A 121,896-nucleotide genomic window follows, 5' to 3' on the forward strand; every position below is an offset into this window, starting at 1 on the left:
TAAAATACAACATTAAGTTAGCTTAAGAATAAGTCACCCGGAAGCACAAAAGTAAACAGACAATTCGCAAGAATTTCGCCAACCATTGTTTATGCCAAGGCCAAGCATAAACATGGCTGGAGTCAACTTACTGGGTCAGACATGAGGAGTCAGGAGAATCTAAAAAACACATAACAATAGTAGCTTTTTTTTTATATTATAAATTCTCCTGTTTCATTGTTTTCTTCCCACTTCTTTTATGATGACCACAATTTCTTCAAATACCAACTTTTGCCATATTTGAGCAATAGATAACAACCGTGCTCCAATCCTAATGGGGCAACAAGCAGCCAACCCCAAACTGGCATCAGATTTGTCCCATCTGTTTTCATTGCCAAAGGCTTTGGGCGTGTCTGTTTTCCCACACTCGAGGCCCACATGCAAGTGTGAAACTATCCCTGCATATCATGTTCTCGAACCAAGAGAAAAGAATACAGATGATTTTATGATGTTCTTTCAAGCAGACCATCCAGCTTAGTAGTGAAAAACAACAGCACCAGCATGATTTACTCAAACTGGTTCATGAAGTCATAAATAAAACTATAAAGTTTTCCGCTGTCAGGAGGTAAGACTGCTCCCCACTTGACCCAGGCTTGAAATGACCTGTATCTGGACAAGATGCTGTAAACATTGACTTTGCATGAAACATCTCTTCAGTCTGTTAAAAAAACAAAAAATGATAAAAGTGGAACAACCTCAATCTCTTAGTGACCACTTTCAATTGTGAGGCTATTCAACAGGTCAGCTGGTGGGAAGCAAGATCTAAGTAAGCAAGTAAAACTGATTTATAAAGCTCTTTACAAAGACATACTGTCACAGATAACTATACAATTAAAATAATTAAACAAATAGTAATGATCATAATAAAATAGAAAACAGCCACAGACAGAAAGTCTCTGTCCCTCCTGGTCCCGAGTTTTATAACAGGAACCACAAATAAATGATGAACCTGAAGCAGCAGTGTGTTCAATAAGAAGCTGGGAGAAATAACCTGGAACTTGTCCATTTTCACTCTTTCTATCTGTCTCGCCTCTTCGTTGTTCTCTATCTGCATGAGTTTGTGTGAGTGAACAGGTAACCACACTTTTGTGTTTCAGGGGTGGGGTTTCATTTGGTTTCCTGCCCTCTGGTCCTGTAAGTAATGAGCTCATCTGTGTGTAATCATCTGATTCCCTGGCTGCTACTTAAGATTTAGGAAGACCTTCAGTTGATGCCTGATTGTCGAACTAATGCCGTTAGTGAATCTGGCTCCTCTTGTGTGTATGCTTGCTCTGTTCTGTGCTGAGAATATTACTTGCCTCTTTTCTTCTCTGCACAGAAACCTGGATGTGAAACTGAGTGACTTCCTGAGAGAGAGAGAGCCTTGTGATGGAAGGAAACTGTGGATTTGCTTGTGTTTGAATTGTGGACTTTACTAACTGGGAACTCTTTAGCCTCGAGCCTTGTGATTGACTTTGCTGTAAATAAACCTGCTAACTTTTCTTCAGAGTCTCGCATCTTGAGTCCAACCCATTCGCTTGTTTATGACACATTTAGTGTTCTGGATGTAAGTACAAGATTTTAAAACCCACTTGCTAGAATGTGTAAATACTCTGGCAGCAGCATTTTTTATAGCTTAGAAGTGTGAAATGATGAGTTGTCTAAGCCAGTAAGTGGGACATTAGAGTAATCTAGGCACAAATGAACTATTGTCTCAATTCCACTGAGGAGACTATAGCTCATAATTTAGAAATGTTCCTGAAATGAGAACTAGATTTTACATGTAAGACAAACTCCAAAGGAATCAAATAGTATGAACCCTGGACTTTGCAGATGAGTAAAAAGAAGCAATCAATTATTGCCTCAGACTTTTCGATGCTTAAAATAATTTTTTGAGTCTGTCACCAACCCGAGTTAAATACTCAGCTATGGTGGACGACGTATCCAGCTGCTGCCGCTTAAGAGACACGTGCAACTGAATGTCATGAGCATACAAATAAGAAAAGTCGCTAAAAGAATAAATGATGCCAGCCAAAAGGAAGACTGAACTCTGTGGAAACCCAGAGATTAGAGGAGAGCAGACTTTTCTTGCCCACTCCTGTCAGATTAGTGTAAGAAAAGACAGTCTAAAGCTGATCCAGAGGTACCTGGCATAAGGTTAACCCTATTGAGCAACATATTATGGTCAAAGGCTGCACTGAGATCAAGTAACATGAGTACAGACCAATTCCCTGTGTCAGAAACTATTAAAAAATCATTATAGACCTTCAAAAGAGCAGTCTCAATGGAGCGCTGGTATTGAAATTGAAATATTATTGAAATAATAACAACCTGAATTGACTTTCCAATAATTTTTTGATAATTAGCTATTTTGAAATTGGCCAATAGAGCTAGCACTAAGATTAGGGTTTGTTTGTCTGTTTTTGTTTGTTTGTTTGTTTTTACAATTTATCACAGTTAACTGCTTTTTTATCACAGATTGTACATAACTGCCACCTTTAACTCCTATTGTTCAACGGTCTGCAACCACTGTTTTCCCCTTGTGTGACCCAGGCCAAAAGAACAATTCAGGCCAGGTATTTATTTTTTTCACTGCTAACCATCTGAAACTATATAACAAAAATATGTCCAACCATCTGACTAGTAGCTTTAAAGGGCAATGGAAAAAGTCAATAGGAATGCACAATCATAGTTAAGTGTAGGCTGAAGCATGGCAGAGCTACCACCACACAGTGTTGGGGAGTAACGGAATACATGTACCGCCGTTACGTATTTAAAATACAAAATATGAGTAACTGTATTCCGTTACGGTTACGCTTTAAAAAGGTGGTATTTAGAATACAGTTACTTTGTTGAAATAAATGGATTACACGGCGGTACTTCCCTGTTTCATATTGTGGCGGGTCAGGACTGTTTGGGTTTTGTTTGACAGCTACGTTCTGTTGTTCCAGGTGGCAGCGTTACGGTTGCCATGGTTACAGGGTGACGCTCTCTCTGCGTGTTTCCTGGGTGAGAGAGGCCTTTTTGTTGTTGTTGTGCTAAGCTAATAGGCAGAATGCTACCGGTATAGCTCTAAAGAATGTAGCATCATAGGCAGTGTAGTCCGTGCTGCAGGGAGAATGGACTGCCATACACGTTATGTGTCTGTGAGCGAGGGAGGGAGAAAAAGGAAAAGTACGAGCTGTCATCGAGCAAAAACGGGAGCTGGAAGCATGTACATATAATAACCACTGCAGCCAAGAAGAGTGCTTGACAAGCCCAGTTGTAAGTAAGCTATTAAGACTCGACTGTACACCGTGTTCGTGTTTTCCTCCAAAAACAATAAGTTCCGTTGGAGCAGCCTTTCAACGCCTCTCTCTGTCTCTCGCTAGCAAGGTTGACCCAGACAAAGTAAAGCTAGTTTTCGGCTACGAGCCCGACACAGAACCCACCGTATTAGCCAGAGGTCCCTTTACTACGGTTCGGAGCCGCGGACCTTCAGTAACAGTAATAAATCACAGCAATAGTACATTCATGTAGTTGTAAAAAGCATGATAATATATTAAGTAATCCAAAGTATTCAGAATACGTTACTCTCATTGAGTAACATAACGGAATACGTTACAGAATACATTTTGGGGCATGTATTCTGTATTCTGTAATGGAATACATTTTAAAAGTAACCTTCCCAACACTGCCTCCACAAATATGCTAAACTGTATAGAAGCTACAACATTATAGGTAGGCTAAAGGGGGCTACACAGAGGAACAGGCTTCCAGCAATGTGGTAATAAAATTTAATCGGTTGTCACAGCAACTTGTGAAATAACTTAGTAATGCAAAAAGTGACGTGTTGGGTGCACACAAATGGCAAGGAGCACAAGGTTTGCACCTACTGCCTGGATTCTGAGTGGTCAGCTCATTTCTGCTTGCTATATTAAAGTTGCTCAGGTCAACCGTGGACCCTCAGGCAATGAAGAAATGTCCCGGTGCTCTCGACAGGCTGTCCACTATTGTTGCCTCTAAACCCAGTAGTTCACATATTCTTCCCTTCATGCTCTTACTGGCGCCGGCCGCGTGTTTCCACTCAATAGAAAGAAAAATCACAGAGCGCACACAGGAGTGGAGAGCAGAATGGTTTCGTTTGCAAAACCCCACAGGGTGAACAATGTCAGCCACCAACTCCCCGCAGAGACTCACTGGACCTCCCCACTGGGAGCATTAAAAGAAACGGGCCTTGTGGCAAGACACACGTGTACACACTGACACAAAAGCACACGTGTACTCATGGAAAAGGACAATACAATAATAATATAATGACTACTACTGATTTTTGAAAATAAGAATGCTTTAATCATGCTGATTTTGGAGCCATACATTCACAGACTTATTAAAATCAAATCATTTCCTCTTCTCAGAGAGGAGCAATGCATCACACCTCTCTCCTTGTTTTAGACGTTACTTGATGAGGGTCACATGAAAAAGCCTGACGTTACAAAACCATTCATGGTGCATGTGCTGTAGTTTGAACATTATGTTGTTTTTATCGCTCCATTACGTTCTTCATACATGAAACAACAACCTTAGTTGGCTTTCTTACACCTGTCTCTATGGCAGAATCTATATTAAGACTTATAACAAATACAGTTTTCGAGGCTTCAGCACTGTTCTTCTGATAACATGACACAATTGACCTGTTGTGTCTTTCTTTTGCTTCTCCCCTCTGGCCACAAATACTGTTTATCCCTCAGGCTGTCCAGCTGTTCAGCGACTGGTGTTGGTGGTGAGAATAAAAGCACTCTGGTAGTTTCTTCAAACATATTTTTGGTTGAAGCACAAGTCACATACTGTACAGTATATTTATTCAGCTGACTCATCATTTGTCTGCCTCTAGCTTTGGACAAAATAAGATCACGAACATTTAGCGGCGAACGAACACAAATATTGTCAGTTTTTCACTGTGTGAACCATAACAAAGCCAGGAGATTAAACACACATGAGACCATGCTGACCATCAAATTTTAATGCTGTGTACACGTGCATTTTCCAATTAAGCTCTGAGTACCAGGGAGGTTAAAATAAAAGCAGATGAAAAGGATTAAGGTCGTAGGTTTGCACACAGTATGAGATATTGTGTTCCTGTAATCGTGGCATTTTGAAATGTGCTAATGGAATCATTTTCAACCTTCTCTTGGAAGCATGTTTTATCAGCACATAAACATAATTCAGCAGAGCTGGAGACCATAAAGGGGCATCTTAACTCCTTTATCCAAGTTTTAAAAATAATGAGCTTAGAGCTATTAAAATGTAAGCCACAAGCATTTATAATGAGGTAAACACAAGTGGCCCCAGAGCTGTAGTAGAAGAAAAAAAAACATCCTGTCTTCTTAATACCTAAAACTAATGGGCAAATTGTTTTTGTGAAACTGCCAGACTCGTGGGCAGAAACTAAACTCGAGCATTTGTTGTGCTGCCAGAGTAAAATTACAGCTCAAAATAAAGGATTTGTTGTTAAAGATATAGTCAGGTATTCAACTTACACTGAATACTTATGAGGCAGGTGGGAGCTGAGGTAAAAACCAAAAAAATCAGTGATGTAGGAGGTCATAATAGTCAAGATTTATCACAGACCACAGGTTATTACCCATAAAATATCAGATCTAACCTTGACCTTGGGCACAGTTGGGTGGGAATCCATTCAATGATAATTTTGCCTAAGTTTCATTGAATTTTGACCAGCATGATACATCTGTTTTGACCTTTTTTATTTCTTTTATTTTATTTCATTATTTAATGATGTGCAGTTCTTTTCTTGTTTCTTGTTTCTTGCATGGCAGCTCTTTCTTTATGTCCTGCAGGTGAAATACCTGTGACCTACACTCCAGATCAACAACCACACAAATGGCATCCACAGGGGTGCAGGGGTGTTGTCTTCAGGTATAACATCTGACGTAACGCTGAACCTCTGAGGATGGCTGCATGGTGGGAACTGGAGGGCACAAATGCCCACGTAGATATTCTACTGGGGTGTTTTTTGTTTTTGATATAAGGACCCCCTGCAACTTGTGAGAGCTCTAATGTGCGTCACCTGCAATTTTGCTCTGATACTTCACTGCACATTCCTTTAAGCTAAATGTCCCACAATGAATCGGCCAGTAATTGTCTGTGGACGTGTGTGTATGCATATTCTTTTCAATCCCAACAGTGCTAAGAGTGTAGCATAGATAAGAGAGCACTGATTTATGGGCATCTCTTCTATGCTCATGTTTCTGGATCGAAGAAAAAAACCTCATTCTGATGAGGCGGGACATCTTCATCCAGGATGCTAGCTTTGTTTAAAGCCACTTAAGAGCCTCAGCCTTAGCTGGACCTACAAAATTATTTAATTTGTCAGCATCTGGATGAGTTCAACAATGTTGCCAACACAGTGCCGTGGTTCCTGTCTTCCCTCTTGAATGTGTCAACCAGAATCTGGCTTCAGCTGAGAGCCTCCTCCAGTCTTTGAAAGAATTGCTTCCCTGATTCTTTTCTTCCTGCAGTTTGCGCATCTCTGCCTCTGACCTTGATCATCGATAAGCATATGCTTTCTTGTTATATGCTTCCTTTTCACATCCTTCTTGGAGAGGTTCTTCAGTTGTGGAGTGCCGGGCCATCTTCTCCTCAGTGCTCTGGCGATTATTCAAAGATTCAAAACTTCAGCTCTTTGCAGCTCGTTCTTCAGCTCTTAAATTTCCAGTTGCATTCCCCTTTGGACTTTTTATTTCAGCTGACATCAGAAATGTGTAATAATTTCAGCTCTTGGGAGTATGTTGGGGTGCAAACCGAATTTCCCTAATAGTGCAAGAGCACTGAAGTTCGAAATGCTTTGGGCTAATGCTGACTGGTCAGATGCAATAATATCACTGTTTTTGTAGCCTGATTGCTGATTGACAGGGAGAAATCCAAGTGGTTCTAAAATCAACAATGTTACTCATTGCTGTAAGGATATAGACAGATTTAAGTGAAACCCATGCAAATGTGTCCCACCTCCAGGCCTGACAATATCAATGCATATCCCCTATCACCCCAAAAGACAAATGAAGTCCTGCATCAACACAGTGGATGGTGTGGGATGCTCGGATGAAATGAAAGGCAAGAAGTTAAAAAAAGACCTTGTAGGGAGATGAGATGTAATGTAATAGTGAGCTGATCAGAATTAAGCCTTCCTAGCTAGTCTGCTCCACATACTGCACCCCACACAGTGTCTGCATTACAAGCAGTTGGTAGGTGGTGAGATGTGGTTGAAGACTGCTTGTGGGCAGATTGTCTGAAAGTTCTTTTTTTATTGTTTTTTTTCCTTTTTCAAGAAGATGAGAGCCTCTCCATTGACTGGGAAGACAGACTGCCTTCATACAGCCAAAAGTCACATGTGAACAGCTGCTATATGGAAATATTAGAAAATGTTTTTTTCCTTCCTTCCCTATAATAGACGCAGACTCTCCTCAATACTTGCTGACTGGTTGCCATAGTTATTGGAGGCAGTGGAAAAACACAGCTGAATGACGAAATTATTAATAAATGAACACAACACAGGCTCTCACATGGAGTTCGCCTGCACACATGAACAGCAGAGTATACTAATAACATCCTGACTAAAAAAAAAGACTATAGACGACGGATGTCAAAATTTCACGGCTGTGTATACGTTCTGGATCAAGTCCACTTAGTATTTCATTGACAGATTATTGTATTTTGGGCCGCACAAAGAGTGCATTTGCTGAAAACGGAACTCTGAATACCCTGAATAACACTGCAACATTTTGGCAATATTTTCAGCTGTCCTTAATCCAACATCCACAATAGAGTGATTCATCAAACAGTGCCCAGTGCCTCTTTTTATTTGAAGTTTATGTTTAAAACCGATAACCATGGTTCGTTGCAGATCCATTGTTTAATGTCTGAAATGAAATAACAAGAGACATCTACAAACCAGTCAATCATTGTTTAAATCAACAAAGATCTGCAAAGCTCTAGCTGGTCAACATAAACATACACTATTTCTAACCTTCTGTGTTTGGAAGATTTGTGTGGTTGATCACTAAATGCACATACTTTTATTTAGCAGTAAATATGGGGATTTTATGCATTTGAAATAAAAAACAACACTTAATGGGAACATCAGATATAATGTGGCCTGTTGAACAAGAAGGTCACCACTGCTTATATCTGTGCTTTGCATATGGAGGTGGAGCTCAGAGACATTGGCTGTGTTCAGCATGCCACATACGCATACATATTACATATACACATTGTTAGTGTGTTGTAGGCAAAAGCTAGTTCCTGCAAGGATTCAGCCCAGGATTAACAAGTGGAAAGTTGCATTCAAATTTATTTCACCCAAATGTAATATTCTGTCCTTCCTGGAGAGGAGACAGATTCTAGCTTGGCAGATAGATAATAGGTTGATCAATAAACACCCAAGATAAAGCAGGTAAGCTTTACTTACTTCCAAGATTACAAACCTCCACCAAGGTAGCTCACTGTGTGCAGTATTTGAGCTAATAGTATTGTATTTTGTATTTATTCATTTTGTTGTTTTTTAACATACTTACAGAGGTTTGTGGTAAAAGCAAGTGCAAAGTGCTGGATTTAATTTGGCCTGTTGAAACCCATTATAATATACATGACAGGAGTTTGAGTATAATTATTTTGTTATTATCTTTTAGTTATATAGATGTTGTACATGTGTAGCATTCATTTCATTGTCTAGAAATATAACTGTGCTAGCTATAGGCAGTAGCTTCATACTGGCTGGCTACCTGCCCAAGCACTTGCGCCTTTAACTACACTGATAATGATAATTGTGGAAACATCTAAGAAAATCAGGTTAAGGTTAGCATGCCAGCTGTTTACTGTGATTGCACAAATATTATAGGTAATGGACAGCAAATTCATAAATAATTGGACATGAATAACTTCAACTTATTATATAACATTACACTACGGTATATTTCGAACTAACTAAGCAGCTCATTCTCTTTCACTTCATAATACTTTGTTTAAAGATAGAACATGTTTTGGGGCTAAGTTGAAAGAAAGGCAGATGGGAAATGACATCAGGGGTCAAATGTGACATTATATTTAAAATCTTTCTGATGACAAAGACGCTTAAATACACGGGATGGAGACGATAAGATACAGGGGAAACACAATCGGGTGGAGCAGGTTATCGTACAGGAAGGAGATTCAAGGAGGGGAAGGCAAACCTCAAACAAGAGACAAGGGTTGGCAATAAATCACACATGGAACAAAACAATGGGAAAAATGTGCAATCATAGGACAAAAAAACTGAGCATAGCTTATGTAGACAGCTGGAACCTCACAATATCACTGCTTATTTATATCACAAGTTCTTTAGGACTCAGCAGAGAAAAACAAATGACAAAGGAAAAACAGCAGCTATGCAGACATTCTCATTGCCAATAAACCCAGGATATGTCTGCATGAACGAACAATAAGTTTATGCAGAATCATAAGCTATAGAAAGGCAAAAATGTATGGATTTGGAGGAAGTTATGAATTGCAATTACACTGCTGTGATGATAAGACCTCAAGAAGTCAGTGCACCTAGCTTACAAGACATATAGTGTTATTTTTGCATTACATTTTAAGTCAGTGTGTGCCTGTGTAACTCAAGATATTAAACTTCTATATGATATATTGTGATTTTGGACATATTGATCATTCAAGGGAGTCTAGCGGATTCCCACTGCTTTCAGTCTTGGCTAAATTAAAACCCTCTACTGCAAAGACATCAGAGTGGTATTGATCTTCTTCTTTACCTCTGGAACAGACTTTGGTAAAATAACATTTATTCATTGTTCTTGTCTTGTCATGTGATGCAACAAACAACAGTAAGGAAAACAATGTGAGATCCATAATAAGCAGTTTGCCTGTCTAGCTAAAGGAAGGGAAAGGAAAGGTGGAAAAAGGTGTTAACTCTCTCATTACTTGCAGATTTGTTTTTCCGTTTGCAAAGAAACTTTGTAACATTCAGCTATTTATCTCATTAACAGTTACCGGTGAGTTTTAAACTTAGGTGGATATCTGTTTTTAGACAGTCATTTGTTTTTGGACAGACTCCTGCAGCACTTCTCATGCACACTGGACCAACTAGAGACTTCACAACACTTCTCAGTGACCTCTGCTGTACCACTGGTGATCAAGGGCTCTGAAGCATCTCCCAAGCATCAATTTTCAGTGATGATTTTTTTCTCGTTTCATGAGAGGCTCTCAGATCAGCCCATATAATAAAGTGGATCCTTTAAAACAACAGCAGATGAGTATCTTCTTAAGCCCAAATATAGAAAAAAAAGGAGGGGATGATGATGATAATAATGGTGGTAGTGGTAATCATGATGATCAGCAGGATGAAGATCATTTTCCAATATCAGACTTCGGCTGTATGGAATTGGAATTGGAACGCTGCCAGGGAGGGAGCTGACATCAGCAGGGTCAGAAGTCCAAGAAGGTGTGGGGTGGGTGGGTCGTGGATTTGATGGGAGGCAGACCTGTGGAGCGGAGGCAGTGATTATGGTGCAAATGGTTTTTCGGGAGGGGGAAGTGTCGGTGTGAGGGCTCTTCATTGCACTTGTGTCAGTTTAATGACTCGGCAGCGTGATTGCACAGTTTAGTCCACACAGTTACATAAAGCACCACTTTTTCTGCTAAATCTGGTCATTCTGTTGCTGAGAAGTCCACCTGGTGATAATAATGGTATAGTTTTCTAATGCTGTACTACAGCTAAACTGTTTGACTTTGAAATATTGCAATAGCCATATGGGTAGGTGTTCCCACAAGCTAGTATACTGTATGTATTTACTATCAAAACTACAACCAAGCATGATAATAATGCCTGAGATCTATCAAAAAATACTCTGTGTAATGAACAGGAAATAACATTCAGTGACAGTGTAACAATGTTCCTTTTAAAATATCACATGCAGCCAATTAATAGTTTCCTTGTTACTGTTTTAAAAAGAAGGCAGCTTGAAGGATCCACTTTCTGAATGCTTGTGCCTTTGTTTCTTTTCAAAATGTGACTGTGCAAAACAGGCCGATTGTGGACTGAAGGAATGGAGTCCAATTTTTTTTTTTAAATCAAAGCCAGAAATAAATTAATAAAATAAAAAACATGTCCAGCCAGTGTTTTGCTTTGTTTTCATTGTTATCAGTGTTATCACTCAGATGGTCAAAAACATTAATGTCCATCTAGTATTTTTATAGTGCTTCAAGGGCCTACTTGAGAGTTAAGACTTGATTTAGAGTTAAAGTTGGAATTAGGTTTGAGTTGTGGTTAACGTGCTTCTGTGTATATGTGTCCCATCCCTCAGTCACACAGGGTGCTTACTCTTGGGAAGCACTGTTAACAGAACATAACCTTTAGGCAGTAGCGGTTTTTGATACGGGTGACACGGGCGGTTGCCCGGGGCGGCATCGCGGTGGGGGGCGGCATCACAGTCATCGGCAAAAAAAAAAAAAATGCTAGTACTGACGCGGCCCCGACGTCATGCCAGCGCATATTGGGAATGGCATAGGCACTGATTGGTTTTCTATTTGCTGGGAGTAAGGGCGCCCTCCGTTTGTGAGGTGCGCCTGCTGGTTGCGGTACAGGGAGAAGAGGGCAGGGCGGCGGGGGATTCTCTGGCTGGCTGAAGCAGCATCTAATAACCAACTCACAAAATAAAACAAAATACAACCAACAAACACGAAAACCCCAGACATTATGATACAGACTTGTAATTTGCACCGATGTTTTTCCGAAATTCTATAAAGTGAGCGCGAGAGCCATCGGTGCGCCTGCTCGCTGCTGAAGTCAAAGTAAACTTTATTGTCATCTCCGCTACATACAGTCCAGTATAGAGAGAGACGAGACGACGAGGCTCCAGTTACAGCAGTGCAAGTAAACAAACAATACACATAGGAAGAGTAAGAAAATAAATATACACTTTAGGACTAGGGGTAAAGGGATCAATAACAATTTGAAATTCATAATTTACAGTTTGATGATTTAAAGTCTCACACACAATCTGTTGAAAGGGGAGGGGGGCCGGCTGCTTCCAAATAGAACACATTTCATTCATAATGTTGTAAATCCAAGCCCATTATGTATTCATGATTTGAATCCTGGATTGTGCGAAATCCCAGAAATAAACCCTAGACAAAGTGAATCTGTGAACTAAGGTGTAGGTCCATTAGGTTATGTTGTGGTGAACCTCGGGTTGGGGGGGGGTGTTCATACTGGAGTGCAAAATTAAAACCAGTGGAAGATGGATAAGAAAAGTTCAAAGCCATCAGGCGCTCAGTTTAGAAAAAAGAGAAAAGTAGAGGGCGTGTTCGCCCAGGACGCCAAACAGGCTAGAACAGGGGTGGGCAATCTCAGTCCATGAGGGCCGGTGTCCCTGCAGGTTTTGGATCTGTCCTCGAACCAACACAGCTGATTTAAATGGCTAAATTAGCTCCTCAACATGTCTTGAAGTTCTCCAGAGGCCTGGTAACGAACTAATCATGTGATTCAGGTGTGTTGACCCAAGGTGAGATCTAAAACCTGCAGGGACACCGGCCCTCGTGGACTGAGATTGCCCACCCCTGGGCTAGAACCACCTCTGTCTTAGGCAAAGTATGACATTATACAACTGTAAATGATGCCCGACAGATATGACCACATCTCAACGCTTTTCAGCACATTTTATTTTGCTTTTACACTCTTGGCTGCAGCTTTTCAGCCACCAGCCGAGCACACATCGACAACACAAAGGACCTAGTTCATTCTTGTTTTAAGCCGGCGATGCACGATTGTGGATGCTGCTCGGGTGCGTCCGCCTCCCCCGCAGCCACGCCGCAGACCGTGCCCTGCCACAATAACCAGAATATGGTGTTGATCCAGCATGCAGTACCACATCTAGCATGACACAATACCAAACATACTGACAATTCAGTAAAAATGCCGTGCCTGGATAGAAAACACACAATGGAACACTATCAGTCATGGATTGGCCTCCCCTGAGCCCGGACTTCAACATTATTGAAACAGTGTGGGATCAGCTTGCAGAGAACAGAACAAAAAGAAGCCAAAGAACATCCAAAGAAGAGCTTTGAATATCCTTCAAGAGGCCTGAAGAACTGTTCCTGAAGTTTACTCAAAGAAAAAACAATAAAATGTCCCTAAGAGAGTTCAGGCTATGTTGAAGAAGAAGCTTGTTCATACCAAGTTCAGTACTTGGTATGAACAAGCTTTTAAACTTGTTTAGAAATGTGCAAACTCTGTTTTAGCTTTATACACTGTTTTTCTATGACAATCCTCGAGGTCTCCAACTGAATACAACTATCTGACCAGCACATTCCTGTGATGGATTTTTTAACTAACCGTGTTTGATAAATGCTCACCCCTTACCACTTTTGTAACCACTGAAAAAAAATGGACTTGTTCACACTGATAATAGATGGTATATTGATTTGTCATCTTGAACAGATGGGATTTTCTTTTCTGTAAAAAATGCCATTTCGTTTGTCACACTTTAAATGCTGTCTAATTTATGGGTTGTTATTTGTGGTGTTAATGGGTTTTTAACAGATGCCACCTGGTTTGAAACCTGAGTTGAGAGATCTATGCTGTATAATAACATCCTCTGCCTATCAGTGCATGCTGAGAGCCGGCCAAACTCCTGCTACATAATGTACTTTTTCTTTCTAGGCGTGGTAAGTTTGGTAAACAAAAAGAAACAATTCTTCCGGATGCATTGTGAACATGTTCTGTTCATTAATGGTATCAAGGGAGTCAAAGATCACAGGTTTTGCCTTTTACCAGCTGCAGCACATAGACATAGTCACCAATAGTACTTGGTGAGTGGGTTCAAACATCAGAACTGACTCCGTTAATATGGCTTTGTGTAGTCAAGGGAAGTATCCCTCCATGTAATTTTAACAGGGGTGTAAGAGAGCAGGCCATAGGGACTACTTTGCTTGTCACCCTCTGCCACCCTCCAAAGGTCGACAATGAGCTCCAAGGAAGCTCCAGCACTCTCCACTCACGTTAATTAAAGTCTTCTACTGGACAAGAGTTAGCAATTAGTGTGTCTCCTCAACTACTGTGTGTCCCCAGGGAGGTGCCAGGAGGAACTCCCACTCACCCATTAATGTTTAAACTGGCCTGATTGAGTTGAATTATTCAGTGAATCGCTCGTCTTCTGTGGTTAAGTACCTCCTTGTTGGTTTGGTCCACGGGCCTGATTCTATGTGACTGTAGGAGCAGCTGCTACGGCTTTTGTTTTGGTCTGTGGTTGTCCTCACAGAGGGACTGCAAATAGCGATGGATCAGACTAGATACAGGTTGATGATGGGATCACACAAGTTACAAATGGCTTTAAATTCTTGGATAACACTGCTGAATCTGACCTTCATTTTAATCTCAGCTACACACTACACATGTTTTATGACTGTGTGTAGCACATTTTAGTCATATAAGCAAAATCCACATAGAAATCCAGACGTTTATGTAAACTCTTCCAAATTACTCAAAACTACTACTCCTAATAAGATATGACAAAAAGTTGTTCCTATTTGCAGGAACACCATAGTACACCATTGTAACAGATCTCATTGTGCTACAGTGACACACACAAACAATACCAGCCTTGCTGTTGTGGCTGGTATTAATATTTATATTTGGAGGAAGTCCTCTGGATTTTCACCAAAGCAGAGCTCAAGCTGATATAATTGTTTTGTTCATTTTGTTCATTTTAAGACTCATCATTTCCAGCATATGGATGCTGGATTAAAAATGTTATGTACTGTTTATCCTTGGAAAAGATATGCTGTTCTATAAAGTGATCATCGTCGTGTTTTCTTAGCCATTCTTGATGGAATTGTTAGAATTACAGAAGATGAAGACTTGTTGTGAAGCACACTACACTACTTCCTTTCTATGCATAGGCCATAATACAAAATGATCTAGTCCTTAGTGGCTCTTAAAGTTGGATAAATATAAACTCAAATGAACAACAACACCTGACACATTATATTGTGTCTGTTATTTATCTCAAAACTAAACTAAATTTGAAGAACCACCTTCAGGTGCAGACTTTATCGGTCTCTTTTCTTTGCAATGTTTACATGGATTTTTGGGGCCATTTATTTATGCACAGTTTCTTAAGGCTCAACAACAGAAGTTCAATCAGGTTCAGGTCTGGACTGAGACTGGACTAGACCTGAACCTGTTAGCACCTTATTTCTTTTCTTTTCTGTTGTACATTTCCTGCTATTTTCAGATCATTGTCCTGTTGTATGACCCAATTTCAGCTAAGCTTGAGCTGTTGCACAGATGTTCTCACATTTGACTTTAAAATACTTTGGTATACTAAGGAGTTCATAATCAACTCAATGACTGAAAGGAGTCCAGGTCCAGCATCTGCAAAAAAAATCCCAAATCATTGCTCCAGCTTGTCAATTGGTATGTGTTTTTTCTCACATATGGTGTTGTGCAATATGGCCAAATTTCTCTACTTTTGTCTTGTCTGTTTGTTCATATCTGACTTTGCAAACCTAAGCTGTGCTGCGATTCTTTTTAGAGACAAGAGGCTTTCTCTTGGCAGCAATTTCAAACAACCCACACTTGTTCAATTTTCCTATAACTGTACTATCATGAACTTTAACATTTAACATGCTAACTGAGGTCTGTAGCGTCTGAGATGTAGTGCTTGGGCTTTTTCAAATTTCAGAGCATTGCACAGTCTGACCTTGGAGAGAATTTGCTGGGATGTCCACTGCTGTGCAAACTGCTGGGCCACTGTCTCAAATGTTTTCCACTTGTGAATAATCTTTCTCAGTGTAGAACAGAGATGGGCAGTAACACGTTACTTGTAACGTGTTACTGTAATCTGATTACTTTTTTCGAGTAACGAGTAAAGTAAGGGATTACTATTGCAAAAACGGTAATTAGATTACCATTACTTTCCCGTAGGAACGCTGCGTTACTGCGTTACACAAAAAAAAATTATTTTATGTGCTGGAATGTGCAGAAAATAGGTTTAAATATTAAACTAATTTCTTCCAGTCAGAGAATGTTGCATATAATTAAATGTTTTGCTTGATGCATAAAGTTAAAAGATTAAAACTAATAAAACAAGTTTTAAAAAGGGACGTTTCCATTTGATTACATTTTGTATGATGGATTATGCAGAAAAAGTAGAATTGGGCTGAAAGATCTATCGCTTTATCACCTATTCAGGTTGTAAATCCTGTTTTTAAAAAGTAACTAAGTAACTAAGTAATTAATTACTTTTGAAAATAAGTAATCAGTAAAGTAACGGGATTGCTTTTTTGGGGAAGTAATTAGTAATTTGTTACTGATTACTTTTTTCAAGTAACTTGACCAACACTGGTGTAGAACGACGGACTTTAAATTGTTTGGAAATGACTTTGTAACCAAATAGATGGGCAACAACAATTGCTCCTGTAAGATCACTGCTCACTTTCCTTCTGAATGAAAGAAACATTTACAACAGGTATTGCTGTAGATGGTATATAAATGGTGGACATAGCCACCGTAAGATCACCCACTGACTTTTGACTTTCAAGTCCTAGGCAGAGAATCTTGGCGGTGAAACATTTTTGAATGAAATCATCCTGAAACTGATTATAGTTTGCTGTTTCTAATGAATATAACTATTTGTGCATCCCTTTATCATTAACAACTTTTCTAGAGCTATCTGAGATACACTACAGTATATAAGGAGTCAAAGAGGTACTTTTGTGCTGCAGTGTTTTCAAGGGTTTCAGAGGAGTTTATGGGCAAATTTGGGAACTTTGGAAAGATGCAGGTTAGCTTTTTCCCTCCAGCTCCCAGTCCATGCTAAGCTAGGATAATCATCTTCTGGATGTAGCTTTCTGGACAAACTCCAAAGCAGTATTGATTTTCTCAGCAAAGCAAGGCCAATTCTGATACAATCCCAATAATTTATGAACACTTACAGGCAACAGAGCAACAAAAGAAATTGGACGTTAGATTCTTAGAAAGCTTCAGTTTACTTCATCATTTTTCAATTTACTCTAAACTTGTTGGGGGGGAAAATACATTTCATGACCCAGTGGAGCTTACGTAACATTTGAGAAGAGGTGCAATTTTGCCTGCGGTTCAGATTGTCCGTGCACACAAAATATACAGCATGTCTCATACTGATCCTAATCCATAATTCACAACATTTCTTTCTCTCACAGAAGCAATCAGAAAGGCCTTTTTTCTGTGTTTGGAGAATGCCTTCAGAAGTCAACTAACTTGGCTGCATGCTTTTACTATAACTGGAGCCATTTGTAGGACATATCCATTTTTGAACAAATCTGTGGCAATGTGCAAGTAAAGCCTGGGTTATCTATATTGAACCATATTCTGGCATTGCTTCTGGCATCCTACACATTCTCATTGTGAAAACAGCAGTTACCTTGGTAACAAGCACACCACAATAAGGGCATCTTAGGAGACAAACAAACCGTGCTATGCCATGGAGGCTGGGGCTCTGTGATAGATTTACGTAATCAAGGACATTTACTGTATGGCCACTCTTACCTTGATCTCCAGCATCTCCATGGCAACACTTATGGCAGTTCTGTTACATGGACACATCTGTGTGTCTTCTACAACACAGACACTTAATGCTCACTGACTAAGGCAGATTCATTCCCTGGAGCCTTTCCAGGGTTTAGTTTGGCAAAAAGAATGAAATGAGAGCAGTGACTCTAACACATGTAGTGATAAAGTTTCCTCAGCAGCGTAACTACACGCCACTGTTTTTTCTCATGCATATATGCCCAAGGCAATCTTGATGGTTCATTGGATGAGTTTGTTCACTTAATCCAACAGATGTTCCTGTGCAGTCACAGCTGTTAGCTTTATTTGGTAAGAGAATACTTGAGAGGACATCTCAGAGCTATTATCCCAATAGAAAGATAATGCACATTCACACATTTGAGCATCTTGCTTTGCTTCAGTGGACTGTGGCGAAAGAAACTGTACTTTTGGTTTGCACTTGTCACAGGCTCTTCTGCTGTACTTTCTTTTAGTTGTTGTTGTTGATGATGATGATGATATTTGTCACATAGCAGTGGCTGAGACTGTCCTTCCACAGTTGGAACTGTCAGTTTTAACAGGTCAGGAAGCTGGTCTGGCTTCTGCTCATACTTTCTTTATCAAACTCTAGCCTCAGAACTGCTGAGACAAGTGCTGTACAGTTGGTTTCATTAGAGGTCCGTCACATAGTTTGGACATTATAGGATGACGTGTGTGCTTCACAGTAACAAGGGAGCACTAGCCTCTTACTACAGAAACAGCCTTGGATAAGTGTTGATATCCTATATTCCATTTGCCTGAGAGAAGTGCACCCATCCAAAATCTAATTACCACCACCTTTGCTCCTCATACAGATTAGGTTTGTGGGTATTCCATCAGTTAGAAATTCCATTTTTGATCCATTATTATTTATTCTCTGTTTTTTCTGATATAGTGGCATTTTAATTGATTTAAGTTGTTTGCTTTTGCTTTTTTTTTTTTGTTTGAATCCTGATTAATTTTAAGAAAACAAGCATCGTAAAACAGGAAGTGACTTTAACGTTAAGCTTTATTTAAACAGATATTTAGTCTCATTTGAACGTGCACCTACCTTTAAAGCATAATATACTAAAACAAATGACATATAAAATTTATATTTTCTGTTTTTAAAAAAAAATAAATTACATAAATAAAATCAGCACTCGCATGGAAAAGGTAAATCCACCTCACATTCATCAACACCTTCAAGTCCATAAAGTTAAAGTGGTCCAGATTAGGTGCCAAATGCTGGAACCTGCACAGGGAGTGATAGGTGGAACCAGCTGTATTTAATCCTCTTATATTTAGTCTGCTGCTCTCTTTGCTACTCAAGTGTGTGGTGTCATCATGCCAAGAGCTGAAGAGCTCTTGTGAAAGAGAGACATGACACTCAAAGAGCCCTGGGTTTATGGGAGACTTATGTAATGCCAAAGATGGCAGTTGTGCTGTCCCTGCTCCCATTGAGCCAATCAGCAGCTGAACTGAGAAGCATATGAACCAGTTGTGTTGTTCCCTTGACGAAAGTGCAGAGTTAATGTGTCTGAGAACTTCTGCCGTGTAGTGGCAGACAAAACTGTTATAAACTTGTTATAATAGCAGATGAGTGAGTAAATGTCTTTAAAGTTTTTCTCCCCTGACAATATACACAATGGTAATTAGTGGGTATTTGATTTAGTTCTGCATCCTTGTGTCTATTTCAATTAAAGTCATGGTTCTTGCCCAGTTTATTTGGTCTAGAAGTTTGGTCTTTGTGTTTCCAAATTGACAGCCGAGTGGTTAAACTTGATTCTCTTGTGCCTTCAAAACAAGCTGTGAGTCTCATATGGGATTCATAACATTTTCCAAGTGACATAGGTTGGGCAAACCCCCAAACCCTTGCGACTGAAGATGTCTGAGGGTTTGTTTTTCATAGCAGATTGTTTAAAGTGTGCACAAATTGCCATCATGGTCTACAAATTTGTTAAAAAGCAAATAGCAGAGGACATAACTGTAGACACAGTACGCCTTATATCATCTTAAATTCATTACAATATTAAATGAAAAAATCTGTATGGATCTTTATGTTAATGTGCATTAACATAGTGTTTTCAGCTTGGTCTCCGAGTTTATATAGAAAACAACAACAAGAGTAATTTGTGCAAACCTTTATTATGCTTCGAGTTTTAACACAGAGCTACATCTAAAAAGTCCACAGATGTCATCACCTCTACATGTGGTGAAATTCAAGCGCAGTGGTAACTAAGTAAAAAGAGCTTCCTGGTATGCGTTTAATGTTGTTAAGAGGTGTATATTTACTGAAACCCTAACCAAGTAGGCTGCCGGGGGATTCCCATGATGCATTGAAATTTTCCTTTCCAGTCACCTTTCTCACTCACTATGTATTAATAGACTTCTCTGCATTGAATCATATCTGTTATTAACCTCTGTCTCTCTTCCACAGCATGTCTTTATCCTGTCTTCCTTCTCTCACCCCAACCGGTCGCAGCAGATGGCCGCCCCTCCCTGAGCCTGGTTCTGCCGGAGGTTTCTTCCTGTTAAAAGGGAGTTTTTCCTTCCCACTGTCGCCAAAGTGCTTGCTCATAGGGGGTCATATGATTGTTGGACTTTTCTCTGTATCTATGAAGCGCCTTGAGGCGACATTTGTTGTGATTTGGCGCTATATAAATAAAATTGAATTGAATTGAATTGAAGTAGCAAACTGTAGGGAAATGCTAAAAGTAAAAATTATCCCTGACCCCGAGTCTCAGATGCTTGACATTTGATAAGTCTTTTTCACAGCATTCACAACTGCCTATATCTAATCACAGTCACATTTTAATGTGTTATACTGCTTATAAATTAGGAAAATTATCACTTTTTGTCCCTGTGGACCTTTACATATGTTTGTTCCTGACCACTAAAATATTTGTTAGTAGGGGTGTAGCGAATGGGCTGATTCTTCATCCCTCTTTCATGCACCATGTAATAAAACCCACAAAAGGCCATGCTTGCCAGAGAGCTGTCAATGTTCTTGGTCTGTGAAACATCAACAAAGAGTGCCTTCTGTAATTGAAATGGATTTGTTTGCTATACATATAGGCTTTCACACTTGAATGCATTTTACAATTCCAAGCAGTATCTTAGTAATCAGAACCTTCCACTCTGAGGAAGTAAAATGAGTTACAGTCTAAGCTTCAGGCCCCGAAGACACGACTAAATTGGTTTTACGACAGCGACAACATGTAGAATTATTCTGTCGTGAAGCTGTTGTCTAACACGATCATTTTGAGGTGCTGCATTAATACACTGTCAGCGTAAAATATGTCTGTTGTATGCCATTTTCCTGACTTGTTTGCACTGTGTAGTTTGACAATGATCTGGCTGAGAACACGCTGGAGGCCTGCAAGTGATGCAAGGAAACATTTAGCCCAGATCTGTTGTCAGAAATGACAAATGAGGAGCACATTTTCTCCAATATCTTAAAATCAGCATGTGTTTGTGAATAGCAAATGTACAATGACCAAAGAAGCTCAGTACAGCGTGTCTGCTTGGAGGAAATATCTGTGAGCAAACCAACTTTCTCTGAAAGCAAAACAATGACAAGATAATGAAGCAGAACAAGACAGAGAATAAAGGTCAGTGTTTGAATCGAAGAACAGACATTTAGAGAATGTCTAAGAGAATACAACAAGCCACTGAATACATTTCTGTAGGGTGTTTTTTGTCTCCACTATCTCATATTGTTGTTCTCAGTGTCCCAGTAAGTCAATCTTAACAGAGTCATCTTTTGAGTTAAATTGCAAAGTGGAATATATAAGAACAGAAGCAAATATTATCTACTCACAGCGGTAAAAGCACGAGGAAGTCCATGCACACGTTTGATATGAATAAACATGGCAGCTGGTGGAGAGCTGAGTTTATTGGCTGCAGTAAAGGCAGTGTTTTAATTGGCTCACATGAAGAACAACAACATTTTGTGACAGCACAGTGGGCAGGTTGAGTTGGAACATACAAATGAGGCAGCGCAGACCTCTGCTCTTCTGTTTGTTTATCATCTTCGGATGCAGGCCTGGATGAAAGGAGAGCGGAGCTGTCCGCGGTGCTGAACCCGCAGCTGCGCAAAGCTAAATCTTTGTTCGTCACATTATTGTGTTTCTTGTGATGTGAGGAAGAAAATCGAACGAATAACAACAGCTTGATAAAAAAAAAAGTATGAATTTCATGAATGTTAATTTCATTTGTCCATTCAGTGGGAAAATTCATTTTTATTTGCTTTACCCAAAATCGTGCCAGCTGCTGATTATGTTTTTATTTTTTATGTATTTTTCTCATTCATTCGCCCCACCACAGACTGTGTGTGGGGGCTACTTAACATTCCTTTCTTCCTGAGGGGGGGGGGGGGGGGGGGGGGGCGTCTCAATAATCACCTGAGCAGCTACGAGTTACAGCTACAGCATACTGCAGTGTTTGCATGATATGAGGGCTTCTTGAATTAGGATCAGCCAAGCAGTGAGCATCTGAGACTGCATGAAAGTTTTGTTTATGAAATATTTATAGTGCACAATAAATTTAGAAACAACTCAAATAGATTATAAGCTAAGCTAAGAACAACAGATGGGTTCTGAATATAGAATTTTGAGACTTGGACTACATGTTCAAGCCTTTGCTTGTCCAGATTTTTGCTTTATTATTGGGAACCGTTTCAATGGAGAACAGATGAACAACCTTACTCTATGTCCTCTAAACTCCCCGAGGAGACAAACTCTTTTTAATAGAAGAAGTAGTGAACTTCAATGCTACCATAATTCACAAAAAAAAAGAAGATTCAAAATAAGAGAACGATGAGGTCGAGAAGAATAAGAGAGCAGAAAATACAAGAGATAACTGATCAGTGGAAAGAAGATAAATGAATGCCGACAAAGAGAACTTAATAAAGTGGCTGTTCAAAAGCTGAGCATTTAGGAAAAGTCTTTGAATGCTGATGTTCTGAACTTAACAAGAAATATACCGTTTCTGAGTTTGGATACATCTGCTGCTACATAGCCGTGTAGTTCACTAAGCATGTGCTCAATAGTGAATTTTAACAGGATAGTTCTGAGGACAAAATGTGAATCTTATGTCCAACTGGTGTAAAGGATTAAATAACATTCAGCTCAAAAATGCAGAATCTTCATTGAGGTCATAAAAGTAGTTATACATGTGTACAAAGGATGGGAACATCCTTAGTCATCATGAGATGGTCACGATATCAAATATTAAAATTAAAAAAGAAAGCCAAAGTCTGGCCAGAGGACAAGTCTTGAGAGTGCAAGTAATCAGGTAATTAAGATTCATCAAATGAAGTCTGCATACATTTTGATGCCAGTCTACCATATAGCTGCCTGCAACCACCTAACCCCACAGCCATGCCCCCAGCATTGTTAAAAAGTAAGAATAGTATTATTCTAAAGATGAAACGACTTATATAAACCTACAGAGACAGACATCAGTGAACAGATTTTTAAAATATGTGGAGATGATTTCACAATTGCAGGGCATTTCTAGGAGAGCCCTCGTGGTACTGAAATGTCCAAATGTCCAAAGCAATTCAAGAGGTTTCTCCCGTAGATCTTTTCAGTGGTGACAGGAGACGAGCGTTCCCTCAACCAATCTTCCCATCCATCCTGAAATCCTAAAGTTATTCTCATGAGTTTGGCGGAAAAGCTTTTGGATTTAATTTATCAGTTTATCATGGAAATGTCATTTCACAGTGACTGGGTTTTGTCTGTCTAGCAGCATCAGGAAATGAAGTCTCATTCTCGCTGTGGTTAATGAACCAGATTTTCTGGCATTAGTCTGCACTAAGTATCTGCATTTACTGTAATCATTAGAGAATATAGGACACACAGTGGCATGCTAGATGAGCTGTAACCACACTCTGTTATGCAAAGATCAAATGTGATTCACGATAATAAAACAGCATCAGATTGCAGATGTCAAAATGTACTTTTTCTTTATTATTAGAAATGATTCTTCCAGGTTGCCTCAGGTTGCCTTAGTACGCAGTGCGTGATATGAAATATTTTTAAGGTTCTTTGAAATTCATTATGCGCCGCACATAGTTATTACTGGGAAGGAATATTTAGAGAACTGCAATGTTCAGCTTTCTTCACTTTGCCACCTGATTTATTCCTGAAAACTTCCTGTGCAAGTGAAACTGAGTATTTCATTGAGAATCCCATGAGACAAGCAACGAGTCAGGATAATTTTGAGATTATTAGATATTTTTAGTCTGGTATTGTGTATCAGTGTTGTGTACTTGGCCAGAAAGTAGAATATGTCGCTTACTCTTTTTATTTAGGGGTGTTGGGAACGTGATTCGAGGTTCAACACCTTAATTCAATACCAAAATTATGCTTGATTTAGACAGTCCCATCAACCATGAATGGGGCATAAATGTATATATTATGCAAATATGTATATATTTCTGTAAATGCCTTATAATATAATCAGCATTTATTAACTGGTAGTAAGGCAGTATAACAATTATTACATAATTGTAATTAAAAAAATGATTGGTTCAGGAAATGAATAAAATCCATATTAATATCACTGTAAAAAGACATTAACTCTAAATTTTTTGTCAGTGTTTATTATCAGCTTTTTTATTTGTTGTTTTCTTAAAAATAGCACATACTCTATTACAAATGTCTGATCATACAGTGAAAAATATTTTTTCTGCTGGATTAAGCTCATTGTTAGAAATGAGGGTGGTATCAGCGGCAAACTTTAACAGCTTAGCACACCGGGAGTAGGGAACTTTGAAAACTCTGTGTCTCCAACCGCTACGAACCCTCAGATCAACTGACACGCGGATGCTTTAACTACCATTTGGAAAGGCTTATCATGCTGAGGTACTAAAAGGCTTGAATAAGTGTCAGGTGTGTGCAAACAGTTATAAGTCAAACAGTCTCTCACATTCACCTGCCTTTTTGGTTTTGATTTATTAGAATAATAAATGCATTATTAATTTTTTTATTGCTTTTTTCATTTCTTTTTTGAAAATCTGCCCCCTGCATCTGCAAATTTGAGTCAGAACAACAAGAGTTAAACTGGTTAAACCTGAATGATCAAGCGAAAGATGGTTAAACATACAGCTGAGGGGGTTTATTGATTAGCTGACTAAATGGTTCATCGAGAGAATCCACAGCTAAAAAGGTGCAACACAAAAACACAGAGAATAACAAGCAAGTGCTCATATTCAACAGTATGATACCTTTTGAAAAATGTATGTTTCCTGGCTCTTTGATTCTCAGTTCCCGGAAGCAGAAGTCCTCAGGCTGCTGTGTACCACACATTCTCCTTTGTAAAAGCAGAACCAGCAGCCAGCTACTGTACCACAGCACAAATACAAACATGTATCCTTTGAAATGTACTTGAGATGAGCTCGTGTCCAGCAAAGCCAATCTTTCGACAGAGAAACAATGCAGTGTCTTTCCTCTGCTTCAGCATGTCTTTTTGTGAAATTATTACCTCATGAATCATATGTGTGTTACTGCAGAATTATCGTTCATCTGTGCTGCTGTTCTCCAGAGCCGATGAGCCCCTATGAAAGCAAAACTATATTAAAAACAAATATCGGGAGACAGAGGTAGACAAATGTGAGACAGAAATCTATCCAGCTGGAGGGGGCAGACGTCCTCGCAAAGTCAAATCTGCACTTGCACTTTGATTTTATTTTTGCAAAAATCTGGGGATACAGAGCTATATTCCAATATTGTTTTTTGTTTCTTTTTTATTTATTTTTGTTTCTCTTTTTTGTGCAAGAGAAGAAGCCAAGTAAATGAACACAAAACTCCCATCTCACAGTACCAGAAGCCAGATTCACAAATTGCTGAAGGCATTCTGGAATAAACAAGAAGAACAGGTTGCTCTGCCAAGTCTAAATGCCTGTTGTCTTGTGTAGACTCAGTAAAATCATTGTTTACTGTCTTGCACCTCAGTTTAAAGCAGAGCTGTGACCATCAGTGTCGGATGTGGCAGACATAGCAGTAGGCTGATGACTGCAAAGGAGCAAAAGTCGATGATGTGTGTTGCAGAGCTGTTGCATTAGATTGCACTGGTTGTAGCTAGGAGTAGCTTATGAACTAGCAACAAAATGCATATCTGTCTTGGCGATATGTGCGCTTACAATCAGGAAACAGTAATGCGTTGTTAATGAAAGGGGAGCTTCTGCAGCAGAGCATATTATCTCGCAGTTTCATCATTTTTTCATACCTTTGTAATTCAACAAAAATACCGTATGACCCGACTCTCTGTTCACACTGTTAAAGCCCAAGTGTCTGAAGCTATGTGTTGAAATGAGAGCATTTTAAAGGTATTTTTAAGACTTCATTTCAAGAAACATGGCCTATTGTGTAAAAGCAGCAGTGGAGGCTGTAATTACTGCATGTAGCTTTAGAAGTACACCATTGAGGATGTAACAGTGAGTAAAGTCAGTGTTTAAAAAAATCAGCATCAGATACTGCTATTGTTTCTCTTAGGCAACCTTTTTCTTTTCTTTCTTTTTTTAGCTTTTATCTCTGTTGAGGTCTCCTGCAATTCCAGAGGAACAGATCTGGCTCCTCTTTTAGCTGTTAAATGCTGCACTGTTTGCTCTATGCACATCTGTTGTTTGTTTCTAAATGGTTTATCAAAGCTTTAAACATTGATCTGCTGCTTCAGGTGAGGCTAATGCATGCAGAGGGTCTGAAAGACACTAAAAGGCTTCTAGATCTGAGAGAAACTAACAGCGACACCCCCATCACCCATCCCTGAGGACAAGTATATGCAAAGCTTAAGCGAAACAGGCCCTAATGCAGAAATTCAGCAGGTACAAAAATACAGATAAGAGTGAAAGCATCCTCTATGTCCCCCCAAAAAAGTAAATACAGAACACGAACAGAAGCAGAGTGGTCTATATGCAGTTCAAAAAGCAGGCAAAAAGCTTTGACTCAAACTAAAAAAGTGGCACACTCAACTCAAAAATCTATATCAAGCATGCTGGCATTACTTTTGAGCCTCTGAAATGGGGGACTATATATAAAAATGGGTGTAATCCAAAAGCAGAAAATGTAATATTTATGTAAACTTCCTTGAATCAAAGCTGAAAGTTTGACTGATTTAAATTCCACTGTGAAGTTGTATAAAGAGAAAACTACAAAACCTCTGTCAGGGTCCAAATGCTCATATGGCAACTGTAGTGATATAATAGCAGTACTGGGGGAAAGCAACTCAGAGCACAATCATTCCAAATCAGGCCTTTACCTCCTGTCATATGTTTCTTTTTGTATGTATTTCTCTTGTTGGAGGTTTTATTTAGAATATTGTGCTAACATAAATGGACTGATTCTTATATAGCACTTTCTTACTCTCCCAAAGAACTCAAGGCACTTTATGCAATATGCCTCCTTTACCAATTCATACAAGACTTATTTCTATTCAGAAGTGCTTTCTATCTAGTATTGACACATTTATGCATCAGAGAGCAACTTGGGGTTAGTACTGTGCACAAGGATATTTGGCATGCACACTCGAGTAGCCAGGGATCAAACCATCAACCTTCCAATTAGTAAACAACCTGCTGTATTGCCTGTGCTACAGCAACCCCAAACAGCTTGAGCCTCTCTCATTTCTTTAGCCGAAAACTTGGTATATCTCAGCAAGTGTGTTCTTAAAAAACTAGACCTGACGCAGGACCTAAGAGGCCCTTCAGTTGATCCATCTATTGTTCACCAGCTTGACAATGATCCCAAACACTCTAGCAGAGCAGTGAAAACATACATGGAGAGAAAAGACACAGTGAAACACTATCAGTCATGGATTGGCCTCCCCAGATCCCAGACCTCAATATTATGCATTTATTTATTTACATATTTGTAATGCATTTCCCTTAATGCTACTGTCAGTCTTGCTTATGTCATTTGCATAGAGTTCATTATTCCCAGTGGGCTTGTCACTTCAAGCTTTTGTAGCAGTTTAACTAGCTGACAGTATTTAAAAAATCAGAGTGCAGCTCTCAAAATGTTTACAGAAAATTATGTAATAAATTAATAATAGTTGTAGCTATCTCCTCACTCCAAAGCTTGCAAGTTTCACTTGCAGGCTTTGTCTTTCCTGTCACTCTTAAAATAATTAGTAAAATCACTGATGCTTGGACGGATATTTACTTGTCCACTATTAAATTATAGCTTCCGTTCTTCATGTACTTTGTTGTCACTTTGTTGTATAATATTAACAGGTCTAAGGATGACGAAATAAACCAAATAAGTTATGGATAAAAATCAATCAATGAGGGAAATATTCTGCAATGAATATGGCCTAAGAAATCAAATACATCTTTTCTTAAATTTGGTAAAAAGGAAAGAACAAAATTAAAATAATGGAAGAAATAATGGATTTCAAGTGAATGCATGCCTACTCGATGATTGACGGGTGATTTTTTTTTCTTTTCTTTTTTTTTCTCTTTAGTAATAAGAGGTGAGATTGTGTGAAGCAAGGTGTCAATGAAGCTGGAACACCGAGTCCAACAAAACCATGAGAGGCAACACGGCCAACACAGCACTCAGTATGAAAGCACAGCTGGAGTGTCTGTTGGTCGTGCTGTGCCGTGAAATAGGCGATGTTCATCACCAATTACTGTGAAACCATCTGGTGTCATCTGCAGTTTGACGTTAATGCCAGCTGACTGCATAAATGCATGAAATGATAAATTCTCATGGTCAGTAAATGTGGGACCAGAGGGCGGAGCACATGTATATAATAGATTCACAGAGTTGTCGGTGACCCAAAAGCAGCATACAGTATGACAGCACATCGACTCCTCTGACTGTAGCTGTGCCCTTTAAAGACCGCTGCAGATCTGATGTTAAACAGTAGAATTTGATCTGTAGCCTCTCCCGCTACAACAGTGATTACCACAGAGGCGGTGGTAAGCGGAGAAGTTACTGATAAAACCTGACATTTACTCGGGATGTTCAAAGGAGAGCTATTCTATGTTTTATCACACTGTTATAGAGGGGAGTGTGGCCAAAGGTTTGAAGTAATCCCTATGGGGCAAAAGCATGGGCATCAAATTGCTCTAAATACTTGGTTGCAGATAGTTTTTTCTGCTCTTCTTTCTTTAGAGTGGAAATATCTGTAAAATTTTCCAGCACGTGGCTTTTGTGCACCAGTTTAGCTCGCTGGGCTAAGCGAGCAACCCATATGTCGTAAGGCCTGGGTTTAAATTTGTTTTTTGTTTTTTAGTGTGTAACTTCCCCCTGGTCTTTCTTTGAGCTTACCTGACTTCTTTCTATTATCCATTAACAATAAAGGCCAAAAAAGCACAACAAATATATATTTAAAGTTCTATGCAGATTGCAGTTAGTTGAGTTATGGTTCCAATTCAAGTGCATTATCCTAGCTACGGTGGCTGCTGTAGCACAAACAAGCCAAGGGGGTTCAAAAACATTACATTCAGAACATACCCCATAATGGCACAGGCCGGTCACCGTGTTTCCAATAATTTTTGTACACACTATATTTTAACATGTTTGAATAATATCAATGCTTACCAGTAAACCTAAATGTAAATAAACAGATAAGGTAAATAAACAATCAGTTAAATGTGTTGCAATATTTTTCACTTTTATTCCAGATTCACCTTAAAAACTCTGGCCTCCATTTATCAGTACTGAGTGTACTCAAATAGTGGCTCCAGACCAGATTGCCCAGTGGGTTTTTTTGTTTGTTTGTTTGTTTGTTGTGTATAGTCTATCAGCCTACTCTTTACCTCAGCTGCCAATGCTGGGTGAGAAGTGCCCACCTTTATTTACTCTGCGAGAGGCCGTAGAACTTTGTCAAAGGATTCAATGAGTAGGTGAAGCTTCTTATCAATGACAGCCATACTGAGGATTAGTTGTTGAGGATTAGCTGAACAGTGGCACTGTTACCCTCTGTTAGCTGCTGTTATCTATGACAATGTTAGCTTATAACCAGCTGTTGTTGACATTTAGCTGGCTCTTGTCAGCTGAGATGGGAGGTCACATGTCTAACCTGCTGGCAATAAAAAATGTTACAATAATAATAAGCAATAATTGGGACTAAATAAGCATGTTACTGCACATGTTCATTTGTGTTAGAGCACTGACTTCAGTTTAGAAGATGAGGCTTAAAGTAGGAGGAAGAGGACCGCGTTTTATTATTATGTCCGTAGTGTTGTCTCTTCCCTTTGCATTTTGAACGAAAGATGATGGGGACCCCTCCTCAGCAGAGAAAACAAGAAAAATCTTTATAGTGAGTAAAGATGATGTTTTTGTAAAAGGTGATCATGCAGCATGCAAATATGTAAAACTCGTTCTCTTCTCCTCCACCTTAGCTGTTAAACATATAAGCATGGTTGCTTCCATAAACTTCAAACCCAATCCTATGGAATTTTACATTAATTATAAGTTTATGAGAATCCCTCAAGCCAATCTCAGTCTAAGGTAGGGTAGCCAGTCTGTCACAGGGCTAACACGGAGTGACAGAGTGACAACCCACCAAAGCCCAGTACAAGGTAAATATTTTGAACTGTGAAAAATGCAAAGTGACTCTGCTCGAGACCAAGGATAAATATATCTTATATAGAGTTAGAAATGAGCATAATAGGTCGTCTTCAAGGTGGAATTCTGCTTTCCTCTTGTCGACAGTTATTGTTCTCTCAGTAAGAAATATGTGGGCCTGACAGTATGTCATCCACATTTTGCCAGCCGAAGTACACCAGCACAAAGCAACAAGCTCCGTTATTAGACTAAACTGACAGTCCTGTGTTATTCAGCCTGACAATGGGCCTCATACAAGACATTGGTATTCTTAGCATAAATCTCTTTGAAGTTTGCTCACATGTGTCTTTCTAGGGCTGTTTACAAGGAGCTCATCTGTAAAATTTGATAGCTATATATATCTATGCTCTTAAAATTGCTGCTTCATTTGATTCATTCATAAAAAACATATCAAAGAGTTACGATAGTAAAGCAAGGCAGTGTTTGATATGTTTGGAGGGTCTAGCGTGAAATCCTTCAAACCACTCTCATTGACAGGCCCTCATGTTTTTGTACGGTACCAGATTTGGTCTGCAATTATTTTGAGGTCATGAGTCACGGCAGCTTTATAGTGAAGAGCTTTTTGTAAAAGCTGACGTCAGTGTTTGGCCTCTGGTTGCATGTAATTGTTGCTGTTGTCCACTTTAATGGGAGGCAGGAGGAGAGCAAACACTCTGTCTGTCTCTGTCCTCCCATTCTTGCAGTCTCTCTCCATCCATAAGCTCTCACCATAACTCGAAATAACAACTCTTATTTTCACTGCACTGGCTGGCGCCTATGCTTGAAAGATAGTCTTTTTAATTACACTCTCTGTTTTGTAACTATCTTCTCTCCCAGAGGAATTTGTTGGAAAAGTGTCAGAGTGAGCCCGCTTCAGGCTAGAGTTTAACACAAGCCTTAATGTGTCTAAATATCTGTTGATTTATGTGGCACTACTGATTACACCCATGTTTCATTTTCTTAGCTTTGTTTTACGATCCCTGCAATCATCTCCTTAATATATGTGTAGCAATAAAATTGCTTCTCCTTTGCTGACTTATTACTCTAGATATGTAATCAGTATCCAGTGCCAACTCACCCAATCTCATTTTTCCATCATTAACTTGTTTATTTTATTGTGAAAAGACAATAAATTGTGGCAAATTTTCCAAATATAGGAGCTTAAAGGAGTATAAAAAAAATCTATTAATTATTAAAACCTGAAATCATATTTGACTTTTGCCTGAATGAATTAAAACTACAAATATGTTACAGCACAAGAAGAAGAGAAGGGCCTCTATTTGCTTTCAGATGCGCCCGGTGCAGCTGTTGTACAACATCCTGAATTTTATGTTGTGAATGCCGGACTTTTCATCGAAACGAAAACCCACGAGGACCATCTCTGTGGTGTTCCCGGAAAAAAACACTCTTGCAGTTTGTATGGTAGCTTTTCATCAGAAGGCTGGGACAATGTTTGCACACTAGGGTGCTCCTGGTGGTGCAGAATAGCCTCATATTCCTTGGCTACTAATCAGCTAGGCACAATAATTATCAGACAAAATGACTCGCTAGATTGCTTCCCATATCAGTACAGCTGCACCACCATGTTTAACAGTTAGCAACAGACATTGAGATCACCCCAAGTGTAAGGTTTATAAAGGTTTATAATTGATACAGTACACACACACACACAGACACAGACACACACGATTAATTGACATTGCCTGCCCTGAAATGGCTCTCTATGTTCTACTTAGCACTAAAGTAATTAGGGACAATGTCAGCGACAATACAGCAAACAAGTTATAACTTGTACTATCAGGGTTTCAAAATGTGGAACCGATAAACATTGAACCATTGCTAATGCAAAAATACATACAAATATTACTACGTGTTGCACTAGTCACTCATTTTCTGTCTTAATATGAGTTACAAGAGAATATCAAACCTCTTGTATGTTAAATCTAACTTAGCAGAATAAAAGATAGAGCAACTAATAGAAATCATCAATACTTTGGTATTTAAAAAGTATAACAGAGGACTTGTACGTGACAGTGGTCAGTTGTGATAAACACACAGAGAAAGAGATTGACTGTACAGCTAATTTTACAATATGTCATATTACTGTTTTCCCAGGTCAACACAACTTAATATACGTTTTCAAATAGTGTCACAATGTCTTTTTTTACTTAACACTCTGTAAATAACTGCTGCTACACGGTGCATTGTTCAAACTGTAGACTGTTTAGCATCTGATTTAAAATATCTTATTTGACTTTTACTCTAAAGGCTTAGCCTAAGCATCCAATTAATGTAAAATAGCTTTTTTTTTAATGCAAGCTCTACTCTATACAGCATGTACAGTTTAAAATTTGAGCTAACTCTATGCTAAAAAACTAACACAGCCTGGATTAAAACTAAAAGAAAGGGTGCAGTTTCCATTATGAGAGCTGGCGTCTGAACAACAAAACACAGTTAAAGACATTTCGAGACACAAATTCAAATTATGTGAAGGACTTGTTAGCATAATGTGGGAAAGAACGGGCCTGTTGTGAATGCTTTATGTAATAGTCACCCAGCACTGCCACTCCACAGATGGTCCAGGAGAGGTAGGCAGTTGTACCAGCACATCTATTTCCACATAGCAGCAATAAGAGCTCTTATCCCTCTCTGCAAACCCACACTCTGACAGGAGGCTGAGGCACTTGACGAGCAGCAGCGAGGCCAGATACTGTGATTAAAAATGGATGCTTACGCGAGAGAGAATGTCAGCATGATGCTGCCATAACACACTCATATAAAACGGGCGTCAGATTGCTCGTCTCTCGATGTGGTCCTTATTGGTGTGTTATTGATTATGGCGAGTGAGCAGATTGCACTTAGAGACAGGCTGATATCCGGAGATTTGCGTGGCTGGTGCTTTCTTTACGAGGCTCCTATCCTGAGTTTGTCAATTAGTGTGCTCAGCAGAAAAAAAAGACACATGCTGTACCTGATGATAAATGGGAACTTGTTGAGATGTGATCTCTAAAATATTGAATGGCTGTGGACCCACGTGGAGTAGATAACAGCATGAACAGGAAATAATTCCCCGGTATGAAACTAGTATGAGGTCTGACCAGAGTACAGCTTTAGCTGTATGAGAACTACGGTTGACTCTGTTTGTGTATGCCGATCTCACATCCTCGCACCGAGTTCTTCTGATTAGAGGCAGCATAAGGAAATGTGGTGCAGTGCTGACTCAGATGAGAATTAGTTGTATTTCCAGCGTTATATAGTATTTGCAGCACTGCCCTCGTACAGAAACAAATCACAACAAACAGACACATCCAGCAGGAAGATATCTCTCGCCTTTCTAAGTAAAAGCGTTAGTAGAATGTAATACTCTCAGGAAAAAGGTGGCTTTAAACACAATGTTCATAATATTAAGAGAACAAATGTTCTGTTGTGGCATGTAATGTCAAACACATTGTGATGACTTCACAGAGAATGACTGCCCCCAGTATTATTTAGCTGATTTAATTGGTCTTACATATTTTAACCTGTGTTCAGAAAAAATACTTCCTCCAACCTGACACAGGTGTACACACTGCTAACAGTGTTGGATTGTTGATGTGTTAAGCATTTGCTTAATACTTGTGCATGCGCATTAGCATTTCTTCTGTTGCTGGCCCTGTCTGTGGGTTCCCACTCAGGTAATAGACTTTAAATTGGGACAAGGTGTAAAACTTTTCGTGAAACACTTTTCAAGTGTTGGAAAAGTTTTACAAACATATAATCTCAGTTATTCAAAGACAGAGGACCTTTGTTTTACAGATGGAGTCTATGTGGAAAAGGCTTTTGGGCTTTTATTTTAAAACTTCGAGTGACCTCCAGAAAGAAATGCCAGCAAGCCTGACGGTGGTATATTCACCATATAGCTATATAGCATATATAGCTACATGCTATATAGCTATATAGCATATATAGCTATATATGCTATATATGCTATATAGCATGTAGCTATATATGCTATATAGCTATATGGTGAATATACCACAGGCGCTCAGGCTTGCTGGCATTTCTTTCTGGCGGTCACTCGAAGCTATATATGCTATATAGCATATATAGAATATATAGCATATATAGCTATATGCTATATATGCTATATAGCATATATAGCTATATAGCATATATAGCTATATTTTATGGCACACACTAACTGTATTACATATTTAATTATAGGCGCGATTAAAGTTAAATATTTCGGGAATGTTAATAATTAAGATAACAATTTAAAACCCTAAAAACTCATCTTAATTAAAAAACAAATAAAAGCACATGAAGTATTGTAGACTACACTTCTTAAGTTAATCTTTTTTTTTAATCACTGCAATCTTCTACATCTGAAGTCCAAATCACTAGGAGGTGACTCATCTGATTGCAAATAAAAGTCTGATTTTATTAAAACTCCACTCTTTGTCTCACACTTTTGTACTTTTCTGATGCTTTTATTCAGTCTTACTGAATACAACATAATGTTCTTTCTGCACACTGTGGTCCTTATTAGAGTTAAGAAGGATAATTTTTGAGGAAACACTTTAGGACAAGCCTACATTGTTACTTTCTATCAGTACCTAGGAACATGTGGTTTCCTTCGGTTATGCAGTTCCGTTAATGTCCAGTTTCAAAACACCAAGATGGCGATGGTGAAACCGGTTTGAGACATCTAAAAAGTACTTCACTAACTACATATTTAATATACACTCAATTGTGACAAGTATATACACTCACCAGCCACTTTGTTGAACATAAATATATGTAGAAATGCTTCTTAATGAAACCATCCAATCAGTCACTCACATAGCAACAGCTCATTTAGGCTTGTAGAAATGGTGAAGACAGCCTGCTGAAGTTCAAACAGAGCATCACAATGGAAAACAAGGTGATTTAAGCGCTTTGTTATACATGCGAATATTGTGGTTATGCAAAAATTCTGCTCCTCACATACATGGTGTTGAATAATCAGACCCCATCTTATCTTAATGACCCTATAGTACTACATCACCCCACTAGACCACTTTGCTCTCAGACTGCAGGCTTACTTGTGGTTCCTATAGTATTTAAACCAGCTTTAGTTTGGATTCTGGAGACAGAAAACTATCTCTACTTGTAAGATTTGGCTTAAAACTTTCCTTTTTGATAAAGATTATAGTTTGGGCTGAATCAGGTGATACTGAATCCCCCCTTAGTTACTCTGCAATAGGTCTTGGCTGCTGGGGGATTCCCACGATGTGTCCCATGAGTGTTTTATCTTCAGTCACCTTTTTAGCTCACTACGTGTTGATATACCTGTCTGCATTTAATTGTTAGTTATTATTAATCTCTGGCTCTCTTCCACGATGTGTCTTTGTCCTGTCTTCCTTCCCTAACCCCAGCCAGTTGTTGCAGATGGTCGCCCCTCCCTGAGCCTGGTTCTGCTGGAGGTTTGTTCCTGTTTAAAAGGAGTTTTCCCTTCTCACTGTTGCCAAACCACTTGCTCATATGGGACTTTTGGGGTTTTCTCTGTGTCTTTGTGTTATTGTAGGGTCTTTACAATATAAAACGCCTTGAGGCAACTGTTCTTGATGCTATATAAATAAAATTGAATTGAATTGAATTGAACTTAGCATAGTTGCTGGTATGGTAGGATGGTCTGAATGCTTCAGAATCTGCTGATTTTTCCAACACATCCATCAGACAATGGTACAAAAAAGAGAAAATATGAGTGAGAGGCAGTTCTCTTGAAAACAATGCTCCTCTGAAGTTAGATGAGAATGGCCAGACTGCTTGAAACTGATATGAAGGAATTAATACCTAACAAATAGCCATGTGTTACAACCAAGTTATTCAGAAGAGCATCTCTGAACACAGGACACATTGAGCCTTAAAGCAGATGGGCTGCAGAGGCAACATAACAAACTGGGTGTCACTGCTGTCAGTTAAGAGCATGAAACTTAGACCACTAAACATTTGAATATTAGAGGATTAGAAACTTTTCCCTGGTCTGATGAGTCTCAGTTTCTGTTGTAATATTTGGTATCAAAAACATGAAGTATGGATCCACCCTGCCGTATCTGAATAGTTCAGGCTGCTGATGGTGATGTAAGAATGTGGGGGATATTTTCTTAGTCCACGTTAACATTTTAAGCAGAGGTAGCAAAAGTATGGACATTCTGTACTTAAGTAGAAGAACAGATACTAGTGTTTTGAAAAATAAAAATCGAAGTACCGATTCGACTTCTTTACTCGAGTAAAAGTGAAAAACTGCAGGCTCTTAAATGTACTTTAGGCAAGAAAGTAAATGTAGCTCCTAGAAGAACATTTGTACCACCTATTTTTGTGCAAAGCTAAGTGAACCGTTTTCTGTATTAATGAAATAATAAAATAATACAGGAAGATAGGAATACAAAATCTTATTTCAGTTCATTTTAATTATAATAAAGGTACGCAGCTTGAATCAGTTAAGTAGAAAATGAGCAGAGAAAAAAAAAGGAAAATAAAATTAGCTCTATTTTCTGTTGCCTACATTGTGGAGGGTAACTTTGGCTCTAAACACGAAAATATGTACTGTCGGGTGGAGCAGGTGGAGGAACCCTAAAATTGGTTGTAATGGCTCAGTGTGGGGGAAAGAATCATAACTCACAATAATTTCTATTAAGAGCTCTGGTAGATTTTCATAATGTACAGGCTGTGATCAACTAACCTGCTGCTCTTTGTGGATGTACATAACTAAATTCATCCAGATGTCCTGGCTGATGTCTATCCTCCACACTGACAGCACACTGTTTATGCTTTAGTTTAGTCTTTTTTTCTAGATGTTATAAATGAATAAAACTAATAATCATCAGCTTAACTTCAAATTCATCTCTGTTATCCTTGATGTAACCTTATCACTGTCCACCAGTCACAGACTGTTCTTTAAATCCACCACAGCACAGCAAACTAACCTGTTTATCCTGCACTAACCCACACTAACCTTTAAATAACAAAGTTACTCTACCTCGGTTTGGTTTGCAGCATGCTTCGTGTTATGAAAACAAAACATAATTAATATGTACAGACACAATATCTGAAAACTTAAATTTACAGTGTATCAAACACCACAGAGCAGTTCTTACCTTTAAATCTCTCTTCTTCCTCTTCTGTCCCGTCTTTCTTATCTTTCTACATCTCTGCGTGAAATTAGCTCTCTTTCTCTTCTCTCCCTGTGAAAGACAGCAGCTGGACCTTCAGGAAGCAACACACTGTGAGACAAACTGCACAAATAGTTTGAGCAGATAGAAACGTTACATTTCAAATTGCCTGTCACTTAAAAATTGTTACTCCCTTTATACTCGCACGTCTTCTCTGAGGCTAGCTAGATGCTGAAGCACCACAACCACAACTTATGGACACCTGCAGTCTTTCTGGTGTTCTGTCAAATAACAACACCAACAGCAATAACAATAATAATAATAATAATAATAATAATAATAATAATAAATAAATAAATAAAAGATCCACTTTAACCCCTGACTGTGGCACACGGTTTTGCCTCTTTCATCTCTTTTTATGCCACATTTCCTGGTGATTATCACAAGTACAGGGCCATCTTTCACGTGTTACTGAAAGGAAGATTCAGATCATGGATGTCTTGATGCATGCTCATTCATTATTTAATTACCTGGATGATTAAGGAACTGACCTCACAGCCCCTTGCTCATTCAGTGGACTACTTTCAGTCATTGTGCAAATGTACTGTTTATAAGGTCGGGGAAACCTGCAGTTAGCTGAGACTGGATGAGTGATGAAACGCTTCTCCCACTGAAAACGTTAGGTTCAGATGAACAGAATCAACCTTTCGGGATCGTGGATGTGTAGCTGACAATTCTACAACAACTATGTGACGCTGTCATGTTAATATGAATTCTGGATTTTTGACTTACGACAGCAATTTAAATAAACTGCAACCCCAATCTGCTGTTGCTGATTACTGAAGAAAACTGTCCAGTCTATCGCCTCATTAGTATCTTATAAGACAAGAGATACACGCTGAAAAGAAAATTCTGTCAAAGCAGGTGAAGAGGCAGAATAGCCGTGACTTCCATTACCAGTTATACAGACAAGCTAAATGTGCGCGCTCCTGCTTGCTATTGTGCTCCAGTGTTATCACAGTGTACACCCCTGAGCACAAATTAGGGACACAGATGTCCAAAAGAGTGGGTTTATCATTAATTTAACTATGTACTGAAGAAGTACAATGCATGACCCAAGGAATAGAACTCTCACAAAGCTTGCTATAATTGAGCTCTGCTTCCTGCTGCTCGTACCAGACAATTGTCCCACCGGAGGCTATTCTCAATGACTCATTCCTGTACTGATGGTCACACAAAGCACGTCTTAGCCATGTAAGTTAACAAAAATACTGGTGAGATGAAGATAGCTTGTTGTTTAATACAAGGAGTATGAATGTTGTGCAACTTGAAATTCAGCTCTTACACGTTGGAGATACACAGAGGCAGAGATTTAATGAGAAGATTAGTAATAGCAGTGCATTAGGAGGAAGGACCTCTGCTTTATTTTATGTGGATAAAATACCTCATGAAGATACAATTCTCTTGGATTAATAAAGTATTCTGATTTATAGGAAAATGCTGGGCTTTTCTTGACTTTTGAGATGACTGTATTGAAAAAAAATCTTGCAGTCCCAATAAATAAATATCTGTATTTACTGTAAGTTGATCAGTGCTATACCATGTGACGTTGTATTTCTATAAATGATATGTAGACCTTGATTTTGTATTCTGTAAGAAGGAGACCTCATGTTTCAGAGCTGATCACTTGATAAAACACCCAAATGAAATGAAAAGGTTAGCCTTAAGCAAAATTCAAGCCGGTAAAGGTATTGTTGATACGTGAACTCTCTAAATTTCCTCTGCTTGGGGCAAGGTATCCTTGCTTCAATGTGATGAGAAGATTGTGATGTATTACGTGAGGGAAGATTTAATGTAGGCTTTTTTTTATTTTTGCCATAGAAGAATCTCTTTGAGTTCTCTCATTTAACTTTTAGAGAATGTACCACTCGGGTCAGCAGTGGGTTTACCCACTGAGCAAGACATGATGTTAATTACCCATCAAGAAGTTCCCCTCAGACCATAGTTCAGTGTTCTCGCACTGCAGCGGGTTTCACTTTATTACCTTCATGGTGGTAGTAGGAGAGACTTCTTTTGCCTCCAGAAACCACTAAATTATTGAAAACATGTATTCAGTGAGATACTAGGAATCTGACTTTCAGTCCACCAAGACAGGCTGGTCCAATAGCTGATGCAGATTTTCTGCTAACATCTTGCCACTTTTCCCCCTAGACTGGTCCCACATTGCTCAGATGCAGGGACAGGGAGACTTTCTGTGTCTCTGCTTATATGAACACATCCCAGTGTTTCCCTCTTCAGTATTCCTCAAGATAATTTCCTTTGGACAGCTCTAATGCCTTTTTGAATATTGCATGAATGGACTAATGGAGAGGAGAAGTCACTAATCAAGATCAGATTCAATAATCATTCTGTTTGGGTCGATGAATTATTCAACTAATATGCATTTTAACTTAAACACTTGGTGACTTTGCCAACACTACAGTAGCCGACATTTTTATAGCAATAGTAAGAATAGGTAAACACAACTGTCACTCAGAAAGTCACCTAATCACCAAATGTTCAAGCATTCATTGATCTTATGTCATTTGCATTTTTCTCTTGAAAAATCCTAGGGTCAGTTTGTCTGTGTTAAATGATCAGCGTGGTGTGTCAGTCAGACTACTATTTCAAAGACGATTCATCAGGAATAAATTACCTGAAAAAAAGCCGACAGGTTAATATTCATCAGCTCTTATGTGAGCAGGAATACTGGGAATAGGATATGAGATACACCTATATCTGAGATTTTCAGATATCAGTATCTCACGGTCAACAAAACCCATGGTGTAAATACATAAATGTATGTAAGTGCAGAAAACACCTGTCAATCATTTATTGCAGCACTACCTCACCCATCGTGCCTCCGAAGCTGTCGTAGCTGTGGACACGTTCCATTTGGCAGCACTCAGTTATACGTGCTGGTCAACGCTTAACACTGTGTGTGCTTGATGTTTAGGGGGATGTATTTGCTGGTATGATTATGATGGGGATAACTAATGTACTCGCAAAATAATTCGCTTGAGTTTAGCTAGCTGATTGTGACCCACTTTGACCATATAAAACATGGTGATTACTTCCTCCATCGTGAGATCAAATAAGCTACAGCAGCACCCAGCACACTCTTCTGGCACCAACACTACTGGCTGAAAAGTTTAATTTTCCTCAACTTTTTAATTCAGGCAATTAATGCAAATTAAGCAAGAGACACAAAATTTATTGTTGGAACCCAGCTGATCAAAAGTAATCCCAGCCCGCATTTGTCAAACATCTTTAAAGAACAGCACACAGCTCAGTGATTTAAAATGTCCAGGCTCCTTAGACCTGTGAATGGACTTTAAGCGCTCATTTCTTTAGCTTCCCTTTTATAGTTTATTACATTCTAAGGACAACTTAGACATCCCACGGTAGATAAAGATCAGCAACAGCGGGAAATTATTAATCCCCTCCCTTCCATTTTCAATCTGGACAAAGCCTGAAGGGAAGATCCAATTTTATTTCCTATTATTGTGCCTTTTAATAAAACAAAGACAAAAACAAAGTCTGTTGAACAGCTAAGGAAATGTTGCACAGTACATAAGGTGAATATGACTTAGAACCAATCTTCAAATATATATATGAATGGCCACAATAAGTCATTTACTTTTTCATTTGCTGTAAAATTGGCTGTGCTGAATCTGCCTAGTTTTGCATTCGTCTGATATGTCACGTTTTAATGAGGTAGGTAGACAAAAGTTGTTTGAAGTGATAGGTGTTCACATTTTTCATACTTGGTTTTTTGTTGTTGTTTTTCATCTTCTTCCACCTACTTCTTTTCTTCATGTCTTTACAAGTTTCCTCAGTTAAAAAACTCCAAACACATCAGCTGTACATCTTGACGTCATACTTCATACCTCCTGGGTAAAATAAGTCAAGCTTGGTGTTGTAAAATCAATAGTTTTAACACTGTAGTTCAAGCCTGGCTGCTCAAGGAGCACATCTTTCTGCTGTCAGTGTAAGAAACCATTGGATTCTTTTTTCTCATACAAAAACAAAAAGGGGCGGGGTGGGAGAAGCTGTGTGAATCATTAATAACTTGTATAAAAAATGCACGTTTTTTTTTCCTGAAGGAGAACTGACGTCAACTCAACAACTGCTGTCCAGAGCTCGCAGGTTCCTGTTCAGCAGAGCCAGCAATGACTGTTCTGAGACCGAGGCTGTTGATGGATGGCTGTACAGTGTGAGACTGTAGTGCCAAGTCCCTGACTCAATGTGATTGTTGCACAAGCACACAACAAACAGATCAAAAAAGGGGGCAGGAGGAGCAGTGGAACAACAGGGAAATTTAGAGGCAGAAACGAAAGTCAAGAGACAACTAGCGCAGGTTGTCGGCACACATTGAAACTGTTTCAATAAATTTTTGCAAAGGATGCAAGGAAAAAAAATCTGTGCACACCTTAATGGGCAGGATTTTTCAAATATAAATACAAAAAAGGGTACATCGTTACCGGCATGACAAGCAGATCCCACCTGAGATGTTTTCTACGCGCCGCAGTGGAGGGGGCGCCATAATGGGCTTCAGTGGAACAACGGAGCTTCCGGAGGTGCAGGGGCGTCTTAGTCGTCATAGCTGCTAGCTATGTCCAGATGTTGCAGAGAGCACCCTCATGACTGAGGTCCCTCGTCTTAACGACTGGGTTTTTCAACAGGACAATTCTACAGTACACAATGCCCGCAGGACAAGGGACTTCCAGGATGATAACATGACTCTTTTGGAACATCCTGTGTATTCCCCTGATCCAGATCCAAGAACCTTTGGGGATGGATGGCAAGGGAAGTTTCCATCCATCCCTCGAACAGCCGTCTTCACCAGTTGGAGAAATGTTCCCACTCACCTCATGGAAACGCTTGCATCAAGCATGCTGCAATGAATGTTTGAAATAATCAACAATAACAGTGGAGCAACTCATTACTGAGATTATTTTTTGAACTTTGATTTCTGTTTTGGGGGGAGGTTTACAGGTTTTTTTTGGAGGTGTGGTCCTAAACTTTTGATCAGCTGCAAAAAAGCTTGTTTCAGTTTAAGAGTTGTTTTTTTAGTAAATTGCATGCTCAAAAAATGTTTTGTCTCACTCGCATTTCTTCTGGATGCATGTTGAAGCTCTACTTGGAACCTTGTTAAGATCCAACCATGCAAGTATGATTTTTTGGCATTTTTTAAGTGGTCTTAGACTTTTGATTGGGACTGTATTATATGCACACCACTGAGCATGTACAGACTGATATTAATCTTTAATAGGGCTGTCAACATTGAGAGCAAACAAAACAACTGCTGTATAGTGCCCTCCGCTATTTTAGTTTAAGTGGTCACATGACTGCATCACATGACTAAAATGCGTCATCGTTTTTGAAAGTCTCCATTTTCACTGTCCACACTGCGACCCAAACGCACTGTCTTCAAATGTATTCGTTTTCGAGAGCGCTTTCAAAACGCTGCGCTTTTCCTTGGCGAAAACGCCGTCTCAGTGTGGACGGGAGGCCAAAACGGAGAGAAAACGATGCGTTTTCAAACAAAAATGAATTAGTGTGGACGTAGACTTTGACGTCCCTCTAGGTCAGGGGTGTCCAACTCCAGGCCTCAAGGGCCGGTGTCCTGCAAGTTTTAGATGTGTCCTTGATCCAACACAGCTGATTTAAATGGCTAAATGACCTCCTCTATGGCTGTTTCCCAATTCAGGGTCTGCAGCCTTAAAGTACGCAGCCTCAACGATCCTCAAGGACCGCGTACTTAAAGACCGCTAAGGGCGGAAGTGCGAGGCTTGTGAAATGGGACGGTCTAGCCTCCGTTGCGCTGCCCAGGTTGCCTAGCAACCATGATACTAACAGCTGGAAACGTTTCATACAGCTTTGTTTGACAGAAATGAAGGAGAAAATCTTTTGTTCATTTGTTTGTTTGTTTCTACATGAGCTTTGAGCATTCTCTGTAAGATTAAGCTCAGCTATTAAACGGCGTATATTTTAAAGTAAAGGCTTTAAAACCAAGTTAGTACAAACGTCACTAATGTCACATAACTTTGCAGACATGTGGCCAACAGTAATGTTTTCATGTTCTTCGTTATTAAACATTTGCACATAAATAAGTGACATAATATTCAGTACTTACTTAAAGTTTACTCTTTGGGCGCCCCTCATCTGCCGTTTTTTTCGGCAAAATTATCCACACCCACCACCGCGCTATGCATTTTGGGATATGTTGGGCCACGAAGTCTACACCGCCACGTCCTTAAAATTCAGGGAAATGAAGGACGCATTTGAGGGCCGCATTTCGAGCAGCCTTCGAATTGGGACAGCCTTTGTCGCGTCGCGGTGACGTAATCGGCCTTAAAATGCGGCCTTTAAGGCTGCAGACCCTGAATTGGGATACAGCCAAAATATCTTGAAGTTCTCCAGAGGCCTCGTAATGAACTAATCATTTGATTCAGGTGTGTTGACCCAGGGTGATAGGAGGCCTGGAGTTGGACACCCCTGCTCTAGGTAAACATGTTTCAAATACTGTTTACATGATAAATGTTTGTTGTACAAGTCTCTCATGAATAAGTTATTTTACCACTAATTTTGTTTGGTGTAGTCCTGCTGAAGTGACGACACAAGAATTGCTTTAAAGATTTGTAAGGCTGCTGAATATGTCAGTAAAAGTTTTTTTTTTCTTAGCAGAAGCCCAAGCATATCTTGCTCTTCCTCATCTTCTTTCATTTCTGTTTTTAAATTGCTAAAGAAAATAAATGTAGGCCACCCACACCCAACAGCAGGGACAGGACATTTACCTAATGTAGCCAGCATCATTTATGGTGTACAGTGTATGGTCAGAGAAAATCCTCACCACACAAGAAGTAATAAACTGAGTTGTTGCAATAAGTACTAAGAGTGGGGACAAAGAAATGGGACCAATTACAGTCCAACATGGTGCAAAGTTATTTTATTTTTGCTAGAACTGGAAAATGTGTTCATATCTAAAGCTTGTGATATGTGGGGTGTACAGCGCAATATAAAGGAAAGTCCTATTTGAGCGTTCGATATAAATTTTTATCTTTCTGCAGAAGATAGAAGGATTCTGAGTAGATTGTAAAATGAAAACAAAAAAACAAAAAGGCTGACAATATCCTGGCTGAGCTTCAACGGCTCATGAGGGCAGAATTGCTCACACAAAATAACCTTGTTTGAATGCAAATTCCGAATGTGCGCGCAAGGACCTTTTTCTTTGTCATTTTCATCGTTTCCGGCTGTGCATATAATGAGCGCTTTGCTTCGCTGGTTCCATAGGGTTTTTCGCTGCACTTTTTTAAAAATAAAGCAGATGGAAAAGAATCCGTGAGCTCCCAATTTGCCTCTAGCACTTGTGAATCTGCCATCTTCACAAAGAAATGGAAATAATTAGCCTACTAATTTCATAAGTCTCGTTCAGATGGCCAATTCCACAGATTGCGTTTCCTCTCTCCAAATATGACACAGCACTGAAGCACCGGTTATTCTTTATCCTTCTGGTAAGCCTGCCATAGGGCACATATGGGATATGGACACAGATCACACACCCTCGGTGCATCACATCAATCAGCGTTGAGGTTTTATTTTTAATAGACTGTGTGTGTTGTCAAGTTTGCATTAATAAATAGGAAAGGAGAAATGAGATGCACTTCAATAGCTTTCAACTAGGGGACCTAATGATAAACTTATCTCAGAGAAAAGGATGAGGCTTGAAATGGTCATACAGCAGCAACTCTATTCACAGGTTCTTTTGTAGCCAAGACAAAACAAGAGGGAAGTAGAGACGGACAAAAACAGGAGAGAGGGAAACAGAGGATCATCGCTATCTTGATTTTTCACCGCTGTGGATTTTGTGCATTCTGCAGTGCAAAATGTGGCTTTGCAAACACACACACTAAGCACACGCACACACTCACATTTTGACAACATAAGCTGGGCTCGCGCTCTCCATCTATATCAAAGGCCCCACCATGCGGGGATTGACTTTTGTTCTTGGCAGCATGAAAAAAGGGAAAACTTTATGATGTCTGTTTCCCTCTGGTTTTATTTGGCTCCAGCTCTGTTGTGGGGAGAGTGTGCTTGTTGTGTGTGTCGCCTGTTTCCAGCCCAGGGAGTCGCTACTGTATGCTGGTGAGACACTTGTTTGGTTTATTCGGGAGACTGACAGATGTCTCGGTTGGCTGTTTCTTCAGCTCATTTAATTGAAAATGCAGTCATTTGCTCCAGCCAAATGTTTATGGGAAGAGCAAGTGAAAGAAGAAGAGAAGGGGAAAAATATTTTTTGGTCTGTTGTAGCAGGTCTGTTGTCAGTTTTTACAATTTTATGTGGCATCTTTGTGAGGATCGGCTGGAGGTGGGAGCTGTTTGGTCAGTCGTGCTGTTTTGCAGCCCCAAAAATAATGAAACCACTAAATATATCTGGATCCACTGACAGGGAAGGAGCAAATCAGTGCCAGTGAGTATGACTTCTAAAAGAATACCGACCCCTAGTGGAGAACTGCAACAAGTGACTCATTCAGTAACAGAGGAATGGTACACAGAAAAAAAAAGAAGAAAGAAAAAATGATTGAGTGGCGTGCAAAAGGCAGCTTGCACAAATATTTACTCATGTTCCACAGGATGAGAACACAGCTATAAACAAATAAATACTTAATTACACTATCTCATGCACACATCTAGTTAGAAATGGGGTGATGTCAGAGTTGTGGTCGATGTTGAGACTTTATAGTTTGATACAAAATATGCAGAGGAATCATTATACAGCAAAATAATTAAAAGCAACACTGCTGGATATGAGTTACTCTGCTACCCTTTTAACCCCAAACTGTGTTTTTTATTTAAAGAACCCCTGGACCGGAAGCGCTTTACTTCGTCCAACCTGGCAAAGCTGTTTTGCGTAATTTGTAGCTAGCTAGCTAACATTAAGGCTAACTTAATGACTCTGTAATAAATTAGCTGCTAACAGACGCACAGTCATGGTTGAAGACCGTGCACTCTCTGTCAGTTATAAGGTTTTGTGGAACAGAACTTGCAGGTAGGTCTTAGAATTAGGTAAATACAACCACAGGTGAACAAGTTTATTAAGATTATGATGTCATTATTCATTAAAAACCAAGCCAAAATATATGAGCAGTGTGTGAAAAAGTAATTACACCCTGTAATTCAGTAGCTTGTAGAGTCATTTTTAGCAACAATAGCCTGAATTGTTTTTGATTTGATGCTGCATCAGTCTCTCACATCATTGTGGAGATATTTTTGGCCTCTGTTCTTCACAATGCTACTTAGGTTCATTCATTCATGCACACCTCTCTTTAGTCACCACCATAACATTACAATCAGAAGTCTGGACTCGAACACCTCGATGATTCTTTTCTTTTTCACACATTCTGTTGCAGATTTGCTGCATGAACCAGTTTGGGCCAAGCTTTAGCTCTCACATAGATGACCTCACATTTGACTCTACAATACTTTGGTATACAGAGGAGTTTGTATTCACTTCAATGACTCCAACGTGTCCACATCCAGTGACTGTAAAACAAACCCAAATCAGAATCTGAATCAATTCACAAAACTTTATTTAGCCCACAAAAGGCAAATCAATTCGACAGTCCAACATTAGAACAGTAAGCAGTGAATAAAAAATAAAAAACAAATCATCACCCTTCCACCACTGTGCTTGACAGTTGGTATGACGTGTTTGTGCCAATATGCTGCGTTTGGTGTTTGTCAAACATGCTGCAATGCGTCATGGCCACACATGTCCACTTTGTCTCATCTAAATCTAAATCTAAAGGACTTTGTTCCAGAAGTCTTGTGGTTTGTTCAGATACAACTTTGCAAACCTAAGCCACGCTGTCATGCTCTTTTTAGAGAGAGGAGCTTTTCTCTTGGTAACCCTTAAACAAGCCACACTCGGTCCTTCTTTTTCTAAATGAACTGACATGAACTTTAATATTTAACATGATAACTGAGGCCTGTAGAGATGTAGCTTTCAACTTTACAATCGGGGTGAATTTGCTGGGACATCCACTCCTGGGCTGATTGGCAGCTGTCTTAAATGCTTTTCGCTTGTAATGATCTTTCTCACTGTAGAATTATATTTATCTTATAATAATCTTACAACCCTTCCCAAACTGATGGACATCAACATCTTTCTTTCGCATTGGGGTAACAAACGGCTGAATGCGCGAGACCGGCATATTGCCAAAACTTTAGTTTTATTGAGGCACTCACACTCGCTGATGATCAGTTAATAAAGTGCTTTTGTTTAACAGCACCTGGCTGCTGTTTACCCTCTAAATTTCTATGGAAATAGTCAGGGTGTACTTAGTTTTTCACCAACTGCTTCTGCATTTTAGCTTAATTTTGTTAAATAAATAAAGACATTAGATAATATGTCATGTTTTATACTTAATCTGAGACTGGATTTATTTCATTTCAGGACCAGCTGAAGACCAGATTATTTTTATTATGTCCTGATATGTAAAATTGTAAAATCCAAAAAGAGTGTACTTTGTTTTTTTGATGACTGTATTATAATAAAAACACTTTGTTTCTTTCGTTTACTAACCAGCTAGTACGACAAAACTAGCTGGTTACTACAGTCTAACATATTATCGGTTACCAGTTTATTTATTGGAAATAGCCAATAAATAACTTTAAGTTAAAGCAGTTTTAAGGTTTGAATTTTACTGGTGGTATCTAACATGATGAAGTATGCTTTATTATTTGGATCCATTTGTGGAGGCCCAGGTTTAAGAGCCTATCAGCAGAGTTCTCAGATATGAAATCCAAGGTATTACTGTGGGTAGTTTTACTCTTTTCGTCTTGAATACATTAGACCAGGTGTGACAATTATGCTATTTTTATCCCATTTGACATTTCCAGTACTGTATTTTATGTCCGAAAGTGCTGCAGAGAATTACAGGAATTCAACCAATGTAGAGTCTACTTGCATGCAGTTCCCAAACAAACTACTAGGATATGTCAGATGCTGAGTGTTTGAAATGCTGCCTTCAACTGGAAGGAAGACACAAAGGAAAACAAAACTGGACTTTTCCTTCTCCACTGTTAAATCTCCATTAAAGCTAAAGCATTAACGCAAACATGAATGAGAATAGCCTACATGAGTTGTTCCAAATGTTTTTGCATTCATGTGGTGACACACAGGAAGAACATGTGCATCCGCAAAAGCTCTGCGCAGCACCAACCCAGAACTAATGCAGTACCAGCCCCTTAATCCACTGTCAGAAATAAGCACTTGAGCTCCCCTCTCATCAATGCCTCGCTCACCAAAAAGCACACTTTTCTTCTTCAGCGCCCAGCATCTGTGAGCTGTAGTGTCTGCACTTCTGTAGGTGTTCGTAATTTGAAGGTACTTTTTACTTACCTAATGCACTACGATGAAGAATACCTTGCTATCTCTGTCTTTCTTTTTCCTTTGGTTCACAAACCTAAAGCCCACAGTTGGGCCTTCTCACTTTTTCCAACTACTTATGCTGTTCCGGTGAAAAGCAGCATTTCTGATTCAAATCCACTGAGGTAAAAGACACTGGTGTGATGAGACGGAAGTTTGTTTGTTTTTTCCTTTTTTGTGCGCCTGCTATTAGCACCAGAACCAGTTTAAAGTAGGGGGTAAGTAGGGGGAGGTGAATCAAGAAGACATTGAGCCCGAGTCTTCAACGTCTGTGGACTCATACTCATCAGCGGATTCAGTCAGGGCAGGGTAGGGATGAGGCTGGTCAAGGTTGACGTAGGTGACATTCAGACTGATGTAGTGCTCTCCTTCCAGGCCAGACAGTATGGTGGAGACAGCTGACACCAGTGTAGCAAAGCTGGGCCTCAACTCTGGATCTGGGTCCCAGCACTGGAGCATAATGCTATACCTGGGGAAAAAATACAGGCACAATTAAAATGCTGTATAAGGAATTAGACATTTTCACGTAAATTTTACCAGGCCCTGAAAATTTTCAGACTTACAGCAGACTCACACAGAAACACTGTGTATGTGTTGCTGCAGCTGGTTAATCCTCTCCTGATGACTACGTGGCATGTAGGAACGATTTTGATTGGCATGCGTGTCATACACTAAGTTTTATTGAACCAGGGTTTACAGGGCCGTGAAGCACAACAATTTGAGAAGATGGCATAGATTTGTATGCTGAGAGTTGGATAATGAGACGGATAGCTCTCCTGTGTCTGAACACTAAGCATATATCTGTACCCGGCAGCTCATTAGCACAAAGACTAGAGCGAGTGAAACAGCTTGCCAGGCTGTGTACAGCTGTGAGACAATCCAGCGCCTAGGAAGCTCACATAGGCAACCAGATGAAATCCCAAGAGGTTCATGGTTCGAGCTGGCAAAAAATATTTAGAAAATATTTAATTAATGACATGTGAATTTTGTTACATTTGGGTCAAGCCAGGTTAGGTTTGTTTCACCATTCCCAGAAGTGAATGGACCACCAAGAAAGTGATTATATAATTAAAAAGTATTGTTCCTCTGATTTGCTCTGATCTAGGTGGTCCAGGTGACTTCCTTCCATGAGTCCTCAGACCATGTTGAATGTGTTGCCAGGCCTCAGTGGACACGAGGCATGCATGGTTACTCTTTAGTTGTTGAGCAAGAGATCGCCACCTAAGCAGTTTAGCATTAAAAGGCAAAAGTACGGTCACACTAGAGTGTGTGTGGGGGGGGGATTGTCAGTTGTGTGTTAGTGTATCTGTGTGAGTGTGAAACACATAAACATTAACTCCAAGACAGGGTTGCATAACCATGTTAAAATACAAAGTAGTGGAGAATTCACAGGTATCACTCCACTTGAACATCTTGTCATTATTATCTGGACTTTGAGTCATGATTTTTTTTTTTTGTTCTCTTTTACCCTGCAGCTGTTAATTTGTACCAGAACTACTTAAGCATTGGTAGGATCCACATCAACACTTACACATATACAACAGTGTATTTTTGCAATAACTACTTACAAAGGGTCAGGGCAGTACTGTGGCTGAGGAAGCCTCCTGCCCTTCAGTAAATAGTGCGTTATATCGTATGGGTCCACCTCTGGGTAGGGGCTGGCTCCTCTGGTCAGCATTTCCCACATCAGAACACCAAAGGACCACTGTATCCAAAGACACAAAAAATATACATCAAGTATCAGCAAATGTGCATAAAACACTCAAATACAACGTTTTAATGCAAACAGTGTAATGGAAATCAAATCAAATACATTTTAAATGCAACTTTACTGCAGTAAATCTTTGTATGCGTACCACGTCTGACTTGGAGGTAAATTTTTGTGTTTGCAGACTCTCGATGGCCATCCACTTGACAGGCAGTTTAGCCTTCCTGTGGTCCTGAACACTGTAATATTCCTTATCGAAAACATCTCTGGCCATGCCAAAGTCCGCCACCTTCACCGTGTACGACTCATCCAGCCTGAAGAAAGGAAAAGCCAACTGAAGGATTCTCTCAAAACCAAATGCTTTAAGTCTAACAGAGACACTGAAACATTTGCTAAATTCTCTGCATGTCTTGGAAACTCACATGCAGTTGCGTGCAGCGAGATCTCTGTGCACAAACTTCTTCTGGGCCAAATACTCCATCCCCTTGGCAACTTGCAGCCCAAAGCCAATCAGATCCTTTACAGTGGGGTTCTAAAGAAATCCACGAACACACAACAAGACACACCTCATTAAACAAAAGGAAATGATAGTTCATTAGGTATTTAACAGATGGTTCCTCATAAACGAGGTGATGAATTTCCAATAGTTTAATATAGTTATCACACCCTCTTCTCGCAGCGTATGAAATGCCGCAAGTCCCCGTGTTTCATGTATGGCAGAACCACAAGAGGGAGCCCTTCCTGTGGCAGGAGGATGCCCAACAGAGAAAGCACGTTGCTGTGATGGAAGCCCTTCATTATGATGCCTTCCTTCAGAAACTGCTCCACCTCTTCCACATCTGTTATTCCTGATGACACACACATGTAGTGAGTCTTTTCTGATGGCCTCTGAGAAGACAGTGGAATTACAGAGAGAACTTCTTCTGAAAGGTACTCATAGGACATCACAGATACTCTTAGCACTTTGTTCCACAGCAGAGACACTCGGGTTCTTTCGTAAAACATATAAATCAAACCTCAAGAAGCAGAAGTTACTCAACTATTCAAAGACTTGACAGCACAGTGGATTTCTCTGTTGTTGGAGTCTGTGAAGTAGCCGTGATAGACGGTTCCAAAATGACCTGCAACAAAAATGAGAGACATAATTACAGAGTTGTTTCAAAATATTATGTAATGCTTGGCTTCCATAGCAAGTTTTTTCACGTGCACAAGTCCTTACCTTTTCCGATAATCCGATGTTTCTGGACAACAAGCATCTCGGCAGGAATAAGAACATCTTTCACCTCTTCCAGCAGCTCTGGCCTAAAACTGGTGATAGGGATCTTTTCTGTAGGAAGGAGGGGAGTGAGGGTCGGATCTATGCGACCTCCAGCATAGGTCAGGCTGGGGAATGCTACCGGCCCCACCAAGGGGGTGGGAGGACTTAGCGATACTACTAGTAAAAGTTCACAGAGAAAGAAAAAGAGAGGCAAGAAGTTATTAAGTTTATGAAGGTGTCTTTGTCAAAGGAAAATCAGCAATAATTAGAGTAAAGAATATTATAGATGTGCTTAGATAGCCACCTCTTCTGTAGTCTCCAACAGGTGACATCTCCACATTATTTGTACCACAGCGGTTGGCGCTGTGGGTTAAACGTGACTCTACCATGGAGGCTGAAAAACATTTCACAATCGTGTTCAATCATCAACCCTAACAGCGGAACACATTTACATCCTATACAAAACCTGAGATGTTCTGCTTGAAAGACTTTAGTAATTCATCACACTGACACCCGCTAGCAGTTGTATAAACATGACTCGTCAAGGTCCACACATGAAAGCGGCGCTAACCTTTCTTCTTCTTCCTTAAGTGTTTCATGACAACAAAGGCCAGCACCGCCCCGGCAACCAGAGCTGCCAGGATCCCCAAAACGATCCCCACCATGTAATGGTTGCTGACCCTCACCACTGTGCCAACGTTGTGAACCTGTCCGTTGATGGAGATCTAAGAAAATAAAGTCCATAAATCACAAGTTTAGTATTTCTGTAGATCTGGAGTAAACCATTCATTTATGTAAACGTTTTTGCCACATATGCTCTAATCAATGTTAGTTAGTAAAGATCTAATTTTGTATGAGCTCAGCTGTAAAAAAAAAAAAAAAAAAAAATTAATAATAATATTAATTTGTACGTTAAGTGTTGATTTTATGGTGGATGGCTCAACACTTTAAACAAACAGCATGCATCTCTAATAGATCCATAATTTTTCTATAGTATTCTGTTTATACATGAAAGAGTATCTGCACGCCTGGTGGACAGCAAGGAGGAGGACGCTACTTGGAGATATGGACGCTACTTTTATTTTTAAGAGTCAAAGTGCATCCGAGACAGAAACAGCTGCTGACACAAATACTGCTAACGCTACATCAGCTCAGTACAAGCATCTGCACTCACAGCACGCTAACACAAAGGTATCAAAGACCCCTAAGTGACATCAATATTGAGTGCACACAACCCAGCAGCCAAAGCCTTCTGCAGGTAACAGTAGCTGTGATGAGCATTCAGACATGTAGCATTGTAACTTCTCTTTTATACCTGCACGTGTTTCTGCAGGAGAATCACTCCGATGATCACTTTTAACTTGCCTTGCTTTGTGTAGTGGGCTTTTTTCACACTTAAAAAAGAAAGCCATCGTGTATGTCGTCATTAAAGTACTGATTTGTGTCAGCGTGTGGAATGCAGGTTAACACTATTAACCGGTATTTATGTGGCAATGCATTTTAGGTCATGTTACATGAAAGTAAGAGTAGTGTAAGAAATTACTTAAATTAATTAAATCACGTACTGCATTAGTTTTAAGAAAAGAAGCGAGTAATGTGTGATGCATGAGTTTTTGTTTAGTATTGACCCCAACACTGTATACGACACATTAGTGCAAATTTAAAATGCTGACATTCCAATCCATTGCCTACTTACAGAAAGATAAGTAATATATTACAGTCAACATATTATTTTAATATTAAACTTAAGTTAAATGTTAATAAGCTAAAACTAGCTTATTTTGGTGTCTTGACAGTCACTTAATAATTAGTAAGCTAAAAATAGGGTTAGCTTATTCTGAACTAGCAAATTTAGCATGTTCAGGGAATCATGAAATATCACAACTCATTATTCCATGTTGTTAATTTTTGTAATTTCTTTCATTTAAATGTAAAAAAAAAAGCACAGAAACTGGACTTTTATATAGATATGGGGTCAGAAACCATAGTTAGAATGCCAGAATCAGTATGGTGGAGATGGGATCTGTGTTCATATAAAAAATATTGAATTTATCCAACAGTTACTTGTCTATCCTATCTTGTAGGTACACGAGACAGGACAGACAACTTAGTGATGTACAGTAATGGTTACTAATCAGTGGCACAAACAGTAAAACCTAGGACCCCAAGTTCCATATTGAATCAAGTTAATCGATTTATAACCATCTGACTGACCTTCACTGGTAGTCCCTCACTAGGAATGGTCATGTTTTTGGGGATCCTGCAGGTTATCTCATTATCCAGGACTTTAGCACCACAATCAACACCTGCCACCGTCATAATGATGGTCATGCAGGAGCTCACCAGGTTCAGCTTTTGGTGCTAAGAACAGGATCAAAACGTGTGATATTTAAAATTTCCAATAAATTCCACACATTTGAATTGATTTAAGTAAGAATGAAGTAACACAACAGCTTACATGTAGTGACACCTCATCAAACCCAGGGTACAAATTTAGAACATGTCCTTCTGTTTCAAAAGGTATGGGCTCGCCGTAGGGGTGATAGGAGAACTCTTTGCTCCACAGGCTTGATGCTCCATCCATATCAAAAGATAGCGATCCTTCCACAGTTTCATCCCTGTGGAAAACAGGGGTCAAGCATTCCATCCGTGTGGGTAAAGACTTGCCGAGGCACTCCTGAAACAAAACAGTGTAATAAAATTTTAATGCTTGTTCTATACAGTAAAATATAAGCACATCACCCAGAGAAGCAATAGAGAAACTCTATAATTTAATACACTGCTCAAAAAAATACTAAAAACATATCGGATCTCAAAAGGAGAAAAATCATGTTGGATATTTATAATGACATGGACTGGGTAATGTGTTAGGAATGAAAGGATGTCGCAGCATTTTGTGGGCATAAAAATTATCAGAGTTAAAATACAGAGAGTTGAATTCAAAGACACCCTGAAAAAAAGATGCAGCAGAATAGTCCTTTTTGCAAAAGAAATGTCATTGCAGCAACTCAAAATGTTCCTCAGTTGTTTGCGTGGCCCGCACATGCTTTTACGCATGCCTGACAATGTTGTGGAATACTCGGTATCCGGGAGGTATCTCTTTCCAGATCTAGACAAAGCCTGTACAGCCTGAAGTGCAACCTGGTGGCTCTGGATGGACTTGAAATATAATTTCCCAGAAGTGTCCTATGGGGACCAGTTGGTGTCAGTTCCTTCATCCTTAGGAACTGCGTGACCTGGAAACCTTCACTGACTGACTGCTAAACCAGCCATGCTAAACTACAGTGGGGCAAAAAAGTATTTAGTCAGCCACCGATTGTGAAAGTTCCCCCACTTAAAATGATGACAGAGGTCAGTAATTTGCACCAGAGGTACACTTCAACTGTGAGAGACAGACTGTGAAAAAAAAATCCATGAATTCACATGGTAGGATTTGTAAAGAATTTATTCGTAAATCAGGGTGGAAAATAAGTATTTGGTCACCTCAAACAAGGAAAATCCCTGGCTCTCACAGACCTGTAACATCTTCTGTAAGAAGCTTTTCTGTCCCCCACTCGTTACCTGTATGAATGGCACCTGTTTGACCTCATCATCTGTATAAAAGACACCTGTCCACAGCCTCAACCAGTCAGACTCCAAACTCTGCCATGGCTAAGACCAAAGAGCTTTCGAAGGACACCAGGAAAAGAATTGTAGACCTGCACCAGACTGGGAAGAGTGAATCTACAATAGGCAAGCAGCTTGGTGTGAAAAAATCAACTGTGGGAGCAATCATCAGAAAATGGAAGACATACAAGACCACTGATAATCTCCCTCGATCTGGGGCTCCACGCAAGATCTCATCCCGTGGGGTCAAAATGATCATGAGAACGGTGAGCAAAGATCCCAGAACCACACGGGGGGACCTGGTGAATGACCTGCAGAGAGCTGGGACCAAAGTAACAAAGGTCACCATCAGTAACACACTACAACGGCAGGGAATCAAATCCCGCAGTGCCAGACGTGTTCCGCTGCTGAAGCCAGTGCATGTCCAGGCCCGTCTGAAGTTTGCCAGAGAGCACATGGATGATACAGCAGAGGATTGGGAGAATGTCATGTGGTCAGATGAAACCAAAGTAGAACTTTTTGGTATAAACTCAACTCGTCGTGTTTGGAGGAAGAAGAATCCTGAGTTGCATCCCAAGAACACCATACAGTGGGGCAAAAAAGTATTTAGTCAGCCACCGATTGTGCAAGTTCCCCCACTTAAAATGATGACAGAGGTCAGTAATTTGCACCAGAGGTACACTTCAACTGTGAGAGACAGAATGTGAAAAAAAAATCCATGAATTCACATGGTAGGATTTGTAAAGAATTTATTCGTAAATCAGGGTGGAAAATAAGTATTTGGTCAATAACAAAAATACAACTCAATACTTTGTAACATAACCTTTGTTGGCAATAACAGAGGTCAAACGTTTACTATAGGTCTTTACTAGGTTTGCACACACAGTAGCTGGTATTTTGGCCCATTCCTCCATGCAGATCTTCTCAAGAGCAGTGATGTTTTGGGGCTGTCGCCGAGCAACACGGACTTTCAACTCCCGCCACAGATTTTCTATGGGGTTGAGGTCTGGAGACTGGCTAGGCCACTCCAGGACTTTCAAATGCTTCTTATGGAACCACTCCTTTGTTGCCCGGGCGGTGTGTTTTGGATCATTGTCATGTTGGAAGACCCAGCCTCGTTTCATCTTCAAAGTTCTCACTGATGGAAGGAGGTTTTGGCTCAAAATCTCACGATACTTGGCCCCATTCATTCTGTCCTTAACACGGATCAGTCGTCCTGTCCCCTTGGCAGAAAAACAGCCCCATAGCATGATGTTTCCACCCCCATGCTTCACAGTAGGTATGGTGTTCTTGGGATGCAACTCAGTATTCTTCTTCCTCCAAACACGACGAGTTGAGTTTATACCAAAAAGTTCTACTTTGGTTTCATCTGACCACATGACATTCTCCCAATCCTCTGCTGTATCATCCATGTGCTCTCTGGCAAACTTCAGACGGGCCTGGACATGCACTGGCTTCAGCAGCGGAACACGTCTGGCACTGCGGGATTTGATTCCCTGCCGTTGTAGTGTGTTACTGATGGTGACCTTTGTTACTTTGGTCCCAGCTCTCTGCAGGTCATTCACCAGGTCCCCCCGTGTGGTTCTGGGATCTTTGCTCACCGTTCTCATGATCATTTTGACCCCACGGGATGAGATCTTGCGTGGAGCCCCAGATCGAGGGAGATTATCAGTGGTCTTGTTTGTCTTCCATTTTCTGATGATTGCTCCCACAGTTGATTTTTTCATACCAAGCTGCTTGCCTATTGTAGATTCACTCTTCCCAGTCTGGTGCAGGTCTACAATTCTTTTCCTGGTGTCCTTCGAAAGCTCTTTGGTCTTGGCCATGGCGGAGTTTGGAGTCTGACTGGTTGAGGCTGTGGACAGGTGTCTTTTATACAGATGATGAGGTCAAACAGGTGCCATTCATACAGGTAACGAGTGGGGGACAGAAAAGCTTCTTACAGAAGACGTTACAGGTCTGTGAGAGCCAGGGATTTTCCTTGTTTGAGGTGACCAAATACTTATTTTCCACCCTGATTTACGAATAAATTCTTTACAAATCCTACCATGTGAATTCATGGATTTTTTTTTCACAGTCTGTCTCTCACAGTTGAAGTGTACCTCTGGTGCAAATTACTGACCTCTGTCATCATTTTAAGTGGGGGAACTTGCACAATCGGTGGCTGACTAAATACTTTTTTGCCCCACTGTACCTACTGTGAAGCATGGGGGTGGAAACATCATGCTATGGGGCTGTTTTTCTGCCAAGGGGACAGGACGACTGATCCGTGTTAAGGACAGAATGAATGGGGCCAAGTATCGTGAGATTTTGAGCCAAAACCTCCTTCCATCAGTGAGAACTTTGAAGATGAAACGAGGCTGGGTCTTCCAACATGACAATGATCCAAAATACACCGCCCGGGGAACAAAGGAGTGGCTCCGTAAGAAGCATTTGAAAGTCCTGGAGTGGCCTAGCCAGTCTCCAGACCTCAACCCCATAGAAAATCTGTGGCGGGAGTTGAAAGTCCGTGTTGCTCGGCGACAGCCCCAAAACATCACTGCTCTTGAGAAGATCTGCATGGAGGAATGGGCCAAAATACCAGCTACTGTGTGTGCAAACCTGGTAAAGACCTATAGTAAACGTTTGACCTCTGTTATTGCCAACAAAGGTTATGTTACAAAGTATTGAGTTGTATTTTTGTTATTGACCAAATACTTATTTTCCACCCTGATTTACGAATAAATTCTTTACAAATCCTACCATGTGAATTCATGGATTTTTTTTTTCACATTCTGTCTCTCACAGTTGAAGTGTACCTCTGGTGCAAATTACTGACCTCTGTCATCATTTTAAGTGGGGGAACTTGCACAATCGGTGGCTGACTAAATACTTTTTTGCCCCACTGTATGTTACAGGCAGGATTACCTTACAGGTTACAGGTCGAGGGGGCGGTGTGGCAGCAATTTTTCACACCAGTCTATTAATTAATGAAAGACCAAGACAGACTGTTAATTCATTTGAAAGCCTGATGCTTAGCATTGTCCACCCCAGCTGTGAAACTCAGAAACCAGTCTTACTTGTTATCATCTATCGTCCACCTGGGCCTTACACAGAGTTTCTGTCTGATTTCTCAGACTTTATATCTAATTTAGTTCTGAGCTCAGATAAAATAATTATTGTGGGTGATTTTAACATCCATGTTGATGCTAAAAATGACAGCCTCAACATGGCATTTAATCTGTTGTTAGACTCAATTGGTTTCTCTCAAAATGTAACAGAACCCACCCACCACTTTAATCACACTCTAGATCTTGTTTTAACATATGGCATAGAAACTGAACATTTAACAGTGTTTCCTGAAAACCCTCTCCTGTCTGATCATTTCTTGATAACATTTACATTTACAATAATTGATTACGCAGCAGTGGAGAGTAGACTTGATCAAAGTAGATGTCTTTCTGAAAGCGCTGTAACTAAGTTTAAGAATATAATCCACCCACTGTTATCATCGTCAATGCCCTGTACCAACACAGAGCAGAGCAGCTATCTGAACGCTACCCCAACAGAGGTCGATTATCTTGTTAATAATTTCACCTCCTCACTACATACGACTCTGGATACTGTAGCTCCAGTGAAAACTAAGGTCTCTAATCAGAAGTACCTGACCCCATGGTATAATTCTCAAACACGTACCCTAAAGCAGATGACTCGTAATCTGGAGAGGAAATGGCGTGTCACAAATTTAGAGGATCATCATTTAGCCTGGAGAAATAGTTTGTTGCTTTATAAGAAAGCCCTCCGCAAAGCCAGAACAGCTTACTACTCATCACTGATTGAAGAAAATAAGAACAACCCCAGGTTTCTCTTCAGCACTGTAGCCAGGCTGACAAAAAGTCAGAGCTCTTTTGAGTCAACCATCCCTTTAACGTTAACTAGTGATGACTTCATGAACTTCTTCACAAATAAAATTTTTATCATTAGAGAAAAAATTACCAATAATCATCCCACAGATGTAATATTATCTACAGCTACTCTTAGTACCATTGATGTTAAGTTAGACTCTTTTTCTCCAATTAATCTTTCTGAGTTAACTTCAATAATTACTTCCTCCAAACCATCAACGTGTCTTTTAGACCCCATTCCTACAAAACTGCTCAAAGAAGTCCTGCCATTGATTAATTCTTCGATCTTATATATGATCAACCTATCTCTAATAATCGGCTATGTACCACAGGCCTTCAAGGTGGCTGCAGTTAAACCTTTACTCAAAAAGCCATCTCTAGACCCAGCAGTCTTAGCTAATTATAGGCCAATCTCCAACCTTCCTTTCATATCAAAAATCCTTGAAAGAGTAGTTGTCAAACAGCTAACAGATCATCTGCAGAGGAATGGTTTATTTGAAGAGTTTCAGTCAGGTTTCAGAGTTCATCACAGCACAGAAACAGCTTTAGTGAAGGTTACAAATGATCTTCTTATGGCCTCTGACAGTGGACTCATCTCTGTGCTTGTCCTTCTTGACTTTAGTGCAGCATTCGATACTGTTGACCATAATATCCTATTAGAGCGATTAGAACATGCTGTAGGTATTACAGGTATTGCACTGCAGTGGTTTGTATCATATCTATCTAATAGACTCCAATTTGTGCATGTAAATGGAGAGTCCTCTTCACACACTGAGGTTAATTATGGAGTTCCACAGGGTTCAGTGCTAGGACCAATTCTGTTTACATTATACATGCTTCCCCTAGGCAGCATCATTAGAAGACATAGCATACATTTTCACTGCTATGCAGATGACACCCAGCTCTATCTGTCCATGAAGCCAGATAACACACACCAATTAGTTAAACTGCAGGAATGTCTTAAAGACATAAAGACTTGGATGGCCACTAACTTTCTGCTTCTTAACTCAGATAAAACTGAGGTCATTGTACTTGGCGCTGAAAAGCTTAGAAATATGGTATCTAACCAGATTCTTACTCTGGATGGCATTACCTTGGCCTCCAGTAACACTGTGAGGAACCTTGGAGTCATTTTTGACCAGGATATGTCCTTCAACGCACATATTAAACAAATATGTAAGACTGCGTTCTTCCATTTGCGCAACATCTCTAAAATTAGAAATATCCTGTCTCAGAGTGACGCTGAAAAACTAGTTCATGCATTTATTACTTCCAGGCTGGACTACTGCAATTCATTATTATCAGGATGTCCAAAAAACTCACTGAAAAGCCTTCAGTTAATCCAAAATGCTGCAGCAAGAGTACTGACAGGGACTAGAAAGAGAGAGCATATTTCTCCTGTTTTGGCTTCCCTTCATTGGCTTCCTGTTAAATCCAGAATTGAATTCAAAATCCTGCTCCTCACATACAAGGTCTTAAATAATCAGGCCCCATCTTATCTTAATGACCTTGTAGTACCATATCACCCTATTAGAGCACTTCGCTCCTGCTCTGCAGGCCTACTTGTTGTTCCTAGAGTATTTAAAAGTAGAATGGGAGGGAGAGCCTTCAGTTTTCAGGCCCCTCTTCTGTGGAACCAGCTTCCAGTTTGGATTCGGGAGACAGACACTATCTCTACTTTTAAGATTAGGCTTAAAACTTTCCTTTTTGCTAAAGCATATAGTTAGGGCTGGACCAGGTGACCCTGAATCCTCCCTTAGTTATGCTGCAATAGATGTAGGCTGCCGGGGGATTCCCATGATGCACTGAGTTTTTCCTTTCCAGTCACCTTTCTCACTCACTATGTGTTAACAGACCTCTCTGTATTGAATCGTATCTGTTATTAATCTCTGTCTCTCTTCCACAGCATGTCTTTTATCCTGTCTTCCTTCTCTCACCCCAACCGGTCGCAGCAGATGGCCGCCCCTCCCTGAGCCTGGTTCTGCCGGAGGTTTCTTCCTGTTAAAAGGGAGTTTTTCCTTCCCACTGTCGCCAAAGTGCTTGCTCATAGGGGGTCATATGATTGTTGGGCTTTTCTCTGTATCTATGAAGCGCCTTGAGGCGACATTTGTTGTGATTTGGCGCTATATAAATAAAGTTGAATTGAATTGAATTGAATTACTTTCTCCAGACCCTTTCATGTTGGTTACATGTTCTCATGTGCTCATGGTGCCGCAGTTCAGCAGTGTCAGGCAGTGAGCACCGAGCACATTGAGGATGTCGGGCCTCGTCAGTCTGTTTCTGAACACCAGTGTCCTGCTGGAGGTCATTTTGTAGTTTTGGCAGATCTCATCCTGTTCCTCCTTGCACAAAGGAGTAGACACCTGTCCTGCTGATTGGTCAAGGCCCTGTCCAAGTCTTCTAGAGAAACTGTCTGGGTCCTGGAATCTCCTCCATGCTCTTGAGACTATGGTAGGAAGTACAGCAAACGTATGTGCCATCCTGTAGGAGTTGGACTACCTGGGCAACCTCTGTAGGGTGCAGGGATCACCTCATTCTACTAGTGGTGACACTGAGCCTACCCAAATGGAAAACGAGTTTAAAAAAAAAAAAACAGTAAGAAAACATGAGAAGGGAAAAATATCAGTGGCCTCCAGCTGTAAAACCATTCCCGTTTTGAATGTTGCCTCATTGGTGCACCTGTTGTTAATTTTTTTGAGCACTGTATATTTACAATGATCGATGATGGAACTGTACCGTTGACACAGATTTCAGGTGGCTCTCATTGGGTTTAAAGCGGATGATGGTGCGGTAAACAGAATCCAGGTTCTCCCCTTCAATGACAATCTTTGAACCTCTGCAACAAAAAGACAGACGTTTAAATTCCATTTTTTTAACGAATCTGCCATTTCAGAAAAATGAATAATACACAAAAGTGAAGTGCAAATGCAAAATGTTCCGATCATGCCCTCAAAGTATGTACACACAGCAGCAGTTTTTGTGCTGAGGTCTCTGTGGCATTACCTGTCAAAGCTACAGTCAGGCCGGACGTCTGTTATCTTTGGGTTTTCCTTGTAGTAAAACACCTTTGTTGTGAGAACAGGAGACTTGTCAATGAACACACTCAGAGGAACATCTCTCACCTCTGAGATTTCTTTGGACAAACAAATGATGGAAGACACGTTGCCTTTAGGCGCTGTGACCCTGCAGAGAGACAAAGCTATGTGTGAGTGACACGTCACAACAGACAAACTGGAGCAAATCGAAAGGCTTCATGCTCTAAAATATATTTGTGTTATCATCAAGAACTGGAGCAAAAAATAGTTCACTTGTGAGTCTTTTAACGCTTAACCAGTACTTTTCCACATTCTTTTCCAAACAAGCCTGAACATGTTTGCTTAAAACATCATGCCAGTAACGACACTGTCATTTTCTTAACCTCTGAAAACCAAGACAACTTTACAAGCTCTAAGACAAACACTTGAGAAACTGAGTAAGTGATTGTGCTACAAAGCCCGTAAGGTTTTGTATTTGTACCTTTTTATGTCGCAGGCCACATCGTTAAGAGTGACTCTCCTGGTCTTTCCAGCGTCCAAGTGAGGCCCACTCACTGTGATGAGTGTGCCCCCAACACGAGGGCCATAGTTGGGCTGGATTTCTGTGATGTTGGGAACCTGAAGAAGTCAGTTTATTTTGATATTGTGGTAAAGCAAACCCTCTTCATAGACAAGGAAAAAAGAATTGCAAGATATTAACAAAGGTTACCACAAACGTGAATCCTGGCATTTCTGCCTTCCCTTCAATAGAGTAGCGTCCCTCCACTTTGCCCTCATGCACTTCCACTGTAATGTTGACTGGTTTGAACAGCTCAGTGGCCCCAGAGCGAATTTTACACACCAAGCTGAGTATCAGAAGAAAACTCTTGCATTAGACATGTCCAACAAAACTACTAACAATTTAATTTTATGGTGAATTAAAACTGTCTGACTACAACAGGAGACTAAATTACCTTCGGTGACTTATCTTTGCTGTTTCCAAAGACCGTTATAGAATAATGAGCAAGCATTAATATAAATAGGGCATATCACAGTGCAGCGAAGATATAAAAAAAAAAACTACTGATAGATTTGCTGATAATGATTATAACACAAAAACCTTGTTCTTGGAACCAAAACAAGCCTTGCAAAAGCAACAACACTCACTGTGTGTTGTTGCTTTTGGCTGGGATCACAGTGCAGGACGTCTGTCCCAGTCGGATCTGGTGGGTTCTGGAGGTGATAACGGGTCTCAAAGGCGACTGGAACTCCCACCCAGTCAGCGTTAGCTCTGTTTGACCATCAGGGGGAGCAGTCCGTGGAAAGAACTGTGTTAATAAAAGACAATGTATAGTTCACCATTGAAAATGAATGCTGTCATAAGTTGTAGATTTCAGATTCAGAGATTGTGGATTATTAGACTAAATCTCACTCCGGAGATCCCAGGTGGGCAGGACTCGTTTCTCCAGCGATTGTGGCACTCGCTCTCCCACGAGCACACTCCAGAGCACCAGCCACAGCCCATGAATTTTGGGGCAGTCAGGCACATGGCACAAGTCAGGAAGTGTTGACAGCCTGGTCCTCTTTGGGGCACCTGGATCATCTAAAACAGAGTAATAACCGTTTTCATCTCACACACTTATTGTTAGGGGGAAAAAACTCTTCATTTTATTTTTCATATAATGAAGCCTATAAGCAGCATAAGAAATGTTCTTTTCAAAACCAAATATTGATTTCTCACATTAAATATGAAAAGTATTCTGCCTGACATGTTTGTCTGCATTATTACTTGTTTCTTGTATTTAAACACCTGAGCAGATCATCCATTTCATAGTGTTAGCAGGACACATGTAAAAATCTTAAATGCAGGATTTAAACAAGATGTATGCGATAATGTAAATGACATAGGTGTGCATAAAATAATGTTTAATCTTCAGTTTTTACACTGGCACTTTGGACACTGCTTGTTTCATAAAACTACTGTAGAATCATTTTTTTTGCTCCTTAATAATTGATCCTGTTCATGGAGAGAGACGTGTAAGCCGATACTTGGTCTCATTCAGCAATAGTCTGTTTAAGAGGTCAGCTGGACAGCTCCTAGTGCTGAAACGACTCTTATCTAGTGTCATTAAAATATTACAAACATGTTCAGAGGAGCTTCATTTTCTAAGGTCACATGACCAGTTTGATTTAATGATTCGCTTTAAGGCTCTGACAGTCATTTCAAGTTCTTCAGTTTTCTAATTACCCACTAATTGATTCTCATGGTCACAAGGGTGACACCGTTTTAAAAGTGAAAGACATTCGCTGGCCCTAAGGCAAGAGAACACCCGGGCAGGTGCTAAAATTACCCAGCTCTTTTGTAACTGTAATGTGACCAGATCTCCATGTCTTTCAATAGTGAGAGCACGATTTACCCACAGAGGCTGCTAAGCTTGGACTGGTATAAGATTGGTATACTGTGCAAAGGGACTGCAGCTGTACCTTGTCTCCAACCACAAAGAGAAGATATTCTGAAGAATGCACAGCAGCAATGGAGGAGACCCTCTGGTTTTCTACCAAGGAGTAATTGGCAAAGATGACAGGGCTGGATCTTGTCAGCACAAGCTGCCAACACAAAATGAAGGGTTGATCATTAGTAGAGGAGCAAGTAAATGAAGACAAATGCTAAAGGTGATAAATTATGCTATACCTGAAGCAGGCGTCCGGTCGAGGTACCAATGTGGGCCACGGTCTTGTTCTCTATAGTTGTGACCAGGAGAGATGTGAGCAGGACGTTTGTCATCTTCCTGTTGAACAGGTCCACTCTGTAGTAGGGCTTTGACACCATGGTAGGATGGTCTCTGCATGTGGCATTGTTCTCCATGCTCTAGTACAAAGGTCGTAGACAGCAGAGGGCGCAGACAACAGGAAACGGTGAGAGAAAAAGCAGTTCAAGTGCAAGCTGCAGCGAAGCGGTATCACACAATATGTGGCAACAGGGTATCAACAGGTTGTTTGTCCTTTATGCTGGAAAAAGAGAGTATGATCTTGTGCAGTGTTGTGCTGTCAATGTGTTTCAGGCTATAGACATAAAAAATAGTTTATACTGAGCATTAAAACAATCGCTTATTCTTGATATATCATATTACGTTGTGTTCAGCAGCAGATCATCAGTTATTTAGGTTTAACTGTAGAAGAAGTTTAGTAAGTATACCCTGAGGTATATTTTCTAACTCAAATTACTGTATTTGCAGGGATATGTTTAACTTAAAAGGCAGCATGAAACAAATCCATCTCTCTGTACCGTGCACACTGCAGTAATTGTATACCCTTAATATCTGCACATCCTCTATAGAGAAATAACAAAGTCAGTATGATAAGAGGGGTACTTTAACTTGTTCGTTACTGTTCTTACTGTCTTGGGGCAACTTTGACCACATAACTTCCTCTGGGATTAATAAAGTATTTCGATTCTGATTCTTTATGACAACTGAGCAGAGTCTGATCTGCTGTATGCTGTGTGATGAAGTTGGTCCTTGAGAATAAACTATTAAGGGGACTTGCATTTGGACAAATCTGTTAAAGTGACTGTTTAATGGGAAATGTAATCAAATCTACACCATCAATCACATATAAAGGCTTTTTGATGTAAACAAGAACACAGCCATGATAGTATGTTAAAGAAGATTTATTAGCTGTCCGACCGCATGGGAGCATAGAGTTTGTTTTACATGCCTTGAGCAGTTCCATATTATTAGATTGTAATATTTGATCTCTGGAAAACGTACAGTTGTGGTTCGACAGACTGAGCTGCTTTCTTGTGAGATAAGTTGAGCTCGTCACCGGGGTGACAAAGAGAAACAAAGTATCTGGCACACCAGAAGCCCGAGGTGAATAGGTTGTGATAATATGATTATTTAATAATCTAAAGGCCTTTGATAGATGTTTATGCCTTGCATTACTGACAGGAGGATCGCCCTGGAGCTGTAGATACAGAGCAGGGAGCATCACTGTTTGATTTAAGGGAGTATTCTACCAAGGAACACAAACCTCCACCGAGGCAGCTCACTGAGCAGCATTTACTTGTAATGGAATAGTAGTGTCTTTCGTGAATATTCATTTTGTTTTCTTTGTTCTTTTTAAATATACTTTAAAAAGTTGGGGGTTTTTTGTATTTTTTATTTAACCTTTATTTAACCAGGAAGATTGAATTGAGATTAAAAACCTCTTTTTCAAGGGAGACCTGGCCAAGTTTGTAGTGCAGTAAAAACAAGTGCAAAGTCGGTCCTGTTAAAACCCATTTTAATATTGTGGGATGGAATAAAATGCCTTTTGTTATTATCTAACCTGCAGTATCCATATTGTACTAACAAACACAGCTTATAGCTTTTAGGCCATATTGAGATGAGCAAACATACTGGCAATCTTTGAATTTTTGTTATGGGAATAATTATACTCATTTTATACATATTGCATTCTGTGCCTATAAAAGAGTTGTGGCTCAGTCCATTAATTGAAGGTCAAGAGCTTTGGCCAGCGATATGTCTGGCCAATCCAGTGTGAGGTTGACTAGAGCTGTGGAAGGAATTGCAATACACGCTTACAAAACACTTATATCAGGTTATTCTTTATTATCTTTTATTTGTTCATATTCTTTTATTAGGTTTTAAGTAGTATTATTTGATTAAAACATTTATTCAATATATATTACACATATAGTTTCAGTTGTGTACGTGCTGGCCTTCTGTCTGGTGGAAAGGTAATAAGGTTTAGCTGGTGAGGTGAGAGGTGAAACTGAGTGCATTTCAGGTTGACACATACACACACCAACACACACACAGCAGATAGACTCATTTATAGGTGAGAGGTTAATCATATTTTGCTTGTGACTGCAAAATTGTTCCTGCAAAAGAACAGTTTGTTGCAGAATGTGTGCCTGATGTTCCAGACGATAAGCGAGCGTCCGGCAGCGACAGGAAGACACCTGGGATGGAGACGAGGCGATGTTGTTTTTTCAAACTTTGTTAAAAGTCATTGTGGTTTTGATTTGACGTATGTATGTATTGTATTGCTTAACGCATGAAGGGGCGTTATAAATTTCCCTGATGATATAAAATAGCTGTTTTGTGTATTGTTAGAGAGAGATCGATGCTGATTGTGTAACAGTGTTCATCTCTCCACACGTGTGTTCATTAAAATCATCGTTTGACTCCACCCGGCCAGATCAGTGTTGTTATTTGGATTACCTCCTGTATCCCTCCTTAATATTTGAACCCTAACAATATACTTGACTTAATTTTAATTACACTTTTTGGGTGTAGAGCACATGTGGCATGCATTTTATTTTTAGTAAAATTTATTTTTGTCATGGTCTCTGTGTCTTTGTTGAGTTACTCTCGTCAGTACAGCCCCGATAAACCCTGTTTCTCGTGTGACTACTGGGTTTATGCTAACCGCAGTTCTCTTGTGCTTAGGTTCTCGGACTTGTCCGTACCCCCGATCTGTTTCCCTGGTGGTGTGGCGTGGAATGGAGTAAGCGTGAGTGTGTAGAAAACAAATACGAGAGGAGCGAGTGAGCGGAATGTGTTTGGATTCAGAAGAGTGCCGAAGACAAGCTGGGAAGGAGCGAATGAGCGGAGCGTGTTTTGAACTTTCTCCCCTTTTCCCCCTGGACCGCTGCACATCCCTGCCCTGTACACTGTCTATACTTTCACATGGTGTTTTGTAAATAAATTTACGACTGCTATTCTAGTTCAGCTGGTCTGCGCCTGAGTCCATTTTCGCCTGTGTTACAAATGTTTTGCAATAAATATCAAGTGAAAAAAATGTTTCAAAAGGGTTTTCAAAAGAAAAAATACCAATTCTGGAATATTATGACCTGTTATTATAATTTACATAACATTCATAATAAAATAATGTGATATTTAGAATCCCTATACATCACTGCCTATATGTCGTCAATACAAACAATGTCAGTAAGAATGTCAGTAAGTCATTAAGTTGACCTTGAAGATCTTAGTGAATGTAGGGAAATTTTTATGGATTGTTAACATGAGCCCACTCTGCACCCCTGCAAAGCTTTAATGGAATTTATTTAAAACCTTCCAAGCTGCCGTGTTTACAGGCAGGCTTGAATTTGCCATATTTTTCTAGTCAATGTCCAATTGTAGTGTGAAGTCTCCTCCAGTTAACTGAAGCCTGACATTAGTGGCCTAGTGCCACTGGAAGCCATATATGTCTTTGTGACACATTTCCTCTGTTTTGTTGATGATGTTTTGGCAGCAGTTTTGGCATATATTGGTCTGCTGTGAAGTGGAAGAACCAAGGTTTCAGTCTATTGGACAGTCCCGCTGTCACGTTACTCAATATTCAGACCAGCAGCCAAAAGTAACAACAGAAGATCCAGTACAAGAACACTTCATTAGTCCAAGCAAAAAGTGTTCCTCCAAAGGCAGAGGAAGGGGCAACATAACTCGAGTTCTGCCAAACTTTATGAAATCACTTTCTCCTGAAGTGCCATCATCTGGGATACCCAGCAGCTGAAATCATACTAATTATACAGCTTTACAATATCACAGCAACATTACAGTAATAGCAACCAGTCCTTGTGGGAATACTCATAGTTTCTCAAACTGGAATTTACTTAAAGTAACTGTGGTATCAGATGTCTTACCACAGCTCCCACTACCCAAAACCTACCCCAAAAGACAAAACTGCATAATTTAACACAAAAAAATATGAGAAATATGCATGGGATCTGGGAATAAACAGGCCTTTTCCCATGAGAAACCAGCAGCAACATATTCTGAGACCTCTAAAATTAGACATCCTAACGCACACGCATCGCCTGAAAAGGCCACTGACTAAAGTCACATAAAAAGGGAACGGGGCAAACCTTTCCAGTCCCAACTGACCCTCACTCCCACTTGGCTGCCATCCAGGTCCTTCTGGATAATGATGTGTGTAGTAAGACTTTTTCCATATTTATTAGCGATCCAAAAAGCTTTCTGCATCCCTGTTTTGACTGCCGATGCAAAAGCTTCTCACATTCCTAATATGACTGAAATGGAAACCTTAATATTGCTTCACAGAAACCACAAAATCTTCCTTTTCATTGGTGTGTCATCTAGAGGAGGTGATACATGATGAATAAAGGATCATTTCTGGCTAAAGAGGAAAATAGATTCAACTGAATGACCATAAAAATTCATACAAAAAGGGTGAATACAATAGACTGTATATAAAAGATGGTCATACCACCCAGACCTCTCCCATTGGTTTTATACTGTGTGTAATGAAGCCAGAAGTAGGAAAAGCTGGCCAAATATGCCGAGAATCCCAGCTGTGCACAAAACAGCCAAGCAATGATGCATTCAAGAACAACCAGATCAGGGGCGATTCTAGAATCAGAGCTTTGGGGGTGCTGAGCACCCAGAGAGCTGCCCAGCCAGGCAAGATAAACCTGTCTCTGTCAGTCCCTGCATCCTTAAATGTTGTCCCGAGTTCTCTCTGACTGTCACTTTGGTGCATTTAAACCCCTGTTCCTCCCTGTCCTCATCGTCTGTTGTATTCATCTCCATTATCAGTCATCATAATTTTACCATCTCTGTGTAAGTCTGCAAATTTCTTTATTAAATCATAAGATTCTTAAATTCATCAAGTCTCTATGTGCCTGGGTCCTCGTCACAAAACATGACATCACTGTTTTGTACATTTTAACACAATTTAATCCCCACATTTGTGAAAGAAAAGCAAAACACTTTTTTGAAAAGTCTGTAACAAAACCATCAAATCTGATCAAGGTTATTTAAATGCTGCTAAAGAAGAATGGATTGGAATAAAAAAAATACATATCCTAACCTTAATTACTGGGTGAGAATAATGAATGATGCTCATAGTGAGTAAGAAGTAAACTGAGTGCATTTTTTGGACAGAGATTCACATTTAATGTGTATGTATAATATAATACAGATACATAAAAAAATACTCCCGAAACAGAATAAATTGTTACAAATAAATTATTACATAATATTAATAAAAACTATAAAAATGGAGGCAACTTTGCCTGTGGTAGAATGTATACAATGTGTACAATGTATGCAGATACTAATTTTACTAATTTAATAATACTAATTTTCTGTTGTAAGATTTATGAGTTTCATGCTTTCATAGTGGTACTTAGGAGAGCTTGACATTTTATCAGGTGGTACACACTGTAAAAAGTTTGAGAAACACTGAGAAGTGTATGTGTGCTTTTGGAAAACATTTAAAGCTGCTGTACAGAATCTTTGAAACAAGCTTAAAACATTTTTAGAATATAAACAGAGCACTCTGCTTCTCTTTACAGCTCCTCACTCCACCAGGGCTGTTTGGCACTTTCTGATAGTGTGCAAATGTGATGTATGTACTGCGGCAGTCATACAGACAACTGGACGGTCCAAAAGCTGGCCTACCTATTACTGGCTGAGGTTTTAGAAGAGTTGTGGCTGAACCACATAAAAATATATCATTAATTTTAATCTCCCCAATCAATTATAATGTTATGTTGGAATGTTGTTAAAGAGGGTCAAAATGTTTCAACCCAGTTTGTTTTGCAGATTCTGTATAGCAGCTTTAATATAGGGAGGACACAACTTCCAGATTGTGTGAGTTTCTGTTGTGCCTGTCACTGTTCCCTGTCTGTTTTCTTACCTGGTTCTTCCTGACCTTGCCCTTTCTCCTCACATTCCCCTCTTTCCTCCCTCCCTCTTTGGACTGACAATCATACACAAATAGATTGTATTCAATTAGATGAAAATTAAATTAATATGAAAAAATACTCTTAAGATCACTAATAAAAAAGTCCTCTCTCAGTGTACTTTCAACCAAAAGGCAAATAACCAAACCACATGAACATCTAATAAAAGATATAAATATTGAAACACTGATCCAACATTATTCTTGATTGATGGATCATTTGATTTTACACTTTCACCTGAATGTGGCTCCTTTTTTTTGAAAAAACTTCCTCATATTCATTATGAACCTGGCTGTCTCTCTGTACGCACACACGCACACACACACACACACAACAGGAGTTATAAGGTTAATGGGCATTCAGTCAGTTAGCTAGTTAGTATCCATTTAAAACAGGACAGTGGTAACAACTTTAGGCTACGGAAAATTTAAAGTTTTAGATTTTTAAATAGGCTGTATACATTTCAATGGGAGGAACAGGACGGTGAAATGTCGCTGAATTTACTACAGAGCAGGACGGATTGTAGGGTAGCAAACATTGTCGGAAAACACGTTTTCAACACTGCAGGTTACCTGGGTGTAATGTTTTTCAGTTAAAAAGAAACATGGTCTGACTCCTACCTAACTATATAAAGAGTAACTGAAGGTTAAATGCAGCTAATATGTCCTGTTTTAAGCCAGGCACTCACACCTCCGCTCGGCTGTGTCTCAGCCACCATCGCTCTGGCAGCAAGAGCGCTAGAGCCAGAGCAGGAGAGAGCTGGAACAAACCATTTTGGGAGGGGGGGTTATCTATACTTTTGTTGTTAAAATGTTACGTCTCAAACAAGTACAGTACTGTATGCTTTTTATATTTTTAGTAGTGTGTCACACAAACAGCAAATATTGTCAAAAAAAGAAAGAAATCTTTGGGGGTGCTTTGATTCATTTTGGGGGTGCTGAAGCACCCCCAAAAATGGGCTAAAATCGCCCCTGAACCAGATGTTCTGAAATTTCCAGTGTTTGTTTTCCTAACTGCACTGTCTCTAAATATCTCTCAAAACCATCTCAAAAAATGTGCTCCATTGACGAGTGTCTGATGTAAAAGCTGCAAATAAACCCCAAATCTTCATCCAGCAAACCTCTCGCCTTTGAGGGGAAAATCCCTGCTCCATATAAGATGCGTGTAACCTAGCCAGAAACCCAAGGAGATTTGCCTCGTCAGTGACGCTTTGGCTTTGGTGACAACACTGTGTGGTTGTGTCTGATCAACATTTTCTTGTAAACCTAGTGAAGGTTTTGTCAGAAATCTCATTGTTTACAGATGTGGTATAAGTGTGTATTTATCTAAGTTTTATTTGTCACTAAACCACAATGATTCAAAGACTGGACACCGTCTGACATCTTCAAGTTAAATATTCATAGAAAAGATGGAAGGAGCAACTATCAATTCTGGCCAAAACCATTTTTGGTGCCAGGCTGTAAATGGGCTTTTTAATTTAGGGTTTAACATGGGAGTCTTTTAGGGATTGATTCACTTTTGGAGCCTGCCACTACAAGACAAACAATTTTTGGCTTCCCGTGATGGATTCATTTTCAGCAAAAAGGCTGGATGAAGATGAGAGACATATTTTAAAGCTCTGCACCCATGTGCAAGATTTTTATCAAGCCACCTTTGTTAGTCCATAAATTATCCAAGTTCAGATAATTTTCTGCTCATCTTATCGCGACATACTTTCCTTTTTGCCAGCTCAGACCAAGCAACTGTAGCATTTAGAAGAAGAAGTAGCATTTTCATAGTTGTATATTTGCAGACTGATGCGCTCACCTCATGTGGACAGCTCTCACAGGGTTGGAAATGGCAGAGCCCTCGAGAGAGCTGCTCAGGTCCAGACTCACAGCAGTCATCCACCCCATCAGCAATTGCCTTGTTCACATTGTCCATGGGGAAGGCGCACAGGGCAGAGTCATGCTCCGTGACTCCACTGTCGTCGGTGACAGCAAAAACACCATACAGGATGTCATCCTCCTCCTCTGCTCCTAACTCCTCTGCCAGCTCCCTGCCTGCTTTGCCAAAATGGGCTGCTTGGACCACGTTGTACACAATATCCTTATAAGGTTCACTGGCTACGTTCCTCCTCCTGCGCTTTGGTTCAAAGCGACACTCCAAGATCAACTCGCGATACCGCTTCATTTCCCATTCGTTCCTCGGGAGACGTCCCAGACGAGTCTGAAAAGGCGACGATTCCTGATCTGGGCTCTCTCTCTGGACCGAAAGGAAGTACACAAACTCCTGAGTGAAGAAGCTGTAGACATATTCAATATGGTATGTCTTTCGCAGGCTGGGAAGGACAGTCAGACCACGCACATCACTGAAGAAACCATCTTCTGTGGCCAGTGGTCGGCGAACTGATAAAGACTTCCTGCCGTAACGCTGAGTGACACTGTCATTAACACTGGCCGCGACAAAGAAGTAGACAGTCTGACCCTCCTCCACCATTGTGACTTTCGTACCAAGAGGGCTAGCCACACAGTCAGGACAGTTAGCAGCAGAGTTTGAGCCCTTTCTGAACAAACACTTTGAAAGAGAGGGTGGCTCTCCATTTGGGTTCAGCTGGTGGAAATAGCATACGCCGTACTGAGAACTTCCACAAGAATATAAATACATAAAGAGTGTATCCAACAGCAACACCTGATTGTCTGTGTCCTCTGGAAAGTTGTGATTCTTGTCAATCTCACACAAATTGCATATGTGACACTCTGAGCCCCCCACTGGCCCAGTGCGGAGCTCCCACACCTTCTCCAGGCTTCTGTTGACAGCTTCGATCACATTCTTAGAGGCCACGTACACTTCTTGGTAAAATGAGTTGTTGACTATGTTTTGGATGGGACCCCCAGCTTGGAAGAAAGGCATTGTGTACACAACAGAGAAGTTGACAGGGCTGGGGGCCAATGACGCACAGTTGGCCAGGGCAAAGGCCAGCACAGTCTGGAACCAGACGCATGCCCACCACTGTCCGGCCCAGTGGACCATCTCCAGTCCGGGTTCCAGGGGCCCAAAGGCACAGGCGATGTGTCGCTACCTCCAGGTCTGCTGCTGAGTCAAAACCATCCTTAAACCACCCAGTGACACCTGATAAAACAAAAAGAGTAAAATAACTCATTAAACTGATAAGAAATCATGAGCTGCAACTCAAGAATTACTAAAGCTTTGATAGTTCCTTGCTTGAGAGTTAAATAACAAAGATGCCATTTTAAAGCTAGATGATCCAGGAAAGCTTTGCATAAAGATGTGAAAGAGAAAAGGGGATCTTAGCTGACTTGACTGCTTTCTCCTGCTTTAAGCTAAATGTCCTCTAGGACCAACATTTACTGAACGGACATGTAAATATTAGACAGATCTTCTCATCTAGCTCAGGCCAAGAAATCAAGTGAGCATATAACTAGCAGTACTTATATTACCTTCATTCAAGCCTTTTAAATGCATATCGCCTATTTCTTATCTAAGGTTCCTTTAGCAGGAATGGATTTTGTTTAAAGAACCACCTTTTGAACAAACAAAGAGCCGCAATCCCGTTTGTATGAAGAGGTAAAAGCTGACAGAAGAGTTCTATGTGTCTGAAACCTGTTTACTAAAACTGCTGTAAGACCATAAAATGATAAGCAGTAGCCTGTTGTTTCATGTTGTCATGATAAATTATGCCTCCTATGGGATTTGCTACTAATGAAAGTGAAAATCAATATAACAGTATTTTATTATGTTTTGCGTGGAACCCTAAAAGACCCGAGGTAACAATCATCATCACCATCTCGCCTGGTCCTGATAATAAAAGCACATGTGGTCATAAAAATAAAAGCTTTCTCTGACTCACCACGGACACTGACAGGAAATGTTTAGATCATCAGACACAGTTGTGGTGGTAGAAGATGTGGATCTAACTATTTTTACTGGGGCTTTGTACATAAGCCATTCATATCTGTCTGGTCATGTTTACTCTGGTTAATCACAGGCAGAGTTTTTCAAATGAATCATCTTCTTTTATGCAAGGGAGTTGGTGGTAACAAGCCAAGATAGTGACTTTTGCTCAACATGAACCAACCAAATTTAGCAAATCTACATTGTTCCATTGCTCATCCAGCCCAAGCTCTACGCAGCGTCCGAGCCCTGTCTTCATCATGAACATACATAAGTGGGTGGATCATTAACTGGACATACGGCATGACTGTTTTCTGGCCTGGCCTCTCAATTATGCATTCCTGTCACAACCCCTACGTGCCTTTCAGGGGGAAAAGATGGCCACGGACTGATGGTCATCAGATGTTGTGTAGCCTTTAAAACTACCAGGTGAGGGCAAAACTGCTCTTCGGCTCGTGTCAGAGAATTTAATCCATTTTGAACATTATATTTAACAGTGTCAGAAACGGCAGTGTGAGCCAACTGATTTTAAGCACAAAGCACTTGTTTTTGCTAAAAGCAGTCGTATGGAAAAGTTCAGAGTCTCAGGTCTTTGCATCAATAATTCATTGAACTCCGCTGATGCTGTTGTTACATTTTAACATTTGTAGCTCCTTGTAAAGCTGAGGTTAAGGTCTGGGGACATGAGTACACATAGTAATGGCACTGATTGACTTTCTCCGGGTTCATGGTTAATAAAGCAAACGGCTGAAACAGAGTTTCCATTCACTTTGCTATTTTCAGGCCAATCAAGGCTTCATCAGTGAACCGGCATGAGTTGCCAGTAAAGCACCTTGCTCACTGGCACTTCGGTGTCCTAATCAAGAGTAGAAGAAGATCGAAGATCTCTCTTAGAATAATCAATGCACAGATATCCAGGGGGGTTTGCAGAGTTGAGCTGCTGTTCGAACAATCAATAGTGAACACAAATTGAACCCGAAGGACTCATTGACTGAGTAGAAGGAAATAAATTCCAAGGCAATAGAGACTCACTAGAAATATCCAGTTTAAGGAGAAACTTCGTCTGCATTTCTTTGTTTTGAGAAATCTTTATTCTACTGTGTGATTTTATACAAAACAATGTGAGATCAGAAACCAGTCCAATTATGAGTATGTTAACACAGAACAGCATAATTTCTTTTCACCCTGTGCTCATCTGCCCTCTGCAGTTGATCGCTTGTATTTATGGGTTGTTGTTGTTGTTTAGGGGGAGTTGGTGAAGTTTTTCCTTTTACTTTGTCTCCATATTCGGTTACTTCTTTGAATCACTCCAGTGTAACAGAGTGCACACTGGCTCCAGTCCACAGGTTAAAGATGGCATTTTGATTCCAAAACCCGAGTTTAGATAACGCAACACTGAGTTTATATTTCACAACCTCCACAATAAATATTAATCGCAAATAGCTGGCTTTTTATAAACAATTATAAATGGATGACACCGGAAACCCTCCCTTGCATTATAAGTGCTGTGACAGATAATATAAAGAATGCCGGTGCTGTAAGTCAAACTTTGGATCATAAACACAAGCTATTCTTTTTAAAGTCCTCTTCTAGCATTGCCTGTGCTCTGAAGGCTAGTTGGTTTCCGTTTTGTATCTAAACATCAGAGCAGACGCTGCTGAAGGAAAGAAGGAAAGATGAAAAGCTTACCTGTACAGGTCAGTCACAGTCCGCTTGAGGGAAGCAGCCACTGCCAGCTCTACTGTAAAACAGCGCGCGGGGGATGGCGGGTTTTTTCCTCAGGTAGAGTTAATATCACACGATTAGCTTAACACACAAACATATAATTTTTTTTTTTAAATATAAGCCCTTCTGTTTTCGTTAAGCGCCCGCTTCGTATTTAACTTTAACTCCCGGTTTGAATCGGTCCTCTGCACCTCAGCTGTGTCATCGCTCCTCCCCTCACAGCTCCACACTGACACACACCAGCAGCACGAACAGAAGCCAATTAGCCCAGCGTCTATAGGTGGCCTCGGTCACTTTTTAATGCCATAAACGTTTCCTCCTTATCTACCCCACCACTGCCCTGCCTGTTTCACAGCACCATAAAACTTACTCCTTTTGTTGTGCAAGTGTGCTCCGCGTTTGTGAGACGGAAGTGCTGCTGCTACTGCCATCTACGAAGTGCCTACAGTGTGAGGGGAAAAGAATGACACATCAGCTTGCAGGTCGTTTCTTTATTTACATATAATTTTGCAATTATGGGACTGCCATAAAGCATTACATATTTGTTTAGCACAATAACAGTTAAGGCATGATTAGAGGAGGCAAATGTGGCAAGGCTCGATTCCTCAAGCATAGCAGGTTTCTAGGAAACAAAGCTTTAAGAGGCATGCAGAAATATATCATCTGTTAATGTATTATGGGTGAAAAGAAAGAGATGAACTGGAAAAATAATGGAGTTCATGTGGAATTCCTCTACAGTGGTGTTAAGACGTGTTATTACAAACTACTGACAGCAGTAAACAGGTCACAGGCTTTCTGTTTCAGTGTCCGTTACATAAACAAAGTGCATAGAGGTAAAAGGGTGATGCTTCCAACAGGAATGCCGTTAACCCATATTTTGCCAACATGTCTTCTAATTTGAAAATACATTCAGGAATTTCCAGTTTATTCTTCATTTCTAAGAACTGAGTTAATACCATAAAAAAGACATTTTTTTTAAGTTGTGAGATGCATAATAGCCGTTACAGTAAAACCATCCCTCCATGAAAGATCTTTAACAACAGGTAAACACTGCAAGCTTCTGTGTTACCAAAAGTGCGGAGGCTTCTATCTGCTCTTCATTTTTTTAATTAAAAGTTATAAAAAAATCTCGCCAGCTAAAACACAGCGTTAATTCAATTGCACAGCACACTTCATTACAAATCAGAGAATTAGAACAGAGCATTCCGAAAGCCAAAAAAAAGAAAATGCATAGGCTTCGACAATCATCATACTCTTAAAGACTACTGCTTCATCATGCGTAGCTGCTGTTAGCACCACTCCAGTCTGTGTTCACAATACGGCTTTACGTTTCAGGAGGCTCAGTATGTGAGAGGACTGAGGATGAAGAGGCGATCCTCCTCCTTCCTGATCCACTTCAGCAGTTTATTGACAGCGGCGAACGCTGAGGCCTTGGTCGCCATCGGACTAAAGCAGAGGTAGAGCTCAAAGCCGCTTGTCACCTGCAAAGGAGAGAAGACACAACGAGACAAAAGGGGCATGAAAAAGCTGTGTGTAGTAGAAGGACATTTTTCTGTTAAAGAAGTTCAGAAATGTGGTTCAATGTAAGAAATTGTTACAGTCTGTAAGATTACTGTAGCTACTGCATTTCAGATCAATGATGAGTGATTAAAGCTTAATGTCTGATGTCTTTAGTCAAAACAAACTTTGTACTTGACGGCAGGAGGCTAAAATCTTGCTTATTATGAGTAATATTCATTTTTGCACATTACTGTTAATGTTGTGCAATGACAGTATATTTTTTTGTAACACAATATTTGTAAAGCATTGCACCACATTTAGAATGATGCCCCTTTTTCGATACGTTTCTTGAGGATATATATTTAACCACACGACATGCGGTTAGAAAGGGAAAAAAAGAGTGGTCAACAACTTTCCAGAAGTGTCAATGTGGACATTACTTTTATTGTTATTTTATGTGTATGTGATGGTAATGTGCAAGGGTCTGCCAAAGCACAAAGCTGGTAATGAAGAACAAAGGTTATTGCAGTAAACTATAATTAAACTCATTGTGGGGATTAAAAAACAAAAACAAAAAAAAAAAAACACTAACACACTAATTAAAATAGAAATTAAAAACCATAAGCAGTATCTTCCTTATCTTCTTTGGGCTGGGGGATGCAGCATTTTCCAAAAAGAATTATTTACGGATCATGTTCACACACGGCTTTTTTACTGTATGATAGAGCTTCGACCTGCATTTGTGCATGGCACAGTGAACTGTGTTCACAGACAGTGACTGGAAGTGTTCCTGACCCCATGCAGAGATTTCCATGGCAGAATAATTGCTGTTAACGGCAGCCAATGCTGATTTTTGGCCTTGTCCTTTGTCCACCAAGATTTGTGTTTTGATCATATTAGGTACTGTAGATGATGAGAAACTCAAAGTCTTCACATTTTTATATTGAAGAATATTATTCTGAAAATTTTCAAGAATTTGTAGACATTTTTTCCCTGAAACAAACTGTCTCTCTAAGATGCTCTTTTTATACGCAGTCATGTTACTGACCTGTTGCCAGTTAACCTATTTGATTGCAAAATGTTCATCCAGCTGTTGATAACACTGGATGAACACACACATTGTGAATGGAAAAGCTGATGTAAAGATTATGCCAGCAGTCAGAATTATTTATGACTTTATTAAATGGAATATTGACCCAAATAAGGCAAATAGTTCCCCCCCCCCCCCAAAAAAAGAAAGAGAAAAAACAAAACAAAACAAAAAACAGTAAGCTAACTAAATGTGTATGAACAATGTCACCAATCCAGTGTCCAGTATTCATTTTGTACACACCAAATGCTTTAAATGGCTGTCAGCTTAAAAATAATTGTTCAAAAACAATAAACCATTTTAATCACAACACCAGACTCACCTGTGCCAGCAAGTTTTCAGTTTCCCTGCAGCGGTAGTAGTAACGGAGAGGTCTGGTTGGATGGTGCAAGCAGCTGTGAAGTTCCTGGTACAAGCTCAGCAGCCTTTCCTGCTCTTCATCAGACTGGTACACCATCGGAAACTCCGGGCTAAAGGTGGAAGATATCCAAGAACAAGGATTTGTGTTCATGACAAAAAAATATATACATATAAGAAAGAATGCAAATCTTTGTATACTGATGATCATTTTACTGGCCCAGATAAAATATAAAATCAAGTGTCATCTGCTCTTATGAAGTTGTCATTTATGTAAATTTTTCATAATACCGAAAACATCTGAGTAGATGTGTTTATAGAGTGAAAGGAAAAAGTTCTTCGATTAACAGGATTAATGACTGTTAAAATACTCTGATCTTTATCTAAAAACCCCTAAATTTGACAAACACAGTCTAACCACTCACCTGGTGTACAGTCCGGAGCTCTTTGATTTATACAGGAAGTGCCTGAGCTCTGGGATGCCAACCTGCACCACGGAGTAACTGGGACATTTCACCGCCTCCTTCAGGGCCTGGTAGGCACTACGCTTGCTCAGCCTTTCCATAATCTTCTGCTTGCAGTCGGACATGTTAAAAAAGTCTTCTCTTTCAGTTGAGACCAGAATGAGACAGAGCTGGGACGCAGGCTCCAGGTAAGAAATGTGAGCGTGGAAAAATCCTGCAGTGTTGAACTTTGGCAGACAGATCGGCGTCCAGCCTTCACCTTCTCGGAAGGAAGAGGAGGAACCGACGAGGTTGAAGACCAGGTGCAAGTCTATGTGGTGCAGGAACTGGTCCTTCTTCCTGACCAGGGTGACCAGGCGATCGCCGGCCAGCAATATGGAGAACACCAGGTTTTTGGATTTAGCGGCCTGTAGGCTCGATGACACTACGTCCCTGGCAGAGCTGGGGAGGGGCAGGCAAGTGACGGCACTGAGCAGCAGGCCGGGGTCTCGTTCCAGCCGGATCAACAGGTTGTCAGTGAGATACTCCGAGCCGGCCAGCAAACGCCGCAAGTCGTAGTTCTGCTTGTGCTGGAAGATGTGGTTGAGCTGGGTGAGGGTGAGCAGGCTGACTATCTGGTAGTAGATGTATTGCAGCTCCCGCAGCATCTCCTTGTCTGATTGACAGGTGCGTGACACTCCCACCAGGACCAGAGGACTCTTGGTGAGGAAAACCACTTTACAGCCATCTGACACAAACATATTAACAGCACTTACATTAAGGTACGACATATTTGTTTAGAGAATTAAATGTTGCCGCCAAAGTATAATCTGACCTGCATGGATGGAGCGGATGATGTTCTTCTCAGCCTCGACAAACGACACGAGAGCCATCATCACCCCCATGGTGCTCGACAGCGCCTCTTCCGTGCCGTAGCGAGTGTAGATTGGTTTCCCCGCCTCACTCAGCACAAACACGTGTTTTTTGTGGCTCCGCCACGCCTCACTGGACACATCCTCCTCTTTAGTCCTGCTATCCGACAGGTCATTGCTGTGTTGTTCATCTATATTTTGTTCAGCAACAAGTGCCTTGAGCCCCTCTTCATGCTGCTCTTCTGATCTGCCTGAATCAGCTGTCCTCAGGGCTTCTTCTTCAGCCTCAGCAGTTAAATCCTCAAACGAGTGTGCATGGATGAACATGGCACTCTTCTGGCCAGCACCTGTATTAATATAAATGATGACAAACTTTGTCCGTAAAAGACTTTAAAAAAAGCTACAAAAGCTATATATAAATATGAGCGCAGTACATCACATGGCAGACATTTCCGGACAGTTCCTTTGGAATAAGAAAAAAACTTTCTACTTTCTAAAAGGACATGGGGCCAATGACCACATATACAACTGCCAAAGTAACCACCAAAAAATAGTGGACTGTTAGTATCAGGCTCATTTTCACTACTGAAAATCATGTGTTTGGTTAAGGGATGGGGTAAGGGTGGAGCATGAAGGAGACACAGACATGACCCCTATTCGCTCAACGTAAATTCTTCATACTCTTACCTGCCAAACAATCAAACACACAGATTTGTTTATGCTTGGAAGCAGGCCTCGTGTTTAATGTGCCCGTTTCATTTGCGTTCACACGTACAGCCAGGTAATGTAGAAATGTTGCTTAGCTCAAGGCAGATTCAACACAATGGAAAGTGGAGATGTATACATAATTTAAAAGGTTTTCAGTTTGTGTTTCTACAAGAGAAAAAAAAAAAAAAAGACTTCAACAGAAAAAAAAAATGTGGCTGGTTTGGAAAATGTGTTAAATTCCCCAACTTTGCTGGAGAACAAAACTGCTTTCCTGGGCATTCCTTTGGGAACCAACTAGCTGGAAAAGGCATCCAAGACAGATGACAGAGATGAATTATGTACAGTTACAGGACAAGACTTTATCCTTTTATTTGAAAAACTGATTAATTTTGAACATGGTATGCAACTCTAGAACAATCCACAAAAAACAGAAGTTCAATTTAGTCTATTATCGTATTAGTCACACGTGTTTTAACTTTAGGTTATCACACGTCAGAGCTGCTGCAGTGAATAAAATGAACAACCTCTGGCCAAAGCTTATCTAATTAGAAGAACAAGAATAAGGCAACTGTGATAGCGAAAGAGTATGCTAAGACTTCAAAATGTCCTGTTTAGCTCCAGTTTAGGAAAAGCAAATCCATACAGTGTTACATCATCTCTCCTGTCATTGATGGATTTATTCAAAGCAGGATGTGATGCAGCAGACGAAAGCAGCTGCAGCCAACTTTCATTGTGACAAACTGACATATTTTCCCCAGATTTTTTTTGCAGTCAACAGATGATCATATCATTAAATTCTCATGAGAAAACATGGCAGCACTTGAAGGGAATATTGTGCAACTGTAACACAAGCTCTAAAACAGCAGCAGACAACCTGTAAATATATTCACCATTTCTTACATAGACAGGATGTGCATATTCACGCTGTCTCTCACACACAGAGTACTCAGTATGCGTTCACTGGACACTGCACAGCTACAACAATGTGAAACAGAGAAGTCCAATTCATGGGAAAGTTTTCAGAAGTGTCAGTACTGAAAGAGTGTTAATGTCTTTTCTTTGTGGTACAATCATAAAAAGGACAATATTCCAGGCAAAGATACTGCAGGGATTTTGTACTTGAAATAGAAAACAGTTGATAATTACTTGGCCCTGCCCTGCCCTGATATTTGTCTAGCCCAACTGGAAGCTTTTATGGTCTACTGTAAACGTTGTGATCACTGATCATGTCTTGCAATATTTCGCAATACAATCCTATGAGGGATTGGCCACAAAGTAGCGTGGCACAATTCTATTCACCCACGACTTCTTTAAGACACCTAGACTTACCTGCAGTCTTTGAAATGAGAGCGCAGTCAGTGGTGTAATCCCACTGATAGTGGCTAAGTGAACTACCTGGAAAATATTTCTTGCGTTAACATTACCTTAGACTGGAACAAATGCAAGACGAAGTTCATACATACTACACCTTCATATTTGACGTTTTTTCACTATTATGCAGTGGTTCCAGTTTTGCAGATGTATATTAAATATGTTTAATACTTGTCTCTGTGTGTTTACAGACAAGGGGCACAACACTTACCTGGTTCAGTTCCCTCTACCAGACCAGGTATGGGGCTGTCCGCCCTGACTGAGCGAAGGCGGTCTACAGGAGCTAGAGTTCCACTTTCCCATGATGCAGTTGCCTTTTGGGCTTCACCTTCCATCACTGCTACTTAAGGCTAGGACATCCACCTGGAGAGATAGACAGACAAAGAGCTATAGGACCAAAGGGCAACAACTTCGTGACTGAGTCTTGGATTTATGGTGGTGTGCCATTACAGTGACATGACACGGTCACCACGAGTCGGTTCAACTGAAATCAAATAAAGCCCTACAGTTAGGTCGTGAAGATTTTAACTGTTTATTGGAAGCGGGGAAAAACAGAGCTAAACCGGAATGTCCTCCTTGCCCCTAGGCTGAAACCAAAAAAATGAGTCTCGAAAGAATAACATTCAGACGCAGTATATTTGCATTCACATCTTTTTTTTCTTGCTTAGCCTCCTGAATTATCACAGGCGTCACATATGTTTGACTTCAAAAGCTACTTTGATTGCAGACTTTAGCATGTAGTCAAACAAACGCTATCTCAGACACGTTTAATCGCCTTCGCTCTCAACCAGAGCACTCAAGACCCCTTCAAATACTTCAAAAAGATTACCTTTCATTTCCACAGCTGTCTGCATCTGAATGTTATGCTCCCCAACTCGTTTGCCACAGTTGCTGCTAGCTAACTAGCAGAAACCGCACAGAAGAACTTCTTGAATCATGCCCTGGTTGGTTGCGGAAGTGCGAATTGTGGGATATGAAGTTCCCTGCCAGAGGGTTTATACACTTTTTATCACTCGTTTCCCAGGAGTAATAAAAATGCCGAGTTCATCTGAATAAAATAAAATACGGAGAATTTTCTTTGAACTAGTTAAGAATTAATTTAACGGGTTAATTTTGAATATTACAGCATGCAAGTTACTTATAACACACTGCCATATTTGATCTTGCTGGTGCTTTCAGGTCACGCAGGACATGAAACAACTGTGCCTGATTATTAAATTACACGATTGTCACAAGACTCAGATACTTAATTTGTCAGACAGAAAACATTGTATATCAAACGTTAAATAATCTTTTTGTGTGAGAAAGGTTTGTGAATATATTTGCGAACTACTTCAATGTGTTTAAAATAACATTTTTGCTGTTTTCACTGTGACTCTGCATATGTGAGGGATAAAAGCAAAAAAACAAGGGAAAAAGTGTTGACACATTTGTTGAGTGACACTAAATTGTAACTTCTCCAGGGAAAACGTATTAATTGTTTTAAATATCAAACGTTTATAGCGACTGAGCTAAATCTTAATACAAAATACGTTCGCGTAGACTCTAACAGCTCATATATGTTCCGTGTGCATACGAACGCACCGTAAGGGGCGGAGCTTTGGTTTGAACGTGCAGCGGGGAACTGGGCAACGATGGAGTTACCATTGTGTTTGTGTTAGCTTGAAAGGATCTTGCCTAAATTACCTCACTTAATGTGTGTACAATGAAAATTTTCATGTACAATTGGTGATGTTTCCGTTTATAACGAAGGATTATGCAGTAACTTGATATCTTTGTTTGGTAAGTATGACAACTCACGATAAGGCTACGGCTAACATTGGTTATCTACACGTAGCTGCTTAACCAGGGTAGCGGAATAGTAAGGCCCACTGACATTAGCCAGTGCTAACTGTTTTAGCCTACAAATATTATTTAACACTACCGAAACGCGTATGATCAGGGAGTGAATATCACGATTTGTATTTCACTGTTTTTAACAATGTCGAACGCTGTTTCCAAAACAGGCTGATCGTTGTACCAGTAAGATGCCTATTCGAGCATATTGCACTATTTGCTCAGATTTCTTTGATCACTCCAGAGATGTTGCTGCCATTCACTGCGGACACACTTTCCATTATGAATGGTAACTATACACAAACTCATATCTGAACAAAACAACTTTTTTCAGTTCTTGGCATCTTTTAAGTTATTTTCTTTCCCCTCTTTTTCTTCTAGTCTTCTTCAGTGGTTTCAGACAGCCCCTACAAAAACCTGTCCACAGTGTAGGAAACAGGTACAGTAAAGCTACATTGTCAAACTACCAGCACAGACCGTGGCAAGTTGAGTTACAAAGGAAAGATTGAGCTTCAATGACATTTTGATGTTTGTGTGTAGGTCAGCACCAGGCACATTATCAGCAAGCTCTTCTTTGACATTGGTGGAGAGGAGGACAGCACGGCTGACCCGGAAAGCTTACAGGTACCAATCCTATAGCAATATAAAACTCTTCATGCCTTCTGGCATCTAAAACAAAACCTAAACGTGGTCTTTCCTATTGCTATTGTTTGGATTTGTTTTAGGGTGTTATCTTTTTTCTGACTGTATTTCTTCTCTTCTTTTGCAGAATGAGGTTGATAGAGTGAAGGCACTTCTGAGCTCTAAAGGTGAGAAATTAAACTCTTGAGTACAACTGTTACAAGGTGATGCTAGATTGTAAGGAAGCAGGCAGCACTAGATTGATCATCTGTCTGGTCAATTTGTAGAGCGAGACTTGCGGGACAAACAGAAGGTGGTGGAGAGTTTAAAGGACTCCACGGACAAGCAGAGGCGAGACCTAGACAGTTTGCGCAAGGAGATTAAAGAAAAGGAGATGCTTTGTTCTGCCCTCAAAGTATGAGCTCTCTGTTCTTCAGTGTTGAAAAGCCGCAATATCCACACTGATTCACAGTCGCCGCAACTAATATTATGTTCTAACGTCTCACAGACACAGATGTCATATATGGAGACGCAACAAAATGAAGTTCAGGCTGCCAAGGAAGAAGTCCGGAGCTTAAGGACCAAGTTGAGAACGTTTGAAAGGTATCTGCAGCCCATTGTATTATATTCAAGCTCCTGTGATCGTAGAGGAAAAGATAAAGATTGTTTAAGATGATCTTTGACAAGTGCGCAAACTTATACCAGTGCATTTGGGCAACTGCAACCTGACTCTTACACTACAGCTATAATGATATGAAATATGTGCATATGGTCTAGTGATTGTGTTCATTGTTAAAGAGCATCATATTCACTCTGTGCATTGTTTTCTCCTCAGCTTGGATGTGTTGTTACAGGGCCAGAGAGCAGAGGTTGAGTCCATGATCACAGATATGGGTATCAGCCAGGCAGCAGTGGAGCAGCTCTCAATCTACTGCATCTCTCTGAAAAAGTAAGTATGATTTTTATTTATTTATTTTTTGAGCGGGTGGTTTTTGTTGCTTATTCCGGGTTTTTTTGTTTGTTTGTTTTTTGGTATATGTCTGAACACCGATGATGTGACTCAGGCTTGAAGTTTTCCCAACTTTAAAAACTCAAAACTACAAATCAAGTTAAAAATCTCAGCGTAGTTATGGACGCTGATCTGGATTTTAATAGTCATATGGAGATTATTACTAAATCGGCCGAGTACCATCTTAAAAATATTGGAAAAATTGCGGCAAAGAAAGATTTTGAAAAGCTTATTTGTGCATTTATTTTCAGTAGACTAAAGTATCTTAATGGAGTCTTTACTGATTGCTGCCAGAGTCCTGACCAGCACCAGGAAAATGGATCATATTACAGCAGATTTGAAATCATTGCATGGCTTCGTGTGTGTAAAAGCATTTATTTAAAATTCTGCTATTGGTTTAGAAAGCATTGAATGATCTTGAACCTGAATATATTGCTGACCTACTTGAGGGCTATGATGCTTCTAGACCTCTTAGGTCCTCAGGAACAGGCTTACTTTAGTATTGCTAGGGCTAGAACCAAACAAGGTGAGGTAGCATTTAGTGTTGTGGAATAAACTCCCCTCACACCTCCAGTGTGCAGAATCCATTAGTTACTTCAAATCAGGATTAAAAACGGTTTTGTGTAGCTTTTACATAAAATATACATTTAATTGTAATTATTGTATTTTTCTTTTTGTTCGAAGGTTAAATTAAGTTGTTTCAGGTTTACCCTTGGTGTTGACTCTTGCCGTCGACGGCTTTTTAGTTAATACTGAAATAGTTTTGCAGAAAGGAAGGGTCGAATATTTCTCTTAAAGTCTCTTGTGTTGCATCAGAAAATGTCTGTTAGGTGTTGCTTCTATAAGTCATTAGATTCAAGGGTTCTCTCACATTTCTGCTGCGTGTACGTTGAATAATTACTCAGTGTGTTCTATAAAGATGTGAAATGTGGAGCTGTTTGTGGTGTTAGTTTAATCAGATTGTGTGCTTGTCTATATTTGTGACCCAGATGAAGATCATACCACCTTTCTTCTGTAAATCTGAGCTTTTGTGAAATATGTTCCAGTTAATAAGTTGACCAAGAAGGACAACATTTGTGTGTTTGAAAGTACTTCTTTTGGAGCTTTTTGTTCAGGTATTTAGTTCTAATGACCACAGCATCCGCTCAGTATTTACTGCTGATCTCCTTTCTTTCTTTCTCAGAGAGTATGATAACCTCAAAGGAACTTTGAAAGCTTCAAATGATATGTGTGAGAAACTGAAGAGAGAAGTGCTGTCCTCAAACAACAAGGTCATTTGACATAAGAAGATCGCCTCGCCAATAAGAAATGGGTCTTCGGTGCGGAATCTTTGGGTTAAAGTGCTCTTTGGTGTTTGTCATTTCAGTTACAAAAAACTACAATAGAGGTGAATCGGACCAAAGAGGATATGAAGTCTCTGCAGAGCGATCTGGCCTGTGCTGACAAAGAAATCTCTGTAAGGCAGATCAAACAAATCTGTTTATTTGTTATGTCGGATGTGCGTGGTTGTGATTTCTGTGTGCAACCTGTCCACAGAGCCTGAAGAAGAAAGTGGAGTTTCTTCAGAAATCTCTGAGCACACCAACGAGGACAAACGAAGCCGTCAGTCGGCTCATCTTTGAAAGGTGCGTCTCCAGCTGTGGGACTTCAGTCTCCTCGTGCTTTTGACGGGATGCTTAAGAATGCATTTACTTTATGCGCTCACGCACTTGTTGCTGCCTTCCCGTCAGCCCTGCCCCACTGGAGCTGAAGCAGCCTCGCCTCCACCATCCAGCAGATAGCGAGGACATTGACCTCAACGTGACCTACGACATCACTACGCCAGACGACGGGGCCAAGAGACCAATGCAGGTTCCATTGAAGAAAATGCGTCTCGATCCGCCCGTGTAAGAGTCATGTCACTCAGTGTGGAAATGTTTTCTTCTGTGTTTAGAGTAGTTTGAAATCCATCTGCTCTTTTTGTAACAAAGTATAAACGGGAAGTGTTGATTTTTCAGAACGTCTGTATCCAAACACAGGGAGAAAACGTCAGCTTTAAGCAAGGTAGCCTTCTTCTAATAAATGCATCATTAAATAACTGATCTCTATATATATAGATATCTATATAATTTCTTTTTAATTTTTCAATGAATTTATTTATTGTATTGTTTTATATTTATGTATTTTTTTCTCAGAATCGCGATGAAGAGCTGGACCCTTTTTTAAGAAACTCCCTCCTCTTCAGGAAGAAAACCTTTGGCAGCATGTTGGAGCCTCAGAGGAAGCCTGGAGCTGTAAGTGCAGCCGACTCTCGCAAACTGTTTCCATGTCCCATTTTGTCATCATCAGTGTTTTGTTGAACAAAAAAAATGTTTTTGTGTTTCAGGTCAGAACTGGTTATGATGGATTAGGAGGACGAACTAAATTCATCCAGCCTGTATCCTTTTTGTCATCAGTGATTCTGCATGTGTTACTTGTCTTCTAGCGTTTGAGGTTCACTGAAGAATGTTTGATGTGTGTGTTTGTATACATGTAAGAGCCAGGGAGCACCGTCTGGCTTCAGATAGATGTTATTTATAACCACGAGATAAATGTAGGTCGCATCGATCCTTAACCAAGCGCTCCACCTCCAGTCTCCTTTGTCACAGCTTCGTCCACTGATGAAAGCTAAAAGGAAAAAGGTAACACGGCCCCCATCCAAGACCGCCACTTGCATGACCCTGGATGACTTCCTCGAGTAAATTTTGGTGTCAGAGGTCAAGACACTGACTTCTGTAAAGAATGGCGCTGCTCTAAAACCGAGAACCTGGCTGTGGGTTTTTTGATTTGTTCGTTTTTGCCGCTCAACACCAAAAAAGCATTTGGGAATGAACTTTTATCTAAAAGAAATGACAAATGTTGGCATTTGGGTGAACTGCAAACCCTGCTCTACATTTCTTTTTTGTGCTGATAGGAATTTGTTTGTGTAGGCAGTGTCTTATGTTTTGAAGCCTCGTAGTTCTGTGGGAGTGTATTTGTTTGTGAGAGAGAAACAGCTACTTGAGAAATTTGACTGTGAGGGTTGCGATGATTATGAAATTCTGGGCCAGTGTCTAATGCGATACTTTTTTTGTTGTTATTTATTCCCCATTTGCTTTCCCAGTGTGGCAAACAAAAATCTTTATAATTTAAAAAAAAAAGTCGTTGAAATGCTTTGCTATTTTTCACCCTGTTTTCTACATGTGGAGTTACTGTAGGTATTTTTTCTTTTAGATTTAATTGTCATGCTGGATGTAAACCAACTCAAATAATAAACAATATTTTTTTATTAAGATTCTTTTGCAATCGACAATTTCCTCTCGACTTTTATTCACAAACATGTCAATGACCTGGACTTCCCTGCAGAGGGCAGTACAAACAAGATTTTCTCACATAAGGGTATGAACCTGGCAGCCAGCCTGCGTCGTGAGTGATACTGCCTGCATGTGAGGAATGCTGAATCCATTTATATTGAAGAAGCCAGAACAACAGTAGGCTCAAAAAAACGTCAGTCAAAACCTGAGTTATGCATCGTGGTCAAGTAACAAAAAAAAGAACAAAAAAACAACGCTGCAAATAATATACTTGCAAAAACTGAAATAACATAAAATTGGGGCTTTTTGCTCATTCTGCCCCGTTTTCAATGTCAAATGAATTTTAATGTTTGCAGAACTGGTGAAGACGGAGGACCTTTCATGGAACAACATCCAACGCAGCCAAAAGAGGTGACGCTTGCTTGTGATGTACCCATGCATTAACATAAATGTAGCCTGTCTACAGCTTTGGCATGCAGCCCTCACAAACTGACCTTTATACAAGTTTGCTTGATATTTGGACAAACAATATGGGGAAAATGCCAACCAGTGTTTTCCACCGTGGAAAACTGAAAAGTAACAAGTACAAGATAATGCATCCTGTTCACAATCACTCGTATCCTTTGTGCACTCATGAACTCAGTTTCCAGAATAAAAGCAATTCATTCTCTGCCACAATAATTGCAGTGATAAGACTAATTAAATGCTGTGTTTCCTTAGTGACTGGATATTGATTTAGCTGTGAGTGATTATAGTTTTGTGGTTCGTTGTATCTAGCCCGGGGGGTCGTCGTGACAGGACATGGTGGGGCATTTTAAAAGATACATCCTTCCAGTGCAAGCAGAAGAAAAGGTTACAACATCCCAAATAAATAACATTCATGTAAACGTAAAACACATGCAGCCTGTGAACAGCGATGTTTCATTGAGGTTTGACAGAAGCATACATCTTACTGCCAAGAAAAGGTTTCCATTTAAGCTTAACTTTTTTTTAATTGTCTTCCATTTTCATGTCAACACATCTATATGTAGATCATTCTGAAGTCCGTTCAAAGTGGCTCTGTATCTTTTCCATACCCCTGCTAAGCTGTCACATTTTTCCCATGATGTAGAGTGAGCCTTTCAGGTTTCTTTTGTGCTTTCACTTTCTGGATTATCTAAATAAGTGTGAAAAGAAACATCATCCACAAATGTTTTTGCTGGTATTTCAATCCAAAATAAAAAGGGGGGATTCAAAAAAGAAACACACACAATCCAGCCAAAAAGCTTAATCAAATGCTATTTTTTTCCCAACTCTCACTTTGCAAACCATTTCTTTGTTGGCTTCAGTTGTCATTTTGATTCCCGTCACTGTGACCTGTCAGGCTCGACCTTGGACTCTCCGTTCTGTTTGTCGTTGGACTTCAGGGACAGGTGCGTGGTCACGGTAGCCGCCTGAACCACGGCTTTAAAGCTGCGCTTTCTCTTTTGGACGTTCTGCTCCGGGTGGAAGATGATGACGTAGACTTTGGGGATATAGAGCATGCCCAAGGATACGGTGGCGCTCAGGCTCATGGACACGGTCAGAGTGGTGGTTTGGATGAACATCTGCAACAGAGACGGAGGAGTTCAGAAAATCCTTCCACACACACACTTGTTTTTAACAGTCTGTGTCACTAAGAAAATTATAGATTTGTTTGTTTTGTTTTGGTGCTTTTAGCCTTTATTTGACGGTTTGCAGGAAAGAGGGGGAGAGAGGGCATTTCAGCCATGAGGCTTATAAGAGCGCCTGCTCAACCAGTAAGTTAAAGTAGTGCCCATAATGATTCATTAATTATGGAAAAAGTATTGGGAAAATAATACATACTGAAATTAATACAGGTATATTAGTTAGCACAGAATCGCAAGTCTGTGCATTGCTGGCTAACCAAACTTGCTAGCTTTAGCCGATACTACGACACCTTCACGTTCAAATTCTAGCGCCAAAAAGCCCAACATGGTGTAGTCAAAACAACAGAGTCCAGAAATCCATAGGTGAGCTTGCCATGGCTATATCTGTTTGCTATATACAGTCTATGGTAATATATTTCCAATACCGCAATATAATTTATTTTAATAACCCAAAAAATATTGTTGGGCGCAATAATTTATACATAAACGCAAAACAACAAGATGTCTTATTGCATCTACTCGCATTTTCCAGTAGGTGAGCAAGCACATTTTTAAATTTTATTATATTTTGGTGTTCTGACCCACAAGAGGAAGCAAGGGGTCAAAGTTGAATGCCCAATGGAGGTGGTGTGTCCCAATTTCATGCATACTGGATGCAGCAGCAAGGATAGTTTGGAAAGCAGGGTACACGTAATCTCCGCCGTCACAATGCAGTCCTTACAATTTTCATCTCAAAGCAGGGAAGGCAGTGTTTTCCCCCTGATGAATGATTTATGATCCAGTATATGAAGTCAGGAAAAGAGCCTCTATTTATGGGCTTTGACCACATCTAGGTGCTCTTCCTCTTTTTTTCCTTTTTTCTTGTTTTGCATGCATCCGACAATAATCACAGTGAGCGACCTCTTCTGAGATCTGCCTTCAGTGAATTATATAAAAACCCCTCATTATTCAAGAAAACTAAACAGGTCATAAATAAATAAAACCACAAGTATCATAAATAAGAAATGTTTTGTGCCATAAATAGGTTGCAAGTTGCATAATATCCTCAGCAGCAACACATCCTGGCTCATGTCCATATAGTACAGTTACTTTTATCGTCTTTCACATGTTTTTGTCCCTGTAGTGGCGTCTCCCTTTATGAACGGAGCTGTTTACTGTTTAGAAGTGAAGTGGACTGTGGTTATGTGGCCCGAGCAGAAGGACTAGCTGGGAATCACTGTATGGTCCTTTCATAGGTAATTACAGTCATCACAGGTAGATCACCTCCTCCAACACGTGATGGGAGCATAACAGCCGCTACTTTCATAAGCCAGACAAAAGTTAAGGTCTATATTTAGCTCTTTTTCTAAGTGATGATTAATTGAATGGGATGGCTGAATTGGTCTTGGAGGGCTTCTTATCGTCCCTCTGCACATCTGACCTCCTTTCCTTTTCTTAATTCACTTCATTTCCATTTGGAAGAGGTGAAAAGACTTTGAAAGCACCTCAGGCAGTAATTGTTTCAGCCTGACTGGTTCATAATACAGCTCTCTATTAGCCAAAGCCCGTCTCTATTTTTCAAATATCCCCCCCAACTGTCTTGTACTTTGTGACGGCAGCAAATAGCCCACAAGCTAAATGAAACCCTCAGTACAGTGCGAGCAGGATGTCCTGCGAGTACAGCAGGAAGCAAATACGATATGACAGGCAACAAACTCAAATTTCACTTTCAGCATCTGGGGGATTCATTTACTTTCTTACAGTTCGTGTGTTACTGTGCATTACGTAACTCGATTCAGCATACGGTTTATCTTAACTGTAAGTGGAGCTCAGGGAGTGCTTATGTAATGTAACGAGATTTAATTATGTCCTTGAAAAAGATCGAATTTGACTATGCGGAAGAATTTATTGACCTATCATTTAGTGGGTCAAATTATTTCTTTTAATTTCTTTTTGTCCCAACCCAACACAAAGACCAGCCAGAAATAATTCAGTTATTCATTTGTCCTTTTAAAAAGTGACATTTTTACTAAACAGATTTATTTTCGAGCTGAAGCTATTATATCAGTCTCTGAAAATCATCATCTGAAAATTTCCTGCTAGTCTTTGTCTCATATAAAAGTTTTTGTTTTTTCTTGCCTCCAAAAACTGTTGGCCTACTCCAAAGAGGTTGTTAAAATTTCCTGAAAACACAATCATCAGAACTGTAAAATACTTTTCATTATTATTATTAATATTATACATAATAAATTGCCAGAAAAAAATCATTAAAGTGTATAGACTTAAGAACAGCAATACCTACTCTTATATATATATATATATATATATATATATATATATATATATATATATATATATATATATATATATACACATATATATACATATATACACATATATATACATATATACATATATATACATATATATACACATATATACATATATATACATATATATATATTTAGGACTACTTTCATCACTTGATTTTTGTGCTTGATTTTTGTGCTTACCTGTGAATCCATCATTTGCTTATTGATTGAACTACTATGAAAACAACTTGGATCTTCAACCAATTGAACACAGCAAGAGAAAATTCTCATAATTTATTTATTTATAATTTATAACTTTACTTTAAGTAGATGTACAAAGTGATAGCAGCGACACAAATAAAATTTCACATCTAAAAATACTCGCTGGCCCCAGAAATTATGATATTACCTGTGATGCAGTTATGTGCGAGTAGGTTGCTGTACTCAATTTCAGGAAAACCTAGTTGCGTCAAGTTCATTGTTTGTATTTTTCATATTTCAAAATAAATAAATAAAGGCAGACAAATAAAAGCACTGATGTTATAGGTACAATATTTTATCTAAATATCGTGGAGTTTTTAATCTCTTTTTTTATTCTCTAATAAATCACCAGATCATTTTCTCACCTAATTGATTTATATTGTCAGACCAAAATCCATATAAATTTGAAAGGATCTAAAGGGAGGAAAACAGGAAATGTTTCACATTACATGCTTTACATAAAGTAAGCCGGTAACAATTCATTAACCAGTGATGTCAACTGAATATTCAGGTAATCAAAACTTCACTCTCAGGATATAAAACTTGTTGGCCAGTGGTGGATGTTTTAAGGCTGTAGTTAACCCTCCTGCATAATTCACATGTATTTCACTTATCAGCATTCTTCACGTCATTGTCATTTGGAAGTAAAATTCTCCCCCTTCAAAGTTTATTTTTTCTCTGTGCCGGCCTGCTTTCCGTTGCCAGACTTTCTCTGACGTTTGGTGGTGTATGCTCTCCACATTCACAGTAGCCTCTTCCTGTTTATATGAACATTTTCAGAATTTCTGAAACCATGCACTGCCCTTGTCACATTTCTTACCTTCTCTGTAGACTGCGCTGTGCCAAAGAAGATGGGTACAAAGGCCAGCCAGATGATGCAGGTGGTGTACATGGTGAAGCCGATTGGTTTGGCCTCATTGAAGGTCTCAGGAACTCCTCTGCTTTTAATGGCATACACCGTGCAGGTGATCATCAGTACAATACTGTAGCTCAAACACAGTATGAGGGACAGGTCGGACATGTCGCACTTGAGAATTCCACGGGCAAACTCTGGATTTGGAGGCTTCTGCTCTTCATAGTCAATGATGGTGTGTGGGGGGATCACACCAAACCAGATGAACACCGCGAGTAACTGTAGAGGAAAGGAGCTTTAGACTGCTGCATGAGCTTTGACTTATCTATGGCGGAGGAGCATTGATAAGCTTACCTGCACTGAGATGAGTATAAAAGTGATGATGAGCTGAGAGGTGGGGCTGATAAACTTAGGAGGTGTGACCGACTTCTTGCCCTGCTCAAAGATGCGGTAGATCCGGTTGGTCTTCGTCAGCATGGCGGCGTAGCTGATGCACATCCCGAGCCCCAAAAACAGGCGGCGGAAGGCGCATATTGCCACACTGGGCTCTGCAATCATGAAGAAGGTGATGAGGTAGATGAGGAAGATTCCTGTCAGCAACACATAGCTGAGCTCTCTCCCAGAAGCCCGGACAATGGGTGTGTCATTGAAGCGGATGAAGGTGACAATGACTCCGGTGGTTGCTAAGATGCCCAGGATGGCCAAGAAGACGGGGATGATGGCCCAGGGAGAACTCCACTCCAGCTTGATGATTGGCGTGGGGCGGCATCCCGTGCGGTTCTCCAAGGGCCTCATGTCGAATGGGCACATGTCACAGGTGAATTCATCCAGCAGATACTGGTAGCCATCACAGAGCTCGCAGTGCCAGCAGCAGGGAACACCCTTGACCATCTTTTTCCTCTCGCCAGACTCGCAGGGAAAACTGCACACCGACTCTGGAATTTTACGGTCACCGCCCGACCACTGCATCTCCTCCGGCTGAAATGGACGCACACACACAGTGTGTTACTATATTACAGCTGGCTGTGACTTAACAAAAGGCTAATAACTGTGAAACAAAACTCCTCAAGAAATACTTCTTCCACGACCACTTAAAGGCTTTGAAAGCCAGGTAAACTGGCATAAAAAGAATAAAATTGTTAACTTATACATTACATATTTTGAGTTTTGGTTTATGAAGCGCCTTGAGTATGAAGCGCCTTGAGGCGACTTTTGTTGTGATTTGGCGCTATATAAATAAAATTGAATTGAATTGAATTCAAAGAAAATCAAATGCTATACTATGATAGGTAGGGAAACTTGGAAAAGATGCCTTTTTTCTGTCTGAAGCTATCTATTCTGTAGGTAGCTTTCAGCCATCTGGCAAAAAGCTTGCAGTAAAAGGAATCTTACAATGAAAGGATAGTTTGCAATTTTGAAAATTATGCTTTCTTGCCACTTTCATATCTGCTGAATGCAAGGTTTAGCATAGAAACTGGAAAAGGTAAGTATCTAAGTGTTGGGTCGTACTTTAGCAGAAACGTACAACTTTTGCAACGAATAACTTCATGGTCATGGGAACTGGATGCTTGGCACCATCAGGACTCAGAGAAGTCCAGATGAACAGAATCAACTTTCTGCAATTTTCTCTAGTTTTGCTTTGGACACAGCAATTCAATTTCAATTCAGTTTCACTTATATAGTGTCAGATCAAAACAATAGTTGCCTCAAGCTGCTTTATATTCTAAGGTGATGACCCTACAATAATAGAGCAAAAACTCTAACATTTAGATGCCCCCCAATGAGCAAGCATTTGGCAACAGTGCGAAGGAAAAACTTCCTTTCAGCACGAAGAACCAGACTCGCAGAGGTGTCAGATATCTGTGCCACAACCAGGGGGTGAGGGGAGGAAAACAGGACAACAAGACATAATGTTAAACTAGAGCTTTGTTTCCAGTTTTTATGCAAAACTAAGTTAATCTCTCATCTTCTCATGCAGCAGAAATGAACTTCTGAATATCACTCTGTACCACAACTGTAGTAAAAATAGACATTTACATTGAGGCGAAGATGGTTTGTCCACTGGCCGATATTCTTGTAGCCAGGATTGCTGACATTGGACATCTGGTACTGGAAGATGTCATATCGACCCGGAGCATCTCCATTCTCATTGAACATCACTCCAGTTCCTGCGCTACCTGTTAGATGGAGACAGTCTAAATGACCTATGCACTATCAAAAGAAAGCCAAAAGTCAGAAGGCATTCAAACTGCCTTAACCAGAGAAAAATACCCCCATCTTTAGCGGCAGAGAGAACACCCACACACTGTTGAATGCAGCTTATTGCTTACTTCACTCTTGTGCAATCATGTGAAAGCTGAGTGCAGGATGCTCTTTAGTGAAGGCTCTCCTCCACGAGTACAGTCTTTCAGTGCACTCTCCTCTGTTGCCCTAACGTGATTGAATGTTCCTCTCGGGTCCCTGCAGGCGCTCAATCATAAAATCTTCCATACAAGACAAGGTCATCCAGTAAGAGGAGCAGCAATAAATAGGATGCTTTCACAGGACACTTTTTTTTTTCCTTTTTCCAAACTGCAATATTTTTTATGAAAGATGAGGATGAAAAGCGGGTTCGTTGTGTATAGAGAAGAGCGAGGACGCAGCCCAAGGGAGGGGACGTGCTTTGAAGAAATGCGCCGTGTTCTGCAGCTAAGCACATTAGCAGAAACATCTCAAAGCTTCCGTTTTCAACACGACCTCCCTTCCGCTGCGTTCCCTTTTAAAATTGCTTCTTTTTAAAAACCTCTCCAGTGGCAGAGAGCGGTAGTTAGAAAAGCATGGCTTTTGCTAACAAAAAGATCTCCTTGCAGTAGGAGAAACCCAGCAGCAACGAAATGAAACTCTCCTTTTATCTAAATAGCTAGACGTATCATGAGGTAGGTGCGGAAAAACCGACTGAAAGTTGGAAGCTCACCGTTGAAGTTTACAGAGCGAATGTACTGGAGGAGCATGCGTCCATCTACGGGGTCCATCTTTTCGCACACGCCCATGGAGCCAGCACAGAGGTCCAGGTGCATGCTGTGCAAGGCGTGGGCCATGGCGTACACAGCATCAATCACAAACTGCACCTTGCCCTCCTGCTCGTACTGAGAGTCTCGGCTGATTCTTTCGTCACCTGCCGGACAACAAAAATGACCAATGCATAAGTCAGATAAGGTGACACTTTTTATTTTCGGTGCTGCTCCCTGCTTACCTGTACATTTTCTTCTACCAGGATCGTATTTTATCCCAGGGCGAGTTAGTTTACACTTGAAGTCATCCTCCCAGAATTCTGCAAACCAGATGTTTCTCCTGTTGTTCTCCAGCGACCTCGAAGTGAAGTACTGGTCGAACCCTGAATCGTTTTCGCATTTAATTTTAAAACAGTTAAAATAACAGGACTTGACATGTTGGAGCAGAGATAATGGTAAAAAAAAAAAAAAAAACCTTTGAAATATGGCTCTAAGTCACTTTTCAGAATTTATACATGCTGGAAATATCAGATCGGGATATATCAGACTTATCAATCGTTAATTTCCTTTATTTGGTGCATTGATATTAGACTCATCTGTCAATGTCACAGGCTTCTGTGGGTACGCTTATTGGATCCAGCTGTTCAGAGTTAGATTTAAGGCTCATTTAATACATTTTCCTACCGTCAATGGAGGCTCTTTTAGGCAGGATGGTGACAGCACCCTCAGCCACCTCCTCCTGGTCTTCAATCGCAGAGTTTTTGGATCCCCAACTATCCGATCCAACAAATAGGAAGTGGCCTGTCAGGTTGGCCTTTTTGGCAGCCTGCAACACCCGTCTAAAAGATACAGTTATATATCATGATGCAATTTCTTCTTCTTCTGTCATTCTTTGCTCAGAGTGGTTAGAACAGGAGACTACATAGTTAAATGTAAAACAGCATCCTTGTGAATATCTTGCAGACTTCATGTATCGAATACACCATGCAGCAGAGCAAGACTCACTTGATGTCGTCCTCATTGGCAAAGATGATAACCCCGCGAGCGTTGGAGGTCTCCATCAGTCTCTTGATGATCTTATCAAACTCCCCTGGTCTGGGCTCTCGTGGAATCCTTATGGACTGTGCAATACACAACCCTCCTGTGTCACAGACCAAAAAAATCATCTTTTATTGTTTGCAGTGTTAGCATGCCAACATTAGGTCAGTTGTAAAGGTAGCTAGGTTTTCCCAAAAGTGAGTTACTCTGCAAAAACAACACCCAGCTAAGGTGTTGGGGTTTTTTTTGTCTGCTAATTATGTAGATTAATGAGATTAGACCTATGTGTCAAAATAGCAATAATATCATAACGTGAAAATCCTTACTGTACACACAATATTATATGACCAGATCCTAGTAAATTCCAGAATGGGAAGAACACACTCAAACCTTTCTGCTGTACTGAGACTGAGCCCAACACCCACCACACAGTATCAGATCTTTGTTCTGGGTTAGAGTCGGGTGGACCAATCCAAATATCAATATTAATGCTATTATTGGTATCAGATCAATACCAGCACCAGTAGATCGACAGTTTGTTTTTGTTCTCCAAGTTCAGTATGCATCTCACCGAATTTTGTTAAATACTAAAAAAAGGTCTCCAAAAAAACCAGTTTCAAAATACATGAAACCTGAAAGGTGTGTTTTGTTGTATTCACTAATTCTTTCAAAAAGCAATGGTCATTAACATGTGTTCTGAATTTGCATATAAATTATGATTAATCTCTGAAATAATAATGCCCTGCTCTCACCCTGAGCTCCCTTGGGTCGATAATCCGATTTTTTTTATACCTGCACTTCTGTTTCACACACACTTTAGAACTTATTGTCCCATCCTGGTTAAATTCTGTTATATCACTGCAACCATGGGCAGAAAGGATGTGTAGAGGGAGGTCCTCACCTCCAGTGTTGCCTTCCTCATTGTAAACTGCATGTTGCTGAGATGCAAAATGATTCATTTTTGAGTATTGAAAGATGGATTACCTATCATTGCATGTCATTTCCTAACTCTTTTAAGGTGAATTTCAAACAAAGGGTGTGTAAGACATTCTATTAATTATTAATTATTATTTCACCGCCCAATAGAAAGAAATGGTTGTAACCAGCCTGCACTCTGGCAGCTCGCTTACCTTGTGATTTAATCTTGTTCTTCAGGGCAGTCATATCTCTAAATGCACGAGATGATCTGTCTCCAATTAAAATTATTATAAATGACTGAATTTGATCTAGATTCACCATTCAGATACATTGTATAAAATCCAGAAGTCGAGATAGAGATATTTCCATCTGGATAAAGTAATGGACAGCAGACAAAGCTGTTAGAGTCTGTCCCATACTGTCAATCACTCATGTATGTGAATTTGATCATATTAAATGTGATCACTAATACATTAGGACTAACAGGTCATCCCATCGTATAGCTTTAAAAGCACAAATGATTTTATTAAAGGATTGCTCCTTCCTGTCTTTTAATGAGTGGGAAAAACACAAATGACTAATCCCTTGTTGTCGTGACGGCAGATTCACGTCAGTGCAGTCAGACACACAACCTGCTTCTCTGGAGATCTGGAGGAAGGCATCCACTCCGCTTTCTCCGTAGTTGCCCTCAGATGCCAGCGTGGACACGTAGTTCCAGCCCATGTTCTTGACGATGTCCACCATGGCCTGAGCCTGGTAGGAGTCCGGAGGCACCACACGGGAGAAGAACTCGTAGCGGCTTTTGTCACTCAGCTCCGGGGCAGTCGATGCATAGCTGATCTGGGGGATCTGAGACACAGGGATGGGTCATTTGTGATGAAAGAGTCAGGTCAAATGGAAAACATGAGCAGTGCTGATTATTAGGCCAATATGTGAATCCAAAGGTAAAAGGGATGACAAGAGGCAGCGAACCATGTCAGGAGCATGATGCACCACTTACTCACAGGCAAGCCCTTAAATGGATGCCTCCCACAGTAATACTGGCAAGTCACAGTGCATTAAAATCCCAAAATTGGACTATCATAGAGCGTTCATCTCTTGAAAAGCCCAGAGCTGGTTTGCGCTAAGGATACAGCCAACGTCACAGTAGAGTACAGATGGTGGGAACCAGAGCAGTAAAGGGGGAAAATAAGGATGGAGAGCTTAATTTGTTGGTGTGCTACATCTTTAATGACACAGTTTATGTCGACAGTCTCAACCCTGAACCTGCTAATGCCAGTCCCCCCAAACGTGGCTAACATCCAGCCCTCTCTGGAGAGCATCGAGAGATAAAGGTATTCACAAGGGGCAGCGACGGGGAGAAGGAAAGAGGACCGAGAGAACCATTTCACAGATTATCTGCAAGGATTAGTGTGGTTTTAGTCAAATTACGTTAAGCACAGAGGGAGAGACAGAGATCAGGAGCCGAGAGAAAGGTTAGCATTTCTCAGCTGTAAGCCATACAATACATTTAATTCTAGTGGCCACATACAGCTTGCATTTGCTGCTCCGCGTTAACCCCGTCAGTCTCAGATGTACTGGTAAGCCTCTGTGGTCCAGACCACATCCTGAAATCAGGTTGGTGAACTTTCCTGCCCTCTCCTTCCCCCTTGTAAGAGTGACTGGCATGTGACATCATCAGTGTCCAGAGGAGTCTGTATCATTGTCTGAAAAGTCCCTCAGATGTTTGCATGCAAAATTATAATGCACAAGACAAACACATAATCCTCTCCCGAATTAATCCCACAGAAGCATCTGCACCAATTCACTTGTTAAAATCAATAAGCCTTATCACTAACATAAGCATCCTCTTTTGGTCCAGTCTTGCTGAAATCTGCTTACAGTCATAAAACAAGTGAAGCTGAGAAAGAATCATTGTAATTTGAACAAACTAGACTGACTCATCAAGACGCTGAGCTCGGGTATAGAATAAAGAGGCTGACAAACATGGATATAATTATGACCCTCTGGAATGAGTCAGTATAGAACATTCGCCTACAGGTGCATCTTAAAGGGGTTTGTGAAAGCTATATTAATGGGTTAGTTATTTTACACAACCTTGAATTATTAATGGTTTAGACCCTAAAATATTAACTGTCAATAAACATGTTACATTAATGAGTTAAAGAGTTAATTGCTTCAGAGGTCTTTGCAAAATTTATAAAAACTGCATTAAAGAAAACTCGATGAATGCATGCTGTATGTCTCATTTAAAAATAGTCTCATATAAGATACCTGACATAATTTATAGTTTATGCTCACCTATTGAAAAAGGAAAAAACTAAAATAAAGATGCATTTGGAGCAGGTTACAACAAAAAGTCTATTGGTTATGAGCAGATGTTGAATGTGTAAAGAACTTCAGACTAGAAGCATTTGCGGCCTGGAAAGCTGCACATATGGACGGTAGGAGGAAACGCACTATTTAGTTAAATCTACTTCACATTGGTCACAAATTGCTGCGATCCTAGAACCAATATCATCCTGTTACCCTGACACTATTTTGAGCCCAGGGTCCTGAGCTGTTGAGAGGGGCTTAGTGGAGTTGGTGAATTCTGTAGTTAATATGTGCCCTCTACCCAAGTTGTGGATTCTGAGCTGAAGGAGGAGCAACTTGGATAGAGGGCAGATATTAACTGCAGAATTCACCAAAACAGAAACATCCAAACACATCAGCCTGGTTGTTACAATTTTTCTGTATTACTTGCTTGCCCCAAATGTTAGATTTGCACAGACTCGGTGTTCCATCATTGCTATAAACAATGTGTAATCAGTGTAATCAGTGTTTAAAGGTCAATCACCTGTCAAAGAAAAAAAATTACCCGGATTAACCTGCAGATACCAACAATTACAATGGATTCACGACCCTGTAAAAGTGTCACTCTGACAGGCAGCAATACACAGGTTCATTCAGGTCACATAGCTGTTTCAGTTACACTGCTTTATAATATCATCAAGAGGTGGGATGTTTATCTCTGTAGAGCAGCAGTAAGTTCTTTAGGTAAAAACATAAAGTGTCTCAATAATATTTTGGTATCAGACGTCTTCATCTATCATTTGTCCAACCCTTTCCTTAACTGCTTATCTAATTCAGGGGTTCCAGAAGTACTGGGGTGGCTATGTCAAAGGCAGGGTGCACCCTGGGCAGACGTGCACACGTATCGCAGAACTAACACAGAAAAACAGACAAACATCCACACTCACATTAACACCTACGACGAATCAACCTTACATCCAATCAATTAATCTCACAATCATGTCTTTCTCTTTGAAGACCTGGAGCTCAGACTACCCAGAGTATGAATTCCATCAGATTGTAATGATGACCAAGGTCCACATTATCTTCTAAGGAGGGATTTAATCAATCTCAAATTTTAATAAAGAAGGCCTAAATCTGCAGTGACCTAATCACAAATACTGTAACTCTACTGAGGCAGGAAATGAAGGTGCAGCTATATAAATTAACTTCATAAGTGCGAGCTCTCGCACATAGGATGTCTGTTTATTGGCCACAGCTGGTCACTGATATCACTGCAAGCTGCTCAAATCTAAAATTAGGAATGTATTCCATATAGTTGCTCATTTTCTGGCACAGTGTCCTCAGACTTGATGTGTGTAAATCATTTTTTTTAACATAGTGCTTCTGGTCCTTTTGTTGCTTCTGACTGGATAAAATGTGGCGGTGCTGTTTGTGATCCTCACTCACTTTCTGAGTGAAGATTTTAGATGCTTTAATACTTTAGTAATACTTCATTCTTTCAAAGTGTTAAACTTTTACCTTTATTTTGCAAGCATGACTAAAACGGTAAATTTAAAAAAAAATGCCTTAAGATTCCAGTAGTTGTAAAATATTAAGCAAGAATGAAAGAAATGTTAGCTGATCACAGTTTGGTTAAACTTGTTTTCTAAAGAATAATTGTCATTGTCTCTCCTGACTTGAGAGTCCAAACCCAGTGAATGGGAACTACTGTGCTCTTTCTTTGTGAACAGATTCAGGAGATGTTGTGACATTCCCTGTCCCAAATATTTTGCCCTTTCACTGGTTAACAAAGCTAGGATGGTTAAAGAAATCTCACCGCAAACAGTCTGAGTACATTGGCCACCATGATGGACACCGAACTTCCAGATGCACCAATCACCCCAACCACCCTCTCCGGTTTTGGGAATATCGGAGGCTCTCCGTTTGAGCAGCGCACATCCGAGTTGTCCTTCTGGATGAGGGCCTGGACAAAGGTGAGCGACTGTTCCAGGGCATACGTGTCTCTGGAGCAGGTGTCGAGGATCCGAGCCCCAAGTGTGATGTTAGGCAGCAGCTCGGGATCGCTGTTGATCTGGTCCAAGGCATAGAGCATGGCCTCCAGTCGATGGATCCCTTTCTCTCTCTTGATCTCTCCGCAGGGTATCCCAGCCGGACCCCGAGAATGCATAGGGAAGAGGCCGCCCAGGGTGATGTCGCCTTCGATTTTGATGGACTGAGGCTGGGTGCCCTGCTGGGCACATGAGGCTGGACTGAAACCCACCAGTAGAACCCAAAGCAACCGAAGCCATGGTTTGTATCCATATGACGTACCAAACCAGGAGCACTGATGGGATGAGAGGACCTCTGATATCATGATGATGACCAGCAGAGGTACTGACAGCACTGGGCCACTCCCTCTACCTTTGAGACCTGAGGGAGTTAAGAAAAAGGGCGTTAACATCTGGTTATTATTGAAGTTAGAGCATGTAGAAGCTTCATACACTTTATTCTCTCCAGTTTACCTTATTAACTATTCTTTTTATGGATCCACCACATCCATGAAGCAGTCTGGGTTGAATTTTTAAATACAGCATCCAACTTGAAACGCATAAAAATGTAAGATTCGGTGTGTCCCGTGCATCATTTTATAAATATTTCTCTTTAATTCCTTATGGCAATTATGATATGTTTAAGGACGATAACTGCAGAGCTGCAGAGTCAATGCTAACAGTGATTCCCTTATTAGGTAGTGATGCAGAAAAAGCACCTACAGTCTAACATCGTTTCCTGTGCTTTGAATCAGAGCTGGGAAAACGTAGGAGAAAGAACAAAATATAAGCGATAGATGGAGGTGCACTTAAAAAAAAACCTGTGGCTGAAGAGTGGATTTTAGCCAAGATGCAGGATGACACAGAGTGGAAGCTTTTATCATGAAGAGCAAAGAGGCGATGATGGAAAACACTATAAATTTTGCAGAACAAAACATTGACTAAATCCTGACCGCATTTCATGCTTCAAAAGCCGGAGCAGGTTAATTATATCTGCACGAGGATCACTGCCAAAATCCACAATGATCAGTTGAGCCCTTTCCATTTAAAAAAAAAAAATCACAATTATAATTTCACAAGGCTCTAAATAATAATTACAGGATAATTTTCATTTCATTTTCTTAGAATGATAAAATCTCATATTTAAAATACCTCTGCTATACCGTGATTATAAAGTTAAAAAAAAAATACATGCAATCAATACAAGAATGATTTGAATTTCCACAAGCTGCATTAATCACATTTTTTTAAACTTCTTCATAGTGAAGAAGGAAGAAGGTAAGTCTTACCTGCCCATTCTTCATGGACCAGCCTTGATTTTGTCCATCACACAAACTCTTCCACGCAGGCCTCCATCCAGGGTCCAAAATGTGATTATTATATCTGGAAGCAAGGCTCTCCTCTCCTGACTGATCGTAAATCCTCTGTCATCTCAGTCAGCCTGTGTGCACTCTCAAAAATAAGCAAAGACTCTAAAAACAATGGTCCAACAACAAAAAAAAAAATTGTTGTGGTTTAGAAAACAAAATGAAAACACTGAGTTCTGCAGCTTTTTTGGAGGGAGGGGGGGTATAATATCATGTGAGAATCAGAGAAAAGTGCAACATTACAGCAGTGAGATTCTACAAATCACCGCCAAATCCCTTAAAAGCCCTCTTACACACACTCTCTCTCTCTCGTTCTTTTTCCCTTTGAGCGCGCCTCTGTCTGGGCACCCCCTCCCTCTCTCTCTCTCTCTCATGAACCCTCTCCTTGCTCGTTCTCTCTGCACTCTAATGGCCACAGATTGGGATTATCATGCAGGCGTCTGTGAAGAAAGCACTAGGTGGACTAGCCCTTTTTTTTTCATACAGCTGAACCAAATGCAGAACCCTCCCCCCTGCAACACACACACACCAGGATGATGGACCTCCGTCACTTTGAGAGATTAGATGAGCAGCGATTTGATTCGTACCCCCCCTATACGCGAGTGCACACACACGCGCACACACACGCGCACACACACACGCACTTCCCTTTACACACCTGTCAACACTGGCACAATGGTGGAGAATATGAGAGCACAAAATAGGTTTCTGCACCACAGAATGCAGCTGGATTAGATTTATTATTGATTTGAGTTGATGCTCTGGGAAAAAAAAATGCAGCCGCCAGATCAGTTTGCAACTCACCTGTAAATTAGAAGACTGAATGTATCATTACTACCATCTACTGTATCAGTATGGACATCTCAAAGAGTGCATCAAGTCTTCATACAGTGGAAATTAAAGCTCCCAACACAGCTTTTCTACACGTCACTTTTAATTTCAGTTTTTATGACATTTAGAAAAAGCAAAACAGATTCTCCTCCTCACTTGCAGAGTCTGCAAACCCAAGACTCTGTAGGTCTGAGGTCTACTAGTACCTGTGTAAATAGGGGTTATTTTCCCCCTTTAAAACTACCCTAAGAAGACAGATTTCTCCAAGCCATCCTCCGCTTTGGTGTACTCCAGATGAGATTTGAAGTACTGGCTTTTGTATCTCGGGCTGTTTCGAACATACTCAAGGTAATCAGGGGTTCCAGGGCAGATGACGTTGTCTGCCAGCAAGATACTGCCTTTCCTTAGGAGGCCACAGTCCTGATTCAAAAAAGAAGAAAGGCAAAACTGGAGTCACGGCAGAAAAAACAAAGACTTTAATGAGTATAGGATGAGTCAAACAGACTTGCCTCTAGCAGCTTTGTGTCGGGAAGGTAGCGATCTTTCCAGTGATCCAAGAAAACCAAATCAAATGTTTTCACCCCAAACTGCTCCTTCATTTTGGGGATCCACTCGCCAGATGGGCCTTCAACTACCTGGATCTATTAAAAAAATAAGTAAAGAGAAAATAAAAAATAAAAAAGGGATATTGCAATCTGACCCTATGCAAATCAGCTTCTTTTTAGAGCTCGTCATTACCTTATCCTCTAGTCCTGCCCAAGCAATAACCTGACGAGCAATTTTGGCGTAGTCTGGATTAAATTCAAGAGTGATGATCTTGGCGCGTGGAGGAAGAAGGCTGGCGATGCGCACCGTAGAGTAGCCACAGTAGGTTCCCAGCTCTAACACAGTGACTGGATTCACTTCAGACACCACTGAGTCAAGAATGCAGCCTATGACAAAACAAAAAGAAATATTAAAAAATATATAGTTATTAGAAATATATAGTTAGATCGAATAAGAAACTGATTTTACTCATTGAGCATATCATTAGGAAGTCAGTACCTTTCTCATCCCCGACATTCATGGCCCATTCCTTCTGTCTGCAGAAGTTGTCGATGGCTTTCACCACGCTGCGAGGGTCTCCTCTAGTGGCGTTCTTCTGTACTGCATGTAGGAGTCGCTGGAGTTAGATGCAGGGGGAGAAAAAGCACCACTTAATAAAACCTCAATAAGAGTTTACGAGCATCAATTAGTTATTAAATACTTATAACAGACAATACTTGGATTGGCACAGATATTTTGATCTGATGGTTGAATTTTTAAAGGGGATTTTAAACACATATGGATATAGTTTTGTTAATCTTATCACTTCTCGTGTTACGATTGTGGTTCCAGTGTTTCACACATTTCATAGATGTCCAACAAGAGAAAATTGTGGTCTGCACACTATAAATAAGAGCTAGATACTCATTTTTTCAACATGAGACAGAATCCAATGATATTTTCCCTCTTGTGAAAATATTGTTAAAGGGGAAATTGTGCTTGTGTTATTTCTTGTTATTACATTAAAACAGACCTCAGAAAGCCAGCTTAGGTTTTAGTCCAACCTCAGCAGGGTTCCTTCCCGCTGCACACCTGATCCCCATCAACCAATCACTCCCAGGAGCCGCTCCCAGCCAGCACAGCTGTCTCACATTAGCTCATTAAGCGGTGCCGTATAGGCTGCACCCTTTTCCCACACGTCTTTCTGAGTCGCCTTACACTTTTATTAGAGCAAACACACAATATACTGATCCGCCAGGGCCCTTAATACAGCTGTCTGCTAAAGAATGGAGCGTTACTTGCATATTTTTGTGCTTCAGCTCTAAAGCTCTGTAAAACTCTGGACACTATTTTAGATGCACCTGTTCAACTGCTTTTTAATGCAAATATCTAACCAGCAAATTCCATAGCAGCAATTCAATACATTTAGGCATTTAGTTCAAACTGACTGGGGAAGAAGGGTGATTTAAGTGACTTTACCGTGGCATAATTGTTGGTGACAGATGGGCTAGTCTGAGTATTTCAGAAACTGTAGATCGGCTGGGATTTTCCACACACAAGCGTATATAAAGTTTATAAAGAATGGTCAGAAAAAGAGAAAATATTTATTGAGTGGCAGCTTTGTGAGAGAAAATGCTTTGATGATACAGTACCAGTAGTAGGTCAGATCGCCAGACTGCTTTGAGCCAATAGGAAGACAACAGTGTGTCAACTTGCAGAGATTCATTCCCACAAGGTATGCGTGAGAGCACTTCTGAACCCAAACCTGAAGAGGATTGGCTACAATAACAGAAGACCATACCAGGCACCACTCCTGTTGGGAAACTGAGGCTACAATTCACACAGGTTCACCAAAACTGGACAATAGAAGATTCTAAAAATGGTGACTGATCTAGTGAGTCTCAATTTTTGCTGTGACATTCAGATAGTGGGGCCAGAATTTGTTGTAAATAATACAGAAGTGTAAGTCCATCCTTTCTTATATCAAGGGTTTAGGCAGCTGGTGGTGGTGGTGTAATCGTGTGGGCAATATTTTCTTGGCACACTTTTGCCCTTTCGTACCGAATAAGAATCTTTTAAACCCCACAGTCTACAGGAATATTCTCAGGGAGGCTGCAGTGCTCCAATCCTTTCAAACTGGTTTATTAAACTTGACAATGGATTTTCTATACTCAAACGGCCCCCACTATCACCCGTTCCAATAGGACATCTTTAAGATTTATTTCCAAGCTCCTTAGTTGAACAGGAGATTGCATCATGGATGTCCGGCCAACAAATCTGCAGCAACTGTATAATCCTATCATGTGATCCTATCACCAATGCTCTTAAGGATACCTTGTGAGAATGAGTCTCTGCATGTTGACACACTGTTGTCTTCCTATTGGCTCAACGCAGTCTGGCTGACTATTCTTTATAAACCTTGAATATGCTCATGTGTGGAAAATCCCAGCAAATCTACAGTTTCTGAAATACTCTGACTACCCCTCAAACATCAACAATTGAACAAAATCTCTGAGGAATTTTTCCAGCACCTTGTTGAATCTGTGTCACAAAGCATTAATGGTGTTCTCAAGGGGAAAAGGTATCCAATTTAGTACTATCAAGGTGTACTTAATAAAGTGTCATGTGAGTGTATTTCATACCCTAAGCCCCATACGCAACTAAAAAATGATATTAAAAGTAATAGTGTCTTTAGGCTCATTTGGTTTTCATTAAATTATTAATTAGTGTGTTTTCACACCTGTGGTGTTTAGTCCATTTAAATCGAATCGTTTCGTTATCCCTCTTTTCCGGTTTGTGTGGATGTATAGTTTACAGTACTGTACAGAATATCACACTCGGGTTTAGACCAAAACAACCACACCGAGACACATTGGTGTAGGTGGTCTCATCTGCAAATGTACTGGTGTTGTTCATTTAGGGTGTGAATGTGATCCAAGCCTTGATCCAAAACAAACCACCCACTTTACACTGCAAGTTTGAGCTAAAAGATTTACCGTAGTCATGTATACTTTGTATTCTGGGATGTGGCAGGGTATTGTTGCCTGGGATTACTCCTTATCCCCTACCCAACCCTGTTGCTGGTCACGTGCTCTATAATCTTGTACTGTGGACATTTATGTGCTTTTCTGTGCAGAGGAGTTTTTTTGTTTCCTGTTCTCATGCTGTCCTCCTGGAGCCCAGCATGAGTAGAGGTCTCTTTTTTCCTCTTGTACTTTTTCCCATTGTAATGTCCATTTCAGTGGTTTTTCTGTATCAACCGTTCTCTGACTTGTATCCCCATGTGATGTCTGTGCTGTGTGTGTAAGGTCGGGGGGCGGGTTCATTCCACTGCAGGGCAACCTACCTCTGCATGTGGCGAATAAAATTTGAACTTGAAATTTGAACTTGATGTGGCAGGGTATTATAGATGTGCAAAGGTCTGTACAGACTAGCAACTAGCCGTGAAATAAATGTAAATTCTCTGTGTTCTCCAATTTTTAAGTTCTCCAATAGTCCCCCCAAGGACACATCTGGCCGATAAGCGAACTGAACACTCTCATGTTGTTTGTAGTGAAACATTTAGTTCACTTACATTTTTGTTTGTGTGAAAACAAACCAAACCATGGTAAAAAAAAAAAAAAAACAACCTCAAATTCACCAGCTGATATGGACCAGCATAAACAAACTACGGGTGTGAAAATGCCCTTGATTTCATGACAACATATAAGCACATCTTTTTGTTCTTTGACATTATGGGGAATTGTGACGTGAATTTTGAGGTGAATTTAAATCCATTTTGGAATAACGCTCTAAAATGACAAAATGTGGAACAAATGAAGTGCTGTTAATACTTTCTGGATGCACAAGCTCAACTAAAACTATAAGTTTAACTTTTCTTTCCATTTTCTACTCATTTTATGTTTTAAGCATTTCAACTCTTTTTCCAGTCCTTTTTTTTGCTTTTACTTTTTTCTACTTTTTGCAGTGTGTTACTGACTCCACACTCAAAAAACCTGTAAAATTAAATTATTTAAAAATATTTAAATAAAAAAAAAACTTTAGGTTCATAATAGTTTTTGTTAATAGAACGTCTTTAGTATTTTTAGTAAATATATTTGCAAATCGCTGCATTTCCAACTTGTGTATGTGAAAGAGTTTTAGGTGCATGACACTCTTACATTAACATCTCTGTAATAGTTATGGTCGCCGTGACACCCCACCACCCCACCCAAAAAGAAAGGGAGGCTGAATGAAGAAAAACATGAGAAAAACATAAGAAACCAGACAAGTAAGTTTTGACAATTTCAGTGAAAAGTAGTTTTTACTGAGTGGAACAAATGGTAGACGACTCTGCAGATTGCCTCACATTACTGTTTGACTATTAGATTTATTGCCATGAATCTGGTATGCTATATTCTTTGTGGGTGCCACGGATGTTTTTACAGTTTATTGTTCACAATCATTTCTTCAGCTGTTTGCTTTCCAGTTTTGGTGAGCCCGTATCCACTAAGCTTCAGATTTCTGTCCTTACCTGACACGAATGGAGCCCAGTGTGAACCTTTGCTGTTGTAGCCTATCTGCGAGTGGTCACTATATTTTTCAAAATGTACAAGACATCAGACTTTAACATGCTTTGCTTTTTCTCTCCATCTTGGTTCTGCCATACCTTTTCTATACGCTTCATACACTGTTAAACGAAATCACATCGACATAGTATGTGATGGTTGACACTGTGAGAGGTGAGTGTTTGTGGACGGCGCACCTGAGGACGTGTGGACTGGGTCAGTGTGTCCAGCATTCGCTCCACAATCATGTCGTGCCACAATAGCGCCAGTCCTCCATGATACTGCACAGCAGTGGGAATCAGCCATCTGTACAGAGCATACAGAAGAGCTGCTCCACCTGTGCAGCTGTAGAGAAGAGTCAGCCACATGCTGCAACCAGATTGTAAAAATATCAGTTCAGTGCAGGTATGGTGTATAGTGCTATATTATGGAAAAGGACAATGATAAATGAACCCCAGACGCAGTGCAACAACGGCAAATCTGCATGAGATAAATGAAAGCTCCTCTCCTGTCTCCTCTCGCCCTACCTTTCCCTTTGTGTTGGGTTAATGAGATGGGTATTTATGCAGTGTACAGTTGCTGCCTCACTATCAGCTGCTGTTACCGCCGCTGCCATGTCCAAGATGAACACCCACATGAAACTCAATATGATGATATCTCTGAAGGATATCGTTTAATATCAACTCCAATAAACAGTTGAAAGCACACCACACAGTGCTTTGTGTGAACCTTCCTCCTCTCAGGAGCAATTAGTCTGTTTAGATTTCTCCAGCACAGATAAATGGGTAAGAAAAGGGTGTGTGTGGGGAGGGGGAGCACAGCCAGAATCCTAAACAAAAGCTGCTTCTGTGGGAAAGCAGTGAAAAGCATGGCTGGAAACAACTCTACCTTGCACTAATAATACAACTGTGGGAGACCATTGGCTGTTGAGGTAATTCCTTTTGATTTGGAGTTTTAGTTGCATGGCAACTGGCCGGGGGTTAAGAGCTGTGTCACAAAAGGCAGAGCTTTGGGACTTTAACCTTTACTTTGGCTTCTTCTGAACATGCAAGAACGGGCTCAGAAAATAAAATGGAATTTTAGAAAGGCTGCATAAACACACACACGCATGTTTATCGTTGTGCAGATGAACAGCTGCATAAAGTTGCATGCTTTTCCTACTGTCTACCTGAATTCAAACTCCACTGGAACAAAAACACAGAAGGCACAACAAAACTGGTAAAAAGGGAATTTGTGAAATGCTTTTTTGGTTTTGCATGGCTGAAATCCACGTCAGTTACAGGAATTACCATTGATGTCCCACAGTTTCACAACACTATTTCACAATACTATTTCGCAAACTCTTCAGTCCATAATATGAATTAAAACCAGACTGAGTGGTTTTTCTTTAGCAACTGCAGGACTAATTCTTCTTAGGGAAAAAAAAACAGTTGCATTCTTAAAATCTTACTTTTTATTACAATCCCAGGGAACAGAAGAATAGAAGACTTACGTGTGCAGGCAGGCTCGCTCTCAGCTCTCTTCTCGCTTCCCCTGCCGCTAGAGGAAAATCTGCTGGTTTCCTAACAGGCGGACATATGCCTACGTTTACATGAGGCTAACTCCTCCCTCCTCTCCCATCCACCCCCCTACTCAGAGCTGTGCTGTGAGCATGCAAGGAATGTACAGCAGACCTAATCTCAACAGTCAGCACACTCACACTTGCTCAGTCTTGACAAAAACAGGGCGCACTGTTTGTTGTGTATAGCATTTCATTGTTTATTAGGGTTAAATATGTGTGTTGATTAAATCACCTTTATCATTTGTAGATGTTTGCCCTGATATTCTTAGTGGGTAATTATCCTATTTACATTTCATAATTTTAATTTGATACATGAGCTGTGTGAAGACACCCCTTCTACACCTCAGACCTAAGTGGGATTTATAATCTAGCAGAGGAAGCATTTGTTGTCTACTCTGGTTCAGGGACTGCCCATATGCCTGCAGAGAGCTCTGTTGCCAGATGGAGGCAGTATACAAATATGTGGTACAACTGGTCTGTGGGTTCTCATGTTGTTGTTTTTCCATCAACCAGCCACAGAGAAAAGCAAAGTTACAACATAGAAAGAGGTGAAGTGAAACAGAGTAGTAAAAGCAATGAAACATGTCCACTGTAGCCACTCTCTGTGCTTTTCATTATGCATTTTTTTTTATCTTTGAAGTTTTTATCTCCTGTTCCTGGTGAACTCTGCTGTTGCTCCCTTCTCTTTTCCATCCCACTTGTCAACCAATCAGCATTCAGCAGATGCTTACATCATCTGCATCCAGCGACATGCAGTTAGGATCTTGGAGGACTGCACTGGAGCACATCTGGGGTGGGTGAAAACCCTTCTCCCCCCTCTGCCCAAATGGAAATGTGGACATATTTGCGGGATCATAAATTCTGATTTACACTGTTCCCATTTCAATACTTGGGTATAAAGAAGGGGAGGTCTTCATTTGCTTTTTTAGAAGGAAAAATAAAACAAATCTTCTGTTCTGATATCAAAACTTAAGGATATTGTACGCTTGGTTTGAGGCACTTTTCTTGTAGGACAAAATTGTACTTTGGTCATTGCCTAACTTAGACAGCTAACAAAAGACCAAACAACCCAAGTCAGGCTAATAAACATTATATCAAAAGCTGTGCTCGTGATGCTAGCACCAGGCTACACCCACCGCTGACCAAATCCCATCACAGAGATAGTTCACTGGGCTCTAAATGTCACAAAGCCAGTGTGTCTAGAAGGCAATCCAGGGGTGAGTTAGACACTGGGCAGCTGTGGCTCTTTTCTCTGGCAGCAGTTCCAACATTGTCAAGAGAAAGGAACTGAACTGTAAAGCTTCCTCCCGTGGCCACTCATATTTGTCCAGCAAGATCTCAAACAGGCCCCATGGTTTCAGCTTTGAGATGTGTCGCAGATGTCCTGGAGACAAGGAAAACAGACCAGAACACTTTTAGGAAGGAAAAGATGAACTGCGTAAGAGAATTAATAAGAGAGAGGTAAAACTTTTTGTGTCAAACTACAATAAAAAACAAACAAAGTGATCGCACAATGACACAAAATTACCCTTAGAGTTGAAATATCGTTTAGAATTTCTCCCTGAGAGGGCGAACTGTGATGGAAGAGGTCCTAGTAGCTCAATGATGTGGGCAATGTGATCTGAAAGGACATGAGTACACACCGTACTATAAGCACATAAATCAAGGACAAGAGACATGTTGTGTACACCACAAACCTTCCTCGCGGGAAAATGTGGCTCCTGACTGTGGGTCGAACAAATAGTCCCCTGTGGCCAATTCAAAAGCCTACACAGAGAGGGACAAAAATAAAAATGGTTGTAGTGAATCTATGAATGTCAATGAGATGTGTGACCTTCATTTCTTTCTTCTTTTTTTATTTTGTTTTTACACTTATATCCAGGTACTTAGCTCACCATGCAGGCAGTGCTCCAGATGTCAGCGGGTGTGCCATAGTCAGCACCAATCAGGACCTCCACAGAACGATACTGACACGTCTGGATGTCTTCGGTAAAGTGTTTGTGCTGGCAACAAGATAGATGAGCCGCATACAAGGCTGCACAAAATCTCTCTATATTCAATTAAAGACCTGTGACCCTTAATCTATATGCACATGGTTGTCTAAGCCCCAACCCCTGGGCCCGGTCCGTGAGTCGTTTGGCACCGGGCCGCAAGAGTTGAGGCTTGGGTGTGAAATGTATGGTTTTCAGGGTTTTTATCGGTTTTTAGCGTTATTTTGTTATCGTTTTTAATCGTTAACTCGGTTTCCTGGGTCTTTTCACGTGTGTTATGAATAAACTGATACTGGTTTTATTTTGTTGTATTTATCCGCAACACCTTAAAGGCGGTCCGTGAAAATATTGTTGGGCATAAACCGGTCCGTGGCGCAAAAAAGGTTGGGGACCGCTGGTCTAAGGTTATAAAGAGAGGCGTATGTAGCAATCTATAAGGTTATAAACATAATTTGATCAAATAATAGGAGTAAAAGTTCATGAATGACTCAAGTTATTAGAGTTCGTTCAAAGGGTAGTGAGGTTTTAGTACGTCCAGAGTTTGCGTACAGTGCCATACGTACAGCCAGGGTGGGATTTGCTTTGGAGATTTGGTGATTTACCCTCTGCTCTGGTCTATATGTTCGTCGCTCTAATATATTATTATTACCTCCCCACCACAACCTTCCTGTATAGGGTTATGATGGGGTGATAGAGAGAAACAGCCACATTCCTGAGTGATTAAATCAATCCTAACCTGATCGTTATCTGTTTTGTCACAAGTTAGAATCGGTGATCAACGATGCTGTACAGAATGTTAGCCATTTTCACACATTAATTAACTCACAGTCAATTGCCGATCTCAGTAAATGTAAGGGAGCTGCCCCCATCCGTGTACAAAGATTTGCAGATGTGCATAAAGGAGGGGTGACGCACTGCTGATAACACTCAGCAGAAAAGTAGGAAAAGCAGACTATTTTTTAAAGTCAGATTTTAATCTACTGTAGTGGACATTTTTTTTTATTTTTCAACAACATTTCGTGCTGTTGAATTTTGAGAACATTTCATCTTAAAGTCACAGCTACTAAAATAGTTCTAAGTTGCTGTGTCTGAAGACAAAAACCTGAAACTGAGAATATTGGACATGTTGATTTCTGTGTTCAGGGTGGGATTAATCCTGGTTCGTGCCCTTTGGATCCATGCACCTGCAAGTGATCAGCTCACCTGTTCCTGATTTTCTCTAACATTCACCCTAAACTTTGACATTTTTGTTTGTTTGTGCTGTAAATAAACTTGTTAAACTTTTAGTCAAGAGGTCTGCGATTGAATCCAATCCGCCTGAAGCCCTGACAAATATCATTTAAAAAAATAGTCTTGTGACACTGTGGCTATATGTTTATATTCAGAACCCTTAAAGATTATAATTATTCTATAGACATTTCATTGACAGCAGGGATAAATACCATAATAGGCTACAGAATAATTGTTATTTTTCTTGCATGCTTGTAAAATGTTACCATAGGAAATAGCATCTTGATCTGTTTTTGTGACTCGGACAAATAAAATGGAAACCATCAGTTGTAATGAACTGCACAGGATTGCTACATACGCCTCTCTTAAGCTACATGTCAGCCCACACAGTCTCACAAGCGACATATGGCAGCTGTGTTTTCACCACAGGGAACCGTAAATATGGCTATCATGCCGTGCACCTGCCGCATTGCATCATAATGATGATTTAGAAGCATTTTTAATGCACTCGTGTGGCCATTTATGAAACAGAGTGCAGTTTACTTCAAAGTTCTGAGTGTGTTTTGATTAAATGTGGGAATAATACTGTAATATCAAATACCTAAAGGTTTAATAAAGCCAGAATCCTGAAGCACAAAGCCCTGGGCAGTTGCAGCTGAATTTGTGTTATGACATAGACCAACTCAACTCTAAACTCCGAAAGGCAACAACCGTGTGATCTGGAATTCAGATATTCTCTAGAAATCAAAAACAGACAGAAACATATTCCATAATAAAAATAAATTCACTCACCACCCAGCAGGCATTGCCTAGATCAGCAATCTTGATGAGGATTTTGTCAGCATTGTGAGGCTTCAGTAGGTCCAGAATAACATCTGAGTCACTGGTGCCTTAAGTACATAAAACAACATGACAGCTAAGAAAGTACTTTTACTGCTTACGATCCATGTAGCCTTTCAGTTTATGTAAACACACAGCCCAAAGTACAGATTTGAGTTTCCACAGAAAGAGGAACAAACTGTTGGCTTTAGAGTTACATTCCCTCCAAGAAATCTTCTTAGACTCACCTTGTGGACATGATGGTGAAGGTAGCAGAGAATCTCTGTCTGCAGTCTGATGTAATAACAATGATCTGGATCCAGAGACAGCAGCATCTGTGCTGAGGTCTGGACACGAGCAGAAGGAGTCTCTGAGGCTGTGTGCGGCTAAATTCAATCTGTCTTCCAACAGCAGAGTCTGTCTTCTTACAGTGATGTTAGAACCTGTTAGCTTAGAGTGACAAGTGGAGCCATGGGTGCTAGAGGTAGCACCGACATCAGAAACGGACACGTCAGGCTTGCCTCGTCGGCTTCTGTCTTTCCTCGTCAGTCGCTTAATTGGACTTCTGGAAATCCTGCCAGACTGTAGGGCACAGTCATACGTGGGAAACAATCAGCAGAGAGCATGGACCGAAGAAATTAATAAGAAATGTGCTTAGTGATTTATCACAAATCCATGCCTGCTTTGTGAGTTCCAGCAAAAATGCAGAATAATGCAACTACAAGTGATGTTTCATATTCTATTAGTACTTTAGTGCGCAGACAACAGTGGACGTATTTAGCATTGTTTTTATATTTCATACCTCAGCAGTGAATCATAAAGTTTTCACATGATTTAGAGCCGGTTGCTGACAACAAGCTATGGTGAAACCACAACAGCGGCTATTGGAAGGACATCAAAATAACCAGTTGTGTCTGCTTACTGTTTCAGCATGGCTTAGTGCCCAGTCCTGATAGTCACAGTAAGTTGCCTACTGTAGAACATATACCATAAGTAATACACCATAGAAGCTGTACTCTCTAAATACACGATAACCTGCTCTTTACTTGTCTGTACTCCACTGCGTACAGGAGTTTACAAAGTTACTTTTTATAAATGCAGTGCATATATTGCAAACGCCTCTTTCCAGTGTCTCTTTAGGATGAGAAAGGAAGAAAAATACAGTAGAATGAACACATATAACGTGCTCTCCAATCTCTGCCCAAACTCTCTGTAAAAGTTACACACACCTGAGTGGGTAGTAAGAAAAAAATGCTGCAATATGAATGCCATAATTATTGATTATATGAATGTTACAAATGCAAAAATAGGCAGAGCATATTTTCTGACTGAGGTGAAGAGGCCACAACTGCTCAGCAACTAGGCAACTGCTGATAAAAATCAAGTATGAACAGTAACTTTCCCCATATTCAGAAGTCTCAGTGCAGTGTGCTTGTACAAAAGGCCGGTTGTTACACAGTTTGATAAAGATGTAGGAGCTTATAAGATGCATCAGTATAAAAGCAGAACACCAACTCCATCTTACCCACTCCCCAAGAGTGTGGAAAACCCCAGTCAGCTTTCCGAGTAACTTGGGCGCACTCTAAGTAAGTCAAAGTATAAAAGTAAAGGTCATAATACAATCAGAGCTGAATAAAAATGTATTAATAAGATAATAATATCAGAGGAATAGATTTCATATTGCACACCTGTTTTTCTCTGGAAACTGTGTTCACTGGCAAATGGAAAAACATCAGGAGGGGAAAAAGGCACAAATGTGAACAGCAGTTAAGGTACTTCCAGAGACACATATATAACTGAGTCATATGTAGGCTAATTATTAGCACAGCATCGCTAACCTGAGGTGCCGGTGAATACAGGAGACGTGGGCATCTGCCACAGCTTGGTGTCGGCCGCGAGCTTTCGAACATAAACCTCATCCACTCTCAGAAGGATGTTTTCTGGCTTGATGTCTGTGTGAATGATCTTGCATTTAGTGTGCAAGTAATCTAAACCCCGAAGAACCTGCGAGAAGGAACCGTAATCAAATCCCTGACATAGGCAAAGACAGAAGATCTTCTGTTTACAGAAAAACCTCAAATAGTGGTCATAGACAGGGGACCATTTCAAAGGTTGGAATAAAGGATTGCACAAAACCTGTCTGAGGATGCTCTTAACGCAGGGAAGAGGGAGGCCTGTGTAGTTAGATTTGATGATCCACCTCAGCAGCTGGTGCCCAAGAACCTCCAGAACCATGCACACATCTGTTGAGCAATTAAGGACCTGCTTTTATACCACAGAACCTGAATATTATACCCTGGGTATTTAGAAGAAGCCAGAATACACTTACAAGATCTGCACCACTCAATGAAATACTACAAGTTGCGGAGCAGATAATTGTGATCGACCATCTTTATAAAGGATACGCTCTCCATTCACTCCAGTCACCCTGAAGTCATCAATGAGCTGGACTATGCTGTCTCGTTTAGGATCTTTGGGGTCGCTGTCTCTTACCTGATGATTAAACAAGGACGTATTGAACAAAAAATAAATAAAAATGAAGAGGACACATGATTTCATAACATGGTGACATTATTGTGACGCCACAGTCATGGAAATAAAATAGCAGAATGATTGCAGAAAACCTTTGCAGTTCATTGCACCACTAAACACGCTGATTACTCAGACTTCCGCTCGTGGCCAGACTAAGCCTAACCCTAAGCCAGTTCTGTTACACGAGTGTTTTAAGAGCACTCCAAAATGACTTGAATCTGACAGCAATGTGACCACACTGACGCATTTCAGGAGTTTGATCTCATCCAGTGCCGTCTCTGTGAATGTTTGAGCACTCTTCACCACCTTCAGAGCCACAAATTGCCCTTTCCTGCATGCAAACAATTATGTCAGTGAGTTACTGGATCATATTGATAATTGTTGTGTAAAAAGTCAAGTGGGCCAAACCTGTACTTACACCATATCCCAGCAGAGCCACACAGTAGAGAAATGACCCCATCCCAACTTTTTAACAACTTGGTAACGGTCAACAAAAATGTCTCCAATCTCTACAGGGTAGTAACCACCTGCAATGAAATACGCAGCAGACGTGAAAATTGAAGATCTCAACCAGGGGAGCTGGATTTCAGGGTCGGTGTCTTACCTACCTATACAATAGTCAGCAGGATTCTCCTGTTGCTCATCGTAAAATCCCTGAGGCTCAGGTGAAACAGCCTTCCTCTGTACAGTTTGAGGGCAGCGGTGGTCCTGGCTAGGCTTACGAGTCCGTGCTGTGTTAGAAGTGGCGTGGGTCCTGGTTTTGACGGGTGGATTAAAAGAGTTTGTTGTAATCAGCGCTGCTATCGTTGCAGCATACGATGAAGACATGTTTATCTGGAGCCTGATGAACTCGAGCCGAGCTGGAGGAGGGTCAAGAAGACAGCAGCACTCAGGAAGCTTATGACAAAAATGTATCTGCATATGTTCAAGAAGGAAGGAGGTCCTAAATCATTTCCCGCATGTGTAAAGCAAGAGTTCACTGGCTTGGAGTCTGGCATCTGGTTTGTATTGTTAGCTACTGACTGCAGTAGGTTGCTGCAATGACATTTTAAAAGAGCCAGTGAATGTGTATGATTATTTTTAGCTGGATGAATGGCATGTCAACGTAAATAGCTCGTGACACTAGCCAGCTGCAACTGAAATCTTACTGATATTGCATGAACTGCTGCAGTGCAGGAGCCACTGCTGTAAACAAGCAATGGCAAACTAGTTCCTTTTACTTCACATTTGTATCACAGTTACAGCGCTTCAGTTTCAGCAAGACAGTAAAACAACTAGACACATGCATGCAGGCTAGACTGCTCTCATGGCATTCAACAAATAGCTGAACGTGGTGTGTGTGGTTATAAAAGTTTTAATTGGTAGGCTGACACAAGAGGAAATTTTTAAAAGTCACTTTAAAAAATTTTATTTTACTTTTTTTTAGCAACTGAATGAAAAAAATCATCGGCTCACTGACAGGAAAGGAGCTTTAAACAGAGGGGGGAACAGCCCTTTGGCTTACTTCCTCTTTATGCCGCCTAGCTAAAGATTCTTCTGCAGTGTGTGACATTCACATATGTCTTTTGTAAGGTATTTTGTATTGTACATATGATAAATTTGCCATTTCTTCCTCGAAAAGATTTATTCCGAAAGGGCTTTTTTCCCGTGGGAGACGTCGAGAGTACATCAACTCACAAACCGTTATCCCTCTCTAAATACCCAGCCACGTTCAAGGAAGAAGCAACTTACCGTTGTGTGCAATGTATCCACTTTTAGTATTTGTAACGCGGGAAATGAACGAGCCTGACACGAAGACATTCCCAGCCCGCTCTCCTCTGTGCGACTGGAAAAAACACACTCAGGTCCAGGAATAGCAGCCTGCCGCTCCTGCTACCAGGGGCGCATCCGGATTTTTTTCATAGGGGTGGCACACCAAAAACACAATTTCCATTTTTATTACGTTGTTGTCAAATATAGGTTACTTGAAAAATATGGCAAAAAGAGAGAAAGAAAATAATTATATGCCTAGTTAATCTGCTGATATTAAAGTTGATATTACTGAAAATAGATACAAATGAAAACCAAATAACATTTTGAAATCCATACAAATGTTTTACAACATATTGATTGAATGACTGGAAGTCCCAACCATTGCTTTAATGATTCATAAGCAGAGTCGAGCAGAAGCTTAAGATTCTGAGAGAGTGCTCCAGTCTGCATGTAGCAGACATGCATTTCTGACAATAGTATTGCTATCTAGCGACTAGCTCGATTTACAGAGGTGGTAAGGAGCTTGTTTTCTCATTTCTTTGTATTCAACTTTCTGACAAACAAATTTTCATTTTGAGAAGAATGCTACTCAGCATGTTCCCGTAAAAAAAAAAAAAAATTAACTGGTGATTACAATCATTGCATTGGCGCAACAAGAAATGTAAAAAAAAAAAAATAGATATTATGCTTGTGCTGTGCAACACTGCAAA

The 121,896-nt window shown here is 40.2% G+C and overlaps 6 protein-coding genes across 10 annotated transcripts; 1 reads left to right on the forward strand and 5 right to left on the reverse strand.

Moving 5' to 3' along the window:
• Positions 1–46,885: 46,885 nt before the first annotated feature.
• mst1rb (macrophage stimulating 1 receptor b) lies at positions 46,886–76,604 on the reverse strand. Of its 2 annotated transcripts, XM_087840549.1 has the most exons (21): positions 76,553–76,604; positions 72,776–74,080; positions 64,943–65,119; positions 64,735–64,857; positions 63,683–63,853; positions 63,418–63,578; positions 62,981–63,116; positions 62,753–62,889; positions 62,240–62,419; positions 61,973–62,072; positions 54,205–54,423; positions 53,961–54,107; positions 52,318–52,471; positions 52,051–52,140; positions 51,708–51,923; positions 51,529–51,609; positions 51,155–51,336; positions 50,911–51,020; positions 50,637–50,802; positions 50,349–50,485; positions 46,886–49,249 (listed from the first exon to the last, which is right to left on the reverse strand). In XM_087840549.1, exons 2-21 carry the CDS (start codon positions 73,979–73,981, stop codon positions 49,018–49,020), a joined length of 4,125 nt encoding a protein of 1,374 aa, XP_087696675.1. In that variant the 5' UTR covers positions 73,982–74,080; positions 76,553–76,604; the 3' UTR covers positions 46,886–49,017. The 2 variants fall into 2 exon arrangements, with proteins under 2 accessions (XP_087696675.1, XP_087696676.1); XM_087840550.1 differs by lacking the exon at positions 76,553–76,604 and having other exon boundaries at positions 51,708–51,920; positions 72,776–74,330.
• Positions 76,605–76,952: 348 nt separating this feature from the next.
• mon1a (MON1 secretory trafficking family member A) lies at positions 76,953–83,995 on the reverse strand. 2 transcript variants are annotated; one of them, XM_087840555.1, is made up of 7 exons: positions 83,759–83,995; positions 83,141–83,292; positions 80,814–81,197; positions 79,961–80,726; positions 79,501–79,648; positions 77,917–78,069; positions 76,953–77,030 (listed from the first exon to the last, which is right to left on the reverse strand). In XM_087840555.1, exons 2-6 carry the CDS (start codon positions 83,262–83,264, stop codon positions 77,929–77,931), a joined length of 1,563 nt encoding a protein of 520 aa, XP_087696681.1. In that variant the 5' UTR covers positions 83,265–83,292; positions 83,759–83,995; the 3' UTR covers positions 76,953–77,030; positions 77,917–77,928. The 2 variants fall into 2 exon arrangements, with proteins under 2 accessions (XP_087696681.1, XP_087696682.1); XM_087840556.1 differs by lacking the exon at positions 76,953–77,030 and having other exon boundaries at positions 77,065–78,069.
• A 537-nt stretch (positions 83,996–84,532) lies between these two features.
• Positions 84,533–89,705, forward strand: traip (TRAF-interacting protein). The gene is made up of 16 exons (XM_006784724.3): positions 84,533–84,711; positions 84,936–85,054; positions 85,147–85,204; positions 85,306–85,389; positions 85,535–85,574; positions 85,674–85,801; positions 85,895–85,989; positions 86,222–86,335; positions 87,579–87,666; positions 87,762–87,851; positions 87,932–88,020; positions 88,126–88,281; positions 88,393–88,438; positions 88,570–88,668; positions 88,761–88,811; positions 89,008–89,705. Exons 2-16 carry the CDS (start codon positions 84,957–84,959, stop codon positions 89,113–89,115), a joined length of 1,344 nt encoding a protein of 447 aa, XP_006784787.2. The 5' UTR covers positions 84,533–84,711; positions 84,936–84,956; the 3' UTR covers positions 89,116–89,705.
• On the reverse strand, positions 89,672–106,007 carry grm6b (glutamate receptor, metabotropic 6b). 3 transcript variants are annotated; one of them, XM_087840552.1, is made up of 11 exons: positions 105,321–106,007; positions 103,821–104,413; positions 100,339–100,555; positions 98,756–98,891; positions 98,435–98,589; positions 97,993–98,133; positions 97,714–97,914; positions 96,798–96,937; positions 95,115–95,738; positions 94,728–95,039; positions 89,672–91,292 (listed from the first exon to the last, which is right to left on the reverse strand). In XM_087840552.1, the coding sequence occupies exons 2-11, from the start codon at positions 104,355–104,357 to the stop codon at positions 91,053–91,055; spliced, it is 2,703 nt and encodes a 900-aa protein (XP_087696678.1). In that variant the 5' UTR covers positions 104,358–104,413; positions 105,321–106,007; the 3' UTR covers positions 89,672–91,052. The 3 variants fall into 3 exon arrangements, with proteins under 3 accessions (XP_087696678.1, XP_087696679.1, XP_087696677.1); XM_087840553.1 differs by lacking the exon at positions 105,321–106,007 and adding an exon at positions 104,506–104,522; XM_087840551.1 differs by lacking the exon at positions 105,321–106,007 and having other exon boundaries at positions 103,821–104,444.
• A 307-nt stretch (positions 106,008–106,314) lies between these two features.
• Positions 106,315–112,939, reverse strand: comtb (catechol-O-methyltransferase b). The gene is made up of 6 exons (XM_006784722.3): positions 112,794–112,939; positions 111,499–111,670; positions 107,274–107,391; positions 106,968–107,161; positions 106,739–106,870; positions 106,315–106,649 (listed from the first exon to the last, which is right to left on the reverse strand). Exons 2-6 carry the CDS (start codon positions 111,667–111,669, stop codon positions 106,470–106,472), a joined length of 795 nt encoding a protein of 264 aa, XP_006784785.1. The 5' UTR covers position 111,670; positions 112,794–112,939; the 3' UTR covers positions 106,315–106,469.
• A 95-nt stretch (positions 112,940–113,034) lies between these two features.
• LOC102783182 (SRSF protein kinase 3-like) lies at positions 113,035–121,308 on the reverse strand. The gene is made up of 15 exons (XM_087840554.1): positions 121,166–121,308; positions 120,043–120,294; positions 119,853–119,961; positions 119,678–119,765; positions 119,308–119,395; positions 119,039–119,145; positions 118,741–118,906; positions 118,591–118,616; positions 118,428–118,484; positions 117,151–117,484; positions 116,876–116,973; positions 114,758–114,865; positions 114,560–114,629; positions 114,391–114,483; positions 113,035–114,246 (listed from the first exon to the last, which is right to left on the reverse strand). The coding sequence occupies exons 2-15, from the start codon at positions 120,260–120,262 to the stop codon at positions 114,062–114,064; spliced, it is 1,749 nt and encodes a 582-aa protein (XP_087696680.1). The 5' UTR covers positions 120,263–120,294; positions 121,166–121,308; the 3' UTR covers positions 113,035–114,061.
• Positions 121,309–121,896: the final 588 nt, after the last annotated feature.

This window comes from Neolamprologus brichardi, chromosome 5, assembly GCF_056152115.1.
Source record: "Neolamprologus brichardi isolate AB-2024 chromosome 5, ASM5615211v1, whole genome shotgun sequence".
NCBI lineage: Eukaryota > Metazoa > Chordata > Actinopteri > Cichliformes > Cichlidae > Neolamprologus > Neolamprologus brichardi.

Bases quoted from the DNA above. Each gene is read 5' to 3' on its own strand.
- mst1rb (XM_087840549.1), bottom strand. From the start codon at position 73,981: ATGGTCCACTGGGCCGGACAGTGGTGGGCATGCGTCTGGTTCCAGACT. The intron at 64,858-64,942 runs GTATAGCATAAT...TTGTGTTGGCAG, and splicing joins CGACCGGACGCCTGCTTCAG to CTTGTGCTGACAAGATCCAG. The intron at 52,141-52,317 runs GTTAGCGCCGCT...AATGTTTTTCAG, and splicing joins CTTAAGGAAGAAGAAGAAAG to CCTCCATGGTAGAGTCACGT.
- mon1a (XM_087840555.1), bottom strand. From the start codon at position 83,264: ATGGAAGGTGAAGCCCAAAAGGCAACTGCATCATGGGAAAGTGGAACT. The intron at 81,198-83,140 runs GTAAGTGTTGTG...ATATTAATACAG, and splicing joins GGTAGAGGGAACTGAACCAG to GTGCTGGCCAGAAGAGTGCC. The intron at 79,649-79,960 runs GTGAGTGGTTAG...TTCCACCTTTAG, and splicing joins AGCTCCGGACTGTACACCAG to CCCGGAGTTTCCGATGGTGT.
- traip (XM_006784724.3), top strand. From the start codon at position 84,957: ATGCCTATTCGAGCATATTGCACTATTTGCTCAGATTTCTTTGATCAC. The intron at 86,336-87,578 runs GTAAGTATGATT...TTTCTTTCTCAG, and splicing joins TACTGCATCTCTCTGAAAAA to AGAGTATGATAACCTCAAAG. The intron at 87,667-87,761 runs GTCATTTGACAT...TTGTCATTTCAG, and splicing joins TGCTGTCCTCAAACAACAAG to TTACAAAAAACTACAATAGA.
- grm6b (XM_087840551.1), bottom strand. From the start codon at position 104,444: ATGTTAACGCCCTTTTTCTTAACTCCCTCAGGTCTCAAAGGTAGAGGG. The intron at 98,892-100,338 runs GTTGTGTGTCTG...TCTGTGACACAG, and splicing joins CCAGATCTCCAGAGAAGCAG to GAGGGTTGTGTATTGCACAG. The intron at 96,938-97,713 runs GTGAGCTTCCAA...TCCATCTAACAG, and splicing joins TCGCTCTGTAAACTTCAACG to GTAGCGCAGGAACTGGAGTG.
- comtb (XM_006784722.3), bottom strand. From the start codon at position 111,669: ATGTGGCTGACTCTTCTCTACAGCTGCACAGGTGGAGCAGCTCTTCTG. The intron at 106,871-106,967 runs GTAATGACGAGC...TTTTTTTAATAG, and splicing joins GGGCAGGACTAGAGGATAAG to ATCCAGGTAGTTGAAGGCCC. The intron at 106,650-106,738 runs GCAAGTCTGTTT...TTTTTGAATCAG, and splicing joins CCGACACAAAGCTGCTAGAG to GACTGTGGCCTCCTAAGGAA.
- LOC102783182 (XM_087840554.1), bottom strand. From the start codon at position 120,262: ATGTCTTCATCGTATGCTGCAACGATAGCAGCGCTGATTACAACAAAC. The intron at 119,766-119,852 runs GTAAGTACAGGT...GTTTGCATGCAG, and splicing joins TGGCTCTGCTGGGATATGGT to GAAAGGGCAATTTGTGGCTC. The intron at 114,484-114,559 runs GTTTGTGGTGTA...ATGTCCTTTCAG, and splicing joins CACATTTTCCCGCGAGGAAG to ATCACATTGCCCACATCATT.